This window comes from Meleagris gallopavo, chromosome 1 (assembly GCF_905368555.1).
Source record: "Meleagris gallopavo chromosome 1, MGAL_WU_HG_1.1, whole genome shotgun sequence".
In the NCBI taxonomy this organism is placed as follows: domain Eukaryota; kingdom Metazoa; phylum Chordata; class Aves; order Galliformes; family Phasianidae; genus Meleagris; species Meleagris gallopavo.
The window spans coordinates 75,163,226-75,285,121 of NC_139404.1; the positions used below are offsets into that span (position 1 = coordinate 75,163,226).

The 121,896-nt window shown below is 39.9% G+C and overlaps 4 protein-coding genes and 1 long non-coding RNA gene across 5 annotated transcripts in view; 1 reads left to right on the forward strand and 4 right to left on the reverse strand.

Annotated features, from left to right (window-relative positions):
• LOC104912832 (alpha-2-macroglobulin-like) overlaps positions 1 to 4,371 on the reverse strand; it is a 21,644-nt gene extending 17,273 nt beyond the window's left edge. The window contains exons 1-5 of the mRNA XM_085218435.1: positions 4,329 to 4,371; positions 4,084 to 4,193; positions 2,626 to 2,787; positions 2,111 to 2,338; positions 480 to 543 (exon numbers count right to left, since the gene is read on the reverse strand). Coding sequence (XP_085074561.1) covers positions 480 to 543; positions 2,111 to 2,338; positions 2,626 to 2,787; positions 4,084 to 4,193; positions 4,329 to 4,371 — 607 coding nt within the window. The remainder of the gene's footprint in view (positions 1 to 479; positions 544 to 2,110; positions 2,339 to 2,625; positions 2,788 to 4,083; positions 4,194 to 4,328) is intronic.
• A 1,532-nt stretch (positions 4,372 to 5,903) lies between these two features.
• Positions 5,904 to 18,153, reverse strand: LOC116216824 (alpha-2-macroglobulin-like). The gene is made up of 7 exons (XM_085218499.1): positions 18,068 to 18,153; positions 13,933 to 14,116; positions 11,621 to 11,777; positions 10,984 to 11,036; positions 10,301 to 10,321; positions 7,669 to 7,837; positions 5,904 to 5,992 (listed from the first exon to the last, which is right to left on the reverse strand). Exons 1-7 carry the CDS (start codon positions 18,151 to 18,153, stop codon positions 5,904 to 5,906), a joined length of 759 nt encoding a protein of 252 aa, XP_085074625.1.
• A 13,767-nt stretch (positions 18,154 to 31,920) lies between these two features.
• Positions 31,921 to 63,441, reverse strand: LOC100545094 (ovostatin). Its single transcript, XM_031555626.2, has 35 exons — positions 63,320 to 63,441; positions 62,638 to 62,821; positions 62,114 to 62,270; positions 61,214 to 61,266; positions 60,855 to 60,875; positions 59,732 to 59,900; positions 59,110 to 59,194; positions 57,459 to 57,570; positions 56,379 to 56,493; positions 56,057 to 56,166; positions 54,154 to 54,312; positions 53,502 to 53,729; positions 52,939 to 52,996; positions 52,291 to 52,436; positions 50,505 to 50,654; positions 49,743 to 49,913; positions 49,262 to 49,394; positions 48,537 to 48,633; positions 47,849 to 48,077; positions 46,351 to 46,474; positions 45,893 to 46,011; positions 45,391 to 45,442; positions 44,588 to 44,671; positions 43,789 to 43,965; positions 43,202 to 43,283; positions 42,587 to 42,743; positions 41,984 to 42,058; positions 40,815 to 40,980; positions 40,330 to 40,547; positions 39,507 to 39,722; positions 39,059 to 39,183; positions 38,610 to 38,700; positions 35,708 to 35,776; positions 34,777 to 34,882; positions 31,921 to 31,982 (listed from the first exon to the last, which is right to left on the reverse strand). Exons 1-35 carry the CDS (start codon positions 63,439 to 63,441, stop codon positions 31,921 to 31,923), a joined length of 4,422 nt encoding a protein of 1,473 aa, XP_031411486.1.
• Positions 63,442 to 83,364: 19,923 nt separating this feature from the next.
• LOC100545863 (ovostatin-like) lies at positions 83,365 to 120,242 on the reverse strand. The gene is made up of 35 exons (XM_010718195.3): positions 120,066 to 120,242; positions 118,341 to 118,524; positions 117,564 to 117,720; positions 116,655 to 116,707; positions 116,164 to 116,184; positions 113,848 to 114,016; positions 113,575 to 113,659; positions 112,757 to 112,874; positions 111,893 to 112,013; positions 111,542 to 111,651; positions 110,675 to 110,833; positions 108,852 to 109,079; positions 108,589 to 108,646; positions 107,235 to 107,380; positions 106,451 to 106,600; positions 105,297 to 105,467; positions 104,602 to 104,734; positions 102,280 to 102,367; positions 101,686 to 101,914; positions 100,973 to 101,099; positions 99,036 to 99,157; positions 98,332 to 98,383; positions 97,953 to 98,036; positions 96,960 to 97,136; positions 93,263 to 93,344; positions 92,231 to 92,387; positions 91,693 to 91,767; positions 90,257 to 90,422; positions 89,248 to 89,468; positions 88,538 to 88,753; positions 88,282 to 88,406; positions 87,911 to 88,001; positions 85,395 to 85,466; positions 84,990 to 85,092; positions 83,365 to 84,060 (listed from the first exon to the last, which is right to left on the reverse strand). Exons 1-35 carry the CDS (start codon positions 120,128 to 120,130, stop codon positions 84,008 to 84,010), a joined length of 4,368 nt encoding a protein of 1,455 aa, XP_010716497.3. The 5' UTR covers positions 120,131 to 120,242; the 3' UTR covers positions 83,365 to 84,007.
• LOC146545426 (uncharacterized) lies at positions 116,272 to 119,128 on the forward strand. The gene is made up of 2 exons (XR_014886065.1): positions 116,272 to 116,752; positions 118,227 to 119,128. It is a non-coding gene; the product is annotated as an uncharacterized LOC146545426 (long non-coding RNA).
• Positions 120,243 to 121,896: the final 1,654 nt, after the last annotated feature.

Genomic DNA, 121,896 nt, shown 5'->3' on the forward strand with positions numbered 1-121,896 from the left:
GATGCAACATAGACAGTCTCAGTCATTCAAATCTGTAATCCACGGACATTTATGCATACAGAATACATGCATTAGTTGGAACATATATATATACATGTTTTCACATTTAAAAGAAAGAAATAACGTCCTCAAAGATAAATAAAAAAGAGAGACAGAAGGAAAAAGAGATATCTTCCAACTCATCCGTGAATCTTACAACATTGATAAGTACTCACAATCAGAATTGATTACATTGCTCAGCAGGAAAGCATTTGTTTGAGAAAAAAAAAAATCTGTGTATTTTCTGTGTATCTTCTAAAATATTTTGGTCAAAAGCATAGCAACAGAAAGAATTCAGACAAAACACAACCAACTCAAACTATTTAATCGAAGAAGAATTAAATTTCTTCAGTTTTTTAAAATGTTTGAACTGAAATAATTTCTCTATATCCTCCTATCCCCATCTCATAGTAGATGCTAAAATCCTTATTTCTGCTCACCATTTCCAGGATCCACAGTCAGATCATAGGTGTCTGCTAACATAATACTTCCCTTGGCCATCACCTGTGTGACAGAGAAAGATTTCCATAATTACTGCTGGTGGTGATGAAGGGAAGAAAAATGAATGTTCACTGGGTAAGCTGTAGGATATGTGAGCATGAATAGTAGTAACAACTGTGAGCAAGGATGATACTAAGCAAGAGTCAGACTCAAATTTACTAAGTTTTTTAAGCAAGAAATGTTCCCTCCTTGAAAAGACCAGTGTTTCCTCATTAGTCAGACCCAGTTTTACTTTTGTACACATTACATGTGTATTTCAGGTTCAAATGCACTTTGTTTCTGAACTCACAAAGGTTTGTGGATTGATATGCACTTTTCTAACATTTTTGAACAGACTGATGACCAAAGATTGTCCTCACTTAACTCTTACTTGCTTTGTGAAACACAGTGGAGAAAAAACGAATCAGAATTATTTCCATAATTCACACAGAGTTTGAATAGAAGAACACAGGCTATAAACAACAAGTACTTGAATAAAGTACCTGAAGCCAGATTTAAAACAACATCCTGAATGCTGCCTGTAATTTCCTCATTTCAAGGAATAGTTTTCTTTTTACAACCCAAAATGATCTTTATACAATTACTGCGCACTCCCGTACTCTATGGGGGATATCTATGTCATAGCACTGTATTTTAATTTCAAGGTGTGGCTTATACACCTATGAAATGTAAGTTCCCTGACTGCTTACCTGCTTTATAATTAAGATAATCTTTCCCAAGCTACTAGGATAAACAGGAATCCTATGTTTCAATTTACGGTTAACAGTCTTGAAAATAATCACATGGATATGTCTACCACAGTTCTCTATTCCCTTTCTTGTAATCTTACTGAGATAAGTCCTTGTAACTCCCCCAGATGTTTTTTATGTCTGTTCCCCCGATTTCTTCTAGATCTGCATAGCTAGAAGAAATCTCATCTCTTTTGCTAGTATTACTAAATGAAATAGCCAGGAAAAAAAGATTCGGGGGAAAGAAATACTATCTGAGTGTTCACTTGTTTCTTTCTCTTTTCCCAAGCAGAAGTCATGGACCATTGCTCAGTCACAGCTGAATTAGTTTATCTTCTCTGCCCTCAATACAAGTGTATTACAATTTCTTCCAGTTGCCTTGGTATCCTGAACTTTCCATTACTGATTGATTTATGAAAAAAAAAAAAAAAAAAAAAAAAGCTCTAAATTTATTAATCTTTTCCAATTCTGTAGCTAGAGGTCTTACTTTAGTTTCAGTGGTCAGGTATCTACCAAAAGACTGAGAAGGAAACTGGTTTTGTAACCATTTAGGAACCAGAATGTGGAATGGGATAGAAGAGTATTAAGAAATGAGAGTCTTGACAATATTCTGTACACCAACATTTTGTCTCTCTTCTGTCTTAAGCAAACACAGGCAACCTACCCAAGACAGAAAACAGAAGACAACATGGGAAACATTATGGGAATGTGTTTAAGTCCAACTGCTACCGATCATACTTCCAGTTCCAAGCTCCCTCCACTGCAACTGGCTAAGGACTAATCACCTAGCAATGATATGGTTGCTATGGACATGGATCAAAGTAACAACAAACAATTCTTACCAAATAGTAAATGATAATTTTCCTCTGCTGTTCAATAACCTTTGGTGTGAAGATATAGTGCACCTGGATCTCTGCGGAGGAGCCACAACTTAACATCTCCAACTTGGGCTCAATTTTGAGGAAGCTCTTACTGGGGGAGTAAAACCGACTTATTCTACGCATGGCATGCTCATGTGAAGGCGTGATCCAGTCACTGACATAACAGTTCAGTTCAGGTTTATATTCAGCCTGATAAAGAAGAATAAAAAATTCACAGCTGACTAAAACCAGGCAACAAGTCATATGGATGTCCATGGGCAAACTCTGGCTGTGTTCTGTATCTCTCATTCTCAGATGAAGGTAAAGAAAAAGATACATTAGAAAAACATGCACAGGAGACAGAGTAGAGAGGTGACCTGCCAAAAAAACTTGCTTAATTTCCTTTTTGGAAGAAAGGCTGATGACTTATATAAATATATTTCCTCTGCTGAACAAAAAAGATAGAGATAGGCCCCTGCCCTGTCTCTGCCACTCACTCGGATTTCCAGGGAGGCTTCTGTGAACGTGGTAGTATCAATGGAAAACCAGGATAGTCCCTGCTCATCTGTAGTGTAATTTCCTTTGTATATGTCTCCATTCACAGAAATCCTGATGGTTTCATTGGCAATGGGAACATCATTACCATCTACCAGCTTCACCTAGAAAAGCAAAAGCAAACTTCAGATTTTAAGCTACAAACAGAAATAATTCCTAAGTTCTAAAACCCCCTCTCCCTCTTCTTCTTTGCTAGGCTAGATGTTTCTTATGGAGAAGAACAAAATAGAAGAATGTGGAAATGCGCATGGTGAGTCCTAAGTTGTTCGAGGCAGCAGATCTTCATCAGCAAAGCAATCTAATCATCCCATGGAACTCATCTATTAGCACCTTGATTTTCTTAGCCAGTTTTAATTGTTCTATTCAGACTCTTTGATGACATTCATCACATATTACCTGCCTCTTACTCCAGCAATTCTGAGTTCAATTAGGCTTGTGCCTTGTCAGAGCATTAGACTAACCTGCATCATGGTTAGATCTACACTCAGCTCTTCCTCCTGCTGTTCCCATCATGTTGATAGGACTTCCTTGTTTGAGCTCAGCTCTGACTTACTGCCTTATGCTGCCTGGTGACCACTAGACTATTGGTGGAACTTGAAATTGTTAACATCCCTGCTCTGCTTTGCTCCTGGCTAAATTTTCCTTGAGGAATGGCCCATGCTTGCTGCTCCCTGATGTTACTCTTGTATGACAGAACAACAGACTGTCTATTCTTTACTGTGATGACAGCTGGGAGGTTCAGGGACATGCGTTTCTTAGGTACCCTGGCAGACAGTAATTTGTCTGCCTTTGCAAAGGTTATGTCATCTGCACACACTGCTATTCCAATTGATGAAATTGCACACCAGTGTCATGGTTTTATGATTTTTGTTATCAGTAACATAATGTAGAGAACTGGGAGTTAAAGTGTCCAGTTCCATGGACTGCCAATTTTCTGAATACCTGGTTTTCAGAAGAGAAGAACTACACACCCCAGAAGACTTTTTCATTTCCATTTTCTGTTCTGAGGGAAAGAAAACTGTTCACAAGCCACAGGACATTACTTTTTCCCTTTCTGCTTGTCTCTGCGTGTGTGCTCCCTAGCTGTCTCACCTTCAGCATTAGAGTAAGACCTTTGGCTTTTGGACACTCTCATTTTATTTGATTTATTAGCTTCAATTCCAACTGTATTATTGTTATCTTGCATTCCAATATAATATTTAGTAAATTAACTTTCCTCCTCAGATTGTTTTGTTTTTAGGCCCATCTCCCTACCCTTTCCCTATCCCCCTTTCCCAGACAGATCTGTGTGTCCCTCCACCCCATTAATCACGGAACTGGGCTGAACCGGCTTGTAAACCATTGACAACCAATGAGTTTGCTGTGACATTACACTTTCCAAGATCTCAGAAGTTACCCACCCTGCCAAAGAGTGGGATCCCTGGTCTGTAATGAGAATCCAACAGGTCAAAGCTGACTTTGCTCATTATGGATGTGATTTCACAGGAGCCTGTTCCAGTCACAACTATTCCTGAGAGAGAGCACAATAAAGAGCGATTATTAATGAACTTTAAGATTTTTAGACACGCCATTCTACCTTCCCCATCTTTGCCAAGCTCACCTCTTGCAGCCTACAATTAATTTCCCACCTCCATGTGACACATACCTGTACCATCTTCTGTGATCTTGCCTTGCACCTCAATGCTCATCTTATATCCCCTGCGCCGGAGATGAAATATCTTAGTCCTTACTACATCAGAAACACACCCATGAGCATCTGCCTAAGTAAGGGTTTGGAGAGAAAATAGAAACAACTTGGGTGCCTTGTAGAACAGAAACGCTCAGTACAACATGCTTAATTTCTGTTCATGTAACCTCAGATGTTCTTAATGTTTTATGTCTTTATGTTCTTAATACTTAGTTCTCCAGTCATGCAGAGCTTTCCTTATTAACTCCTTTCCTTATTAACTCCAAAACAAAACTCAGTTTTGTCTTCCTGCTTCTTTCATTGTCTTTACTCTCCTCATTTTTTTACTTTTTCCCTTCTGTGTTTGACCCATTTATATATTGCCTTCTTGTCTTCTCATTCTCTATGCTCTTTGCTCCCTGCCAATCTTTCCCACAGTTATGACATTCTGTCAAAGGTTCTTCCCTAGTTTGGTGATAAATACCAGAGACCTCACAACTGCTAGTTGTGCTAATTTCACTGGAGTCAGGATTTCAGCTGTGGGGTTTTCTTCATTTCTGTTTCCAGTTTAATGACTGATCTCTTAAAAACATCTTCCTCTGAGAACATCTGCTTTTTCCTGAACAGTTATCACTGATGTCCTACCATCTACCAACAGTCACAGATTTGCCCTCTTAATTTAAGCAACGCTGCCCATTACTCATAAGGACTCCTACATTTTAATCTTGTAGCTCACCTGCCTGGTGAATTCTTCACATACAGCTTCTCCTTCTTTTCTATAACAATGTGAAGCAGAATGGGAAAATTTCCGGCACACTTGGACACTCACCAAACCAGGGACTGGTTTTCCATAGGTGTAACTATAATCACAAAGTATTAAACAATATACTAGATGATGAGATAAGCAGTCAGAGTCACATTCAGACATACATCCCTAAGAATTTATGTGGATTACATAGTAGTATTTCTTCTTAAAGCCCAATCTGATACTCTAATCATTCTAGTGATTATGTTTCCATCATTATAGTGGTGAGATTCTTACATTAGAACCTGATCTAGGTGGGAGGTCTCTATAGCAATGCAGAAATATATTGCATAATATTTTGTCAGTTGGAAGTATCTCTGTATCACAAACAGTTAAGGGTTCAGGTGAACAGGGGCTCAAGCAGAACAATGTATAAGTTACAAACTACAACACTGTTTTTTACACAACCTGCTTAAGTGATGTCGGATCTGACATCCCCAAGTACTGGAAGGTTCAGGAGTGGTAGAGAAGCTCTAACTGATCAGATGTAAAGACAGAAAGAGAAAATGTAGAATAAACTAAGAAGAGAGAACTGGTGATTGGTTTGACATCATCCTCTAAGGAATTGTTAAGGTCAAGTAGCAGCCTCAGAATATACAGGGCAGAACAAGCCTGCCTGCACAAGATCTCTTTAAAAAATATGAAAAACATTCCTTTTTTTATTTTATTATTATTATTATTATTATTTAGTTCTTAGTGGAAAGGAGGACTGAAGGATGCTTGAGAGAGATTTACTCCAGCTCTGTGACTCACAGACCACAGACGGACACTGGAAGTTCCTTGTCCTCAATAGTGATCATCTTAGGCAGCTTCACCAGGACCTCATACTTGGGCAGCACTAGGTGGGAGACAGAAAATGTGATGTGAGAAGAGTGAAAAGCTGTATACTGCACAGAAACCCAAACAGAGAGTCAGAATCAGCTCAATGTGAACCACCAATAGTCTTCAGTATCACTCTACTACCCCTTTCTTATGTTTCTGTTGACTTCACTACCGTTTGTTTTTAAAGGGAATTAGGGAGGGTGAGGGTTGTAGCCTCTACCTTCCCTCATTTGCAGCACATAGTTGTGTGACCATATTGGCATCAGACAGCTATATGGATCGATTCAGATATGCCTATTCAGATGGACACACTGCTATCTGCATGTTGTGTTCCGTGTTTCACAACACATAATTTTTAGTTAAGCCAAAGCAGTGCATTCACCGCCTGTGTGATTTGCTACATCGAAACAGCTCAAATAATTGATTCTCTCTTGATGTTTCTTACTGTTCTTGAAAATCCAGCCTGCTATGAAATCTCATTTTTTTTTCAAGTGAATGAGGTGGCAATAAAATCTGATACGGAGGGTGGCAAGTAAAAAGCAAGTTTTGTTTCTGACTTGTTACATCTCTCTTCCTAGACCTCATCCTGCAACACTGTCCCTCAGCTACTCATACCCAGGACTGTGTGATGGCCTACTTCTGGGGTTTGCACCTGAAGTTTTTTTGTTTTCCCTGGTGCAAGGAAGTAAAAGGAGTGAGATTGCACACCTCCTCAGCTCAGTGTTTCAACACTCTTCAAAAGCTCAGCATGATATGTAAAAGAGTTAGCAAAATAGGAGATTCATGGGAATGAGGCTAAAGAACAAATAAAAGAAGTAGCTTACCACAAGGCTAGGAAAGGGACAAATATCTTTAGTTTGGGGAGGAGGCCTGTGACATCTTTGTGGGAGGAGGCACAGTCCATCCGTCACAGTGACAGGGTGGAGCCTAGAACCCAGTTTCTGTTTCAGTTATCCTTATGACATAATAGCTTTATCTGTGACCCAGATAAGACAGATCCCAAGCACTTCAGTTACAGTCTTCTTTGGATCTGCATCCTTTGTTTTCCAGAAACTGTGAGTTCTGAGCAATGAGCTGAGTGAACCAAGTTGTTTACAGCCAGGGGAGGCCCAGGGAAAACCAGCATGGGGTACAGGCCAAGAGGCTGCTCAGATGCACACAGGCTAGGCAGAGAGACATCTATGCACAGCAGACTGGGTTAGATTAGGTAACCCAAACAGCACATTGCTCCTTATTTAGTTTCCACCAACAGCCCACTTTCATTTTTCTTATAACATTTCTCAAATGTTATTCTTTAAGTTGGGATGCTGTGGTTTATCTCCAACCAACCAGTTTCTAAACTTCCCCAGAAACAAGAAGAAAAGGAAAAAGAGAGAGGGCTACAAGTGGAGAAACAGAACTGATGCAGATATTGTGAGCCAGTATCACCAAAATGCTATAACTGCTTGCTTTGTGTCTAGTGCTACTTTCAGCAAACTAAAATTGCCTAAAAATGCGAACTTGGGGTGGGATTTACAAAGAAGCCATAAACTAAGGAACATCCTTCTGTATCAGCTCCTCTGAATTCCATTGCCTTTGTATGCAGATTTCTTGTTTTTTCCATGTCATTCCTAAGAAATCCCAAATCCCGAGGAGGCCAGAGTAAAAGGTATTTCGTCAGCCTCACCTGCAGCCCATATCTCCTTTCCTTACCATATTCCTCTACAGAGAAGGAGTGCTCCACGTGGGTGATGAAGTTCTTCTGCACGACTATTTTGTAGGAGCCTTGGATGGGGTCAGAGGTGAGGGGGAAGGAGAGCTGTGTAAGGCCAGTCTCAAGTTCTACCCCTTTCCATTGATAAACACGGTTTTTCTGGGGATCCTGCAGATGAGAATAACTTCATGTTACAAGTAAGTTACGTACACAGTCAGGGCAGTTTGGTGAAGGCTGCTCCCAAGAACAAAGCACCGGAATGTCCAGGAAATACACATCCAAGCTGGGAAATGCCTAACCTTAAATACTCAATAATCTATGAAGAGCTGTGACTTCAGGATCTCTTACCTGCTAATTCTGCACAACTAGCATGCAATAAAGCACATTGTTTCTAACCATAAATGTCCTGTGCTGTCTCCTCCTCATAAACATGTGCATGCTTACAAAGGACGAGGCCAGGAAGTTGGAAAAGAAAGACTGACAAGGTAGCAAGGCATAAAGATGGACAGCAGGAATTAATTGAGCATGGGGAGAAAGAAAATTTTCGAACAGACTCCTTCACTTACTGCACAGCCTGTAACAAGAATTTTTTTGTGCTTGGGATAGAGCATGCTTGAGAAGTAGCACATAGTCTGCTGAGGAATTAGATACATGATTTACCTGAGAAACTAAACAAGTCTACATATATAAGAGTCCAAATGTTGTCATAGGATGAGGATGCAGGGGAAGGAGCACAGAGTACACCAGAAGAATACAGTAAGCACATCCAACATATGCGCATCCAGCTGAGACCTCTCCTTTTTTCTGGCTATTCCTTATGCTGGACCAGAATTCACTACATAGTTGAGTATTGCTCACTATGCACTGACAGTCATTAAGCTGTGCTCCAAAATCATCAGGTCAGCCCCAAATTTCTCCTAGAAGTCACCAAACTAATTCTGTCATGCCCTTTCCGGGCACCTCAGCAGCATGGTTGTTTACAGCCTTTCATTTTCTGCTTGCTATATGTGTTGTGTGTTGGTTGTCACCAAAAGCCTATTTATTCTATATAGCTCAAGATAAATAATTTCTGATGGAGTACATTTGCTATTCTGAGGTTATATTCCCATGCTTAGGGAAAAGGTGAAGTGAATGTCATCTTAGCCAGAGGCCACCACTCAGATACCAGAAGAGTTTGTTCCCATGCTGCACCCTCTGAGTTTGGGGAAGGCATGGTCAGTAAAGCGTCCTGTGGTTCTGATGAAATCTTATCTGTCATATCTCTTAAACCATGATGAAAAGATCACCACTTGTTTTAAAGAACACCACAGGGCCTCATTAAAGGAGAAATCTGAATTTTTTTTTTACAACTGTGCTTGTAATCTTGTTGCCATTTCTGTGATGCATTTATGAAGAATGCATTTATGGCAGCTTGTTTCTCTCGGGAAGATTTTTGTTTGTTTTTGTTTTAAATGAAGCAATGAGTCAAATTAACAGGTCAGAAATAGGTTCACACTAATACCTGCCTTTGTGGCTGACTATGATTGGTTAGCAGTGTTAAGGGTGGAAGGATGAACATTTGTTTCTTTGTCATTTAGCAGTGCTAAGTTAGCACCTTAAGTTGCCACCTTCCTTCATTCCTGTCACCCTTTCCTTTGGGCCAGTCCAAATTTCATGCAAGTATGAAGTAAACTGCACTGGTGGATCTGATTTAATACATCAAAAACAAACAAAAAATAACAACAACAACAAAACAGCAACAAAGCAAAACAACAACAGAAAACAAACAAAAAAAAAAACTAGAAAAAAAAAAACAATAAATGGATGAATTTGCTATTAGGTGAGTTTCCTATTCTATAAGATTGCCTAATTGGCGTATGTGAAAGCCGGAGAGCAGTACTACACTGAGAAACTGCAGCAAGGAAGGGAGAGGGGATAGTGTGAGTGAAGGATGGTGGGACTGGCCTTTGTTGAAAATGCCACTGACAAACACTGTGCCTCACAAGCTGGAGCTGAAAGCCCAGAGTGGCCTTCTTAGTGTTTTCAAACTTTAATAAAATGATACTTTTAATGATACTGATACAAAAAAAGCTACAAAATTATTGATGGCAATGGATAGGCTTTCCTTCTTGTTCATTTCATGAAATTCCTGTAGATAGTCAAGTATCATCAAATTGAAAGGGAAGGGACCTGTTCTTTCGGGGCTCGAAACGCAGGAGAGAGACTTAGCAGAAGGCGCTTCTGAGGTATTTTCCTCTACCTGATACCCCACACCACAATAGTCTCTTTCCCTTTCTTTTCTCTTGCTATTAACATACTGTCAGTTGCCCACCAGCTCTGCAACTCTGTTCTGGTAGTTTGCTGAGGGGAAGAGGGAGTGATAGCACTCTGGCAAGAGGATAGAAAAGAGGAAAATTGTGGCCCAGCCTCTGTCTCCCTTGGTCTGGCAACACTCCCAGCATCAGAGAGACAAATCAGAATGAAGATATCAACCCTAAGCTGCAATGAGTACTACTAGAACTGACTATGTAGAACCCATGATCACACAGACCAACCTGAGATTTGTGCATACTAATTTCATCATTTTTTTTTGTTGCTAATGCCAAGAATTCACATTCTGCTGAAATAATATACATGCAATTATGCACTTACCTGAACATAGACGAATGGAAACTATGGGGAAGGAACAGTGGAAAATCAGAGTTAGAAATGAGAGTCACATGGGGATTAAAGCAATTTTCAGTTTTAAACTGAAAGACAGAAAACCAACTTGCTAAGAAGTCCTCTGAGCCATTTTCTGTATTTGCACTGTATGCTCAGTTCTTCATAAATAGTACTTTAGAGCTCCATCTTGTTGTCTTACCACGGTTTGAAAACGAAGAATTTTCAAATAACTTGTCTCCATGAGGACTGATTAACAAATAAGCTAAAAGGTGGACCTATACCAGTGATCAGTTTCTTCAAACTAAGTCCTTTTCATCCTTCTCTCTCGATCTCTAAGCATGTGGTGGCACTTAATGCCAAAAGCATCTGTCACTTTCAATGCGAACTTGTCTCATGCATTTTTTCTCTAATGAAATCTCTGTCTACAGGCTTATTCCTTTGAAAGTAGTATGTTCCTTTGAAAAATCAGGTTCTAAATATCTATATTCTTTTGAAAAAAATGGAGCAGTCAGTGGAAACAGATGGACTGTATTCCAGACAGAATATGACCTATGGGATAGGTCAATGGTGTTGTGAGAAAGGAAGGATCATTTGCTGTAAAGGTTGTGGATAGTAAAGGTGTTAAATGGGAATTAAGCCTCTTGGTTAAAAACAAGGAATTATGTGCATACCTTCTCATTCAGTGGGTGGAAGTCTTTATTCAGAGAGACAATCCGAAACAGAACTGAGAAGTGTAATGAAAAAGAAGGAAATTTTGTTGTTAAGATTTATAACCATTACCAGCAAACATCAATGTTTCAATAATTTTTAACTCAGATTAATTTCACTGATCAACAGACTCTGAAATGAGATCCTTAAGTTATGGTAGTGATTAATTTACACTCACTTTCTTACTGATGGTGAAAGGCAGACAAATTTAGAAAAAAAAATTTTAGATCTTAGCTGAAATGATTTATCTGTGGGAAGTGCTTGTTCTCCCCTGTTGGTTCAGATGCAGCCAAGGGAGACAATGTTTTGAAGTCAACCCATACTTGTGCTTATAATTGAGATGGAGGAATGTGAATCTGTGCCTCCATGTGACTGAGATATTGTGCCCAGAGGACAGAGAATACAAACAACGATGGTACCACATGCCTTAGATCTCAGCTGACAGAAGGAAGATTTTCTTTTGACTCTAAATCACCCCCCACCCCAAAAAGACCTATGAAAACTTCTTTAATAAAAATATTAATTTTCTGGGGAATTAAGTCCAGAAGATTTTCTGCTTAACACCAACACCAGAGTTAACACAAACCCAATTCTCTGTACCTGTCTGTCCAGGCTTGTAGATAGGTTTGTCTGTCTGGACAAAGACCAAACTCTCAGAATTCTTGACCAGCACTGACTTGCGGCTTCTGAACTGCAGGCTCTCTCCCTTCACTGTCACAGTGAGAAGTGCCACTGATGTGCTGTTAGATTTTGAAAGCTGAGAGAAAAATGAAGATCATAACTGCTTTACTGATTCACGTCACTGCACTGAGACTTTGCAGGATAGAGTATTAGCTAGGTCCAAAAATTCTCTGAAGAGACATGAAAGACACGAAGTAAGAAACAAGGGTAAAGCATGATTTTGTGAGGTGAGCTTGGAGGGCTCATTGAGAGAGGTGATTCTCCCCCTCTACTTCTTTGTAGAGAGACCCATCTCTGGTAATGATTTCAGCCCTGGGACCCTCAGCTTAAGAAAATATGGCTCTATTGGAGGATAATCAGAAGGCTGGAGATCCTCTCCTATGAAGACAGGCCTCAGGCAGTTGAAGTTGTTCAGTCTAAAGAAAGAAATGCTCTGGGGATACTTTACAGCAGCCTTCCAGTACCTAAAACAGGCCTACAGGAAAGCTGAGGACAATCTTCATCAGGGAGTGTAGAGAAGGGGGAATGATTTTAAACTAAAAGAGGGTAAATTTAGATAAGATATTAGGAGCAAATTCATTACTATAAGGGTGATGAAGCATTGGAACATATTGATCAAGGAAGCTTGGATGGATGCCCTATCCCTGGAAATGTTCAAGACCAGGGCAACCTGATCTGTTGGAAGATCGTAGAATGACTCAGGTTGGAAAAGACCTTAAAGATCATCAAGTCCAACCACAAACTAACCATACTGCCCTAACTCTAACAACCCTCTGCTAAATCATGTCCCTGAGCACAACACCCAAACAGTTTTTAAACACGTTCAGGGATGGTGACTCAACTACTTCCTCAGGAAGCCTATTCCAGTGCTTAACAGCCTTTTCTGTAAAGAAGTGTTTCCTAATATCCAACCTAAACTTACCTTCGTACAACTTCAGGCCATCTCGCCTCGTTCTGTCACCTGTCACCAATGAGAAGAGACCAACCCAGACTAAACAGCCCCAGTTCCTCCCGTCTCTCCTCGTAGAACGTATTCTCCAAGCCCTTCACAAGCCTTGTTGCCCTTCTATGGACCTGCTCTAGTACCTCATTACTTCACTATATACCTGTAATCATCATAAGTTGCTTGCCTACTCTTCCAAAGACCGTAAACTTTCCTTTTGTTCTTGAGTTCCAGCTGAAAGTCTCTGTTCATTTAGCCCAGCCTCATTGCCTGTTGGCTTGTCTTCCGTGACATGGGGATGGCCAGCTCCTGCACCTTTAAAATAACTTCCTCAAAGCATTCACAGCCTTCCTGGACTCCCACGCCCTCCAAAACTGCCTCCCAAGGGACCCTCTCAACCATGGTCCTAAAGAGGAAAAGGTCTGCCCTCTGGAAGTCCAAAGTGGCAGTTCTGCTGACCCCTCTCCATGGTTCAACAAGGATAAAAAAAATCTATCATTTCTTGATCACTCTAACTCAGATGGCCTCCAACCTTTACATCCCTCACAAGACCTCCTCTGTTAAAAAAACAGCAGGTCCAGGATGCCTCTGCCCATGGCATTGTGGTTGGAACTTAGATGATCTCTTGCACGGCCTTTTCCAATACAACCCAGCACAACCCAACCTAGCCCAATCCAACCCAACTCATTCTATGATTCCTTCAGAAATTAATAAGATGACTGATCTCCATTTCCTTGCGTTTTCTCCATGGTTCTTCTGCTTTTCCTTCCAAAGCTGTTAGCCTCTCAGCACCTTCTCTTACAAACTTTCATCTTTGAAGTATTGAAACTGATCTTGCACTATCCATCCTATGATTCATTAAAATGGAAATAATCTAAAATTCATTATTTGGGAGTGGTACCACTTGCTTACATTACTTACCAACTAGACTTCTGCAAGAAACATGAATAAGCCCCAGAAAGAGATAAGGTAACACCATGGACTTCAGTTTAATTTTCCACTTCCCCGTCTTCTATGGTTCTCATTCCAGTTTGTTCTTTTTCCTCTGTGTCTTGAGCAGATCAAACTGAGATGGGCTATGTTCTACTTTAAAGTCAAAGTTCGAAGATGAAACAGTGCCTAAGTCCTGCATGCGCAGTCAATTTTCTACATCAAATTCTTTTGTTGTTGTTGTTTGGCTCAGCTTAAAAGCCTCTGATTGCAACACCTTGTTTCTCATCTTTGTTTAGTTCTACTGCATTTTAGCAATAAACACAAAAGATATGCTCACAGAGATTAAATTACTCACAGAGTAAGGGATGCAGGTAAACAAATCCTTCTCTATCACCATGTCATCAATCAAGCTCCTGTTTTCCCCTTGGTACTCAAGTGTAGCACTCAGTGTCACAGACTCATTCAGGTGAGTCAGCTGCACACAGACTTTCTCAGGAGAATCTGTATGTATCAGAAAGGGTAGAAGCACCATGTACTGCCTGGAAAAAGGAACAAAGCAAGAATCAGAACTGTGAAACAGTATTAAGAAAACAGTGGAAGTTTTCTAAAATGAAAGGAAATTAGCAAACCAGCAAGTCTAATCCACTACTATTCCTGTGAATTCAGCGCATAAACATGAGTATACATCTTACTTTGGTTTTATATATGTTAAGCCACCTAACTAATTCGTCTAAAAACAGGAAAATACTTCACAGTAGGGAACAATTTCTATGCCAATAATAGATACTCCTTTATAAAGACTGTTTTGTTCAGCTTCACAATAGGGAATAAAGATGGCATGAAAAGTTTCAGGCTGTTACTTTTTTTTCTTTTTTTTCTTTTCTTTTGTATTCCACAGTCTCATGAGACTCAAAAGCATTAGCTAAAAAAAGTTGGACTTTCAGCAGTTCTAGGGTTGAAAAAGCTCCAGCTTCTTTGGCTATTCCTTTTTTTGCCTGTCCAGGTTTCCAAATCCTCCTCATGCTGAGCAAAAAATGTGAGTGCTGCAGTTCATGACCTTATTAAGATGAGCACACAAAGCATTTCAGAGGACAGTGCTTTATTACAACAGAAGAATACTTGTATCTTCAGAGAACTTTTGGCAAAAGTTCTCAGAGAAAACATCAGTTAGAATTCAGTAAAAGGGATAATTTCACTAATTTTCATTAATAAAGCCAATTATTAATTCTGATGCAGATTTATTGGTTAAAAAGTAGGACATAAAGGGTAAGAAATAATAATGTGTTTATACAGCAGAAGGTGGTCACCAGTAAAAATCTCAAGGATCTGTGTAGAGATCTCTGTTGCTCAGTCTATTGCTGAATAATCGGTGAGGTACTGGCCAGTGTACCTTTGAAAAACTTTGTATTGTGGGTTTGTGTAGAAAATAATAGCTAATGAACCATTCATAAAGGGAAAATAATGAATTAAGGAATAAAATATCACCCCCAACAGTGTACACATAGCTAAATTTGCTATTACCACTCAGAGATTGGCACTGTCAAGAACTCTTGTAAAATCTTCATTCAGAGATAAGTGACAAAGGATGATAAGGAACTATTCTTAACTCTCTTTTCTTAAATAAAGGAATAAAGAACAGATCAGAACACATTGGCTATTGTATAACTAAAGGTATGTTGTCATATTCCCATTTCAAAAAAAAAAAAAGGATTTAGAAAAAAATGTTCACTGAAAGATGTCAGATAATCTGAAATCTGGAAGATTAACATTCTTTAGCACGGAAAAAGGAATGAAAGAAAGATGACATTGTTCATCACTAAAATATCAAATTAAATCAAGAAACCTAGTGGCATCAGGTACTATAAAGCCCAAAAGATTAATCTTGGTATGATTAGCTTGTGGTTCTTGAACCTTCTTGTACTCTCAAGCAATCCAAGAACAGCAAATAAATATACTCAGGCTGCATCATGTGATAAACAGCAGCTGAATATCCTTCCCTGGGTAAAGAACAGAAGGAGCTAACAGATACAACTGAGTTTGACAACTGGAGCCCTGCTTGCATGTCCAGTGAGGTGCAGCCCATAAAAAATTGCCTAGATGCTTACTCTTTCTTTCACAGCCTTCTCACCACAGCTTCACCCCGTGCTTCTCTAATCTCATTTCCCCTGTTTCCTGTCAGTGGCGCTGGCAATCTGCATGCAATGTCCAGTCTACTGAGGGGACAGCTTGACCTACTTCATAGGGAATTTTAGCCTCATTCCTGTTCACTGTTTCACTGAAATTTTGGCTAATGTGCTGAATGCTCCCCTAAACACACCGCCTTCACTGTCACTGAAACAAATTTATGAAATTCACTGCTTATAAACCTCCCTTCAGCTGTTTTGGATGTGCTGGTGGAAATGTCTAGATGAATTAAAATACTATGAAATCCTTAAATGGCTCAGGTGTCAAAGTCTGCGTGTAGATATTCCAGAACAGAATGCTTCTAAGATACCAGCAGAAACATCATCAATCTCAGCAGCAGAAGCAGCAGCTCAGAATTCTGAAAACAGATGCAGTGACTCCATCAGAAGCAGGCAACAAGAAGGGATAGGAGATCTCAAAGTGAGGGAATGACTCAAAAATGCTGAGTTTATCTATGTAGAGAAGGCAATATAAGTAATAAAAGCTTAAAATGCATAAACTCTCAGCTATTTCCCAGATCAAACTTTCAACAAAAGAAATAAATGAATTTAATTAGCTCTATAAGTCCCAATTCACATCTATCAATTCCAATACCATAATGAGCTAGCATTTTTTACTACATCCGCTATATTATCAAGCATAAGAAGTTAATTGTAAAATAGTTTACATGCACAACCACATATTAGAACAGGTGAACAACGCCTCTGCTTGAATTCTTCCGGAAGGAAGCCAGAGAAGGAAAAAAATCCTACTGTCCGTGTATAACAGCATTGTAAATTTTTCAGTTGAAAAAACTTCTGGATGTCTTAAGATCAACTTCTCTCTTGGAAAATGAATGTTACCTAGACCTTCATAGAAGGAGTTTCCACTGTATCTCTGGGAGAGCCATTTCAATGCTGCATTAACGTGATAAGTTATTTTTCCAGTATCCAATCTGAAACTTAATTGCCTCTCTTTTGCAGCTGGCCACACCTGAAGCAGAAAGAACAGCAATTTGATAACTGGAGCCTTGTTATCTTTGCTGTTCAAAGAAGATGTCTCCTCAAGCAAAATGTATCTTGGTTGGAAGTTTCATTTTGTTTTGACTTGGAAGACTTCACACCTCTCCTTATCCCATCTCTCTCAACCTTTCCTCATTCTCTCCTCTCAAAATGGTGCTCAGATAAGGGGAAAAGAGCAACATGTTGTTCATGGGAGGACTGAACAGTATGGATTCATGCCTTTTCTACCTGATCCCAGGCAGCAATAACAGGAGATTACTGTGGGGAGATCAGAGAGCTCTACATGACCCCAGAAAGACTTGGCTGGCTGATCTTCTCTAGAACCAGTGAAATAGGGAAGGTGAATGAGATGCTGATGGCACTGTATGAGTCAAAAGTCAAAAGTAATTTTAGCCTGTTACCACTTCACCTCTGACCACACAGTAAGCAACAGCAGTAAACACTGCACATTATGCTAGATCTATCACTGCTTGTGAGCATGAAATCTCTAGCAGGCATCATGAGACCAGATTCAGAACCACACCTCCCCATTCTCTTCTCAAACTGGTTTATTCCCTTGCTCCTATTTCTCATAGCACAAAATGGTGCTTCTGCGAGCACAGTAATAAGCACAATGATAGCAGCAAAGTCTGAAGAATGAGATGGCTCTGCCTGGACCTGGGACTGTGGAACAAGCCTCTCAGTAGGTGAGATCATGGTGGGCAAGCTCAGGTATACCTTCTGCTTGGGGTCCTAAGCAGGGTGGGCACTGCAGCCATTCTGCTTGTCTGCAAAGCACTGGGGTGGACACACCAGGGAGAGTGCCAGCGCCTGGCTCAATGGTGGTGAAAGAGAATCTAGGTCACAGATTCTCTTTGAGAACAAGCATGTCTGATGCTGCCAAAGGGAAACAAACTATCTTGAAAGAAACACAAGAAAGGGAATAAATCAGCTAGGGGGAAAAAAAAAAAAAAAAAAAGAGGGGAACAGGGAACAATGACTCAGTGATCAAAACAAATATACTACAAGAAAGCTAAGTACATGCATGTTCACAAAAGCTGAGCCACTTGAAGATTTCTAATCAAGAATGTATTTAGGCAGAGGTGTTGTGATGATACAGTGCTGGACTAGCTGAAGGCTGTAGCAGAGAAAATGGAATACTGGCAGAGTTTTTCAGGAGAGTCGGAGATGGGCTAGTAATGGGATGCAGGGCAGAAGTGGAAGAAATTGTCACAACTGTTTGAAGAATTAGAGAAAGAAAGAAAAGTAACTGGAAAAAGAAGAACTATGACCTCCCTCCCTCCCTCTTCCATGTGTGTAGCTTACGGTTCTGCAGAGTGAGAGATATTTCCAGGGAAGAGGAAGAAAAGGAGAAAGATAACCAGCTTGTTGAAGAGCCAGTCCTTCCTCATCATGCTCAGCAGGACGCAGTGACTCAAGCAAACAACCAGACTTGTCTGGCACTATTTTTTTCCTGCACCCTGTATTTCCTCTCCACTCTCTGCTGAGTCAGCCTCTTCATAACTGTTCTCTGTAAACAGCCCATGGGCTGGAGGAGAGAAGGGCTGGGGGCCAGGACACATGCAGAAATGTGAGAGCTGCAAGGAGGAGCTGAAACAGAGGTACAGTATTTGGCTAGAGACATTCAAAGTGAGGGAAGGGCATTTATTGGAGAGTACTTGAATTGGAAATTTTTGAACCACTCATACTCAGATTTCTTTAATCCATTAGGAATCCAGTCTTGGGGAAATTAACTGCTTTCAATACTATGTTACTCCCTGAGGGCAGCATTCAATTCCAGAATTCTGATGTGGGGTAATGTCATATGTTGCAAAAACCAGATTTATAGGTATGTTAAGAATAAAAGGAAACCTTCAGACAAAGAAAATGCATGTATTATGTTAACATTATAGTAGTAGTTTGCTGAAAAATCCCCTAATAGGACTGCTATAGATTACACAATTAACCTGTTTAATGAAATGAGAGGGTGTTTGGGTATGGAAGCAAGTTCTGTGAACGTACATAAAGATCAGTCAGTTCTACTGGAGATACATCCTTGCCTCCCCAGCATGGTTATCATCTTCCAGCATTCTGTGTTACCAGCTTTGGGGCCATCTGGTCAAGGGTGGAAATGTTCCAGGTGTTCCATGTGTTCTCCTCTTACCCTTAGACAGATTCAGAGATGTGCTGCAGGGAGTTGCATCCATAACAAAAGTCTCCCAGAAATAGCACTGCTCCCTTAACTCAGTCATATGTGGATCTCTGATTGCAGTAGTGTTACCATAAAATGGTCAATCAAAAACCTCTCTAAGTGGAGTGTTAGAAGATAGACATTCTTTAGTATCAGTGCTGGGTGTATGGGGGATACAATCCTTCTATGATGCATACCTTGCACAAAAAGGCTTTTAGTTTATATACATTCAGTGGCCCAAACATATTCCATACAAAGAGTCATGAAACCTTCTTTATCTGTACGAAGCCTCTGGAACCTATTTAAATACAAAGACACAGATGCTTCCAATTATCTAAACAAAATGCAAGGTTGTCCACTAAGATACAAATTGCAACTTCTATCAGCAGCTTATGAAGAAGTTTTATTTAGTAAGAAAAGTGTTTGCTAGGTTCCAGCTTGTCGCTAAAATGAAATATTCAGCCCAATCTTGCAGAACTCCCTGAGTAGACTGAGTACATTGGATATTTGCAGCTTTCCACAGAAGACTACACAATTGTAGCTGTGGGGCTTCAGTTTCTCACACAGTGTCTGTACAGTGAAAGGATTGAGTAGTGCTCTTTTTAGAGATTTATAACCCCTGAGTTGTGTTGTGTACGAGTGATCCAGGAGAGAAAATACTTTAGCACAAATCACATCGAATGTGATTACATGGAGCTACATTAGTGGCAGAGGGTCTGTGCAAAGGGGCTTATAAGTTCATAACAGCAGAGGCAGCCCTTTGTAAAAGAGTGATTGTTAAGACTGAATATTAACTACATAGTGTCTTGATTCTGATGTAGGAATCAGAAAACTACAGAGAAGAGCAGTACAAAGAACCAGCAGAAATGTCTGAGGATGAAAGGAAGTTTGAGAATGGTGAAGCCAAGAAAAATTGCAAAGTAACTTGATGCACCACAGGGTTACATCAAGCAGGCATTCCCCTTATTACAGCTCTGGGTGCACGGGGAAATCACTCCACTGAACATGCACACCAAAAAAGTGAAAACATATTTAAAAGGCATAAATATACGTTTTCATTATGTTTCAAGAAAACAGGCTGAAATTCTGAGAAATAATTAACGTACTGTTCCACCCTCCTGAGCATGTGTTCTAAATACTTGGTGAAAGGCTGACAGTCATGGGATTGGTCAACTAGTAATCTTCTTCACTGTGAATTTCCAACCTTCTAGGGGGGGTAGCCCAAACCAGTTCCCACTGGTGTTACACTGAGATGAGGCATCTATTTTGTCCTCTTATCTTCAAGAATAGAACACCTATTCGAATGTATCTTGACTTCACAACACTTTCCATGGCCTCAGCGTTTTGTTCTGGAGCTTACATTTATGCAAGCCTCCTCTCCTTCAGCTTATATACACTCAAGTTATGTGGAAGGCTGTTCTCACAGTATAGAAAAGCTGTTCTCGTGATTCAATGGTGTTCAAAAAGCAGTCAGTCTCCCTTGCTTATTCTACCTTTCAACACCTTTGGTAAACCACAAAAGTTAGGAAAGCAAGCTAGAAGCAGTCAGTATTTGGTAAAAGTATTATAAAAATGTCACACAGAGAAGGGATGAACACACATACTCACAGAAACCAAAACATCTATCAGATTATCAGTTATAGAGGGAAATACTGATAAATTGGTGGAGTAACTGTCTTTTCCAGTAAATAACTTGTGTAAAGCTGCAGTTTTCAAAGCAGTAGTGTCCTGGGCATCTGTTGAAGACACAACTCACCCCAAGTTTTCTCTCTTTTCATTCAAGATATTGAAAACTGAATCAACAATAACCAGAATGGGCACATGTAAACTAGGCTTTGAGGATGAACACATAAAACTAATATTTGTCCAGAACCATCAAAAACAGGGATTCAGTAGAGGACCTGTCCACTGTGATCCTTCTTCCACTAATCTATTTACCATCCTCATGTTATTGAAACAAAAAAAGAAAAAAACAATTTCAAGAAATTAAACAGTGGAAGTTTTATTACCGTTAAGTAGGTATTCTTATTTGCAGTGCTAGAGTAGCATTGGGATAAATCTCCAAGGAATTTCCACCAGTTGATCATTCATGAAGAGATTATATTTTCACATGTATTACACATTAATTAAATTCCCCAAATCATCATCCTATCCACTCTCAATGATTGTCCAACAAATATAGCCTTATTTGGAATCCTCAATGCCACGGATTGTTCCTCTAGCATTATGACAGTCCATTGTTAGTCCTTTGGTCTTTATTTTTAACCCACTGGTCCACCTTCCTCTGTTCACCTCGATTAGAGATTATATGTGTAATGCTGTAAGGTGATGGAAAATACAGCAATGATAGCATAGTAGCAAAGTCTTAGGCTGCAGCAAGAAAAGATAAGCTCAAGTGGAGGAGTTACGGACATAAACAAAGGAAAGAAACTGCTTACCCTCAGGAGTCTTCAGGTATGCAAGGATCTCCAACAAGATACCCTTGCTTCCACTGTCAACCTTAAATGAGAGCTGGGAAGGGGTGGATCCAGGCTCCACTCCTTCATTTCTACTACACTCCACCCCTTCATGGCATGAACAAATGACTGAGCAGATTAAAGGTAAGCCCTTTCCATTACGGTTATCCAGTACGCTGCAACACTTGTACAATCTGCCTGTCACAACATAGATTGACAAAACATATGACAATAGATGATTGGTTCATGGTTGAAATTTGTGTTCCTTTGTAGGCCAGTACTGGATAGTTCTTCTGGACTCACATAGTTGCTTAGGCCAGGGAAGGTTCAGTTCATGTTCCATCAGTCCCATATTGTCCACCACCAGATGTCACACTGATCATACAGTGACACTGGAGCATCTTGATGCCACGTTTCTCCTCCCAGCGATCCTGCGAACTGAGAGAGTCTCATAGGGAGTGTATAGACTTTTCAGAGATACTAGGAGAGGTACACCCCATGGCAAGATACAGGTCTTGTTACTGTCCTGGGTCAACACTTCAGCTTGCACTGAGACATGTCCTGGCTCAATATCCTTTGGCCCAATGCCTGATACTGCATAACTATATCCGATACCAAAGCGGGGAGTCCTTATTTGCCATCGAGACATGATTAAGGTCCCCTTAGTGATGAAAACTGGAATGTTGACCACAATGTCTGCAGACCATGTACATATTACCAGGGGGGACTACAAAACCCTCAACTTCCAATAATCTCCAAATAATAGTTGGCTGTGTACCAGGGGCTGTGTCACAGTGGGCCACCCAGGAATGGACTATTCATATCTGACCAATCCCAAGCAGAGATATGTGGTTGGACACATGAAATGTCGTTAAACACAGGATTATACATGTCTACCACCTTTCTGGCCACCGACCACTACAGTTACCAGGAAATGATGAAGACAAAACCCTGACTTGAGTCTGATGGATTGAGGATTCACCATTCAAGATCATCTCTTTCCGGTTACATCAGAAGCTGTGGCATGCCAGACAAAAGACAATGTGGGCAGCTGCTAAAGCATGAAGAACAGGCTGCCCAGAGAGGTTGCAGATGCTCCATCCCTGGAGGTGCTCAAGACCAGGTTGGATGGGACTCTGGGCAACCTGATCTAGTACCAGATCTGGTGGCTGGTTGCCTTGCCTGTGTTAGGGGGATTGAAACTTGATGATTCCTGGTGTCCCTTCCAACCGAAGCCATTCTATGACTATACGATTCTATGATTCTTATATCATTAAGCTCATAAAAATTTATCTGAAATTTGCTTGAAAGATTTTGGTTCTTTTTCAGACTTGAAAGACTATCTACTTCTTTCAACAAGGCTAACTGATCTGGTAAGAGATCTCTCTTTTATCAGAACATGTTCTGTCTATATCTTTTGATCACAACAGTTGTGGTGTCTGTATTGCCATAATTTAACCACTGCTTCAAAAGCTGCATGTTCAAAACCAAGTCCGAATGCTAATCATGTAAAGGTATTTCCTCTAACAACAACATTCCTTCCAAAGAGAGCTCACAAAATGTCTGAGGACACTGCACACCTGACAAGATCAAAGAAAATTTAAAGTAGCTAACACTTTTCGTAATTAGATACTATACTAAGCCAGAACAAAATCCTAGTGGGTGATTGAACCTTACATGTTGACCACAAAGAATTTAAATTATGCCATATCACATTAAATAGTTGCTATAATCAAAATAACCTAAAGCTAATTTCTTATAATTCAAGCAAAGTGGATTTCTGTACTTAATGGTAGGAGAGGATTTGATTTCATTGTGCTTGAAGACGAATGGCTACAATATGTTTCCTTTACAGGTAGCAAATCTTTTGGCTATTCCACATCTGGTCTTTCAAATTTCTTATTTATTTCCCCTGCTAAATTAAAGCTACAATATTATTCTATTTTTTTTTTTTCTTCCAAGAAACGTTTGGAAAAAAATAGCTTAATATTAGATAAGGTTTATAATATGGAAATAGGGTAAGAAACTAGGTCAGTAACAAACAGATGTTACAGGAGCACTTTACCTTGCCTGAAGGCATCATTGTTACTATCTCTCTTTTTTTTTAGGCGTGTTTCGTTCTCCATCACATTTTTGAAGGCTACATTCCACCAGTTTAAAATATATTATTTTGAAGCATAATAACTAACATAAAAAATGCAATTTGTAAGTTAAAGACCACCAGAAATGTTGATAAATTCCAATCACAGCATGCTTTATTCTGCAAAGATTCCTATAAGCCTTACAATATTCACCGTGTTGCCTAGTGTAGTGGAAATGCTAAGTCACAGCTTGAAACAGTGATTGAGCAGCTGATAGGAAGGCAGGGCCAATCCAGGGGGGCTCAGGCGCAAGCAATATGTGACTGGAAGGGGTGAAGACAGGATCTATCCGTTTCTAGACCTCATTTAAGGGATGGCTGGGGAGGTAAGGGTATCTCTCTGGAGATCTCTGTGTACCTGGGTGTTTTTTTATTATTTTTTTATTTTTGAAAGTATGAAGTGTCTTTCTCCTACTTTTTTTGTGTATGCTGCTGTTGTGTTTCACATGTCCTTACTTGCTGCACCCTATGATTTTGCTGCTTTGCTGTTGTTGTACTTTGCTTTGTGTTACAGGTGACAAAGAAATTTGAAAGTGTGAATGTATACGTTTGTCTGACTAAAATAAGGATATTGAATCGTGCAGTTCTAATAACCTTAACCCAGTTCTGGTATTCTTCACTCTAATTTCATTTTAATTTCTCTTATTTAGTATTCAGCTTTCTTGATAATAGCTGTCTCTTAACAGCTCAACTGTCCACTGTTTCTGCGGGAAGAAAATGCATCTCTGATTGGATTTAGATATTCTTAGTACTGTCTGCTATAGCAGTCTTAAGCAATTTTGGAACCACTGTCGCCAAAGGTAAATAAACCCAAGAAAGACATTTGCTTCTTTACTATCTTGTTCTATTTTTTCTAGTAATGCTAAACCTTCAAAGAAAAAACAAGGCAATGAACTTAACTTCATTCACTGGCTCTCAAGAGGCCCGTGCTAAAAGCAAAAGCTGAGAAAACAGTTCTTGGTAATGCTCATATCATGCTGATATGGCAGTTCAATGCACTTTTTCATTAGAACTTATAACGAAAACCTTGGGGCATTTGTTATTTAGAGTTAGTAGCTCTAGTAAGAGAATCTTTCTCCTCAATGCCTACATCAACTCTGTGTGGGAAAAGGTGAGAGAACAGTCACACTGTAAAATATGAGACCTATTAACAGTTACAATGAGCAAAAATGTTAGCCATTCAGCTGAGTGCTGAAAGTAATCCCTTATGAGAAAAAAAATCAATCTTATTATTTTGAAGAAAATCCAGTAGTGATAACTAGTTTCCCTATCCTATGTATCTAAAGCAAACAACCACAAAGAAAGCATACTTCAAATGAAAAACGATCTTTACAAGAAAAAGTACTTGTACAAATTTATAGACTAACAATACTCAGAGACTAAAAAATTTGTCTCCTATTGTGTAAGAAAAACAAAAGATTTCACAGGCTGTAGTGAAGAGGAGCACCTCTAAAATTTATCAGGGAAACTCAGGAAGTATGAGCATCTTATAAGTTGCAACATGTAGATAAAGCAAGATATTCAATGAAGTAAAGCACCATAACAAGACTTCATCAACTAAACCTTAAATTTCAGAAAACATCAGAGCAAACAAAGATTTTTCCACGTTAGTGGTCTTTTGAAAATCTTGATCTGATGAAAGGCCTTGATGGCAGATTAAGTGCCTTTCCTGAAAGATGGACACTTAGGCTAAAGTAACTCATACATATTTCTATGGTGTCATATGAACAAATCAATTCAAGTATAGCAAAGGCATAAGTGAATTATCCTCATTTTAATCCACTTTGTAAGTTAAAATGTAAACCAAATCTGTAGTTGGGTTTTACAAATAGATCTGTGACTGACTTAGTATGGTGCAATGCAAGCCCATTTGTAGGGTAAACCCTATATGATCTATAAACTCTATATGAGGTAGGACTGATCCACCTTCTTCAGCTATCTTGTAACAAATGTTATCTCTGTGTATAAACTTTGTTTTGCCTTAAAATAAACTTATACTGTATGTTGCCAAAAAGGCTGCAAAGAAAATTGTGAACCTTACATTATGAGAAATCAGCAGTGCGTCTGTCTGATGTTTATAGCACACAGTACATACAGAATAGGATCACTTGTTGAAATCTCACCAGCCTCAACTCTCCGAGGTACAATACAAGTGAACAATACTAATAATTTAAAAATACATAACCAAGAAACTAGCTGTTGCATGTTGACAGATGTTTCTGCTATTACAGAGAAATTAAGAAGGTCTGTATAAATAATGAAAAGGTATTACAGAATCACAGAATTCTTCCCTCCTATTTTGGGATACCATGCATTGGACACAAGTGATTGGTAGGGAGCAGGATAAGTCTTGAGAGCATGAGGATCTTGCTTAAGCAGCCAAGGAGAGCTGTGCATCCCAGACTACTGTGTAGGGCTTTCCAGAGGAGCTTTCTCATGGCATAGACATCAGATGACCGAGTGTGGACACTTATACCTTAACAAGAGAATGAGCATGGAAGAACAGGTTTCAAGGTTGCCTCGAGCTCCTCGCTTCCAGAAAAGTCAAGTAGGGCAAAGATGTGGCATGGCTATACAATTGCTTCTGGTAACCCAGCCTTCACTTCCTAGTGGGTACTAAGACAAAGAGTGGGAGGCTGAGAAAAATGTGTAAAGTTTGGACCTTGAAGCATGCATACATAGCCCATACTTGGGCTATGGCATGGTGATTTTTATTCCTTCCATCTCTGCCTGCCTTATTCATACCTACCCTACCTGTATTCATTCTCAAATAAGAATTTTTCACTCTCTTATCTGTCAGGTTATATCACAGTGTGAGAACGGGGCTGAGATCACATTCTTCAGATTGTTTCTTCTTTGTCCAGCAGGGGAGCAGGAGAAAAGAGGAGTGAAGACTCCAGAGCAAAAGCATCAGGTTATCTTGCAGGAATATAAGAAAGGAGAAGAGTGAGAAGTTTCCTAGAAGGAAGTTTTGGGGTCCTGTATCCAATGCGATGCTTAGCTTTAAGATTTCCTTGATGTTGAAAAGGTCAATCTTTAGGAGATTGAACTGAAAGAAGTTGTATTTTGCTACTGAGTTGCAGGACTAACTGGTAAACTTCTGCTTCTCCATAAATTTAAAAAAAAAAAAAGAAAGAAAGAAAAAAAAAAAAGAGGAGATCCAAAACATTTCTTTGTAACTCTGAATAAACAATTTAAAACTGTACATGTGTGAGAAAGATTAAAAATAAATAATTGTATATTTATGAACTTATTCCTCAGGAAATCCTTTTCTGATACTATCCTTCTCACAGCTATTGATGCCACAGTTAAGATGCCATGCCATTTGTCTGATGAATCAGGCATGTATGGGGTGTGCATACACACCACTGCCTTCCTAATTGCCAACCAAGTGAGTGGCAAATGAACTCAATAGAGAAAAAATCAGAGAGCAAGGCTGAGTAGTTTCCTCAGAGCATTTTGACAAGTTATCATTTCTTGACAGATTCTCTGGAATATCTCTGGTCTTCTCTGATCAATTAATTAATTGTTCATCATCCACACTTCATAGTTGACAGAAAACCTAAGCAAGTAGAAAACAGGATCTGGAAAACAAGACAAATCATACAGAGTCGGTGTGCCATTGTTTAAGAGCTTAGCACTATTAACTTCTGACACTACAAGAATCACAAAGATTTTGAGCCAAAAGATGAGCAACAGAATGCCCTGAACTAAGGACTTGTTTTACTAATGACAGTAGTGGATAATAAATTGAGAGACCTCAGCAAGAGAATACTGCTATACTGAAGATCACATTTTTAGGGGAGATTCATCTGTTCTTCTCTAGATTTCGTATCCTGATATCCGCTTTGTGGGTGAGACCCACTGTTTAAATTAAGCTTGTTTACATGTTGCTTGTTCAAGTTCCAGAACAAATGTGGTCATTATAAGTGGTCACATCAGCCTTTAGCTGATACTTCAGTACCAACTCTGCATCAGCAGCAAAGTCCCATGACAAAAATAAACTCTACAAAGAAGGCTTAAGTACAGATAAAACAAGCATGACAGAGCACTGTAGTCAGACATTCTCATGTGATTATACTTTTGTTAGCCATTTTTTTCTCATAAATATCCGATTTTCAGAACAGCTTTTAATGCACCTTTAGCAGTCATGCACATATTCACAGGAGATCTGTAAAATGCAGAGCAGGCATGAGGGCACTGACAGATCACTGTAGTGAATTTTGTACTTCCCATTTCTTGCAGTCATTTCTGACTCAGTCCATGGACCTGCACAACAGTTTCAGTGGTCACTTGTATCTGTTTCTGCTCTTTGATAGCTTTTTAAACTATCACAACACCAAGCATGTTAAACCAAGAGCACCTGTGGGGCCAATGGGCTTTATTTACTCATTCTTTGGGAAACTGACTTTGCCTAGCTTATATATCTTGCCAAAACTAAAATAGTTCTGGTCTTCTGAGATTTATAATACTCTCTGACATTTTATGACACTTCAGTATTATTGGACTATGAAAGAAGAAATGATAGTCTAATACGTGCTTTTGTTTTGCCTAGTAAAAAAAAAATTCTTCAGTGTAAGGTATGTGCCATGAAGCATGTAGCTAAAACAAGTTATCCAGGTTCTAGAAATCTGGGAGGTCTTGGAATACATTTTAAGTAATATTGCAATTCTCTGTTTGAGCAGGAGCCAAGGAGAATTTGGTCTTCATGTAAAAATCTGAAGGAAGAATCTGAGCATATGATGTTTATTAGATCTGATTGCAAACAGCAATTAGCTGTTGGAACCACCAGCTAAAATCAGGATATAAATATTGCATCTTCAGTACGTAAAGGAAAAAGTCTGCAGTGGGAAATACGCTCTTGATGTTTTAATACTTCAGGTTTGATCTAAGAGGACAAGAATGATAAAACCGCATTTTTCTTTTTTTTTTTTTTGGTCAGGATCTTGTTTATCCCCAGAAAACAATGTTTGAGCACAATAACATCTGGCCAGACCTGATTAGTATTTTTTTAAGTTCCATGTGGGATATTGAAGTCTTGGACTAATTGGCCTCAAATCCCCAAGAAAGATGCACATTCTATAAACACATCTACTCAACCCACTCTCTTTTTCAACCCCATTGCTGTAAGTATTGATTTTTCTTGTTTCAGTATGGTCTAATGCTAGTGTAAACCAAGTCAGATTATAGCTCACTTTCTACAGGTTGGGGTATATCAGGAAAGCAAAACTCACAGCCTCACTTGCCTACTTCTTTCTTCTTTTATTTTTCTAAGTTTAGAAATCTGCACTCTTCTCAAAGCAACTTCATCCCTCGTAAAATAAAAAGTCCCCATAACATAAAAACTCTGTGAAACTTGATGAAATGGCTTTTTACAAGCTTGGTATCATGCAGATCTTGGGTGGTCATCCTCTTGCATTTCTGAAAATCAATCTTGATTGATAGATTCTGTGAGTAGTTGGATACCCTGCTGCCTGTAGAGAATCAGACATCTGATATCTTCAGGACTTAACACAGAAGCACAAATCCCACGATTCTCAAGTTATTTAGACCCTTTTGGGAAAAATAAAACCAAACTACCAACAACAAAATCAACAATGGACAGAAAACAAGAAAAAAAACCACTTAAAAAAAAAAAACAAACACAAACATTCGAACTCCTGGTTTGGGAAGGGAATTGCGAATTGGGAATTCTATGTTGACATGGAGAGTCACTTTCATTCAAAAAAACACAAGGCTATATTCCAACACGCATCATTAGCAAATTGCCCAATTAAATGAACCCCTTTTCCAGTTCCTTTCAATATACATACAAGCCCTTAACATTTCTCATCTGCACTTATTATTTACACTCTCACATGACAGGCCCTTTTTCCTCTCCCCCTTCTCTTTTGTTCATTTTAATCTTCTTTAATGTACACCATAAATCACAAACCACTCTATAATCTTCTGAAATCAATTTATTAAGTGTGAAAATATTGGCCAAAATTCAAATGATATGCAGCATACTGGGGATACCATGTGGTGTGTTATAATCACACTTGTTTGAGAAACATTAACGTCCTCAATGTACAGATGTTTTCTGACCCATTTCCTGGATAGTTTTAAACCTGACATTATTTCAGACTGGGACATACTTAAGCTTTCTAGGACAAAGTCTAGAAAGGACTTTAATCAGTAATGGAATATTTACTGAAATCCCTCTGGTGCAGGACTATGCCTATTTAGGAGCTGGTCATACCTACTGAGACTGCATCAGGCAGTCTTAACCTGAGACAACAAATATATGCTGCAGGGGCCAGCATTGAGCTTGGGTGTAGTGGATGGTCAGCCTGTGGTAAGGACAGTCTGTCAACTGCTACCTTACAAAATAATATAAATAACCAGGTGTTGGACTGGATCTTATCAGCTTGTCGCCTGTTTCATAATAACCACCCATGAGTGCTGAGGTGATTTTATTTCAGACACCAATGTTCCTCTCTGACCTGAGAAACCCGCTACTCCCTGCAAGATGCAGGGATGCACCAGAAGCAGCAGAGTGACACTGCCTCAGTGGAGCACTGAGCTCAGTGGCCTCTGCACACCTTTCAGTCTGATCTCAGGGAGTTTGGGTTGCTCTGGAGCTGCTGTTTCTGGATAAGACCAGCCATATTCATACATCCTGAACCATCCTTATCTCTTACCCTGCCAGGGCTCTCTGTCCTTCTTTTCACTATGCCACGACACTAGTAGTTCACATTCCTATCCATCCTGTGACTCTGGTCTGGTTCAGCCCAAGAGCATTTTCCTCTTGCAGAAGCTACCCTGGTGCCACGTGTAACAAAAACAGGAAGAAGTAAGCCGATATAGGAAGGCAGGGAGGATCATATCAGTTCATATACCAGGGCAGGATGATTGAGGCTTACCACCTCTCTTGGATGTAGCCTCAGTCAGTCTTGGCTGTAGCAGCTCTGGCATGTGGAGGAACTCTGGCATGCATCTGTGTCCCAAGATGTGGGACTTGGCAGTCACAGAGCCTTCACTGAAATCTGCACCTTTCATTACTTGCTCCTCTACTTAAGCACGATGCAGAGATGCTAACCCTAACACTGTACTTTTATGTCAAAGGTGCAGAGGCAACACTTCGGCAGGGCCGGGGAAAAGTGACAGGCTGCTCATCAGCCAGGGGAAATGGGAACTATACTACAGAGATGAGAGGCTGAGAGTGACAGCACATGCTGCATATTGTGGTAGTTGCCAGTGGTTATCAGTTACAGCTGGCAGGAGGCCAAATTCAGGACAGAAATGGTTCTCTCTTCTTTCTCCCCCAGCCAGCCATCATAAAGCGAACTGTCATTAAAATGCAGGTTCTGTGACACTGGAAGAAAGTCAATGCCCAGTATAAAAGGGAGTTTTATTGAAAAAGTATATATGGTTTATGGTATAGATCTAGAGAGATTTGCTATGAAAGGAAACAGAAAGTAAGATACTAGTACAAAAAATATCACAGTTTCCCACCATGCTTAGAAAGGTGAAATAATCCTTCCTGGGACTTAATGACAGAAGAATATAGGGCACTTGATCACTTATTCAACTTTCTCCTACAAGGGAAAATTCAAAAGAAAATAAATGAGGAAGAAAAAAAAAAAAAAAGAAAAAAGAAAAAAAGTATGTATAGAATATAAAATATGTTTTCAGGATGCTGAATAGATAGTCCATTCCATGCAAAACGGACAAAAAATGGATGAAGAACTATCAGCAAGCTATGTCTACATACCCAGATAATTGCTCAGCAGATAATGGCCAGCTTAACTGCTAAACTGAGCAGCATACAGACGTGGACCTCCCCCTACAGCATGACTACATTGTACACACACCTCTGTGATTCATGTCACATCAAATGTTCTCCTTATAATACAATTTGACTGGCTAGGATTCCATTCCTTAAGTCCGTGTGAAATGTGCCCACTAAATACACAGGCTTTGAGGGATGCTGTAGGTAGAGTAATGTCTAATAAGCATTGATGTTTTTGAGGAATCTCTACAGGAATTTTCCAGTGTTTCTATTTTTCTGCACTTTGGCTTTCACCCTATAGAGGGGCTGATTTCCTCCTATGAACAGCAAAGTGGTCCACAAATGTAGTCCACAGAGCACGTGACGTAGGACAGGATCTGTCCACTGTCTCTGACTGCTTCTTGGAAAACCTGGTGAAGGCTCCTTTCCTTCAAGAATAGCTCTCACTCTACTCAACCTTCCAATTCCTCTGTTGATGCTACTTTGTATTTCACCTTCTTACCTTTCTTTTTACTAACTTTTCTCTCTACTTTCCTTCCCCAGTGCTTCACCTTCATTGCTGCTTGTTTTTTTTTTCTCCTTTTTTCTGAGTTTTACTTACTTTACTTTCACTTGTCATTAGCCCATGTCTGCAACAACATCTCTGCAAAGTGACGTGTATTGAGCAACAGCATATTCTTCTGGAAAAAGCAAAGACTTCGTGTGAGTCAGCTGCATAGCAGAAATTCGCACCAAAGGAGCCTTTACAGAAAGGTCAACCGCGGAAAACGCCGTTGCGGAGGGACGTGCCTGACGTTCGGCAGCACTGACCGGTGCGGCGGAGCCGGGAGTGACAGCGGCCAAACCTCCAGCGTGTACAAAACCTGCCGCGAGGGGGCGCAGCGGGCGGCTCGAGCAGGAAGGGAGAGCAGCCGGCGTGCAAGAGACAGAAGTTCGTTAGGCGGTTATCACCCGCAAAGTACAGGGACGTCACGCTCCAAGCGCTCGATTATCACCCTCCGCGGACACATGCTTAGCCATGGTATCCACGCGAAGGAGAGCAAGGATGTCCGCCCCTGTCAGGAAGGATACTGAAACCCTGACTAAGTTCGGAGGCAGCCGTGCAGCTGTCCAAACCTCTGGCTGTGAAGAGTGAATAAGCCTTTCCCTGGCAGAACAACTGCGTGAAGTGTGAGCAGGTAGAAGATCTGCTCTGACTTGTGACGAGGCTACAGGATGAAATACACAGATTAAAAACTGCCATGGGGTACAAACAGGGAAACCACATTTCACCCATGCACTGACAAGTTATCTCAAAGGAAAGAACACAAAACACAAGGCTGTCTGTATCACATCAGGTCAAGGCTGGAGGCAAGAACACAAAGGAAAAAAGCAAATGGAGGTAAGTTTGTGCTTGAAGCCAAATATAAAAACCCTCCTTGCCTTCTTCACCTTCCTCCCTCACTGCCCCCCCACCTCTCCCAGATGCCTCTGTACAGCAGGTATGAGGCCCTGGATGTGGAAGGCCCATCTGTGGGTGATAGCAATCCACTCAGTCTGGACAAACTAATGAAACCAAACCACAAAAAGCCTTCCCTCAACATCAAGGCTACATCATTGAAAAATAAGAGATGGATATTAGCTGCAGGTGATTCTTCCGACAATGAAGTGAATGTCCAGTATGCTGAGCAGATCCCCTTCTTAGAGAAGTCTGCTGTCTTCCTGGGGATCAGGTGAGAAATATCACCAGAAAATTAGCATGGTACAGCCGTCAGACCACAGCCCCTTAATGCTTTTCCATACTGGGAGATACGAAGCAGCTACATGTGCATCAAGGGCTATCAAAAGTGACTTCAAGGCCTTGGGATGACAGCTAAAGGAATTGAATTCACAGATCATCTTTTCTTCTCTGTCTCCTGTATTGAGTAAGGACATGTAAATACATCAAAGGATCTTATCTTTAAACACCTGGCTCCACCAGTGGTGCCAGAGCCAGAACTTTGGCTTTTTGACAGTCAAATGGCCTATATGGCACCAGGTTTGTGGGCACCAGGTAGGGTTTGCCTTGCTCAAAGAGGGAGAAAGGTCCCTGGGGAAAGCCTTAGTGTGGGTCATTGGGAGGGCTTTAAACTAGGTCTGAAGAGGAATGGGGGGAACAGTAAGCCTTTCCATGATAAAGTGTAGGAGAGCATAGCTCTCATAGATTAGAGGGACAGGGTGCTAGCAGGGGCCTTGAAGAACCCTGTGCCTTGAGAGGTCGTGGAAACACTGCAGCACATACAAAATCCTTCGATGATAAGGCAGTAGCTGTTGCAGCAATAGGAAAAGGCAATGGGAAAAATCAAGGCAAGTATTTAAAAGAGATTAAGGAGTTATGCTTTAAGGAAGTGACAAGACCAGCTGTCCAGCAGAAGTGCCTCTACACCAATACATGCAGCTTGGGAAATAAACAGGAGGAGCTGGAAGCTATTGTACTACTAGAAGATTATGATACAGTTATCATCACTGTTCAGTCTGGAGAAGTCTGAAAAAGTCTGAAAGACCACCTGATAGTGGTCTTTCAGTATCTCAAGGAGAGTTACAGGAAAGAAAAGGACAGACTCTTTAGCAGGGTCTGTGGTGATAGAACAAGGGGAAATGGCTTCAAGCTAAAAGACGGTAGATATAGGTTGGATATAAGGAAAAAGTCCTTCAGAGTGAGTGTGGTGAGGCACTGGAACACGTTGCCTAGAGATGTGGTTGATTCCCTGTTCCTGGAGACCTTAAAGGTGAGGCTGGATCAAGCCATGGGCAATCTGGTTTAGTTGTGCATTGTTCATTGCAGGAGAGCTGGACTAGATGACCTTTAACAGTCCCTTCCAACTCTAAGGATTCTATGATTCTATGATTCTATTACCCTGGAGATCACTTCTTGTTCATTTCCTTGGAGGTGGATACACATCTCTGTGGGAACACAAGAAAAACAAACTGCTCAGAGCAGCAGCTGCGGAGCAAGATGTATGAGTATGAGAATCAAGGATGACCGAGGCTGAGCACGGGGAAACAGCCATTCCAGAAAAAAAAAAAACAAAACATGGAAGGAGAAGAAGAGGATTGTTTAGCCAGCCTTTTTTGAGGAGAAGTGTGCCTTTCTAAACAATCCTCTACTTCTCCTTCCATTTTTCTTGCTCCACAGCTGCTGCTCTGAAGAGGTTTTTTTTCTTGCATTCCCACACATTTCCCTACACATATTTAAGCTGAAGATTCTTGAAATCTCCTTAGTATTGACAAACACATTTTCATAGCTTTCCAGTCATGCCCACTTGTCATCTTATACATATAACGAAGCTTGCTGAAATGAGATGGGTCTCTTCCCTGGCACAAATTCCAATTTCTAACATAGTTCAGAGGAATGTTAGTTCCATGAGAATTGGCTCTTTGTCTCTCTGAAGGCATCTACTGTTTCTGCTCTCCCTGTCCCTTCCACACTTCGTTCTGGTTAAAACAAAGACCTACCTGTAACGTAGTAATCATAGATCTGCACAGGAGCTGGCTTGGGATGGGTCACTACAAAGTCCTGTTCAACTGAGAAAGTGACTTCCTTTTTCTTCTTTTGCAAGATCTGGGAATGGGAGGATGAGGATCACATAAGATATTTTCTTCATATAACACAATCTGGAGTTGATTAATTATATATCCTGTATATATATATATAATATATAATTAATATAATATATAAGATAATATATATCCAATCCCAGCTTGTACCCGCTGATACAGATGTGGGAAATCCATTATCTGCCTGTCAAGTTGAGATCAAAAGTATTTTTGAAGAATCCAAAGTGAGATAGAAGAGAAGAGCTGTAGGTTTCCAATCCTGCTTGGATTATCTTACTTTGTAAGATAAATCCTATTGGCTTGAGGCGAGAGAAAGAAAAGAAGTCTGAAAAGACTGGTCTTAATTCCCCAAGCAATTACATTTCTATATGTACATTCTGGTCCAGGAATTAGATTAAAAATTAGAGTTGGGAATGAATTGAAGTAAGAGAAGGAATGATTTTTTTTTCTAGATATCTTAGCAGTGTTCCATGTCCTGTTAGAAGAACTGGGATTTAACAGGACCCTACCCAGGGAACATAGACATGAAAGATCCTCCTTCTTGGTGTTTATTCACCATTTACTGAAAGGAGAAAGATTTTTTATTAGTTTATTAATATTTTTTAAATTAATTTCATATAGTTGCTAATAGGTATCAGTTTGAAGCTTTGTCGGATGTGTGGGATGTTACACAGTTTGGGGAATAAGCAGCTTAGTGAGTAGAGGGCAAAGCTGATGGGGAGGGGAATATATTTGGGCACTTCAGAGTATGTAACCTCTCTGTAGATGAATCTATAACATGCTGATTTTATTATTTGTTTAAATCAAATATACAGTGTTCGGTACTTACATTTTCCAGGTAAAGGAGAACATGGTTTTTCTTGTATTCTACTTGCATCACTGTATGGGCATCAATGAGCTTTAAAACAAGGAAACAGAGATAAATCCATGGAGTCGTAGAATTATAGAATAGTTTGGAAGTAACCTTTAAGATCATCTAGTTCCACTCCCCCTGCTATAGCCAGAGACACCTCCCTCTAGACCATGTTGCTCAAAGCCGCCTGGCTTTGAACTCCTCCAGGGAGTGGGAATCCACAGCCTCTCTGGGAAACCTGTTCCAGAGTCTCACCACCTGCACAGTAAAGAGTTTCTTCCTAATATCTAGTCTAAATCTACTCTCTTCCAGTTTAAATCCATTTCCCCTTGTCCTGTTGCTACTTTCCCTTATAAAAAGTCCCTCTACAACTTTCCTGTATGCCCCCTTCAGGTACTGGAAGGCTGCTATAAGGTCCCCCTGAAGACTTCTTTTCTCCAGACTGAAGAGGCCAAACTATTTCAGCCTGTCGTTACAGGGGAGGTGCTCAAGACCTCTGACCATTGTCATGGCCCTCCTCTGAACCCACTCTAACAGCCTGATGTCCTTCTTGTGTTGTGGATTCCAGAACTGGTTGCAGTACTACAGGTGGGGTCTCAGGAGAGCAGAGGGACAGAATCTCCTCCCTTGACCTGCTGGTTCCACTTCTCTTGCTGCAACCCAGGATACAATTGGCCTTCTGGGCTGCAAGCACACATTGCCAGCTCATGTTGAGTCTTTCATCAACTGACACTCCCAAATTCTTCTCCTCAGGGCTGCTCTCAAGTCACTCTTTGCCCAGCCTGTATTTGTGCTTGGGATTGACCCAACCCAAGTGTAGGATCTTGCACTTGGCTTTGTTGAACTTCACGAGATTGGCGTGGGCCACCTCTCAAGCCTATACATGTCCCTCTGAACGGCATCCTTTCCCTCTAGTATGTCAGCTGCACCTCTGAGGTTGGTATTATCTGCAAACTTGCTGATATAAACCATTAACTAAAACTAAATATTACCTCAGAACCTAACACCTTGTGATTTCGGATTCTGTTCCTAGCCAAATATCAAGGGCTGGTACCTGTTTTTTTAGAGTCTCAATTTTGCTGGATAGATGGAGGATGCTGAACAAAAACTGCCACTTGACTTAGTGGGGCTTATGTGCTGGGAAACACAGCGGTTTACTAGAGGGATACTACCTGCCTCTATTGTCATATAGGTTTCAAAATTAGTCTGCTAGATCTGTGACCCTTTCCCTTCTTGAACAGTGCTGGTTCTGAGTTCTCAGCTGGTAAGGCTTCAGCTGAAACCCTTCCTAATTTTTATTATGGGAAAGTCAGTGTTGCGTGCTCTCAGCTCCCTTCACCCAGTACTGGGGATGATGCAGCCATACAAACACCTCACAGGGTTTTGTAGAATCATAGAAATCATTTATGGTGAAAAAGATCACCCAGTCCAGCCATCATGTAACACTATCACTATCAGTATACCACTGAACCATGCATGTCACTAAGTGCTACGCAGAATCATAGAATCATGGTTTGAAGGGACTTCCAGGATCATCAAGCTCCAACCCCCCTGACACAGGCAGGGCCACCAACCTACAAATCTAATACTACACCAGGCAGCCCCATCCAACCTGACCTTGAACACCTCCAGGGATGGTAACTCCAACACCTCCCTAGGCAGCCTGTTCCAATGCCTAACCACCCGCTCCATGAAGAAATTCTTTCTGTTGCCTCATGTCCTAATCACTTGTCACCTGAGAAGAGACCAGCTGCCTCCTTGCCACATCCTCCTTGTCACAGCCTCTTTTCAGGTAGTTGTAAAGAGCAAGATCTCCCCCCAGCCTCCTTTTCTCCCGACTAAACAGCCCCAGCTCTCTCAGACAATCCTCATAACTCTGGTTTTCTAGTCCCTTCACTAGATTCATTGCTCGTCCTTGCACAAGCTTGAGCAACTCTAAATGGTGGGTGGGATGAATACCATGATTGGAAAACTCCGATTGAAGGCTGCGGGCTCTTCAGAAGGGATAGACAGGGTAGGAAGGGAGGGGAAGTTGCCCTCTGTTTGGAAGTGGATAGATTGCAAAGAGCTGTGTGAAGAAAAGAGCAAAGAGCTTCTATGAAGAAAAGCTTCTTCATAGGGAACTGGGCTTGTTTAGCTTGGAGAAGAGAAGGCTCTGGGAAGACCTCCTTGTGGCCTTCCAGTACTTGAAGAGAGCATATAAACAGGAGAGAGATGCATTCAAGGCCAGGCTGGATGTGGCTCTGGGCAGCCTGGTCTAGTGGTTGGCGACCCTGCCTGTGGCAGGGGGGTTGAAACTAGATGATCTTAGAAGTCCTTTTCAACCCAGGCCATTCTATGATTCTATGAATATTCATCTCGTGGTGAGGAGCCTAAACTGAGCACAGTACTTAAGGTAAGTTCTCACCAGTGCTGAGTACAGAGGGACAATCACTTCCCTGGTCCTATTGGCCACACTATTTCTGGTAAGGCTAGAATGTTACTGGCCTTCTTGTCTGCCTGGGACACTGCTGGCTCATGTTCAGCTAGCTGTTGACCAGTACCCCCAGGCCTTTTTCTGCTGGGCAGCTTTTCAGTCATCCTTCAGCAGCTCTATGCCACTGCAAGGGGTTGTTATGACAAATGTGGGAGCTACCATTTAGCTTTTTTGAATGTCATGTGACATCATTGTAGCCTATACAAATCCCCCTGCAGAGCCTTACTGCTCTCAGACAGATCAATACTCCCACCTAACGTGGTGTCATCTGCAAACTTTGCACCCACTTTTTGGATGAATACTTTTTGTACCATGCCTCTGTTTTCATCCAATTCCTATAGTCACAACCTGGTGTCTCCTATGTACCTGGGTGATTTGTTTAATTATGTTTCTATTGTTTACCTTATCCAGGGAAGATTTCACAGGAACAAAGCCGGAGAGCATCTTCACATCAATAACGACCATGTTGGAGCTAGAGCGCTTCCCTGTGTAACTGAAACAACAGACGTTCCAGTCAGCCTGGTTTGTGTCAGGGAAAGGAAATTCTCTTGGCTGTTAGTCTCATACAACACAGAAAGAATGGGGTGAATCACATGCACTTGCTGGCTGGCTCAAATGGGAGACACTGTGGGAAGGACCCTGGTATGAGGGGGCTAAGCATGTGCTAGCAATTTATGTACTTATAGTGTAAGTATCACAAGGTCTTTTAGGAAATATGTCATATTGGTTGATACCATCAACACTGTCCAGCATAGATCAGCTCATGGTTCATGACTTTAAGCGAAATTAAATACACACAGTGCTCTACTTGGCATGTCAACTGTGCAGCTGGTTTGTTGATGGCACATTACCTGCTGATGAGTACAATATCAAATTTTCCTGGTTGATCTTGGGGGCAGGAAGCATTTGATGTCTGTACTGAGAGAGAAAATCCAAATGCCCCCTCTGGAAGGTAAATGTTGTATCTCAGTACTGGCTGAAAGAGAAAAAAAAAGAACCTTTTTAAACATGCCAAGGATTTTTCTTTGCATTCTAAAATAAAACATCAGACTGAGTGAAGTTTCCAGGGCATGTGAATGATTCTTGATTATGTTGAAGATCAACACATCAGTCTTCTGCATTTTGTCCATAAACATGCTTGTACATGGGCACCACACATTAGAAATCACTTAGTTTAAAGAGTTTAGGAAAATCAAATAATTAGGAAAAAGAAAGAGAAATCAGATGGAAAGTCATCAGAAATACAGCTGCATTGCATGCAGAATGTAGGATACAGTAAAGAGGAGGGCAGACACTTACTTGTATAAGTACACATCCAGTGCCAGTCACTGTTAAGTTGTATTTCCCAGGGACTTCAGGGAGGGGAGTCTGTTGCAGTAGGAGTCTGTTCTCATTATTAACAGTAAATACTTTCTCAAAAGTGTTCTTCGAAGTGATCTTGATGGCATTTTGTGTAACAGAATTATAGGTGGCCTCACCATAAGCAGCAAGGGCTTGAAGAGCAACAACCGTGTCCTGAAAAAAACATAATAAAAGACAATTAGCTACACAGTGTGATTATGTGGAGGAAATCAATATTCTGATTCTAATACAAAACAAAACCACTATGACCTGGTTAAAGAAACCCTGAACTTGTATATGATTCCAAGTTTCCCACATAGAAGGAGGCATTTCCTTCTGACGTGCATATTTTAGTGTGAAGGAAATATCTCTACTAATTATAAAGGTTTCAGAGTACAAAATATGAGCACTAGAGCATACCTCAATAAGATATTTCAAGTGAAAATGCATGTATTTCCTAGGGGACTGCAGAGAACCTCTTGGTCATATAGCAATTAAGACCTGTTAATAAGAGGTTTTTTTAGGTTTGAATGAATATTTGGATTTCTTACTAGTCCAATTACTCCTTTACGTATTTTACTTATGTATAGTTAAGAAGGGAAAATAAAAAAATAATAATAATAAAAAAAGGTTTTAGAACTCGCTAAGAAAAAGACTTGGTCTTTATATACATGACAGCAAGATACAAGAGAGAAACAAAACTAGTCATAGCCTCACAGACAAGAGTGCTGCAGTAGTGCCCCAGTTCCTAGGACCAACTGGGGAATGGGAGTTTATGCACCTGTGTGGAAGAGAAACCTCCATAGGGATTCTGTTGCCTGACAATCCACTGCACAATTGCTGAGGCCTTTGTGAGATCCTCTTGATTGTGATTTGGTTTGTAGAGCAATGCCAACAGCACATAGCTGGTTATCTCAACCTCATTTGATGGAACATGGTCTAAGAGGTGGGATTTTTCAGGTGGGGATCTCTGTTTCTGCTCCCAGTACTTTGAACCATCTGAATAAACAAAGAGGGTGAAAAGCAATGAGAATGAATATTGATATCACTGTTCTATGCTGTCCCGGAGACATACTGTGACCTGGCCTTTCTCACAACTACTTGATGTAGAGCAACAGATGTGCTGTAAGCTTTCTCTGTAATTACTTGGAAATGTCTGGTTTCTGATTCACATGCCTATACTCTCAATATTGTCAAGGTGCATGCCATCAATAAAATGTATTCCATCCTCCCACCTCCCCAAATCCTGAAATGGCTGAAACTCACCAACTTCCTTTGCTGATTTCTGTAGTTCTCTAAGGAATGATTCACATATCTCTGCCTTGCCAGCTAAGCAGAAGGCATAGGTCACAAGTGCCTGAGTATAAATGTCACTGATGTTTTTCTCAGATACAGTCTCCAGACAATAAAAGGCATTTCGGATTACTGTGTACTTCAAAAACAAACAAACAAATAAATAAAAACAACAACCAAAACAACGTGTCTGAATTCTGAACAGTTGTTCTCACTGGATCTAAAGTTTCTCTAAACCTCTTGTTCATCCTGTCATCATCATGGCAATAAGACTTAAGTTTGTACAGTAACCTTGGGAGAGAGAATACATGACTTTTTAAGGAAGGATTTCAGACTGAAATTCCATACAATTAAAGCAGATTTTCAGTGTGTTCATGAAGATGTAGAAGACTTCTCTGCTTCTTCCACATCTAATTCCTTCTGCTTACCTCTATGGTAACAATTCACACACACTCTTCCATGTCAGATCTCATTTCATCAGACTGCCCATCTGCTTCCATATGTTGCACAGCAATAAAATTTGATGTAATATTGGCAGGAAGGTTCAAATTCTATCACTATACCACCAGCATCCACCTCTGGCTTCATGAACCAGCATAATAAAATAGGAGGCATTACTTCTGGAACAGTTCTCATAGGTTTACATTAAGTGAAAGAAGTTTACTGTTGGACTCCATGTCCTCATTTATGTTCTTCTTAATCAGGAAGTTTCTCAAAAAGTACATGACAAACCAGAGGCAGAGAAACTGATATACTGAAATCTAACATCTCAGCTGTACTCTCTTTTGTACTAGTAGTCACTTTCAAAGAAGGATAAATCTGCTTCTCACTCTGGTGGATCTTCCTTTTCCCAGTATGGCTTTTAGTTCCATTTAGATTTTGCAAATTTATCTGTAATGCTTTATCTTCTTGACTAAGTCATATTTGAGACTAAGCCATGGTGTGTGTGCTACTACCTAGAAAGACTTTTTTAACTGAAGGTGAACAGTGTCATTGAAAGCAGGGTAATGTTAACTGGGAGCTTTCTCTCTCCATCTCTTTGTCTTTCTCTACTACCTGGACTATTTGTAGCAGGTACAGAATACAAAGTAACAACTGGGAACTAGTTCCAAATGAATAACAGTAGTAAAAGGCCACCTTACCGACAAAGAGTGCCCAGCTTCTAGCAAGGCAATGGTGATATAGGCAGAAAGTGACAGCTCATTATCTACTCCTCCCTGAAAAGGATATGGAGAGAGGAATTATCAGTGAATAGCATGAATGAAAAGCTTTCAAATATGAATTGCCGTATCCCAGCTGAAGAGTGTGGCTGTTTCTGCATGCAACCCAAAAATAAAGGAGAATACACACATAGCAGAGATAGCTTATAAGTTAAGAAAAGCCCATTAGTATTTAAATCTATATATATATTAAAACAACAACAACAACAAAAAAACAAACAACAAAATCCTCATGGACAACAGCCAACAAACTACCATCAGCAGCAATACAAAATCCTCAAAAGACACAAATTTCCTTAAGGAATCCTCTCCTGTAATCCTGTCCTGTAATCCCCTCGCAGGTGTGCAAGATATGTAAAAGAGAGTGAGGAAGCTATCTGGTCTGGAAATAGTTATGTAAGGTGTGGAGAAGTATCCCTAGACAGAGAAGAGTATAGGATTTACAGGAAAGTATAGGTTTTGGTAGTAATGAGAGAGGATCTTAATTATAAGAGTATAAATTTAAGAAAAGTAATTCTTTACCACCTTCAAGGCACTGTTGACAAGTATCCCAGCAGTTTGAAAGCAGCCATCTGTCTTCTGTTTTCTTGCCAGCCACATCAGGGTTTGAGCCTGGACATTGTCATCAATAAATATGAAGCGACTAGCTTCTGCAAATGATTTGTACACAAAGGCAGTGAGCCTGCAAGGGAACCATGAAGCAGTGAGCTGATCTAGGAATAGAAAAAGTCAGCCTTTTCACTCATGCTAGACACAAGCCTATATGAATAATTACAGCCAACAAGTTAGTGACTTGCTTTCTTCTTGTGTACTTCTCCAAGGAAGGGTACCAAAAAGAATTGTATCTAGCTAGAATCCATGGAGGAACACTAGCACACTGTGAGGCTGATCGTGGCTGCAAAGCGCTGCAGTGCATTGGGTTCCGTAGGAGAAATGAGGAGCAGGAATCAAGTTTTTAGTCTACCTACCTTTAATATGCACTCCCTGATAGGAGCTGGAAAGCCATTTCACTTAGTACTTAGAGTTTCACTCCTAGTGAGCCCTGTACATCTGATTCAGCTATCAAAGGTGTCTTTTATCTACACCATGTGATTTCAATGCAAATTCATTTTTAAGCCATTTCTGCTCCCAGTCACTCACCAGGTGTTCCCTTCTTTATCTCTAACGCCAAATGTGCTGTAGGACCCATCAGGATGTTTGTATGATAGCTGCTTCTGGTAGCCTGAAAGAATGTGAAAGAGAAAATGTTATCTAATTAAAAAACAAAACAAAAACAAACAAAAAAAACCACTAATTCTATTTTCTATCGGATTTACATGGAATTACAATGGGAAAGCACAAAAAGGTGAAATTTATCTGCCATATAGTGGGGAAGCTCTGAAGAAGCTTAAGTGTAGACGTACAATATCCTGTCCTGTAGGAACATTGAGTCACAGAATAGGTAGCGCGTGTCAGCTCTGTGTTTCACCTAAGCTGACAGGATTAGGGCAGATACTGTGCTTGTGTGGAAGAGGAGGAAGGGACTTAAAGGTGGAACCTCAAAGGAAACATGATGACCAAGTTTTAGTAGAGCAGGAGAAGGAAAGACAAAAAAGCAAGGCAGTGGATCTCTGAGCTGTGCTACAGCATCAGTGCCATACTGCTTGAATAGCCATGCTACTGCTTCTGCTCACTAGGCCTCAACAGTAATTCAGCACACATTGTAAAAAGACACACAAAACTCTCACCGCTCACTAAGTATCCGATGGTCTTGGATTTGACATCTTCACTCAGCTGCCTTGTCTTGTTCAGATAATCCAGTACATAGATATTTGGTGCAAAAAGGACCATGTTCTGTTCCCCATTGCCAAATGGCATGAGAAGGAGCTGGTGCATGTTCTGCATGGCAGTGCCCATGATGTCACCTGGTAAAGAAAACATGCCAGGGGAATTAGCACAACTCATGGCCACAGAAACATACAGCAATTTTCACTCAATAGGGAGAGTCATGGAATACCTGGCTGGGTTAGAAAGCCTCTGTTAGAAAGCCTGAAGTTCTCAGTACTTTCTGAGTGATTTGTTCTGTTCTGCTTGACAAGTCAACAAATAAATTCCTGCCCTGTCTTTTCTTACTTAGATTAAATTGCCCATTCCAGAAATACTACCTATTTTAGTGCCACTTTAAGTAGACAATTGATCTCTATTAAAATAATAAAACCAAGGCCACTGCAAGACCAAAAATTTTCCATTAGCATCTCTAGTTTGTACGTGGGTGAGTGGAAGAAAATCTTATGGGCATGAGTCTGGTAGCATACTCAGAACTGTGCTACTTGTGGGTAAAACATTCAAATGCAGTAAGTTTAAACAGAAATGTGAATAAGGATGTAACTGATTTTTAGATGCAGCAAAGAACATTGTTGGACAAGACAAGAATCAATCTATATGCTCAAGATTTCCCACAGAAAGAAAGGTCACATCTTGAAGCCCAACGAAGATTTCATTTCATAGTTTAAAGTTTTCTTAATGTTTCATTAATTTTATGTTTACCAACAACAGAAAAGGAAACTCTGGGTGATCCTTCTACTACATTTGTAGGTAGATCTATTACAACATCCTGAGTAATGACATCATCTGTGGAGAAAAATATTAAGTATATTGTGGATATTTGTATGAAACATTCATTACAGCAAAAACATCAGGGGAGAAGGGAATGCAGCTAAAACTATCGAGTGAAAAATAGCTCAAATTATGCAGTAACTGTCATTGCTTAATAGAAATCGTTTGAACAAGGTAAGACTGTTGCTCACAGCCTGTAATGTCTGTGAACTCTTTGAATTTCTTCAGTGGGGTACTGGGGAGGGCTGACTGGAGAACGTTAGGGCTGCCTTTACGCCTCTTTTAGCGGCTTTCTAGGCAACCCTGGAAACTACAATAAGCGTCAAGATGGGATGGAGGGTAATGTTAGTATTCCCTCTTCCATTCCCATAAGAAGGAAGCTGAAAGTTATCCTTGGAATAGACAACAACAAACATGACTGTGTGCAGTCCAGAGAGGATTCCCTTCCCTTCCCTTCCCTTCCCTTCCCTTCCCTTCCCTTCCCTTCCCTTCCCTTCCCTTCCCTTCCCTTCCCTTCCCTTCCCTTCCCTTCCCTTCCCTTCCTTCCCTTCCTTCCCTTCCCTTCCCTTCCCTTCCCTTCCCTTCCCTTCCCTTCCCTTCCCTTCCCTTCCCTTCCCTTCCCTTCCCTTCCCTTCCCTTCCCTTCCCTTCCCTTCCCTTCCCTTCCCTTCCCTTCCCTTCCCTTCCCTTCCCTTCCCTTCCCTTCCCTCCCTCAGAAGTACACTGAGCATTTACCTTTCATGCAGATCAAGGAGTTCTGGGTCTCCTCCCTTCTTATGCCTTCAGGCTGGAATGGTGATGGGAAGAAGAGTCATATGCAGCAGGTGAGAACAAAGCATAGAGAAATAAAGCAGTGACAAGAGTATTCATAGTCAGCCTCATCCTCTTCCATCATAAGATGGCTGTATAGAAACAATAGTTTACAGGTTCATACTTGTTATGGCTAGTGCAAAAGGTGAGTTCCCATCAGATAAAGTCCCTCATTTCCAGCTTCTCTGTATGAGGAAGATGTGCACTTACCAACACCCAGCGATCCTCATGGAAGAGGACATCAGATGGGTGTGGACTTGAAATTAGATTGAACAGCCCAACCCTGTCCCAGTCAAATGAATGTGAAGCCAAACAAGAAGTTTGTTAAGGAAACAGAATAACTTTTTTTCTTTTTTGTGCTTTTGCTGCAATTTCCTTTTCTCATGGTAGGAAGTACAGGGCAAACAGGAAGTGCTGTCAACAGTACCTCAACCAACAATGCCCTGATCTGGGTGTCCCTGTAGTCAATACTGATGTTCCTAAGTGCTTCTTCTTCACAAGCTTCATCATTATTGGTCTCAGCCGTAATGCTGAAAAATACTTCACCTTAAATAGTAGCAGAAAAGAGGGAAAATTGACCTCTGTCAAGAAGACTTATGGTTAAAGTGAGAAATTGCATCTGATAACGATTATCTATAGAATAGTAGAGTAAGTAGTGTAGTACAATGAATGATCAGTCACTCTAGGTGAGACATATGGGAAGATAACTGATCTCTAAAAATTGAAATGATAAATATATTGCATTTCTGGAGGGGCTTTTTGGCCTGGACAGCTGGAATAGAGGTAGACAAAATTATCCAGGTTGGAAAAGAATTAGGCTTACAGATGAAGTATAAGCTGACTAGTAACAGTCCTAGGAAACCAGATAGATTCCAAGCCAGTTACCAATTCCTTTGGGGGAAATATTCCAGACATAGGACTTTCTTTTTTTGGTACATACACATCCATCATCCTCTGGGGAGATGAGTTTTGTCTGATAATCAGGGGATTCTGACAGCAAAACATTAATCTGAGAACAGAGAGAGGAATGTGGTGTGATAAAGATTTTATACCACAGAAAAATGGTGCTTTATTGTTTGAGAGTGGCTGGATCACCTGTACTTATGTCAAATATTAACAGTGTAAAGCAGACTGAAAGCCAAGGATAATGGTGTACAGGTGAATCATCTATCAGATGCAACTTTGGTAGTGTCCTCTTCTGCTCGTCTTGACATTCTCCACTGAGATATTAAATACACTATACATATATCTGTTTCTGGATCAGGATATGGAACTATGTTCAGTTGACCTGGTGCTGACTAACTTGCAAAGGAAGATATCTTTTAATGTTTGCTTACGTTTTTGTTGCTGTTGAGGAACAAGGTGAAGAGATGAAAGCCTCAATAATTGATAAACTTTTTTAATAGGCTGTTTAAAGCCCTAGGCTTTTTTTTTTTTTTTTGCTTTGTTTTGTTTTTTTTCCCTAATCAAACTGTTAACAGAGTTTGAAAAAAAAAATTACTAAGATCATCCTACGTAATTTCATCCTTTTGTGATGGTCTCCTTTTGAGACCAGAGAGCTGATTTTCAGCAAATAAATTAAGCAAAAGAAGTCTAGACTTTGTGCTTGCCTTTCATTTTAGGATTCAGCATAAGAAACAAGAAATCAAACAAAAGAGCTCTGTCTTTCTTTCTTCAAGTGTGTGTAAGCTCCTTCAGTGTAGAGATACAAAGCACCTGTGGTCTGGAGACATTTTATCTGGAAAGTACAGAGCACTGAGAGCACAGACAACCACTGTCTGTGACCAATATTCTCCAGCTGCACATACATTCTTTTGGGTGAAGTACTGAGACTTTGATACTCCCTACTTTTGAGAACCTTTGTCCCAGGGAACAAAGATTTTTCTGTTCTTCACCTGATGCTCTTCCCATATGCTTCTGTTTGGGAGGTACAAGCACTTCGTTTCTTCACAACATCACATATCCTTAAAAAAGGACCCCAACATAACGTGATGGCTTACACTACATTGAAAAGTGAATGATACTCCACAAAGTACTTGTTCCCTTCCTTCTTAGGTCTCAGAAGACAGGTGTTTGTACAAACATCCTAGACACAGTTTACATAGACCTCCTCCTGTTTTTAAGTTGTTCAGGAAGACAAATTCACATACAGTTCACATAGATCTCGTCCTGTTTTGTAGTGGTGTAGGACAAATTCAGTCTATCATTAGATAGAGCAGTGCCTCAATCAAGCAGAGGCAGATCCAGTCATTTGCATCCATCATTTTGATACTCTTTTTTGTTTGATTGTTTGTCTGTCTATTTGCTTGGTTTTCCAGATTACAAAGCCTGCAGATTGCTTGGAGGCAGGATAGGGATTAGAAGGGTGAGCAGAAGTACATACCTTAATACAGTGATTGAGGTAGTTAAAGACATTGGCTCTAAGCAGGAAATCTTCTCCATGAATGATGGAGTATGGCAAGGTCAAGTCCACAAAGAAAGGCTGGAAGGCTGTTAGGGTAGCAGGCACAGATATACCAAATCCAGCCGATTCTTCCACACAGAAGGCACTGGCCTTCCATTCAGTGACAGTGTCAGGGATGGTGTATGAAACACTAGCTTTTCCAGTAGAGCTGGTGGGAATGTACAAAGAATGAGTTTGGAGAGATGAAGTTTCATATAACTTAGTTTTTTGTAGAAACTCTAAGTTTTCAGGATGAATGCTATCACTATTCTGTTTGTAGAAATCCCACATCCAAGTCCCCACAGTGTGGAAGTTCTTCTGCCCATCATTTCCCTGACTTTGGAAAGAAAACTCAGATTCCTTGTTTTGCAGACCAGTGTTTTAAACAGAGGTTTTCTCTTCATAGGGAGTATGACTCATAGTATACACATTGTGAAAACAGATGTTTCGGAGCAGGTTAATATTGTCATGAAAGTAGGGAGGGCAGATGGTCGGAAGACTGAAAAAGATGGTTCTTCCAGGTCAAATAGTAAGAAGAGGTGGCAAGAAATTACAATAATGCAGGAGAATATATGGACATTTTGTAACTTTTAAAGTGCAGCAAAGAGAGAGAAGAAGCAGTACTCACTTTATTAGGACAATATTCCAAATCCAAGTTTCAGGGAAGAATTCCCTAATAGTCTCAAGAATGTGTCTCTTCACACGTTCTTCTCTAGCTACTTCAGCTGTTAAGAGAGAGCGGGAATTTAGTCAGTCCTCATTCATGTAGTAAAGATTCCCAGAAAGGACAGGCTTTGATTTGCATGAACAAGTATGAAGGATAATTAGTGTTAACCCATTTCTTTCTACCTGAAACTATCAGTATTGCCACACAAGTATTAATTAATGTCACTAATGTGTTCATGAGTTTGGTATAACCTTATATTACTAAGAAAAAAAACCCAAACATTTATTGAACCGCTCTTGGTCTCCAAACATGAGCATAAGACCTAGGACTCAGGACACTTGGCTCTCAAATCTGTGTGATGGCCACACTGATGCACTGTCTCTTCAGTAACCTCTGGAAAGAAAGGAATCACTGTCAACAGTGTCACTTTTGTTTGACTCTCTCCCAGTTGCCAACATTTCCCAGCATTAAACTGGGAAAATATGAATCAGAAGTATAGGCCTGAAAGGGTTTTTTGGGTACTTGTTATAGTAAGCCATCTCATTCTGAGCCATAGTATTCAAAAGAACAGTTCTGAACGCTAAACACTGACAAAGGAGATTTGTGAGTACTGTCCACGTCTGTTAAAAAAAAAATCTTATTTTTTTAAGACAAAAATAAAATCTCTTGCCTATCCCCTATACTACCTGATAATTTGACATGGTGTGTAGAAGCTGTGAATCCTGAATTCAAGAAATATGATGGAGGTCTTACTGTTCCACTAGTACACACGACTGGTTGACGAATCCTTGAGTTGGTAAAAAATTTCATGCCCATATCCTGTGAAAAATACATTTTGGTGTCAGCCATAACCATATTGCAGCTGAGGTTTATTTTATTCCTCCTTCTTCCCATTACTACCTTTCTACCACATAAATACCCAGAGACTTATATGCAGACTTTTGGGAGTTCTGTGCATAATGGAAAATCACAGAGTCAGAATCAGAATCAATTGAGAATGGATGTCAGTTCAGAGAATTTCCCACGTATGAGTTCTGCTAAGAGCATTGCAAAAATTGTAAAGCTACTATAGAATTGCCCAGGTTGGAAAAGACCCTAAAGATGATCAAATCCACCCAAAAGTAGAAACTCACTTCAACAGATTTAAGTTATGTATAGGATATTTACCCTGAGGAACTGATATACATCTGGGCCTAATCCAGAAGTTAGAGGTCTGTAATATAAGCCTTTGTGAAAGATGTTATCAGGTGAGATGCAGGGGTCTTGTGGATCATCTTCTAGTTCGAACCCATTGAATATATAGCCTTGTAGGTCTTGAATGGGGTGTAAGTTGTATATCTATGAGGGAAGGAAACACAAAGATCAATTTTGATTATGTAGTCATGTGCTGGCAATTACCAGCGCTGAGACGCTTGCCTGTTTAAAACCATGCTCTGTTACTTGAACTGAAAACTCAACAGCCAGGCCTAGAAGGTGGTGATCACTGGTGAGAAAAAAGGACAGTAACTAATGTGTACCCCAGAGGTCAATACTGGATCCAGCGCTGTTTAATATCTTCATTAATAATCTGATGATGGGAGTGTACCCTCAGCTAGTTTGATGCCATCCAGAGGGATATCTGCAGGCCAGAGAAACAGGGTTACAGGAGACTAATGAACTGAAAAAAGGAGAAGTGCAAAATCCTGTCCCTGAGGAAGAATAATTCCATGCATCAATATATGCACTGGTTAAATCAAATCCTAGGTCCTTTACAGGACGTCTGACTGCTAAGAAATGAAGTCTGCATATTATGTACATATTATTATGACCAGCACATGTAAATATTGGGGGATGTCCAACACATGCTAACAATCTCTAGTGAAGAAACAGTAATAGAGAATAAAGCAATACTGCAAGGAAGGAGAAAATGTACTTGTTTGGGTAACTTACTGTTTCTGCAGACAACTCTGTCTCAGTCTTCAGAAGCAGCACGCTTTTATCCACTGCTCTCACAGCACAGAAAGAATTAGCAGCAGCTTCAATCACTAAACTGACATTGGAAGTGGTGAGCATCTCCTTTTGAGAGAATTGCAACTGGACCTGAAATTTAGCAAACACATGTTGGTATGGCTAATCCTTTCTGCTTAAGGATTCTCTGGATGTTGAGAAGAATAATGCAAGATTCTTCTGTTAAAGCTCTGTGGGTCTTACTAGAGGGTGTTGGTCTCCACTGCCTCTGTTAACCAGGCCTCAACTATAATGGAGGCTTAGGCAATAAGCACACTTAGATTCCTATGTTGTGGTAACTTAAATGGGGCCTACCTGAAGTTATTTCAAATAAAATGTGATTCTGCTGCTGCTTATGTCAAACAAAATCTTATTATGACACTTGACAGCATGTAATAAGAACTACAATGAGCAAATCGTATTTTTACTACATGTTTGTACTGCCTTAAAAATTACAGTGCAAATAATTCTGTTTTGAATCTTTTCAAAGCAAAAAAAGAACTTGATATTTGTGTTAGATAAGAGAGAAAAAGTAGTTGTTGGAGATCACAAGAGATAAATGAAAACTTTTGCTTTGTTTTATCTTCTTGATCATTTGTTTCATGTTTGAATACTTTTTAGCTTTCAAGAACAAAAGATAAGAAAAACCTTAAAATTGAAATCTCAATTCAAAATGTCTAATCAGTGTCCAGGTCTTGCTAAAAGGAGGAAAAAAAAAAAAAAAAGGAAATAAAAGAAGTTAAATCCTAAGTTTTGTTTTTTGTTTTTTTTTTGTTTTTTTTTTTAACTTTTTCTCCTGCATGTATGAGGGCTGCCTTGAAAGTAATGCCTCTTATTTTATTATATTGACTCACAATCTCAGAAGCAGATGTAGGTAGTATGGCAGTAGAGGCTGAATGTTCCTACCAGTATTTTGTTACATTTTGTTGCCCTGTGACAGATGGCAGTGGAGGGGCAGTCCAACAAAGTGGCATTCAATGTGGAAGTGCATATGAAGCAATTGTGAATCACTGAATTCCTCTAGGTGAAATTAATTGCACCCACTGACATTCATCAATACTTACTTGAATGTTTATGGAGACTGAAGAGTGGTTGTTAGCACGATGAAGCAGTGGGTGGTGCATTTCAGCAGTAGCAACAGTGACATGAAAGACAAACCATGTTCCAGATGACTGTACATATTTTAATGAATGTGGCATGCAGGATTTTGTTCTTTGCTGGTGAAAATGCATAACTAGTGGTGGTGACTATATTTTGTAGCTGAGAATGTTATTGTTATGTCAAACCATGTTATTGTGCTCTTTGTATCTGTTGTAGTTTCCATGGAAATAAATAGGAGACATTACTTTCGGAGCATCCTGTGTATTTAATTGTGGTAAGCATAAACTGCAGTTTTATTCATCAGAAAAAGTGTAAAAAATTAGATTACACTGTAAAGTGGGGTAAGACTAAAACATATTTTTATGGTTAAAAAACAGGCACTCCAAACTATATAGGACACTAGTATAGTTTTAGAGAAGCAGGTAGAATTTGAGAGTAGTGTGTTTTCAGAAAAGTAGATTTTAATTTTAAAGGATTTACCCTTTGGCAATAAGGATAGGTGGAGGTAAAGAAAAGATACAAGGCCAAAGAGAAAAAAAGGAGAATTAAGAAGAAATAAAACTGTTGTGAATGTGTTCACGTTGTATTTATTTGGCAACAGGTAAGACTCATTCATAGCGCTTCTCACCTTGTTTTTGAAGCACTTCTCAATTGGAAATCGGACACTGTCTGCTACCAGCTCCTTGGCAGGGTGTAACATATATACAAGCAACCGAAGGGCTGGAGCCATTTTCTCACTGACCACAAGTGGAATCATGAAGGTGCCGTTTTGATCTGTTATTTGAGAAGAAGAGACTAATACAGAGACAAACACAAAGGTCTGCTGTTGTAGCTACCATATAGACAGACATGCATCTTTAGCAGTCCATGGAGCAATCTCCAGTTGGACTATAAACTGAAAAATCCTGGAATAACAGACAGTGGCCAGGAGGTGACATGTCAGAATTTAGATCCAGATGCCTTCAGATTTACTTGAGTTTGAACACGTGGTCAGACAGCCCCCCAGACCAGACACTGCATTCCCTCCATAATCCTTTGGGAAGATCTTTACATGACACTGCCTCGTGACTCACCTGACACTGGTTTCTGAACTACACCTGATTTTATTTTGCTCTTAATGGTAGTGATAGGATCATGCATACGTGCATTGGTGAAAAGAGATACAGCCATCCCATAGCTGCTGTGTACGTCCAAGAAATGTTGTCTTGGTCCCAGTTCTCCAGTTTACCCATTTATTTCTTAAATGCAGAAACCTGATGATGACAACTTAACTTACCAGCCTGGATATTAACTTTAATTTCCCCTGTGAGGACAATCTTGCCTTTTGCCATGCCCTGTAAAAAAAAACAGCAATACATTTATGGATTATTAGAGGTTGGAAGAAGAAAGTGACAATCAAATTCAAGATGCATCAGCATGACAATTGATACACGCACATTTGCATGGCTTCAAATGTTTAAATATCAGCCATAAGGCATGCTAGATGCTGCCACTGCTGCTGCCACTGGCCAGGAAGCAGCAGAAAAAATGATGGAAGGGACGAGGGCAAGGGAAAAGAGTTTATTGGACAGAAGGGAAATGAACCATGGCCTAAGACAGTATAAAAATGGTTAAAGGTGGTTACTTGCTATAAAATAAAGTAACCTGGTCAGATACATCAGATTATTTTGCCCGATTAAGTGTCTTTTCTAAGTCAGTTTGGTACTGCTTCTGATCTTAGGTTACTAGTCATTGAAGTGGTTTCCAGAAAACAAAAGAGCTCACTACCATAACTGCTGTAGGTGGACTGCCAGATAGGTTCCTGATAAAGCCCTTTCAGTGAAACTGCAATAAACTCACCACATAGTAGAAGTTCACGATACTGATATTCTCATATCCATCTGTGTTCAAGATATAGTACACAGTGATCATCCTCTTCTGCCCACAGCTCATGTCTTTCCACAATGGATCAATCCTCACAAAACTGCTAGTCCAGGAGTACAAGCGTTGGACGGAGAGAGATGCATCTGGGTAGGAAGGCTCTATCCAGCCTTCAGAATGGCACTGGTCACTGGTTTTGTATATTGCCTGATTAGGAGAGGTAGAAGGGAAGAAAAGAAAAACAAACATAGCTCACTAGGGAAATTGTTGTCACATACATCAGAAAGATTAGTTCACAGAATCCATAAATCTAAGAATCACATCTAAACCCAAACAGGTAAGGAAAAAGTAGCACAATGATCTTGCAGCCTTGCAGCGAGACATTGCATTACAACAAGTCCGGTACTTACTTTCCTCACTTCTTTTATGGCTTTTTTTTTTTTTTTTTTTTTTTTTAACTCTACAACATGAAGTAAGACAAAATATATTTTATTACCAGAATTCAAACCTCATCCCATCTTTTGGGGTTCAGTTTAAGATCAGTTTTCTCTGTCTCCATTTCCATCTCCCTCTCCCTCTCCGCCATCCTATCCCTCTCCTTCCCTCCTCTCCCATCTTGTTCTGTACTCACTTTCAGACTAAGCTCAGGATCAAACATTTTGGATGTGTCAATGCTAAACGGAGCAATACCATTAACATCAGTGGTGAAGTTGTGTATATTCTTGTTATTAACAAATAGCTGGATAACTTTAGTGGAAATAGGAGAGTTGTCTTTGTCTACCAGCTTGATCTGTAAGAGAAGAAAATGACAGATATGTTTATATTGTTATATTTCTGTGAATAGATATGCATAACTTACAGCCATTCTTTCTCCACAGACAGCATTGCTTTTTCTCTTCCCTTCCAATTAATACTTTAGAAAAATGTGTATTTCACTGTCTGGCTGCTATCTAATGCATGCAAAAGGATCTTCCTCAGCAGCTGTTGCATCACTGAATGAGGAGCAAGAACTTCTTAAGTCTCATCTCTTTAAACATCACTCCTTCCTGACTATACATTTCCAGTTTAAATATACAATTACTTTTCTCTGTTTTTTCCTTTCTTAGTCTCTGATGCTGTTACTTTTCAAGTCTGAAGACCTTTTCTTCATATCTTTGTTCTGAACATTTTTCTCATTCTGTCCCCACTATCTGTTCTATTTATGTATTAAACAAAGAAATAAGAAATGTCAGAAACAATTCAATAAATTTTAGGTTGCTTGAAATGAGCATTCATTTTTATTAAAAGCAAACAAACAACAACAACAAAAAAGAGCAGAAGGAGTAATGATATATTAAATACACCAACTATCTTCACTGTCCAGATATGGAATGAAGAGAAATTACCTCTGAAGTAAAAATGCAAATAGTGAACTAAAAGTCATTCAGATAAACATTGACTTCAGTGGACTGAATGCAACAAAAGTGAAGGCATATAATATAGACACAAAAAAGATGTTTCATAGTGCTGGGGGAGAATTGCAAATGGCATGAAATGGAACAAGTACAGAATCAGGAAGGGATGCATTTCAAGAAAGTTTTTTATGACAGCTGCATTGATATTAAGTTCTAGGTTTTTGGTTTTTTTTTCTTTCTTTTTTTTTTTTTTTTGTTTTTTTTTTTTTTCTTCCACAGAAGCAAAGAAAATGCCAAATGATTATAACTGAAAAGAATTTTGTCTCTGAGATGGAGATATCCCAGCCTCCTACCATATGTCTTTCTACATTCAACATTTAGCATGTGGGGAAATGTGTGTATTTCATGAATTGTGGCATGTCGCACCAGGGAGCGTGTTGACACACTCTCCTCTGGTAATGGTAAGGTAGATGCACAGCACTCTGAAGAATGGGGTGAGAAAGGAGAACAAATGAGAAAGCCATATGAACGTCTTCCAGAGGGGAAAAATTCCTTAAAGAACAATCACTTCCTTCCTTTCAGTGCCACTGATAAAATGACCCCTAAGCCTTTCCGCATTGAAAATAAAAAATCTGAACTGGATGTAAGAGGAAGAAGGATAGATTTATATCTACCCTTTCAATCACTGAGAGTGATGTGGGATTTGTCATTAAACATAAAATCATGAGAAGGCTTTTAGAAGCAGAAACTGTTGTTAATTCTTTTTTTTTTTTTTAAGTAAAATTTCTTTCACTCTGTTTTCCATCATATCCCAGTATTTTTATTTTCACTTTTTTTTTTTGCCATTTTTATTTGTCACTTTTGAAGAGAGAAGTAGTGATTTACATCAAGTTGAAAATACAAGTTAGAAATATGCTAATTAATGGATTGTTTTGATCCAAAGTATTTTTTGCAGAAACAAACCCAGACAATCTTATACTCATCTGTATTCAGAATTACTGATAGGGCATTTTATATGTAAAGAAAGAAGCCTAGGGAGAAAACAGTTCCCCAAAAAAATCTCCCAGTCTTTCACATCACTATTATCTTGTTATTTCCTCTCAGTCATCTTCAGTACAATCTCTTCATGCTCTCATTTACCTGTCCAAAATAAGGAATTCCTCTTCTGTAAAGATGATCCACATTCTCAAACTGTAAACTGCTCATCACTTGAGTTATGGAAATAGACTGAGTAGCTGTAAGTTGCAGACCTGTAAGACATGCCCAGAGTCAAAGGAAAATACACTTTGTCTTGCATCTTGTATCTTCATCAGACTTAACACATGCATGGAAATATGCTTATAAAAATGGACATTCTTCTTCAAAAAACATCTTTGTGCTCAGAAAACAAGAGTTGAATACTCCTTTCTTTCTTTTTTGATCATACCACTATTGTTGTTTCAGAGTGTGTAGAAGGGATTACCTGTTCCTTTCTCCGTGACAGTGGCTTTCATATCAAGATTCCTCTTGTAACCAATGCGATTTAGTTCAAAGACCTTGGAGCTGAGAACTTGGGAGAGGCAGCCATCTGTATCCAACTGGAAAGTGAAGAAAACTAATCCTGTTACAAGGATCACAGCTTACAAAAGATACTGGTAATATACAAGACCTTTATTTACTGATGTCTTTAACCACTACTGAAGTCCTGTGCAGATGCTTCTTGTGGCATAGCCTTACACCTATGATCCAGGACAGTATGCTGCATTCATAAGTCCATCAAACTCTCATTTTTTCTGTCTTATGAAGTGTCCAGCATTGCTTGGAAACAATGGGAGATGAATGAAAATCCCATCAGTTTTGGCATGGAAGGAGACCAAAAAACTCTTGCAAATAGTTGTTCTATCTTACTCTCCCTGTCAGGCAGATCTTGACTCTGGGGAGTCTGGGAGAATACTGATGCATACAAAATCAATCGTGAGCACATTGCTTGCTCTCTTTTTTTCCATTATTTTTTAATTTCTTAGTACACTGTCTTAGAAACACAGTGTTGTATAGTATTGAATGAACACAGATCATCTCTGCTTACAATGATATTTAACTAGTGAGACAAATGAAAGTAAAGTTCTTGGGCCTGTATATTTCCCACGTCTGCAGATCACTTATTCCACCTGATAAATGACAGGCCTTCCACAGCAGAGTGAAAATGGGCAAAAATTGTTTACTGAATTTTATCAGTTGAGATCTCTGCTGTCAAGAGGAGAATTTTCCAAAGCTTTCAAAAGGGAGTATTCTCTCACTACTTTCAAAATTTTTATACAGGACAGGATCATTATGCACATTTCAGGTGGGAAACTGAGAAAGAACATGTCAGTACTTCATCAGGCCTAAAATCAAGAAGAGAATTAAATGCTCTGAGTTCCTGGAAGTGATCTAAGCAAATAGATGAATAGAGTAAACTGAAGCAACAATGAAAGAAAAAAAAAAGTGCAGCAAGCAAAGGAAGAGATGCAGGAGCACTGAGAAGAGAGCAAGCATAAAGAGGAACAATAATTATGCATCATACATCTTTGGTAAATGATTGACAAACTGGGCTTTTCTTGCACCTCCCATATGAATCAAAATCCCTGCACACACTGAGCTGGACTTTCCCCTCAACAGGCTGGCCATAGGTGTACCTGGGAGAAGAAGAAATACGTCTATGAGATGATGCTTGAAAAACTGACTTAAATTAACCTGTTCAGGAATAGACCCAGGACGAGCAGTGACCTGGCAAGCCAGGAACTGGAGTAATTTCACAGGTATTTTCCTAATTCTCCTTCTGTTCCAAAAAGATAATACAAATGTGAAGTTGAAAAACTGATAAGTTTTACTTCACTCACAAAACAAAGCTATGCTGTAAATGTCAAAATAAATACATCTATAAGATTGGTGGTCAAAAATGGCTACTAAATTATGACTGTTTTCTCTACTGTTTATCTTAGAGTGAAGTCCTAGACTTACTGAGACCAAAATGAAACTTCTTGTAACTGCAAGTGGTTCAAGATTTCAGCCTTGTATAATAAATTATGAGATCTCGTACCTGAGTCATGGCAATCCCCACTATCAGTACAAGCCGGGGGATATAAGAATGGAGAACAACACTGTTGAAAAGGACTTGGGAGTACGGGTGAATGGCAAGCTGGACATGAGCCAGCAGTGCACCCTCACAGCCTAGGAAGCCAACCGTAACCTGGGCTGGATCAAAAGAATCATTGTCAGCAGGTTAAGGGAGGTGATCCTGTCCCTCTGCTCTGCTGGCGAGACCTCACCTGGAGTACTGCATCCAGATGTGGAGCACGTTCAGAGAAGAACTACAAAAATGATCCAAGGGATGGAACACCTTCCATGTGAGGACAGGTTAAAAGAGCTGGGATTGTTCAGTCTGGAGAAGAGATGGCTCGGGGGAGATAGTGGCCTTTCAATATCTAAAGACAGAAGAGTCCCCAGGTTTCTCAGCCTTTCCTCATAGAAGAGACACTCTAGATTCCCAATCATCTCTGTGGCTCTTCTCTGAATTCTCTAGGAGATCTCTGCCTTTTCTGAACTGAGGAGCTAAGAAGTGGACACAGTATTTCAGATGTAGCTTCACCAGGAGAGCAGAGGGAAAGGATCATCTTCCTCTGCCTGCTGGCCACACCCTTTTTAATACACCGCAGGATATCATTGGCCTTCCTGTCCATAAGTGCACACTTCTGGCTTGTGGTCAACATGCTATCCACAAGAATCCCCAGGTCCTTCTTCTCAGAGTTCATTTCTAGCAGATCATCCCCAAACTCATACTGGTGCATATTCCTCTCTAAGTGCAAAACCCTAGATTTGCTCTTACTGAAGTTCAGTTAGGTTTTAAAGATAGCCAGAACTTTAAGACAACTGCTAGAATTTGACAGTTGTCTGCCATATGAAGGCCTTCCTCTGAAGTGAGTTGCTGAGAGACACATCCTATTTTAAAAAGGGTGGGTCAACCCACCAAATACCAGTGTGAAGAGAATACTCACACAGTAAAATGAGAAGAGAGAACAAGTAAACAAAAGCTTAGCCACCAAGTGAGCCCTGACCAATCTCTTCAGAGAATCTATTAGTTTCAGTATTTTCTCTAAGGCTCTACTCTTTTCACAGTATCTGATAAATTCTTGCTCTCTGGCATATTTTCTAATTGCTCTGCACTTGGTACTTACACTGCACAGATTTTCACTGTCAATTCTGAATCCATGACTGTAAGACTTCCTGGTGCAGTGAATGTAACATCAAATTTTGGCAACACTACAACAACAACAACAAACCAACATTGGCATTATTGTCAACTTGCAGGTTGAGATAAAATAGAGAATGAGGTTATATCATTAGTCAGAGATGGAATGCAAGCTCAAAACTGGGGTGTCAATGTGCCTCAGAAGCGATATAATGCATGAAGACTAATATACCTGTTTTTTTGAAAGCTTTGAAGAAAAGTCAAAACTTATAAATGATTAATTCTGTGATGTCTAGAAATATCGCCCAGCTTTGGCCAGGAAAGTTGATGGACCAGGCTGAAAGAAGGTTACATTGTCACAGTGGATTTTTCCATCAGTCTATTGATCTGTTATGCAGATTCTTTTCCCAGATGAATCTGTGCAAAATGGTTAATTTCTTTTCTTTGTCTTTCTTCTTCTTTTTCTCTCCAGTTTTTAATGACAGCTATATGGTGTTATATTTGCTAGAGAGCTGTTTGAAGTGTTACCAATCAAAAGGATTGCTCAATGAAGATTTATCTCTATTTGTGTTTTCTACTCTGACTTAAAACCAGCAGGTAGCATTTACCGTATTCCTCCACAAGGAATGAATGATTTGTTCTCTCTCCTGATTTCTTTGTTACAATAATTTTGTAGTTTCCTAGTATAGGCTCTTCAGCTAGTGGAAATTCAATCTGGACAATGTTAATCTCTGATGTCACATTTTGCCACTGAAATATCCTGTTACTCTGTGGATCCTGAGGGGAAAAAAAATAGATTCACAGTTTGTTTGCATTTGAAATCTTCTGCAATTAGCTAACAGAACCAGAAACACTGAAGCAAATAGACCAAGTTGCTTTTATTCACTGAGGAAGTTATTTAATGCAAATACCTTGTACTTATTATTAATGTTGCTAGATTCTCACCTATTGATTTCAGATTAAACTATCCTTTGTTGTGTCTATTTATTAGCCTTAATGATCAGAAAAAGTTACACTATACTTTTCTTCTCTTCTCTTAAGCATATATTTTCTGGCTTCATGTTGAAGAAGAGAAAATCCATCCTTTATGCTTCCCCTCCAGCCTAGCTTTTTTTTCAGTTGCCAGTGAAGTGTCATTTTCTTCCAAGTGTATTTTATGCTAGTCAGGTTAAAGAATACTCATTCACAGCATTTCCTTGAACTCTTTAAACTAGGGACTGAAACAAACAAGCAAACAAACAAACAAAACCTGTGAAGCTCCAAATATGTATGATTCAATGTAAATGAAAGGATAAGTTATAACAAAATCTTTCAGGAATATTGTCTAGATGTGGGTTATGCTTGCTATTTAGAAACCACTGCAAAAAGCCACGACAGCACCAATATAGCTATTAATTTTATCCACTGCCTATATTTGTTCATAGTTCTCAGGAGGTTTGAGTTATTTACTTCCAAACAAGTTGAACAAACTGAAGGGAATGGAGTAGGGTCAAAGCCAGGCACAAGAACACTTTGACTTTTAAGACTGCTGAGTTGAAAGTACACATGTTTTCCATGTTAGTAAAGTTTGCTTGAAAGTATCCTGGAAATTTACAGTTTCAGTTTATTTCTGCCAGTGTACTTAAGAGTAAGATTTGGCTGTGTACAGACGCGTGCAAACCAATGTAGGCATATGTGCTCCAGATTTTATCTTTATAAGCATGATATATAACAAAGAGAAAAATCTCTTACCTGAATTTCAATCAAAGGGTACTGAAAGGAGAAAAGTAGGAGAAGAGATTAGATGTCTGAACAAACACAAATTATTTTTCCCCCAAGATTGTGAGAAATACCTAACTAATAATAATAACAGTGATAGTTATCTCTTATTACAATCAGCTTACGCAGTAGTTCAACTTCAGTAAGATTACATAAAGAGAACTGATGAAATGAGGATGCTGGGGCAGATTCCAGTCATACTGGATTTAGTGCTATCCAGGAGCATTGAGTATGTAGAACTAGTAGTGCCTCTGATAAGATAAACAATTATAGTAAGTATTTTCCCTTTTATTTCCCCATTTAAATATAGAGGGATATTTCAGATCACTCACCATCTCTTGAACAGGTTTAAAATTGAAATCCAGAGCAACGACACGAAACATCACTGGAAAGACAAAGAACAAGGCATTAGAATTAACCAGTTTTTTTAGCTGAGCATGAGTTTCTGCATTCGTTAGCACTCCAGTTTCATCAGTTTCCTAACAATCCGACTTGCACAGGATGTAGATAATAAAATGCATCTGGAGGCAAAATAATTCTACTTTGCAGAGACTTTGCAGAATGCACTTCTGCCAGTATTGTATTCTCATACTTTCACATGAATGTTTGCTTAACCTTTAAAAAGAAGAAAAGAAAAGAGATGGCTGCACTGCTCTGCAGGTCACACACTCTCAAGTGAGAACCATAATTAATTTAGTCTGTCTGCATTAAGTAGACAAATTTATTCCTCTTTAGTATACCACCTCAAAGTGAAGTTTGTTGCTTTGCATATATGACAGCCTCAAATATGCTGGTGATTTGATAAACTGACATTTTTTTGCTAATGCAGTCTAATTCTTGTTAGTGCACATTGTTCTCATCTTCTATAGGATTTTAGATTTTTTTACTTTACTGGAGAAAACTAAAAGGAAAATGATGAATTACTTCATAATGAAAAAAAAAAAAAATGCCTCAAAAATATCCTTAAAAAGCATTATGTATTCAACTTTTAATTTCATCTACTTTCCCACCTCACAACCAAATAATCTGACAAATAATCAGGCTGTGTTTGAGGGACACCTTTGTGGCACCAATTTTTTTCCTTCATGCTATTTATTAAGGTAGTACTCATCCATAATTAAAATATAGCTGATCCAGTCTAACTACTACGCTATTTGGTTAACTTCTGGAAAGAAATAGTCTGTCAGTGTTTTCTAGAATTTTCTCGTGCTATAAACTAAATAAATATTCACCACTCTGTCCTGGTTTGTAGATGGGTTTGTCTGTCTGCACAAAGACAAAGCTCTCCATGTTCCAAATCATCACTGACCGCCGCTCTTTCAAGTCAAAAGTTGTACCCTTGGCTGTGAAGGAAATGAAAGCCAATGGGACAGAAATGACAGGAGGAATCTGAGGAAACAGAAAAAAAGGGGAGGATGTTAGTCTTGAAGTCAATTTCACCAGACTTTGTGGAACACTTCTATCTATGGACTGAATAGCTAAAAAGAGAAATATATCTCACTCCCATCACTTGATACATCTTTCTTGAATCTTTCTCTTTTCTTCTGTTAATTAAAAACCTCTCCTTTTTTGTCATCACATCTCTCTTCTATTTCCTTTTTAATTCAACATGTTTTTTTCCTTCCAGTTCTTGTTTCTCTTTGCTAATCCTTGTTCTATCTTTCTTGCCCTTCCTTGTATTTCCTATAGACTTCTTACATTAGCTATTACAACAATTTTGACTTTTCCATTGGGACTTAAATTCAAATTAATTTACCGTGAAGTTCAAGCACTGTAGACCATTGTTTGCTGTTGTGTTTTTCTCAAAAATAGTGGTGTTAATGGTATCATACTCCAGGACGACTCTGACAGATACTGTTTGATTGAGATTGAAGAACTGCAGGCAAACCTGACTTGGAGAGTCACTTTGGAGAACAGCAGGCACCATTAGGACGTATTGCCTGCAAGATCCAAACAGCATAGTAATCAGTCTTGGCGTAGAGAATGAAGCCTCAACAGGAAGAAACAAAATATTTGTATTGTTCAACACTCATAAATTGGTTTGGAATAAATATTGAACATTCTTTCTGATGCCTGTCACTCCTCCTGTGCAGCACCCAACAATCCCAGTCCTGGGTTCTCCACACAACTCTGCCAGCACCCATCACTCTTACCCTTCAGCTTATGACTAAATTATATTGCTACTACTACTGCTACTGTCCTTCCTGAACACGAACATCCATTTCTATGAAAGGTCTGCAATAGACAAAAGGTCTACTTGGTATTAAATGAGAGCTATTCACTTGCCATACACATTCTAGTTTAACTTAATTCTCCAAATATGAAAGATGAAGTTTCACAGTTTTTAATATTTAGAGTAGAAATAATGGCATCAACTAGCCTTGCCTTCAAACCTTACTAATACTTAGTACTACTAATAATAATACTGCAGTTCTTACAGCTCAGGTTCCTGTCCAGCTGTTGCATGCAGGAGAAGAATAGCCAGAAGAAACTTCAAGCACATTTTTCTTACTGTTAGACAGAAGAAAGAGATCATTTCTCTTCCCAAGAAACTATTCATTGCCTACTAGTTTAACAGCTTTGCAGCATTCCTCACTGAGAGCTCCAGAGGAAAGGAGCTGGCCCTTCAAATCCTCCTTGGCTCCTTCTTTAAATGCTAGTGCATTTACAATTGCAGCAAAGGGTGGAGATCCTAGTCCGTCCTTCTTTGAAGAACCTCCCCTAACTCCACTGCAAACTAAACCAGTTCACTGTCTTCAGATGGCAAGACTTTACAGTGGTTCTTTGAATGTCCTTAGCAGTCATATTTTCCTGGTGAGGGGCTTCTCTTCTTATGATGATATTTGGAACAGAAAAGCATGAAGGGACCTAAAACAGAAGTGATCTGTCAAACTGCATTAATATTTTGAGAGTTCACCTCATTGTTCCTGTAATCTACCTCCTGGATTCCCAGTCTGAGTGAAATAAACTAACTTCCTATACTTTGATACCTGATTCTGATTAAATAATATAGTGGTTTCTCTTTTCACTTCCTTTGTGCATATTTAGAATATTGAAGAGATTTAGAATATTTAGAATATTGAAGATACCATTAAGCACTTTGCAGTGTTGTTTATTTCAGCTTGAAAATAGCCAGTTGATGAATCCACCCATGAATATTTTAGTTCCACAGGGTTCTAGTTTATACCTGCACAGAAGTTACATTTTGCTGTTGTCGTTTTAGAGGGGAAAACCATCTGCTTTCATCCAAAGAGCTATTTATTTATTTATTTATTTAGTAATATAAAGAAGAATTATCTCCTTTCATTCTGTGTTGTGCTAAAGAGAAACTAAAGCATTCTATATTCTGCACCCCACAAGAAAAGCAATGCTGGAAAGTGGTTGATAGTTGTGATTCCCTTTTTTTCCATTCATAGTGGAATTTGTACTGGATCCAACTAGGCTGAATTTATGAAGTGAGATTTCTTCATAGTATCTTGCGTGGCATTATGTTTTGCATACATGGCTAAACATATGTAAAGAAACATTAGTGCTTTACCTTGTGGTGAATAGCGCTTGCACAGTGTCAAGACTTTCTCTCTCTGCTCCTCCATCCAAAAGTCAGTAAGTTGAGCACATTAGTGCTTTACCTTGTGGTGAACAGCGCTTGCACAGTGTCAAGACTTTCTCTCTCTGCTCCTCCATCCAAAAGTCAGTAAGTTGAGCAAAAGGAACTAATGAATAAATTCCTCTTTTTTTTCTTCACTTTTGTGTGGGTATTTTTGCTTTTCTTAATAATCTGTCTTTATCTCAACCAAGTCTTTTCACCTTCCTTCTGTTCATTTCTTCCAGTGTCCAGGCATGGACACTGCATGCATGGAAGCATGTGAGCAAAAGGCAGAGTGGATGCCAGAAGTACCAAACTTTGTTGCATGTTAGCAGCATGGTTGATTTTATAGACCTGAAGCCAGGAATATATAGTTTCAAAGGCAGAGCATCTTCATAGAAGCATAATTTTCTCCTGAAAAAAAAGGTATAACTAACTCTTCTTGTTTACTGCTAGAGTATGATGCAGGGAATGGTAACATGTGCCACCCATGACAACTATGAAAATGTCTTCCTTTATGCCTGTAAATTTTTAAAGAAGCATCAAATCATATGAAAATGAAACAGGGCAGACTAACCAGTTGTCAGCCAGATTTCTTTATCATATCTGTGGTTGCTTAGACCACAGACAACACAGTGACATTCTGCTGTGAAAGTCCAGCTCCCTGTCATTTTTATTGAAGAGGACCTCAACCACTCTTAACAGTTCATAGAATCATAGAGCTACAGAGTGGCTTGGGCTGGAGAGGACCTTAAAAATCTTCCAGTTCCATCCCCTCTGCCCCTCTCCCCACTTCCCACTGTATCAGATTGCCCAGAGCCCCATCCAACCTAGCCTTGAACATCTCCAGGAATGGGGCATCAACAGCTTCTCTGGGCAACTAGTGTCTCACTACCCTCTGAGTGGAAAATTTCCTCCTAACATCTAACCTAAATCTCCCCTCTCTTAGTTTAAAACCATTCCTCCTTGTCCTGTCACTACCAGATGCAAACAGTTCAGGAGCTTCACTTCGAATCAAGCTCCTGAACAGTTTTCTCCACCATAAGATACCCACACCATAATCTGTCAAGAATAGAATTCACTGACAAAGGCTTCATGTTGACATTTTAAAATAAGTAGCTAACATATATTGCGTATTCTTACTCTCCCTGACTTTCTCAGATAATGATGTATTGCAACATAATGAAATACTCATCCCAAACAGACCTATTTTCTTACTGTTTGTTACTCATTCTAGTCCAGGTATTTATGCAGAGAGAAGGTTCCAGAGACTAATTTTAAGTCAAACAAAATGTCAAGTGAGTTAGGTGATGTTCAAATATTGTATAGATGGGCAGGGTAGCTGTGAAAGTTGTAACTTTCTGTTACAGTGAACTTTTTTTTGCCCACATATAGGTTGGATTCACTATGGTATTTTAAATGCTCTGCTAACCATAACAGAGAAGGGAAATCTAGCTATGAAATTATCCAGAAAAGATAAGAAAAGAGTATTGTTGGACTTACATGCTCATGGTCAAATACCTTGAATAAGAAAATGCTAGCTATTACACTTTATCACAATAAAGAAAGCAAAAGGTCAAATCATCATCATGGTTATAAGCATTAACATAAATCAAACAACATTCCACTTGATACAACAAAAGGATCATTTAGAGGAAAAATATTTACAAAATCATTGTTGTTACACTTTTTCCTTTTTTTCTTTTTTTACTATCTCTCTTTGTTCTTTAAACCCTAACCATTCTGTTTGACTCAACTGTACGTAAGCACGCTGCATTATTTGAGGTGCTGGATATTTTTTTTCACTAAAAAGTTACCTTTGTTAATAAAAACTCTCTTAATATGGTATACTATAGTGATACTACTCAACTCTGGTAATAATACTCAACTATTCATAGCACTGGTACATGATTCCCAGAGCAGTTGTGTGGAGAACATTAAAAGTCACCCCAAAGTACACCGTTGGCTTCCAAAAAGAACACATTCTCCCCAAGAAATACCACCCTTCTCCAATACAATGACATTACCTCCCAGTAATGCTACCTTGGGCCCAAACATTGGACAGCTTCTCCCACAAGTACTACTTTTCCATCCAAAAGAGGACATCTTCTCCCCAGAGAATGCTATTTTCTCCCGGAAACAAAGCAGCTTTCTCACAAATGGGTGGCATTTTCCAACCAACTATGCTACTCTCTCCCAGAAAGAGCACTTTTCTGACAAGTACCTTCCCTTTTCTCTCAAAAATACTGCTAGACACTCCTCAACAGGACATTTGCTCCCATCTACACCCCGTTTTCTCCCCAAAGGACCCCTTTTCACACCAAAAATACCACACTTGCCCTCCAAGAGAAGTCAGTCTTTCCCACTATTGCCCACTTTTCTCCCACGTACTTGTCATTTTCTCCCAGAAATACCACATTTCACTTGGAAATTGGGCCTGTGCTTCCAAAAAGATGGTATTTTCTCCCAGGCATACCTGTTTTCTTCAAACTACCGCACGTTTTCTCCCAAAAAGACTAGATGACAAGACCAAATTGGACACTTGCAACCAAGAATAGGACATCTTCTCCCACAAATACCACTTGTCTCCCAAGGATAGGACATTTTCCCTAAATGCTATGGCAGTTCTGCTAAGAAATACTCCTTTCCTTCCCTAAATGGGACATATGCACCCACAAAGACCACGACTCCGAGAAATGCCTCCCAGTTCCTCCCAATTACACTCCATTACATTCCTCATCATGACACTTACTCCCAGACTTTTGGCATTTTACTGCGGAAAGACCATTTCGATCCAGAATATATGCCATTGGCCCTCACAAACACCGATTGCCTCACAAAGATGTGGCACATCCCACCAGAAAGACCATTTCTAGCCCCCAAAAGATGGCATTTACTCCCAGAAACACCAGCTTTCTCACACATTCCTCACCTTTTCCCCCCCACATAAGACCTTTTCACCCAGAAATGACAGTTCTCTTAGGAATACCTCCCAATTCCCCCTAATCTGCTACACCACACTCCGCACTATGACACTTTCTCCCCAAACTAGGACACTTTCTCCCAGAAAGGACGCTTTTCCCCCAAAGTACACCGTTGGCTTCCAAAAAGAACACATTCTCCCCAAGAAATACCTCCCTTCTCCAATACAATGACATTACCTCCCAGTAATGCTACCTTGGGCCCAAACATTGGACAGCTTCTCCCACTAATACTACTTTTCCATCCACAAGAGGACATCTTCTCCCCAAAGAATGCTATTTTCTCCCGGAAACAAAGCAGCTTTCTCACACATGGGTGGCATTTTCCAACCAACTATGCTACTCTCTCCCAGAAAGAGCACTTTTCTGACAAGTACCTTCCCTTTTCTCTCAAAAATACTGCTAGACACTCCTCAACAGGACATTTTCTCCCATCTACACCCCGTTTTCTCCCCAAAGGACCCCTTTTCACACCAAAAATACCACACTTGCCCTCCAAGAGAAGTCAGTCTTTCCCACAATTGTCCACTTTTCTCCCACGTACTTGTCATTTTCTCCCAGAAATACCACATTTCACTTGGAAATTGGGCCTGTGCTTCCAAAAAGATGGTATTTTCTCCCAGGCATACCTGTTTTCTTCAAACTACCGCACGTTTTCTCCCAAAAAGACTAGATGACAAGACCAAGTAGGACACTTGCAACCAAGAATAGGACATCTTCTCCCACTAATACCACTTGTCTCCCAAGGATAGGACATTTTCCCTACATGCTATGGCAGTTCTGCTAAGAAATACTCCTTTCCTTCCCTAAATGGGACATATGCACCCACAAAGACCACGACTCCGAGAAATGCCTCCCAGTTCCTCCCAATTACACTCCATTACATTCCTCATCATGACACTTACTCCCAGACTTTTGGCATTTTACTGCGGAAAGACCATTTCGATCCAGAATATATGCCATTGGCCCTCACAAACACCGATTGCCTCACAAAGATGTGGCACATCCCACCAGAAAGACCATTTCTAGCCCCCAAAAGATGGCATTTACTCCCAGAAACACCAGCTTTCTCACACATTCCTCACCTTTTCCCCCCCACATAAGACCTTTTCACCCAGAAATGACAGTTCTCTTAGGAATACCTCCCAATTCCCCCTAATCTGCTACACCACACTCCGCACTATGACACTTTCTCCCCAAACTAGGACACTTTCTCCCAGAAAGGACGCTTTTTCCCCCCAAAGTACACCGTTGGCTTCCAAAAAGAACACATTCTCCCCAAGAAATACCTCCCTTCTCCAATACAATGACATTACCTCCCAGTAATGCTACCTTGGGCCCAAACATTGGACAGCTTCTCCCACTAATACTACTTTTCCATCCACAAGAGGACATCTTCTCCCCAAAGAATGCTATTTTCTCCCGGAAACAAAGCAGCTTTCTCACACATGGGTGGCATTTTCCAACCAACTATGCTACTCTCTCCCAGAAAGAGCACTTTTCTGACAAGTACCTTCCCTTTTCTCTCAAAAATACTGCTAGACACTCCTCAACAGGACATTTTCTCCCATCTACACCCCGTTTTCTCCCCAAAGGACCCCTTTTCACACCAAAAATACCACACTTGCCCTCCAAGAGAAGTCAGTCTTTCCCACAATTGTCCACTTTTCTCCCACGTACTTGTCATTTTCTCCCAGAAATACCACATTTCACTTGGAAATTGGGCCTGTGCTTCCAAAAAGATGGTATTTTCTCCCAGGCATACCTGTTTTCTTCAAACTACCGCACGTTTTCTCCCAAAAAGACTAGATGACAAGACCAAGTAGGACACTTGCAACCAAGAATAGGACATCTTCTCCCACTAATACCACTTGTCTCCCAAGGATAGGACATTTTCCCTACATGCTATGGCAGTTCTGCTAAGAAATACTCCTTTCCTTCCCTAAATGGGACATATGCACCCACAAAGACCACGACTCCGAGAAATGCCTCCCAGTTCCTCCCAATTACACTCCATTACATTCCTCATCATGACACTTACTCCCAGACTTTTGGCATTTTACTGCGGAAAGACCATTTCGATCCAGAATATATGCCATTGGCCCTCACAAACACCGATTGCCTCACAAAGATGTGGCACATCCCACCAGAAAGACCATTTCTAGCCCCCAAAAGATGGCATTTACTCCCAGAAACACCAGCTTTCTCACACATTCCTCACCTTTTCCCCCCCACATAAGACCTTTTCACCCAGAAATGACAGTTCTCTTAGGAATACCTCCCAATTCCCCCTAATCTGCTACACCACACTCCGCACTATGACACTTTCTCCCCAAACTAGGACGCTTTCTCCCAAAAAGGCCGCTTTTTCCCCACAAGTACACCGTTGGCTTCCAAAAAGAACACATTCTCTCCCAGAAATACCTCCCTTCTCCAATACAATGACATTACCTCCCAGTAATGCTACCTTGGGCCCAAACATTGGACAGCTTCTCCCACAAGTACTACTTTTCCATCCAAAAGAGGACATCTTCTCCCCAGAGAATGCTATTTTCTCCCGGAAACAAAGCAGCTTTCTCACACATGGGTGGCATTTTCCAACCAACTATGCTACTCTCTCCCAGAAAGAGCACTTTTCTGACAAGTACCTTCCCTTTTCTCTCAAAAATACTGCTAGACACTCCTCAACAGGACATTTTCTCCCATCTACACCCCGTTTTCTCCCCAAAGGACCCCTTTTCACACCAAAAATACCACACTTGCCCTCCAAGAGAAGTCAGTCTTTCCCACAATTGTCCACTTTTCTCCCACGTACTTGTCATTTTCTCCCAGAAATACCACATTTCACTTGGAAATTGGGCCTGTGCTTCCAAAAAGATGGTATTTTCTCCCAGGCATACCTGTTTTCTTCAAACTACCGCACGTTTTCTCCCAAAAAGACTAGATGACAAGACCAAGTAGGACACTTGCAACCAAGAATAGGACATCTTCTCCCACTAATACCACTTGTCTCCCAAGGATAGGACATTTTCCCTAAATGCTATGGCAGTTCTGCTAAGAAATACTCCTTTCCTTCCCTAAATGGGACATATGCACCCACAAAGACCACGACTCCGAGAAATGCCTCCCAGTTCCCCCCAATTACACTCCCTTACATTCCTCCCCACTACCTTTTCTCCCAGACTTTTGGATTTTTACTGCGGAAAGACCATTTCGATCCAGAATATATGCCATTGGCCCCCACCAAAACCCATTGCCTCACAAAGATTTGGGACATCCCACCAGAAAGACCATTTCTAGCCCCCCAAAATGGCATTTATTTCCAGAAACACCAGCTTTCTCACACATTCCTCACCCTTTTCCCCCCACATAAGACCTTTTTACCCAGAAATGACAGTTCTCTTAGGAAAAACTCCCAATTCCCCTAATCTGCTACACCAAAAACCGCACTATGACACTTTCTCCCCAAACTAGGGCACTTTCTTCCAGAAAGGCCGCTTTTTTTTTCCCAAGTACACCGTTGGCTTCCAAAAAGAACACTTTTTCCCAAAAAATACCTCCCTTCCCCAAAACAATGACATTACCTCCCAGCAAAACTACCTTGGGCCCAAACATTGGACAGCTTCTCCCACAAGTAAAACTTTTACATCCAAAAGAGGGCATCTTCTCCAAGCATGCTTTTTCCTCCCGGAAACAAAGCTGCTTTCTCACAAATGGGTGGCATTTTCCAACCAACTATTCTACTCTCTCCCAGTAATAGCACTTTTCTGACAACTACCTTCCCTTTCTTCATAACTTTCTCATACCACTTCCTCCATTTCCTCCATTCCCCCTTTTCGCCAGCCCTTTCTCCAAAAATCCATCTTCCACCTAGGCATTTTCTTCCCAAAATTGCTCATTTTCTCCACTCTTTCTTTTCCATAAATTCTCATTTCCCTCAAAACCTTTTTCCAAAATTTTTCTCCCTGACATTCCTTTTTCTCAAACTATGCTCTTTTTTCCCAAATCTGCTACATTCCAAAACTTTCTCCAGATACTCTTCCCCAAATACCGCTTGTACCACATTCCATTAAATTCTCGCAAATATGAATACCCAAAGCTCTTTCTCCCATGAACCATTTCACCCAACAGACGACCTTTAGAAAATCATTCCTTCCATACATCCAATCCCCTACATGCACTTACCCCAATTGGCTTCTTCCCGCAAAACACATTTCTTCCGAAATTGCATTTCCTCCAAAAATTGCTCCCAAAAATTCACATTCCAGGACTTTCTTCCAAAATGCATTTCCCGAAAAGGCTCTTTCAAATACCTTTCCCCACAAAAGATTTCAGAAATACAGCTTTAACATACCATTTTCACACCTGCTAAACCACATTTCCCAGAAATTTCCCAAATTGCATTTCTCCCAGAAAGCTTTTTCCCCAAGTACCCTTTGCTTCAGAAAATCTCTCCAAAAATCTTCCCCAACAACTTTCTCCTAAGCTTTTCCAAATCAGTTTCCCCCAAAAACTTTCAAAATGGCACTTTCCAAGAATGTTCTTCTCCCAAAAACACTTTCCAAATGGATGGCTTTTCCCCAAATGTACTTCCCAAAAGACTTTTCCAACTCCTTTCTCCATCCAACACTCCAAACCATTTGCTCCACTACACCCTTTTCCCACACCCCTTTTCTCCAAAACATTGCCAAGAAGCATCTCACAATGTCATTTCTCCACATGCATTCCCCAAAACACATTTCCTGAATTCCGTTCCCAAAAAATATTCCCACATACCTTCTCCAAACTACGCTTTTCCCAAAAGCTTCACAAATCCAAATTGCACTACAACCCTAGAATTTCCCATCCCATCCCAGTAGCATTCCCAATCTAGTCGCTAAAACCCTTTCCTTCCCTATGCATGCACACAAAGACCTATCCAAATTCACCCGTCCCAATTCCCATTACTTCACAGACTTCCGACTATGCATTTCCGAAACTTTCTCGAAAAGCAGCTTCCACAGAATCATCATTACATCCCAAAAGCATTTTGCCAAAGTCTTTCTCCAAACACTTCCCCTTCCCTTCTCCCCAACCCTTTTCCCCAACCCTTCATCCTAAATACCCTTCCCCAACACATCCTCCCATCCCTTTTTCCATGTCTTTCTCCAACCTTTCCCCCTTGTCTGGCCTGTGCTTCCTGTGTTTAATACCTGCTTTCACTTTTCCCATCTACTGTTACTGACAATTACTTGTTCAAAGATATTTCCCCAATCTTCCTTCCTTTTTATTTCAAGTATTTCTTTTCCTGTAGATATCTTTCTTCAAATCGATTCTGACTCTGCTGTCCGGTTTTCTTTCCTCCCTCCCCTACTTCACCTCCCTCCCACTTTCCTCTTCTCTCACCTTCTCCTTTTCCTTCCTTCCCCTTCCCTTCCCCTTTTTCCTCCTCTCCATTTCTTCCCTTAAATGGCATTACCCAACACTCTCCCTTCTCTCTCCCTTCCTTCCCTTTTCCTTCCTATCTCTTCCTTCCTTCCTTTTTTCTCTATCCTTTCCTTCTTCCACTCATTTTCCAGCTTTTTCCCCAACCTTCTTCCAATCCTTTCCCAATCCTTCCCTTCCTTCATCTTCCTTCCTCTCCTTGTCTTCCTTCTCCCTATCTTTTCTCATACTCTCATCTCTTTTCCACTCACTTTCTCCATGTCTTTTCCTTTTTCCTCCAATCTTTTCTAAACTTCCTCTCTTTCCTTCTCCTCCGCATTCTCATTTCCGTTGAACCGATATACTTGCCAAGAAGCATTTATCCTCACATGCTTTCAAAACATTTCACTTTTGCTGCTGAAAAGTAATTCCCAGAACTTTTAAACCTTCCCTCCATAGCAGATTCCTAAACCAATAGAACTCATGTCCTTCTACAGATAGGATCCTAATATCGTTGAAATTTCTCCAAAGAAACCCCAAAGATCACAATTACCTCAGCATAATATTGATGCAAACAAGTCTGTCACAGCTATAACTCACATGAGTGCTTGTGAATTCTACATTTTCGAATCCCTTTGTGTAATGAAGCCTAGGTCTGAGCAGAAATAGCTGTGTATGAGCTGAAGTAGTAAGACGACAGTCTTACTTGCTTGTCCTTGCTATGTCTTTGCAGTCCTACTGGTAAACATGTCTGTCAAAGTTGGGTAGAGTTGGAGGCTGATTACTGACACTACATCTGCATAAGCATGGGGGTGAATACAGGTTTAAAAAAGAAATTATGTTTCCTACATACACACAGTTTACCTGGAAGAACTTGGGCTAAGCTATGCACGCAGTAGTACAGTCAGGCTACCATGTATCAATCCCATTGATTAGGGATGACTTTGCTGTTTCACTGCTCTCCTTATACATACAGGACCACGAGTTATTTAACACCTTCTGCTTGAACTTGACAGGCAACATCAGCAATAGCTGGGTTCAGATGTAAAGATATTACTAATAAAACAACTGAATACATCTCTCAAAAAATACTTGGTACACAGTAAGTTCATCCCTAATGTAAATGTGAACAAAGATTTTATCAGAGAGAAGGAAAGAAAATACTTAATGACATATATGAAGATGGGAATTTTTGACATGTAATTCCAAAACCACAGCTATTTAATCCCTATTCTCTAGTGAGACAATGAATTGACTGTACACCTCTTCTCTAAAACTCCCATGCTAGCATTCAGCTCATGGCTGGTACTGAGAGACCTTGTTTACAAAAAAGCTGACACAAGTTGCACATGGTTTTTCCATATATTTCACTCTCCTGGCTAGCAAAATACATGAAGATAAAATAGCCCTCTTCAGCATGATAAACACTGCCAAACACATTCTCTGATATTTCTCCTTGTTAGGAAAATCCTAAGTCACTCTTCGTCATATTCAGAAAGTCACGGCTGTTAGGTGAAGTTGCTGGTGACTGGAAAAAGGGAAGTATCACTCTCATTTTTTAGAAAAAGAGAAAGGAAGATCTGGGAAACAACAGGCCAATGAGTGTCACATCTAGGCTAGGAAGGTCATGGAACAAATCCTCCTGGAAGCTATATTAAGGCAAGATGAGGAGGTGATCTGTGACAGCCAGCCTAGCTTCACCAAGAGTAAATTTTGTCTGACCAGTCTGGTGGTCATCGTTCTATGAATCTATGAATTCATACTTCATCACCACACACAACTCCCCTGTCTTCTGAGCCCTAACTTCTGCACTCTGTAAGTAGATTGAGTTCTTTTGAGTTGAGTTGGTAACTCCTGACTGTCCCATGTAGAAAGAACTAGCTGCTTGAGGCCCTCAAATTGCCATGACTTTTCTCTACTTTTTGGAAAACCTGACACTTCATTTTCTTCTGCAAAATGCCTCACAAACACATAGTAACAATAGTTTTAATATGTAAATGTTCAGAATTCTTGGTTAGTTCCTGTTGTTACTTTCTCCTTCCCTCCACTGTTTTACAGTGGAGTACCCTTTTGTGGCTAGGCTTCCTTCTTTTCTGATTGTTCTAGCAGAGGGGTGTGGATATTAGTGTAGTCTCTTCAAGGTCATCAAATGGTGTTTTCAAAACCAAGACTTCATAGAAGACAAATACAAGAAATTAGACTTCTATCTTTAGGAGCAGATGCTGAAATTTCTTTCATCTGTTTTATATATAGTCATGATATTGCTGTGGTTCCAATGTGAAAAATGAGAGGAATTTAAGGGTCTCTCTTAGCTGCTTGATAACATAATGTTTTGGAGACTACAGTCCCTTTATGATCACAAAATCACAGAATTGTGGGGGTTGGAAGAGAACTTTAGAGACCATCAATTTCAACCCCTATGCCAAAGCAATCACCGAAGCATCTTGTACAGGTAGGCATCCAGATGGGTCTTGAATATCTCCGGAGAAGGAGACTCCATAATATCTCTGGGCAGCCTGTTCCAGTGCTCCATCACCCTCACCCATGGGATACCTCCAAGTAGGTCCTGGAAAAGGTCAAAGTTGACTCTCTGAAAGTCCAGAGTAGCAATCCTACTTTTTGCCTTACTTCTTCCACTCAACGTCTTGAACTCCACCATCTCATGATTGCTGCATCCCAAGCTGCCCCTAACCTTCACCTCCCTAACAGACCCATCCCTGTTAGTAAGAACAAGGTCCAGAAGCACTCCGTGCCTTGTCAGCTCCTCCAAAACCTGCATCAGAAAATTATCTTCAACACATTACAGGAACTGTCTGGATTGCATATGCCTGGCTGTGTTACTTGCCCAATATGTGTCTGGAATAGTTAAAGTCCCCCATGAGAACCAGTGCTTGGGATTGTGAGCCCACTTCCAGCTGCTTGTAGAAGGCCTCATCAACTTCCTCCTCCTGATCTGGTGACCTTTAATAACGGCCTCACAATGGCGTCACCCATACCAGTCTGCCCCTTAATTCTCACCCACAAGCTCTCCACACTTTTCACCCTCTCCTAGATGGAGCTTGATACATTCCAGTTGCTCTCTCGCATACGGGGCAATTCCTCTACCCCACTTCCCCAGCCTGTCTTTCCTAAAAAGGAGCCCTCCATGACAGCCTTGCAGTCATGCAAGCTGGCCCTGCAACTGTACACAGATTTACAGATCATCCTGTTTATTTCCCATGCTATGCATATTGGTATACAGGCACTTTAGGGAGGCAGCAGGTGTTGTTACAAGGGATACAAGAAGATTTTGGAAAGGATATTGGCAGCATGACCTTCTCTGAGTAGCCCTCGCACAATCCTATGGGAAAACTCAGATGTTATTTCCTGCAATCTCCAACAGTAACAATAGTGACAGCATCCTCCAGCCTTTTTCTGTCACATCTAATTCCTCTTCCTTTCCCCTTTGACCGTAGTTTAAAATCCTGATAATCAATTCAGGGAGTTTGCTCCCCAGAACACTTGTGCCCCACTTGCTCAGGCAGAGTCCATCAAAAGCTCACATACCCAATTTCTCAAAGGCCTCCCCAACATAGAAATACCCAAAGCCTTGATCAAGACACCACTCCCTCAGCTTGTCATTTATCTGACTTGTTCTCCTTCTTTCTGGGTCCCAGCTCCCTATCAGGAGGACAGAGGAAAGCACTGCCTGCACCTCTGATCCCTTCAACATCTTTCCAAGTGATGTAAAGTCCTTTTAAACACTTTTTTAGTTTCCTCATTGCAGCATCCGGGGACCCAGTCTGAATGACAATAAAAGGATAGTGGTATTCCAGTTTAATGAGCTGCAGTACAGCCTTCTATCTCTATATATCTTCTACATATAATCTCTAACACACACTCCTGGAAATAGAAGCCTCAGTGCCTCCCAGCAAGGATTCCTCAATTATTAAGACTCTCCACACTTTTTTTGGTGGCGCTGGTATTGATGCAGTGCTCTGATCAGCCTTGTTGCATATGCTTGTTATTCCCTGCATTCACAGTGTGCTTCTCAAGGCATGGGTTCCAATTGCTTTCCAGACCCTCATCCCTTATGATATACAGGAACCACTTTGAGCTTTTGCCATTGACCAATATCTAGCTTCCAAATCTGTTTTATTTCAAAGAGTTTTCCTTTCCACCATGACATCTCAGAAATTGAACTTGTTCCAGATGCATCATGAGAGGTATGCAAAGGCTATTCAGACCCTGCTGCTTTCTCTTTCTTATCTCTTACTATTATCTATTTGGCAGTGCAACAATACACTTATGTTACCTGATATAATTGTGCTGCTTTAAGAATACCTCCCAGAGGGAGCCTGTATTTGTGCCTTCCACACCTAAATTTATGCCTGAGAAGTTTTTCGTATTAGTTCCCCAAATATAAAGGCATTTCTCCTTCCTCTCCAATGGAATATATGTTGTAACTATACACTGATTGCTGAGCACTGTATGGAACAAGTTGTAATAAATTGCCACGAAGAAGAGCTGTTACTCTTCATTAGCTTCTGTTATCTTTCTAAGCATTTAAGTCATCTTAGTTAGCTAAAGGATAACAAGTCAGCTTTAGACAGTGAGTCAGAGGAAGTCCCTGTTGCATTGTTTCCCTTTTAAAGAGCTAGGTATTTTTTAAAGCTGCACTAATAAACTACCAGTACTTGGCAAAACCATCTACTGGAGAGCACTGAGTGGAGATAAGTGAGTAACTGAAGAATTACATCCAGTAAGAAAACAAGACAGCTAACTTCTGAAGATTGCCAAATTGTCAGGTCCTCTGACAAATTGTTAAGCCTTTGGCTTTGCATGCTAAACACACCTAGCTACTCACTGACACAGCAAGAGAATGACGCTCTAGTTAGTTAAAGAATCTCCTTCGTCCCACCCTTTCCATGTTCAGTGACTGTTCAAATGTTCCTCTCTGTAGGGAGAACTAAGGACAAAAAAACCTCCTCAAGTCACAAAATATAAAATAAAGAGGATTATTTTTCTCATAATCCTTAATCTACAGCATGGGTCCTTTCCCTTACAACTGCCCTCTGCACTCATTTTAGCTATGCTTATGCTTTTTGTATTAAAAACTATAAAGTACTAAAAATTATTTTCTTAGTTGGTGACTCTTACAGCTTAGCATCCCAAACTCCTCTGACAGATAGTTTCTGAAAGATCTGATACAATGGTGCTATCTTGTAGCTCTTTATAAAAAAAAAGGGATTATGCGCATGAGTGCAATGAGTATAGCAGCACCCTCCTGAATTTTATCATTAGCAGATACTGTAAATTCAGTGCATATTTTCTTTGACCTTTCAGGAGTTAAAACCTTTTGGCTGAGCTATCTATCATGACTTTTTTCATTGTTGTCCTATGAGGTGGTTTTTTTTTTTTTTTGTTTTTTTTTTTTTAGTTCTTACTGACACTTGTTTTGCTTGAATATGAATGTTTGGAGAAGTTTCAGTGAATTAGCATTGTTCAAATTACACTCCTACTTTTTTTACCTCAACCAAACAATGAGGACTTGGACTAGCATGATCTGAGCACCTTTTATATTTATGTAGTCCAGGAAGACTAAGTGATACTTGAAAAACAGACACTGAACACTAAATCTAAAGAAAATAATCTGGGGTAATTCTTGTTTCTCTAGTTGTACGTGATCCTACCTTTGATAATATGAAGAGGACAGCCCTTACATGAACTTCTATGAAAGATATTCAGAAAAGATTCCAGTATTCCATCCATACTGCTCACTCTATCAGACGTTGACATGCAAATTGTGAAGTGTTCCATAATTTTTCCTGTCCAGACTTGCAGACAGGGATTTATGAAAGCCAAGGTACGGATGAACCGAACTTGGCAAGGGATGTTAAAAATAACAGTAAGGGATTCTATAGGTATATTGGCCAGAAGAAGCAGACCAAAGAGAGCTTATCTCATTTAGTAAATGAGAAAGGAGAACTGGCTGTGACAGATATGGAGAAGGCTGAGGTACTAAATGAGTTTTTTGCTTCAGTCTTCACTGAAATCCTGGATTCTTGTATTTCTCATGTCTCTGAAGCTCACATCCCTGGGCCTCTAGGTTGGAAATGAGGGAGTAAATCCCCCCACTGTAGCAGCAGAACAAGTCTGGGACCGTCTCATGAGACTGAATATATACAAGTCTACAGGGCCATATGGCATGCATCCAGGGTCCTAAAGGAGCTGGCTGATGTGGTTGCTGAGATGCTCTCCATCATATTTGAAAAGTCATGACTGTCAGGCAAAGTCCATAAGAACTGGAAAAAAGGAAACATCACTTCCACATACAAGAAAAGGAGGATGAAGGACCCAGGGGAACTACAGACCAGTGAGCCTTACCTCTGTGCCTGGAATAGATCCTCCTAGAAGACATGCTAAGGCACATGAGGGATGAGTGGGTGATCCAAGGCAGGTAGCATGGCTTTACTAAGGGAAGGCCGTACCTGACCAATCTGGTGGCCTCCATCAGAAGAGGGGTGGCCAGCAGGGACAGGGAGGTAATTGTCCTTCTCTACTCTGCCCTCGTGAGGTCCCATCTGGAGTACTCGTCCAGGTATGGGACTCCCAATACTGTTGGGAGAGAGTCCAGAAGAGGGCCACGAAGATGATCAGAGATTCAGAGCACCTCCCTGTATGAAGACAGGCTGAGGGATCTGGGCTTATTCATACTGGAGAAGAGAAGGTTGTGATGAGATCTTATTGCAGGCTTCTAATATTTAAAAGATGATTATAAACAACAGGGGAATCAACTTTTTATTCGAGCGGATAGTGATAGGACAAGGAGGAATGGTTTAAAGCTCAAAGAGAATCACAGAATGGCCTGGATTGAAAAGGACGTCAAAGATCATCCAGTTTCAACCTCCTGCCACAGGCAGGGTTGCCAACCACTAGGCCAGGCTGCCCAGAGCCACAACCAGCCTGGCCTTGAATGCCTTCAGCGATGGGGCATCCACAACCTCCTTGGCAACCTGTTCCAGTGCTTCACCATCCTTTGAGTGAAAAACTTCCTCCTAATATCTAACCTAAACTCCCCTGTTTTAGTTTAAAAGCATTTCCCCTTGTCCTATCACTATCCACCCATGTAAACTGTCGTTCTCCCTCCTGTTTATAAGCTCAAGTATTGGAAGGCCACAATGAGGTCTCCCCGGAGCCTTCTCTTCTCCAAGCTAAACAAGCCTAGATCCCCTCAACCTTTCTTCATAGGAGAGGTGCTCCAGCCCTCTGATCATCTCAGTGGTCCTACTCTGGACTCGTTCCAAGAGCTCTGCGTCTTTCTTGTGCTTGGGGCTCCAGGTCTGGACACAGTACTGCAGATGGGGCCTCACAAAAGCTGAGTAGAGGGGGACAATCACCTCCCTGTCCCTGGTGGCCACCCCTCTTTTAATGCAGCCCAGGATACAGAATCACAGAATTGTAGGGGTTGGAAGGGACCTCTAGAGATCATCGAGACCACCTTGTTGCAAGCACACACTGCTGGCTCAAATTCAGCTTCTCATCCATGAGGACCCTCAAGTCCTTCTCCACAGGGCTGCTCTCAAGGGATTCTTCACCCAGTCTGTAAAAACACCTGGGATTGCCCCAGCCCACTGGGAAACTGCCCTCAAGTCCAAGGAAGCTGAGCAGAAAACCAACCATATCCTGGGCTATATAAAAATATATGTGGCCAGCAGGTCAAGGGAGGTGATCCTGCCACTCTGCTCAGAGCTGGTAAGACCTCACCTGGAGTACTGCATCCAGTTGTGGAGTCCTTTGTATTGGAGAGACATGAACCTCTTGAAGTACATCCCAAAGAAGGATGCAAAAATGATCAAAGGATGGAACACCTTCCCTATGAGGACAAGCTGAGAGAGCTAAAGTTCTTCAGCCTGGAGAAGAGAGGGCCCCAGGGAGATGGCCTTTCAGTATCTATTGCGGGGCTATAAGAAAGTAAATTGCAGTTACTGAATTGGATAGTACATCTTTTCCTGCTTTCTCCCTAGTGTTGTCCAATGCAAGAAAAGTTACTGCCCCCCCCCCAAAAAAAAAACAAAAAAAAAAAAAAAAAAACACCTAAATCACAGAGGCAAGGCTTATAATGAAGCGCATTACGTTTGGCTAAACCAGGCACATACAACCCGCACCATTCCGGATGCTTGTGGCCCAGCTCAGCTCGCACTGCGGACCGCGCCCCCTGCTGCCCCATCATCATGGCAGCAGCTCTGCCGTGGCAAGCGGCCCAGCCCGACTTTGAGACGTGGGGAGTGAAGTGCAGTGCTGAAAAGTAATATGGTACTGTGCTTCATTTGCAAGGAAATCGCGTCAGTTTTCATAGAATACAATTCGAGAAAATATTACATTTAGAAACATGAACCGGAAAAACATCTTGGCTCAACAAAGTCTTTTTTAAAAAATCACACCTCAAAAAGACTCTGTTATAAAAACTAGTTAGGTGACAGCAAATCTGATTGCAAAAACAGAAACAAACAAACAAACAAACAAACACATAACTATTTCCTTATGGTGAGTTTGTTAAACAATGTATGGAAAGTACAACAGGTGTAATGTGTCCTGATAAAAACAAAACAAAAACAAACAGATTTTTTCTAGAATCAGTTTGTCTAACCAGAGTACAGCCAGGTACACTGAGGGGGGGAAAAAAAAGAAAAAAAAAAAAAAAGGAAAATCTATTGAAAGAAAGAATTGGAGACTAAAGCTTTTCCAAATTTTATGCTTCGGCATATCTTGTATAGCTACTTGATGGTGCTGTGGTAATGATTGGTGAAAAAGAGAGATTTATAAAATTAATAGAAGATGATGCAGTTAGCACTGGGAGCTCATGCTTGATGAAATATCACTGCATCTGACATCAGGAAAATTTATGTCCAAAAGCTTTAACAATGGATAATGTCATGCAAATAGTCATCAAAGCTGTGAATTTCACAAAGTCAAAGGAATGGAATCATCACCAACTCTAAGTGTTCCTTAAAAGTATGGATTCTGATTTTGGTTAAGGTGGTTAAGTCAGTATACAATGCTAGAAAAAACTATGCAAAGTGACATCAAGTCCTTTATGAAACCAAAAGGAAAATTGGTGCCAGAATGTGAAGATTAAAAATAGCTTACAGATTTAGCATTTCTGGTAGATTTGACTGCATTTAAATGAGTTAAACAAGAGTCTTCAAGGTGAAAATCACCTTATCTGTGCTATATTTCAGACAGTAACAGCATTTGAAATTAAGTAATGGCAAGCTCAAGTTATGGCAAACAATTTCATGCATTGGCTAAACACACTCCTGCAAACAGTGAAAAATACATAGCCGTGCTTTCCACTTTGATAAAGAAATTTGAGAATAGATTTTAAGATTTCAAAAATAGTTGGTTTTTTTTTTTTTTTGTATACTTGGAACTCCATTTTCAGTCAACATAAATACAATACTTGTAAATTTACACATGGAATGTACAGAGTTGCAATCAGACATCCAACTCAACAAAAATTTGGTCATATTTCTTTACCAGACTTTCATAAGCCCTGTCTTACCAGAAAAAAAATATCCCTTGCTTCACAGTCATACCTTATTCATGTCATCATATTTGGCAGTATGTACATTTGTGAAGAATTATTGTCAAGGATGAAGAACAGGAAGAGCAATAGTTCCTCAAAAATCTCTGACAAACACCTTTAGAACTCACTAGATACGGCAACCACTGCCGTCAAACCAGCCTGATGCATTAGTTTCACAAAAACAAGGTCAAACATCCCACTAGTTTCGTGTTTTTTTCCTCTCTGTTTTTATATTATAATAAAAACTACATTAAAAAATAAGTTTTGTTATTTATATACATTAAGTTTATTATATATTTTATATGTGGCCCAGGCAAATCAAAAGGTTGGACAACCATGGACTAAATCGAAGAAAGTTGTAATAACCCAGCCCATGCTGGAGGACACGAACCCTATCGCAGGTCTGAACTTGCAGAAAACTGCATTCAACAAGTCAGTGTTTGGCACCCTGTGATATAATTCAATTGGCAGATTTATACTCACATTGTTATGGATATGCTGATAATTTCAATGTCCTTTCACCAGTGTGGGCTGGACAGGACAAAGGTCATTTCTGGTTACTGTAGACTGCGAGGGGCAGTAGCCACAGTGTGTGGCTGTCCGCTGTACTTGTTCATTAAATGAAGAAAACATGACAGGAAATCTCTTGTAGTTCACCCCTGCCTCATCTTAAGTTCCCTGTTGCTCTCATTTTTCTCTCTCCAAACACAAATTCCTCCCTAAAACATTCTCAAAAGATTTCCTGTGTTTTGCAGCTCTGTTTTCTTCTTCACTATCATGCATTGGCAATAGAGCTTCCATCACAGAAGCCAAAGCCCTGATACTTTGTGTCACAAGACATCACTGGTGTCAAGATGTCAATGATTGGCCTATGAATGGTATGAGTTTTTAGTTAATGAAAAACCTTATAGCACCCATACAACAAAGAGTGAGGACTGAGAAAAATAGTATTACCAATCAGAACATTTTATTTCAAGGAACAGTAAAATATGAGATATTAATCTGGATATAATCTTTCTAAATGGAAGCAAAAACTGCATAAAAGTTGTCTTCTTGTGACTAGAAATTTAACATCTGCGAGCAATACTACCCAAGTTCAATCACAGAAAAATGTGGAAATCAATGTCATTTCTTGAGTCTTTCCACAAGATGAATAGAAAAAAGCAAAAAACAGCAGCAGCAGATTTTTCTCCAAATGTTAGGTTTCTTAAGAGGAATCTGTGGCCAAGAATGCATGTTTCAGGAGTTTTCTTCTACACGAAGCTGCCACTGAAATTATGGCATGTATTTCCAAAAGGGTGGATGGCTGCACAGATCCTCTCCTATTAGGAAACCCACATAATTTAGAGTTTCTGATCCACACTGACTCAAAGGCTGTTTTTTTTGTTTGTTTTTTTTGTTCTGGTTTTTTTGAAGCCTTGGCCAGTATAAGTCATTTTACAAGATTGAAAGTTGGGATTTGCTTATTCCTTATTCCTCTATGTGCTTTCCATTGCCCTCATCAGAAACAACAATGTCTCTTATCTTCTTTCTCTACAAATGTTTGTCTGATATCTTCTATCCTATTACTTCTGGCACATATGTGACTTCAGTTGGAAGGTGGGGAGCAAGGCGTATTATATTCTACAAAGGCATATTCATCTGGAAAGAAGAAAAGAAATCTGACAGTTGTATTAAAGTAAGAAATCATTCTGACCCCAGTCCATGTGTACCATGCTGAATTAGAAAACATTTGATAGATTTTGTGGTGTTCTTCCAGTTTCAAGGTGCTCACTTGCAGGCTTACATGGCCAGTGCATAATGCACTCCTATGGCAATGTTTGTTAAGATGCATCATTGTTGTGACCACATGATATATAGATAAGGTGGCTGAATAGGCACTCAGGAAGAATTATCTGGATATTACTGCTATTCTGTTGAGAAGTTATACCAGTCTTGAGAAAAGCTTATGGAATTCAAAACACAGTTTTGATAACAAACCTGCCACAATTGGTAATGTCTGATACATTTCCTTGAGGCTGGACGTAGAAAGGTGGTCAGGCACTTCATATTCTAGTTAGGTGCTTAAACTCCTGCTGAGTTCAGTAGAATTGTCGTTCCTACTTAAGCTATAAAGTCCAGAATAGTTCTTTGACCACAGCCTATTGTGGCAATATTAAAAATATGAGACAAGGTATTTTTTGGAAGTTGGGAACACTGCTGTCTTTGTGTAATTATTATGTCCAAGCTGAGGAAAGAAAGTGGAACCATACTTCTTTCCATATAGTTCGCTAGAAAGCAAATCATGACACATCACTTTCTTATCTGCTTTATGCCTAAATGAAGCAAGAAATGAAAAGATGGGAGACAGCTTTTTTCTATGTTTCTGCAAACTCCTTGCAGTCCAGTAACATAAAGCAGAAAAATTGCTAGTTTGCTTTCTAACAAAGAGAAATAAAAGCTGCAAATGCAAAAACAAAAACAGATGCTTGCACAGAAGCAGCGAAGGAAAATCCACTGTCCTCATCTAGGAAATGCTAAAATAAATATCTTGATTTCATAGGTTTTGTGGGTCTACAGAGGTCACCTACCTGTTTCGTAGTAATCATAAATATGTACTGGTGCTGGCTTGATATTTGACACAGGCAGACTTTGTTCTACACTGAAGGAGAAGCTGATTTCTTTCTGGGAGAGCTGGAAATGGCAAGACAAAAAGATGCAGACTTTTTCTTTTCATGTCTGTTCCCATGCGTAAGGTTCAGTTGCATTTTTGGGTCAGAGTGGGTGACAAAGTACCATTCTACAGTCCTCTCAAGATTGTAAACTTCACGTCAAATCAAATAACTGTTTAAATACTTTTACTAAATATGTTTTGTTGCAAAACTTCTGTGCTCTTTTCTTTTTCCTAATCTGCTTCCAATGACATTTTTTGTTATTTGGGAGCCTATTTTAAACTTCCAGTTTAACAAAACCAAAGAAAATACCTCCAAACCTACCTTCTGAAGGTAGAAGAAGATGTGGTCATTCTTGATGTCTACATGATCCACAACAGAAGGCTGGTATTGAAGCTATAAATAAAATAAATTATATCAATTTCAGCATAAGCAACTTGCCAAGGAGGAGTAAACATATTAATTGATTAATAATGAATAATAAATCAAAAATAATTACAAAAATTGTGAGGGAAATATGTCTGAAGTGGCTGCCATTCTCCAGTTGTGCCACTATGACACCTTGTGACCAAAATAAAAAAAAAATACAAAAAGTTGATTTTTCACAAGATGGTAAGTACAAACAAATTGCCAATGAAAAAAAAAAAAATCCTGGTTTACTAGTCAGATTTGGTACGTATTTCTCTTGTTATCAGCTTGAGAGTTGTCTCATTTCAGTAAAAATTTGGGATTGCATGATCATTTCTACAGGTCAAAATGACTCATTTTCTAGTGCATTATGTAATTTTAAAAAACAAAAATTTAAAAAAGTTTTAGAAAACAATATGATAAAAATTATTTTACTATGAAAATACATGAAAATAAAATGTTCCAAATATTAAAGCCATTCATTTTTCCCCATGCGGATGTAAAGGGTAGGATGTGAAACAGTATAACATCTCAGTGCAAAAAGAACTTACAAAGAATTTCTTACAGTTGCAGAAGGAGGGGAGGAATTCAAACCTGAATAATCATTGGTTTTAAATGCACCAATGCATCACAACTATGAGAAGATTGTACAATGAATTGCATTCTTATTTTTATCAACTTTGTGGGTAAGTTTCATGACTTGAAGATGATATATCTCTTATAAAGCCTAAATCACTCCAGAAAGTGAAATTAAGTTATCAACAATACTCTCCAAACTTATGGATGAACGAGGAGAAATATCTGCTTCTTTATATTATACCCATTCTACCCATTAAACTGTGCTGTGTAGGAACAAATAAACAAATCAAAGAGCTAAACTTGTAAAGTGCTCATTTACTCAACTACAGCAGAAGTTCTTCGTATCTAGATTCTATTAGGCTCTGTGATTAAATAATCATATCCACAAACACAAAGGAGTGCAAAGGAATGGAGAAAAGTTGACCTGATTCCTTCTAGGGCTGCCACAGGTGAGTGACCAACCCCACCATGCAGGAGTGAGGCATACTAGAGGAATTAACAGCAGAAAATTGCTGGATCATCTTACAGACTGAGAAGGGAATGCTGCAGGGGCATGGGACTGAGTACGGGATGCTGGAGATTGAGAAAGGATTATTATGGAATGTTCAGGGAAAGAAGTAACAAAGGAATGGATAAAGTTAGACTGGGAGGAAAAAGTATGGGGAAATAGAACGAAAATAGGACAAAAGAGGCCAGTTACATTTAAACAGGTTTCTGTTCAGTACACTGGTCTGACAGCATCCTCTCTAAGATCACTGCAATCTGTCCTGCCTTCTTATTAAATTCAAACTCTTTTCCTTGGTGAGGGACTGTCTGTTCTCTGTGTGCGCACAGACTATTAGATGCTGAAGAAGGGAACATGGATCAAAGAGGAACATATGCAAGGGGTTCCAGTAGTCCAGAGTGCACGTGCAGAATGTGCAGGTGTGTAAATGAGTGTGAAGATTGCTGGTGGATATAAAAATGGGCTAATGTGCGAGTACATTTTGTGGCTTGGCAGCCCAGTATGGAAGCAGGCATAAGTATGAGCCAAATGCTGAAGAAAACAGGATTTGAGTCACCTATGAGGATGTCTGAACCTGTCACCGGAGAAACCAGTAGTTTCTTGAGACTCACATTTTGGTCAGACCAGTCATCTGAACTAGCTAGCAGAGAGACCAATCTTTGTGTGTTTGCAAGTGTGTGTGTCTTAGTAAAACAACTGGGAAAATGGGATCCAAACCCCTCTGAATCAGTGTGTCTAAGGCCAGTTGATGGAGTCACCCACTATAGGTATGTGTAGGTGCAAGGGGCCTCAGGGGTGCATATATATGCAGGTGTCAACATAAGGCAGTACATATCAGACCAAGAATTCAAGGGCAGCTATTGGTCAGACTGACCTGGAACCAGCTACTAAAGAGAACCACGCTGCGTTTATGCACGTGTAGAATATATTTTCCACGGATGATCATTCATCTTGATCAGACAGAAAGGGGAAGATGATAAGTTCACCTGTGCTAAATATGTTTGTATAAATGCTCTTTTCTGTCTCAGCTGATCTGTATGACCAGCTGTATATATGAATACAGATGTATATGTCTGTTGTGTGCATGTGTACCTACTGGAAATATATCTTTAGCCTTACTATTGGCTGGACATGGCAACAACATTTTCATCTCTTTTGAGCTACTGGACTTGGCAGCTCCTAACAGATTTGTTTTCATCAGATGAACAGCTGCAAGTCTGACACAGAGTTTGACAGAAGACAAAGGCTTTGTGGAAGTCCCATGGGACCTCAACTTACTGATCAGACATATTTTTATCAATTTCCTATATTTCTAGGGTTTACTATTCATTTTCCTCTCATTCTTTACCTTTTTCAGGGAAGATCTATCGGGATTAAATCCTGAGAGCATCTTCACATCAACAATAGCCATGTTGGAGACATTACGATTTCCTGTGTAACTGAAATGAGAAAAGTTCTGCAGTTGGAGAGAAGACCACTGAAAGACATCTTCAGCTCAAGCTCATAGACAACTCAGATAATCTCCTTATTGGATGGTCCTGGTGTCCCAGTGATGTATAGCATATAGGAAAAAATTAGCAATGAAGGACAAAAGTGTTTCAGGATATGGTCCTGTTTGTCTTCCTGCACAGTAGCAGTTAACTGTCTATACTTAAATCCTTCCTGAGATGCTTCACCAAACTGAGAATGCAAAAGGGTAGATCAGTAAAAGGAAGTTACCTGGCAGAGAAGACAAGGTCAAACTTTGGTGGGAAGTTGCTTGTACAGGACACATTGGCTGACTCTACAGAGAGAAAAAATCCTGCAGCCTTCTTTGGTAAATGGATGTTGTATCTCAGGGTTGTCTAAAAGAGATTAAAAGTGTGAGATGGTCACAGATTCTAGTGGCTTTGCCATGAGGTACATAAGGGAATGAGGCAGAGACGACTTCTGCTTAGTCCTCAGTAGCGTGGTGGTGAGTTTCCAGGTTATTTACCTGCATATAGACACAGCCAGTGCCATACACTTCTACACTGTAATTCCCCGGAACAATGGGTAGGGAAGTTTGCTGCAGTAAGAAGCGGTTCTTGTCGTTCACCTGGAAAGCCTTCTTGGGAATTTCCATGAAGCTGACCTTAATTGTATTACGACTTTCCTTAGAGAAGGTGAGGTATCCATATTGGGCTAAAGCTTGGAGGGCAACAACAGTGTCCTGAAAAGAAAAAAATATTATCCCTAATTAGGTAGATATCCTGCTGTGAAATAGCACATGAGATTAGCAAAGCTGCTATTTTCCTTTGTCAGTGCACATAAATGCTGGAGGACTTTGTAAAGCGACAAGGAGAGAAGCTACAAGTTCTGGGGCAACAGGCATGAATTATCCCAGGATTAATGCTCTATCAACAGTTACTGTTGTCTTCTGCTAACTTGAAAATCAGATGATTTCCTACTATATAATATATATATATAATATAAAATATATTAAAAATGTATATTTTATATATGTATATTTATACACACACACACACACATCCACCTATATATATGAAGCTGCCAAGAAAGAGCTCAATGTGCTCTAACAAGACTTATGTAGGCACCACTTATCAAATACTGTTCAACTGAATGTACAATGAGGAAGAAATGTCATCCACCTTGCAGGCTGCACTATTCCCAAAAGGTATTCTCTTTACCACACCCAGTTGTCACCTGGCTGGAGGAGAAACCACCATATGGGTTCTGCTGTTTCACAAGCCAGTACACAATGCGAGAAATGTATGATAAGTCATCTGGTGTAAGTTTGGCTTTGTTGAGCAAAGCCAAAAGCACATAGCTCGTCATTTCGATCTCAGCAGAAGGAGCACGGGAATAGAAAGCAGGGAAATGTTCTGCTGGTGGCTTATTTTCTCTCTGCCAGTAAACTGAACCATCTGAAAACAAAAAAAACAGAACCATGTGAGTACAGAACCACAATAACAAAAACAAACAAAAAAATCAACAATGCAAAAAGCACTAAAAAATACTTGCTAGTTAATTCGCTACAGTATCACATGGGAGACAGGCATACAATTCCTGCCCTTCCTTTATCTAAAAGGGCTTTTTAGCTCTTAATGTTCTAAGCTGTATGAACGTCAGTTTCAAGGAGGAAAAGAAAACAGAAAGGAAATTAATAAAAGTGAGCAGTACAAGTCAAAATGGGGGATGCCCCATCCTAGAGGTGTTGAAGACCAGGCAGGATGGAGCCCTGGGCAGCCTGGTCTATTACCAGATCTGGAGGTTGGTGGTCCTGCCTGTGGCAGGGGTAATGGAACCTGATGATCCTTGGGTCCCTTTCAACCTAAGCCATTCTATGATGTGAAGGCAGTGCAGCAGAAAGATGGCAAAATGGTAATAAGCTGGAGTACATGACACAGTAATATGAACTAGTCGAGCTTGTAGAAGAGAAGGCTAATGGGAAAACTAGATGTAGTCTTCCATAACGTTGGACTGGAGTTTTCCTGAGGTCTTTTCCCATCTAGATTATTTTACAATTTTAAGAACATCAGTCCACAGCTCAATCCATAGTGAGATCAAAAGACAGAGAGAGAAGTTCATAGAAATAAATTCAGACATGAAATGGGAAGGGAACAGCATGAGAGAGAAAAACGTATATTAGAATAACTTACATCATACCATAGGCCAAGCTTTATTGCTTGCATCATGGCCATATTGCACTCACCACTTCTGGTAGCTCTTTTGTCCAACTTTTCAAGAAAATATTGATATCTTTCCTGTTTGTCAGCTAAGCCATAAACATAGGCAAAGAGGGCATGGTTATACAGGTTGTGGACCCCATTGCTAAATGCAGTCTCCAAACAGTTCATGCCACTCCAAACCACAGGATGCTAGGACAAAATACAGTAGAGTCATCAGGTACTCTGGTTTGTGTCTCAGCTTCCCTTTAAAGACCTTCATCACTTCTCAAGCTACCATATGATTCTTCACTCCAAAATATACAAAATCTGTTCTGCATTAGAGGGCCTACAATGTGTCTCTTTTAAAATATGATATTGCAGCAGTGCTACTTTGTTTCTGCTTCCATTTGGAGAACTAGCAGAGCACTGTTCCTTCTCCTGACTTGTGAGATGATCTTTTGCAAGAGAATCCTTTGACCTTTGGTTGCTTCATCTAGAAAGTGGGATCAGTTTTACAGAGTTCTGTGAAGTGTACTGAAAAGTCATAACGAAGCAAGCTCTCTCATATGGGTGTTATTACTCATTTGGAAGCTATAGCTATCAAGATACCTCTTCAACATTTTATCCCTATAGATTATCTTCGTGAGCCCTGGTTCAGCTTAGGTATCACCAACACACTAATAACCATAGTAGCAGTTTGTCTATGTAGTCTCACTTACAGAGGTTGGCACCAGGCTTTGGAGCTTCTTATAAAAGATATTGGGAACTAAGCCCTCAAAGGTGCAGAACTATTCAGTGCTGCACAATGCTTTTGTCTTGTCTACCTTAAGTACATAAATTATGCCCTATCCCACAGTATCTGAGGGTGTTGTAAAACTCAGCATACTTAGAACACATTTGTAAGAATGGAAACAATTATAATCGTCCCTGTTTTACAGAAGAACAAAGAATCAAGTCAGGGTCTCAAGGATATTCGAGAAGTATATTACAAAGAATAAAACTCAGTTCCCATTCTCCCACATCTAATAAGTATTCCAACCAGTAGCTAATCATTTCCTTTCATTTTTACCAATGACACACAACATAGATCTAAATGTGCAGAGACGATCTGTAGAATTGGAGATTTGGATATCCTGGATTTGGGACTGGCAAATCCAGAGTGAATTTCAGACTGGACTCTGAATGGAGTAGGTAAACCCAATATGGATTATGCACGCATATGGACTACTATTGTTTATCACAATTGGATTCCTTAGGGATTCTATGCAATCAGATGAATCCATAAAAATTGGACAAATAAACAACAACCACGCTTATGGCAACTGCAGGGTTCTGGAAACAGATTCCTGTGCTGACCATACTGCACAAGAATTTAAGACATTAAAAATAAATTTATGTGAGTACAAAGACTTATTCATTGTTTGACATGTGGCCGACCAGACTAAAAAAAAAAAAAAGGATAACTGCAGCAACTACCTACCCGAACAGAGTGTCCAGCCTCCAGCAACGCTGCCACAATGTAGGCTGTAAGTGAGTATTCACCTTCTTCACCAGCCTGAAGAAAAAAGCCACAAGCAAAAAAAAGTCAGTACAGGTGTCCTAGAAAACAAAAAATAGGATTTTACTAACAGTTTACATAATAGTTAGAACAGACATCAGAATCAATTTCTGTCTCTCTGTGTGCACAAGAAAAAGAAAGTTCAGTCATGATTAGCCAAAATTATTTTGTGCTTTTTCTTGGTTTTACACATGTAATAAAACATATAATAGCTTGTGTAGCCAATGGCTAAATGCACTGGTGGAAAAAAAACAACAACCTGAGGTGTCTAACTTAGAAAATTCTATTTGTTTCTACTTCATCATCAATGGGAAACAATACTCATGCCCTCCTTTTATAAGAGGCGTTAGAGAAGAACAGGAGAGTGTGGGTCTGGTGATTAGCCTGTGTCTAGCTGAAGTTATCCAAATTGATACCAGTGGCAGGACTGGAAGTTTGAAAGTGTACTGAACTCAGTTACCTTCAAAGCATTGTTGAAGTGTGACTCAGCATTTTCAAAGCAGCCATCTGACTTCTGCTTTCTTGCCAGCCAGATCAGAGTTTGAGACTGGACGTTTTCATCAATATAGATGTACCGTCTTGCTTGTGCAAATGACTTGTAGACAAAGGCAGTGAGCCTACAAGTGAACCAGAACCAGAAAGCATATAAAGTGTGAACAAGATTAAGAGAAGGTATACCAGTAACTGGATATGAATAGAAATGGACATAGAATGATATCCATAATGTCTGTGGTAAAACAAACAAGTGTTTTGTACATTTTAAATAAATAGTTAAAGTTCTGGTATTACAAACTGACCTGAGATTTCTCCATTACTGTGCTGAAACCTTTCTTTCAAAGCTGGAGTAAAGCATAGATGCAGCTTGATGACTGATGGTAGTAATTTCTTACTTTAACCAACACAATTATGAAATAAACTGGTGGGAAGGGACTTCTAGAAGTATCCAGTCCCATCACCTGCCTAGGATCACTAGGATCAACATCAAAGCTCAGTCAGATTGCTCAGTGTCTTGTCCTGCCATGTGGCAAAATCTGCAGAAATTGAGGTTTCCACGCCCTCTCTGGGCAACTGCTTAAATTCTACACCCTTCTTCTAGGCAAGATTTGTTTTCATTCTATCCAGCTTTCCCTGTTGCAACTTGCATACAGAAAAATTGTTTTCCTTACTCTGTGCACCTCTGACAAGAGTTTGACTGTCTTTTCTACAGTCCTGACCTAGGTGGTAGAAGGCTATATCTAGGTATCCATTAGCCTCCTATTCTATGGGCTGAACAAGTTTAGTTCTTTCAGTCTCTCCTTGAACATTATGTGCTCCAGACTCTGACCACCTTATTATTCTGTTGCAACCTCTCCAGTTTTACTCACATCTCTCTTAGTGGGAGATGCAAATTAATTGAACTATGTCCATTTAGTCCATTAAAAATAAGAATCACCTAAAACATTTCAAAGCCTAAAGATTCTGAGCTAGGGAAATAGAAAGTGTCATCATTTACCATACATTTCCTTCCTTGTCTCGTGTCCCAAAAGAGCTGTAGGACCCATCCTGGTGTTTGTATGACAGCTGTTTCTGGTACCCTGAAAATACAATAAAGATGTTTTCTTATCACAGATAAGAACTAGTTATGGCCTTTATTCAACTGAAGCACACTGTGTTTTAACACTAAGATTCTAGCTACTTATGCTCCTGATAGTACCAAATGCTTCTTTGGCATGCTGGCATCACTGTGCAATACATGGAATTACAGAATTGAGGTGAAAGGGACACTTAAATAACATCTAATCCAATACCCCTGCAGGAAACAGGACAGGTTGCTCAGAGTCACATCCAGCCTAACCTTGAATGCCTCCAAAGATGAGGCATCCACCATCTTTCTGGGCAATCTGTTCCAGTGGCTCACTACCCTTACTGTAAAAAAAAAAACAAAAGAAAAAAAAAAAAAAAAAACATACCTTTTCTTTATATCCAATCTAAACCTCTCCTCTTCTAGTTTGAAACCATTGAAGCCCTTGAAGGCTCCCAAGAATCTGCCCTTTTCTTTCTTATAGACTCCTTTAGATAATGAAAGGCTTCTATCTAGTCTCCCTGAAGCCTTCTCTTTGGCTGATGTCCAGTTTGCAATCCATCAGAAGCCCAAAGTCCTCTTCAGCAGTGCTGTGCTCAATCCTTTTGTCCCCTAGCTTGTATTAATAGTGAAGGTTGTAGTAATCCATGTTCAACACTTTGCACTCGAATCTGTTGAATCTCATTAGGTTCTCCTGAGCCCACTTCTCGAGCATGTCTAGGTCTCTCCGGATGGCATCCCATCCCCCAGGCACATCAATTGTACCACACAGCTTTGCTTTCACTGGCAAACTTGTTGATGGCGTTCTCAATCCCATTATCAATATAGTTGACGAAGATACTAAAGTGCATTGATCCCAGTACTGATGCCTGAGGGAACCACTTGTCACTGATCTCTATTTAGACATTGATTCATTGACCATATCCTCTGGGTATGATCTTGCAGCTGGTTCCTCACCCATTGAATTGTCCATTCATCCCATCCATCTCTCTCCTATTTGAAGAGAAGGACTTTATGGGGAGACTGTGACAAAGGCCATATTGAAGTCCCAATAGATAACATAAGCTGCTTTTCCTTTTTCCACTGATGTACTCCATCATAGAAGACTACTAAGCTGGTCAATGAGGACTTGTTCTTGGTGAAGTCATGCTGGTTTTCTTGCATCATCTCCCTTCTCATCTTCCACCTCCCTTAGCAGGTGGAAGAGGAAGAAGGATCTTGTACCAGGGAAGATCCAAGAGGATCCTCCCTGGTACAGAATTCAGTAGTTTCCTGGGTCAACCTTTCTACTCTTCTTAAAAATTGGTGTAACCTTTTTTTTTTTTTTTTTTTTTTTGAGCTACTCAGGACTTCACCTGACCATCATGACTCTTCAAATATCATGAAGAGAGGCCTGGCAACTATGTCAGCCAATTCCCTCTGGACTCTGGGACACATCTCACTGCAATACATAAACATATGGGTGTTCAGGTTTCTTAGGTGTTATGAACCTGATTTTCACTTACAGCAGGAGGGGCATTGTTCTCCAAGTCCCCACCTTTTGACTCATCTACTCAAGGGTTGTGAAAAGACCTATAGTTAGTGAAGACTGAGGAAAATTGTCGATTTCCTCAACTTTCTCCCTGTTCATTGTTACTAAGCTGTCCTGTATTGCTTGGACTTTCCTTTTCTATTTGATGTAGCTGTAAAAAACCATTCTTGCATCAGGCATATCAGCTGGGCAGCCAGTCTTGTCACCTTCTTTGAGGTGAACTCCTTAATTCATTTTAATTGCCTACCTTAAGTGTTCTTCTTGCCTTCATTACCACAAGGTCTCAAGCATGCAGCAGGTTGATGGCCCCCACTAGCACCCAGTTCCTCTAACTATGCTGTCCCACAGCTTATCATGGGCAGGCTCACTATAGTCCCCCCTTCCCCTGACAATGAGCTCTGACAGCTTTTTCCCCGAGAACCATCTTCCCCTTTGAGAAAGGATAACCCCATCTGGCTCCTGCAAGCCTGGTGCCATATAGGCCACTCCACTTTCAAAAAACCCAAAGTTCTAGCAGAGGCAGTCACAAAGCCAGCTGTTTATCGATAGGATCTTTCAATTTCTTTTTTCCTTACCCAGAGCAGAAGATTATCTGTGCCCTCAGTTCCTTCAACTGATGTTCCAAAGCCCTAAAGTCCCTTTTGAATGGCCTTTGAACTGCATGTAGCTGTTTCATCACTTTCCAAGTGGAAAAGCAGTAATGTTGGCTATACCGGGTAATTATTGCATGATATCCTTCACCTGAGCCCCATAGAGACTTCTCTAAGACGATTTCTCTAAGAAGGAGATCTGCCCAGCGTATTGGACATTCCCTGCAGGGAAGAGCTGACTATAACTAATAACCCTCTCTTCTTCTTTGAAGATGTAGCCTTGATAATGGTGGAAGACTTTTCTTGTTTTGATTTTAGTGATTCCTCCAGTGTAAATGGGCTGTTATCACCCAAAGAAAGGCATTCTGTATCCAGAGCCTTGTACTGTTACACAGAAGCACTTGGGGGGCTAGAGTGGGTGAGGAGTTCTGCAGCTCTGAGAACAGACTTTCCTCCAGCTTTCCATTCCTTTGAGTTCTTACCTTCAGCCTTGCAGTGATAGGATACAGTCTTCCTTGGATCTTCTGCTTTCTTCTGTGGTAGACCTGTTTCTGCAAGGGCAGTGTAGCTCCTCTGCTCAGTCCTCTTAGTCCCTATGACACTTTTTAACCTATATATTTCATCTCATAACCTCTCCACTAAATTGAACAAATTATCCACCTGTTCACACCTCACACAGCTGTTCTCACGGCTGCCAAAGGATATCCGTGCAGCTGGAGGCCTGGATGACCGTAAGCTTGCCTTAGAGATCAAGCTGAGTTTTGGCATCTTTCCTGATGGGTGCTAATGCCCTAGCTTTCAACTGAGTGGATACTTTGACTAGGGTCTCTATTCTCCAGGGACATTAATCCCGTTACTCCAATCACAGGATAGCCCTGTACCTAGAGGGCAATAATCTCCTATTGAATGTACCCCTCTGGCCCACAGTGTGCTGGCTCTGTCTACTCACTCTTCCTGAGTGAGCTGCCTTGCACAGTGCCACAACGTTCCCTACTGCCACACCATACCCTATTTGCCTGCTCCTAGTCACTAGTGTTCCTAGGGGCTACCTTTGTATGTGTGGGCGGATTCCACCGTCTCTCCTGGCTCCACCCATGCTGTATTATAGCTGCCTCTCCCCAGAGGCTCTAAGGTTCTTGAGTTAGCAGTTTTCACTGTGGTTTTGCCTCGCTGGGATAGGGCCTCCAGCACAAGCCTGCACTCTGAAACATCTCTACATGAAGTCTTTGTTGAAATGGAGGTTGCCTTGACTTTTATAGTGTTGCCGTTCCTCCTGGTTCTGTCCATGTTGTCTCAGAGCTGCCTCTTGTTACAGCCACCATGCTTCTGATTTTGCAGTTTTAAACATGGTTTTGCCGGGAGAGGAGCCTTTTGCAACTCTCTGCACTGGAACTGATCTCCTCAAAGTCTAGCACATGTGGTGCTAGAATTCAGAGATCTGTGTTCACCAATCAGAGCTCTAAAGTTTTATCACAATACTAGACGAAAGAATGTGAAAGGCTGTCACCTGTGGTTAAATATCCAGTACTCTTGACTCTAATCTCTTCAGTCAGCTGTCCAGTCTTATTCAGATAATCCAGGGCATAGATGTTGGGTGTGAACAAGGCCATGTTCTGTTCTCCACAGCCGTAAGGCATATGGAGGAGGTTTTCCATATTCCTTAAGGCTGTACCCAAAATGTCTCCTGAGAATTAAAGATACAAGGGGTTAGGTCAAACATATTTTTTATTACACAGCTTTATACATGCTTTATGTTACATTACTCCATTGTCTTTGAGTCCATAATAATCACAGTAGTCAAAGAATATTATGATTTTTTATTTTGATGCTGGGCACTTGAGAAACTGTAAATTTCAGAAGGAACCGAGCACTGACACTGACTGGAATGATTTCTGAAAATCAGCTATAACTCTTCCTTTTTGGTGTGCATATTTAAAATGACAGTTGATCATATGTTGCTGATGGACTACGTATGCTGTATTCCACAATACCAGTAAGTTCCACACTGTCTCTAGCATGGAAAACAACTGTTTTTAGAAAGCAGTCTGTGTTCAGAATCTCATAAACTTTTCATTAATGAGAACTTATATTCTTAAAGAGTTTAAGATTAGTAGGTCAGATTTGAATTATGCAGTCAGCATATTTTTGAAGTCTTCTATCCAAGAAATCAAAACAATGTGATTTTTTTTTTTTTTCAAGAAGCGTGCTTTTGCTTACTTTTCAGTTTTACTATACAGAACAGGATAACTAACACAATATCATCTGAAATGAAATATAAATGGAAATAATTTGATTGTTTTGTTCTATCCTTTTTTGAACAACAGGAGACAATTTTGGCAAAGAAAGATGGTTGTTCATTTCAGAAAGTAGAAAACATTTGTTTAAAATCAAGATCCTCAAATTTGTTTTAGTTTTGCATAGGTATACATGATAGCACTGGAAGCCACACAGGAGGAAAAAAGTACTTCACTTTTAATTTTAGTCTAGGTATTACACTTACCAATGACAGAGAAATAAACTCTGGCTGATCCCTGCACTACATTTCTTGGCAGGTTGAGAAGCACTGGTTCAGAAACTGTTGTACCTAACAAGAAAACATAACAGTAATTGTTGAAAATATCATTTTTCTGGAAGTTTTTTACTTTCTAAGCATGACTACAGTTGGAATTACTATTTGCTGTTTTGGTAAAGAAACTGCTGAAGAGTCCATGCCCAATGAGTCTGAGGTATCTCTGAAAATCCTGAGCTGTAGCCCTTCTCCTTAACCCTGAAACCATTTTTCCTCCTCTGGAAGGGTCTCCGATTTCATAGGACAAAAACAACAAAGCAGTGAATTATTTGCACTAATTTCCTGGACTCAATGAATAAACTTGCCTTACCTTTTGTACAGATGAGGGAGCTCTGAGTCAATTCTTTTTTAACACCTTCAGGCTGTTTGATTGCAGACAGGTGGTCAGGGGGAATTTAAAAAAAAAAAAAAAATCATCACCATGAAACCAGAAAGCATTAAATAGTGTAAGGTATTACATAGATGTGGCTATCCAGAGGGTGCATCCCCCTGTACCCAGTTCTGCCTCATCTCCATTAGAATATCTCTTTGTCCATGTCCTACTCTCATTATTATACCATAGCCTGTGCAGAGCACTATCTTTCTTAGAAAGCATTTATAAAATAGGCAGTTCCAGCCTCTGAGGAGGACTTGGGGAGAATTGTGTCTCTTCTACTCTAGGATGCTCAAGACAAATCTCATTCCTTTCATATCTGCCCTCCTCTCCCCAGAATTACAGTCACAGGCAAAAGGCACATGTAGATAAGGAATGGAATCTCTTCCCCTCTAAATACAGCTCTGCTGACATCCAGGGCATTTTTGGTTCAGGGCATTTATGCTCATTGTTCTAGAAAGAACAGTGGATGCCAAATTGTTCTGAGTTCCACTCTCAGTTTCATATGGAGAAGCCTACTGTACACAGCTCCATCTGTGTCAGCTTTCTTGTCTCTTAACATCAGCTAATATCTTCCAGATCATAGGTAACAGAACTGAAATTCCAAAAAACAAAAAGTACATGAAAATCTTGTATTGTACCTCAACTAGTAGCATTTGAGTCAGGGTGTCTGTGCGAATTGTCTCCTCTTCTGCTGGTGTGCTATTTTTGGCAGCTTTAGTATTCAGTTTGGCTTCAGCAGTAATTGTGAATTTCACCTCGCCTGGAGAGCCAACCACCAGTCCAAGAAAAGAAAGTTATTTTTTGTGTCTATAGTTACCTCTGGCTCCTTCTAGTCTTGTGGTCTGTTGACAAATGTGTCTCTCTAAAGGCAGCTCAGTAGAAACAAATTTAGTTAAAGCTCCACATCTCTCCAAGGATGGCAAGGAACAGTTGCCTAGAGGCTCAGCACCACATAGTCATTTGCTCACTCCTCCCCTTCCCAGTGGGATGGGGCAGAGAATCAAAAGAACAAAGTAGAACTCATGGGTTGAGATAAAACTATTTACTAAGATAGAGAAAAGGAAAATAGTTATTGTATATATAGTGTATATATATATATATACATATATATATATATAGTGTGTATACACATATACACACACACACACGTGGACTATACTATATATACTATATATATATATATATAGTATATATATATACTATATATACTATATATACTATATAATGTATGTAACAAGTGGTGTACAAGCAGTTTCTCACCAACACCTGGTGGATGCCCAGCTAGTCCCCTGAGCAATGGGGGAAAGAGATGAATTCCCATCACCTTCAGTACTCCTTCTGCATGATGTCATATGGCATGGAATATCCCTTTGGCCAATTTAAGTCAGCTATTTCCTCCCAGCTCCTTGAGCCTTTCACTATGAGTGGCCTTGGTTCTATACAACACTGCTTAGCAGGCAACTATAAACACTGGTGTATTATCAACATTGTTTTTCTCCTAGAACCAAAACATAGCATCATACCAGACACTATGAAGAAAACAATTCCATCCCAGCTGAAACTATGACAGGATCTAGTACAAGGAATGAAACAGTGATGAATGCCAAACAACTGACAGTACTCACTAACAGTTCCTACCTCTTCTTGACCTTTTGTTATCTCTCTCTGGCCTAGGGTCAGTGTTGCAATGCTTGCAATGCTCTGCTGCCTCTTTCCTTCAGACAGATTTTATTAACTGAAGGCAATGCTTAAGAGCAGCCTCAGTGCTGCTGCAACACTCTAGAACAACTCTAAAGTGAACAACTCTAAACTGAGCGGCTTGACAGGCATTGCTCATTTTACCCTGAAGTCATTGCAAATAGGTGATCCAAAGGAATTTTCCTCTTGGGACAAAATAGCTAGGAGAGACAGCAGCTTTATTTTTTTCAGCTTTGTAGCACTATTTCACTTCTTATCCACTTCTTGTCTTACTATAAATTTTCCACTGAGTTTGAAGGAAATCAGTCACACTGATTTAGAAACATTTTAAAGAAAGGGCTTATCTGTTCATTTTCAGAAGAATTTTTGCTAAATAAAGTTTTTTTATACTTCAACTTTTGATGCACTAGCACATGCAAGCAGTTGTAAATGCTTCTTTTGAAGACAATGCTGACTCAAATGTGTTAATTTACACAACTGTTAAACTGGGGAGGAGCAATGTCCTCTTCACTCATTGATTCTTACTGAATAGAAGTGATTTGATATAAGACTGTCAACTGAATTATTATAGTGTCATGAACTCCTGACAGTATTCCATGCATGACAAGGCAAGTGAACAATTCTTCCTAAAATAGACAAGAAATAAACTATTGAAATTAGAAGAGATAAAACACCAGAACAGATAGCTACTTATTCAGTGCATATATACATGCATAGGGGAGCTTTAGCGAAAGTCCAGTATTTGATTTACATAGTAACTAGTGGAATTGTCCAGAACCGCCTGTCTGTGGATTATTGATCCTTCATTAAAGAGTGAAATGACAAAAGCTGAAAGATAGAATTGAGATGAATTAGGGTGACCAAAAGACAAAATTACCAAGACTGAGGAGGCTAGCAGCCCAAATATAAGTTTTTCTTTCATTGGCACACACCCTTGCTGTGTTTACTTCTGGTGAAAGGACTTCCACCTTGTAGTCGCTTGACTCTGCCAGTATGGCACTGATCTGAGATGCAGAGAGAAAGAGAAAAATTACAAATGAAATAGGCTGCCCCTGAATTTATGCTTCAGGGCACAGGAAAATGTCACTTGCTTGTGAAACCATGTCATCTGATTCTATGAGATGATACCTGGAAATAAGAAAGGGACATTTGTTTGAGGAAATAGCAAACCTATCTAACTTGTACCTGCTGCTACTGGCTGCATTTGACAGAAGTATGCCAAGACGTCTGTGCTCATTTTATTAGTCATATCTTCTTATGATTTTCTGCTATATGCTACATACTCGGTACATATTATTTGGGAGAGCACAATATCCATATACTCTGTTCAAATTTCTCTCTCAGGAGCAAAAATAACTGAACTACGTAGGGATAAGAAGCAGGTTCTTATCTTCTTTGTACCAGTCATAGTGATCACTGGACACACTATCCTAATGATGTAGGAATGGATCCTGTCAGAGAGGGTGAGAGAGTAATGCATCAGAGCACTTGTTTCTGCATTTTTAATGCAATATGCAGGGCAGAAAAACAATGCTGGGAACTCTGGGGAAGAGGTAAACCATATAGAAATTGAAAGGAAATTTGATGTACCTGGATGCACTTGTCAAGGTAGTTGAAGATGTTGGCTATTAAATTAATTCTTTCCCCTCGAATGACAGAGTATGGCAAGGCAAGATCCACAAAGAATGGTTGAAATGCTGTCAGTGAAACAGGTGAGGAGATGCCAAACCCAGCATCATCCTGCAAACAGAAAGCACCGGCTTTCCATTCTGTGATGGTATCAGGGATGGTGTAAAAGACATTAGCCTCTCCAGTAGAACTGAGGAAAACAAGAAAATCTGAATGAGAAATGATATTTTCAGAGCAAATTATAGAATAGGCCCGTGACGGAGTTAATACTTCAGAGTTTTCACCTCAGTTTCTTTAGGATTCTCCTCCATATTTAAAAAGAAATTATGAAATTGGAGGTAAAGATGAAGGTATTGGTGAACTACGCGTTAAAAAGCACTTGGAAGAGTACTTGGCTTTTTAAATTCAGAAATAACATTTGTTTAAATGCCACAATATCCAAACATGCAGATTAGAACCAATATATTTGGATTAATGTTCTATCCTCCAGCATTCATCTCAGCAAGAACTCAAATATCCACATAAGAGATAAGAAGAGAAGGTGAAAATACTCACTCTGTGCGAACCAGATCCCAAATCCAGGTCTCAGGGAAGTATTTCCGAACAGTGTTAATAGGACCAGCAGCAGCAATCTTTGAAGATTCTAGGGAAGATTATGAGAATAAAGAAAAAAATGTACTATCTGTTCCCTTTTCCCATAGGAAAATACTTGAGAATTTAGGCATTTCGCAATACAATTAACCTTTTTTTTTTTTTTTTTCCCCTCCACAGTGAAAGGCACATCATGTAATTAGCAAGGGATTTTATGTTTCTCCTCTATCACTACATCTCTTCAATTCGCAAATGGGCAACAGAGACCAGAATTGTTACCAGAGTATATATTGCTTTAAAAACTCCCCCTTATAACTCAATAATTTTACCCTGTCCAGACAAATAAACTGGAGCTGAATTTTCATCCCATTAGAAAGTTAAACAACAGGACTGTATGGAAACTGCTGAATCACGGCCTGAACCTCTGATTGATCACCTGAGACAAGCAATGAATCAGCCCTGGGAGCACAGGTGAAGGCAATCACCTGCAGGAAGGGGTGGAGCCTGGTTTCACCTCTCCTAGACCCCATTTAAGAGCTGACTACCAGTAGGGAAGGATCTCTTTCTAAAGATCCCTCCTTTGGGAGTTTTTCAGTGAGACCAGGATAAGGGTAAGCCCTTTACATATTCTTTTTGGTATAATAACCTGCTTATCCATAGCCAAGCTCTTTTGTATATTCCTTAATTATAATACTTGTATATTCATTGGTTATACACAGACCAAGACTAGAAATCTAGGGTTTAGTTCCATGATTTCATGGCCTCAGTTGTGATGTCAAATGGTAAATTTAGCATGGAGATGCCACAGATTTCCTCTTGTTTGCTATGTCATGGAAATGACTATACAAGTATCTGTTAATTTTAGTTATTTTGTTGATAAAAGCTAACTTGAAGGAATATTATCTTAAATCTTGCTAATTTTTAAAGTGCTTTCAAGACCTATGTGCTAAGTGTGTTAGGTGCTGTGTGAGATCTCAACATCATTAATTTGCATCATATTTCCACGTCAATATTTCATTTAAAATGTATGATTGAATTACTAGTTGCACAAAGGTTCTTATGTAGAAAACACTAAAAAACTGATATCAGTTTATGAAAGTAATTCTATCTCTTTTCCATATGTATTCTATACCTAAGAGGGAGAGAACTGATTCCAATTCTGTGAGGACTGTCAGCAAAAGATTACTAGAGGCAAAATGTGAGATAGAGATCTGTTCCCTAAAACCCTTAACATGCTGTCTGTTATTTTCTACATGCACAAGTTTTGAAGACCAGACATACTGGAAATGGAGACAGAGCATGAATCTTCTGTCTTGGGACCAGTGCTCTTCAATATCTTCATCAGTGACATTGATGATGAGGTTGAGTGCACCCTCGGCAAGTTTGCTGATGACACCAAGCTGAGTGGTGCAATTGGCACATTAGAAGGGAGGGATGGCATCCAGAGGGACCTCAACAAACTCAAAAGTTGGGCCCACATGAGCCTAGTTAAGTTCAACATAGCAAAGTGCAAGATTTTGCACTTTGACCGAAGTAATCCTAGATACATATACAAGCTAGGAGAACTCCTTGAAAGTAGCTCTGCAGGTAAGGACCTGGGGGTCCTGGTGAATGAATAACTGAACACTGAGCCAGCAACATGCTCTTGCAGCTTGGAAGACCAATAGTCTCCTGGACTCCATCAGAAGAGGGCCAACAGGGACAGGGAGGTGATTGCCTACTCTGCCCTCATGATGTCCCATCTGGAGTACTGTATCCAGGTCTGGGACCCCCAGTGTAGGAAAGATGTGAAGCTATTGAAGAAGGTCCAGAGGAGGGCCATGAAGATGATCAGAGGGCTGGAGCACCTCCCCTATGAAAACAAGCTGAGGGATCTGGGCTTATTCAGACTGGAGAAGAGAATGCTGTGAGGAGACCTCATTGCAGCCTTCCAGTATTGAAAAGGGGATTATAAAAAGGAAGGGAATCAACTTCTTGTAAGAGTGGAAAGGGATAGGATGATAGGGAATGGTTTTAAGCTCAGAAAGGGAAAGTTTAGATTAGATGTCAGGGGGAAGTTCTTCACAGAGAGAGTGATGAGGTGCTGGAACAGGCTGCCCAGAGAGGCTGTAGGTGCTCCATCCCTGGAGGTGTTCAAGACCAAGTTGGATGGGGTCCTGGGCAATCTGATCTAGTACCAGATCTGGAGGTTGGTGGCCCTGCCTATCTGTGGGGAAACCTGATGATCCTTGAGGTCCCTTCCAACCCAAGGCATTCTATGATTCCATGATTTTCTGATTCTTTTACCTTTGCCAAAGGCACTGCCACCACTGGCACTATCTTCCAGATAGATACGATTATCTTCCCAATCCAACCTGTCTTCATTGCATAGAACTGGCTTCCGTAGTATGGAGTTGGTGAAAACCTTCAGGCCCATCTCCTGCATGTAAAAGAATCGATCATGTCACTTGGTGCATGCAGTAGCTACCAATATATGCCACGTCTCCCATATGAGTTAACATCACTTATTTCTCTCCTCACTTCTCACATTCCAGCTTTTCAACTCTGAATGTCACAAGTTATTCTTCTGCTACATGCAGGTAGTGACAACTGTTGTTCTGTCACTGGTGGTGCTCATGTTAGGTCTTTTGCAACTGGATGTTACAAAGACATAGGATGAGTGAGAGTGGAGAAAGGTTTATCAGGGAAGCAGTAGTGTGCATAATATACTCAGATCTTTAATAGGAATGCCTGAGGCCATGAACAAAGTTAATGGTCCTGCTTAAGAATCATCTACTGAAGTATGGACTGGATTCCAATGAACATATCAAGTAGTGATTCTCAGTCTTCCTGAGTAAGAGGTGGATATCAGATGGTAGAAATTGGAGGCTCAAGAGTGAAGGCAATCAAGGGATCAAAACCACCACCTTAGAAAGCTTAATGTTAGTGTGCATGAATTCTTCTGGAATATTTGAAAAAAAAAAAAACAAAAAACCACATACCCTGAAAATCCTGTAGACATCACCATCGTGGCTGACATTGACAGGTTCATAGTACAAGCCATCAAAAAAAGTGGTTTTGACTGGGGTGCATTCCTCTGGCTGGTCGTCTTGCAGGTTGAGTCCATTGTAATAATAGCCATACAAATCACTCAAATGAAGCTGGTAGTACACCTGGGAGGTGAGAACAACTGATGTAAAAACAAGGAAAGGTCCCAGGCAGGTGCAAAATTCTGTCACACCATGAAAATCTTTCATGGCTGTAGAGTGAAAAAGAAGGAAGTTCACTGAAAACCAGTGTGTGACTGGGTTTGCAGTGCAGCTTCTTCTGTCATCCTCATTGTGCAGCACATATCCACTCTCCAGCTTCAAGACAAAACTGCCTTTCTTAATGCATGAAATGAGCAGGATATCAGTTTTTTTTTTCAGAAGACTACATGTATATATATATATGTATATAGTGTATGTATATATATAATATATATATAGTATATATATATAGTATATATATACTATAATGTGTGTGTGTGTGTGTATATATATATGTGTGTATGTGTGTGTGTGTGTGTATATACATATATAGTATATGTATATATAGTTTTAATCACAAGGATTTGTTTCTTCCCATGCTCCTTCTTCATCTGTATTCAGTAGTTATGGTGGCATGTGAACAGTCCCATGTAGTATGATGAGTTTACCTAGCGATGCTTACACAGATGAATAAGCAATTTGACTGATGTTATGCAAGAAGGCCTAGATTCTTTCCCTCTTTTTCTGAGTTGTGATGGCTTTGTAGGGTGAACTTGAACAAAAAGCATGAAGAGATACTGCTGAGTTATGCAGAGAGAAGATTTGAGTCTGACAAGTTACTAGCTGATATTTGCGGCTTTTTCCTATGTCTAAGGCCTATTTGAGCCACTCTCAGATACTGTCAAAGTTTTGCATTAGTCATACTCTGTTTAACACTGCTAAAAGCAAATATTTCACTATCAGCTTTGAAGTGTACAGCTGCTATTTCTTTTTTTCAATCACTAAAGTGTCTGTTTACATGAGAAAAAGAAAAACATAGCCAGCAGAAGAGATATTAGTTGGGCATAGGAAATGTCATTCTGGATGTCTCTAGATTGAAAGAACACTGCATGTGGCATGTGGCTTACACTCTCAGCAGATAACTCTCGCTCAGGCTGAAGAAGGAAGACACTCTGATCTACAGCTTGCAAGGCACAATAGGAGTTGGCAGCAGCTTCAAGGCGGATGTTGATTTTAGAGCCTGGGAGAGCCTGCTTCTCAGAGAACTCAAACTGAAGCTGGAAATGAGTAAATTGAAAACAATAAAATAGAAATTAGGAGAATTAGCTTGGCAGAGATATCTAAATCTCACCTTTCACTGACATTAATGCTATTCACTATTGGGCAAAGCTCCTGTTGCTTAAGAGTCCTTCTGAATCCCTGTTCTGCAAAAATTCATAGTCATGTAATTCCCTAATCATTTTCTTCCCACTCCACTGACAGCTTAGCATGAGTTTGAGTATGTGAGTGAATGTCAGGGACCTTGTTGCTCTCTTCCAATGTCTGAAAGGTGCTTATAGCGAGAGTGGGGTTGGTCTCATCTCTTCTCACTGGTGACAGGGCAAGGGGAAACGGCCTGAAGTTGCACCAGGATAAGTTTAGGTCGGATATCAGGAAAAATTTCCTTTACAGAAAGGGTTGGTAAGCACTGGAATAGGCTCCCCAGGGAGGTGATTGAGTTACCATCCCTAAATGTGTTTAAAAACCATTTGGATGTGGTGCTCAGGGACATGATTTAGCAGAGGGTCATTAGAGTTAGGGTAGTATGGTTAGGTTGTGGTTGGACTCAATGATCTTTAAGGTCTTCTCCAATGTGAGTGATTCTATGATTCTAGTAGATATAGCCCTTGATAAGAAAACAAAGGTTTTCACCTTGTTCTTGAAGCATATATCACTCTGTATCCAAGAACTGTCAGCCACTATCTCTCCATTGGGATGGACCGTATAGAGTAACAATCTGGCGCTGGGGGCGAGCTCCTCAGTGACAATAAGTGTAATGGCAAAAGTACCCCAGGGAGCTGTGGAAGGTACATGGAACAAGGGAGGAAAAGCCAACAAAAGAGACTAGATAAACCTCAGCTTTGGTGGAAGGACAACATATTTGTTCATAACCTATCTGCATCATTAAAAAAGGGACGCTGGCTACTAGGAGATTAATTTCTCAATGGCTGAGGAAAAACTCCCATCAGCAAGGTACCAGATGCAAACTGGACAATGCTAAGAGCAGGGTGCTTTGCAGAGAGGGAGCTAAGCTGAGCAGAAGTTGGACAGGAAAATCTGTATATGATTGCTACGAGAAGAGCAATACTTTGCCTTTGGAGCTCAAACCTAGTACCTTCTACACCAGATTAAATAAACCAATTACCTAAGCTAAGACAGTGTTCTCTTAACACTGGGAATTATGAAGTTCTTGTCAATACATATGACAACTACTAGAGCAGAGACAGGAAACTAAGCTTTCTTATCTTTTTTTGTCAAGTCACACTCTAACTCACATCTTGCTATTGGTTGGATAGGCCACAGATAAATGGAGAAACCACATAGCCTCAAGATATTTTAATGAAGGGAAAATTGTATGACAAGGCTACCTTTTGATGAATAGATGCCCCCTCTAGACCATAGGCAAGCACGTGCTGTGCAGCCACAATGCACAAATACCTGGAAAAAGACCGAAGATGGCCAATACTAAATAAGTCCTATATGCAGAGTGAGACTTAAGTCACTTATTGAACACCTGGTTCTGGAAGAAAATACATTTCTTTTTTTTTTTTTTTAATGAAAAAATGGAATTCAGTTTGCTGAATCATTCATGGTATTTGGAATCTTCTGAAGCTCCAATGAATTCCAAGCATCTAATTGCTCTGTCAAATGAGGCACCCATTATTTAAAAATTTTTGGTCTTCTGATTGGTGAAGACTTGGATGTCTCAGAACATCTGAAACCTTAAATACTTTTTGAAATAAATAAGAAATAATACAAAAAATGATTACATTCCTCCTATTCAGTCGCAATGAGATTTTTACATCCCAACTCAAAAGATTAATTTGATTATGTTTAGGAGCTGCATCAAAAGCAAATAATAATGTGAGTAGTGAAAGATGTTTAAGAATTAATACCCTATTTAGCAACAGCTCTCTGTTTTCATCTCACCTTATATAAGCTACTAATGTTCTGGTGATAGGAATGATGCTCTGAAGTAACTGTATTGATACAGTCTAGAACTTACCATGAGTGATTCTTACTTGCTTTTGGCCACTGAGAACAATTTTTCCTTTTGTCATCACCTAGAAATAGAAAAAAAATCACAAAATGGAATCAAAAGTACCTCCTCCCTTCTCCCACAAAATCACTGATATTGAGTGGTATTCTGAGGGTCTTGAATCAAGCTGTGATTTATAGCTATTGGCTGATCTGAACATTTCTGCCTTATTTAATGTTCAAGAAAAGGTGGAAGAAAATATATGTTTTGGGAACTGAGGTAGTACGTACCACATAGTAGAAGTTTGTGTGGGTGGCATTTCTGTAACCCTTTCTACTCAGGACATAGTGAATATTAATCATTCTCTGCTGGCCACAGCTTAGTTTCTCCTTCACTGGCTCAATTCTCACAAAGCTGTTGGTCCGTGAGTAGAAACGATGGACAAAGAATAAGGCTTGGGACTCATGATCATTTCTCCACATAAAGAAGTCTGCACAGCCATCTGGTGCTTGTGTAGCCTATGATACAGGAGAGGCATATATGAGGAATCAACAAAGTGGAAATTAAATGATCAGCAGGTAAGTGAGAGGCGAAAACATCTTCCCTCTAAAATACTTTGTTGGAAAACAGATTTTTTTGAGGCTAGTGTGAAAAACTTGTATTTCAGTTGTCCAAAATGTGGGGATTGCAGGACACAATATATTCACGTTCAGATGACGGCAAGCTGGGTGGAAGTGTCCATCTGCCTGGGAGCAGCAAGGTCCTACAGAGGGATCCGGACAAGCTGGACCACTGGGCTGAGGCAAATGAGATGAACTTCAACAAGATGGAGTGCCAGCTTTGGCACTTTGGCCATAAGAACTCCAAGCAACACTACAAGCTTGGGGTAGAGTGGCTGGAAGACTGCAGAGGAAACAGACCTGGGGATGTTGGTGAACATTCAACTGAATATGAGTCATTAGCGTGCCCAGGTGGCCAAAAGAGCCAATGACATCCTGGCTGGTATCAGAAATGGTGTTGCCAGGAGGAGTATGGAAGTGATCATCCCTCTACACTCAGCACTGGAGAGGACACAACTTGAGTACTGTGTTCAGTTTTCAGCCCCTCACTATAAGAAAGACACTGATGGTCTGCAACATGTCCAGGAAAGGGCAGTGGGGTCAGAAGCACGAGTCTTCTGGGGAGTGGCTGAGGGAACTGAGATTGTTTAGTCTGGAGAACTCTCTACAACTATCTGAAAGGAGGTTGTGGTGAGGTGGGGGTCAGCCTCTTCCCTCAGGTAACTAACAGTAGAACTAGAGGGAATGGCCTCAAGTTGCAGTGGGGAGATTCAGGTTGGGCATTAGGGAAAACTTCTCCAAAAGAGTGGTCAGGTACTGGGACAGGCTGCCAGAGAGGTAGTGGAGAGGTCCTGTCTCTAAAGAGGTTCAAGGAATGCTTAGATGTTGTATTAAGAGACATGGTTTAATGAGGAAATAGTGGTGGTAGTGGATGGTTGGACTGGATGATCTTGGATGTCTTTTCCCGCCTTGGTGATTTGATGATTCTATGATCTACGTCACATTGTATTAGGGAGGTTATTTTAGATTCTTATTAGTTTGAGACAGGTTGTTTAAAAATTAATGTGATTTGGAACTGCTTTGTTCTCAAACAGCCTGCTTTTTCTCATCTCTTCCCATAGCACCAGAGAAAACACCTGATAACTTGGGAAGACCACTGGTAGTCATGGTAATAAGCACGAGTGTCAGCAGAAATGTAAGGAAGCAGGCTGGCATGCACCCAGACTGGGTCAGGAAAGCAGGGCAGGTTTTGAGAAAGGTACTCTAGTTCACATAATGAAAAGAAGGAAGATGACTGCAGAAAGGGCTACAGAACTGAGAAAAAAAAATAAAGTGGTGCTGAAGATCACACTTGAGGTACAGGGTACAGTCTTCTGCTTCTCTGGCATTAGTTTTCTCATACTAGTTTCACAGAGGTTGCATGTGTTGCTGGGCTAATTGCCTGTTGTTTTTTTTTTTCATCCAAAATAAACCTGCCAGCATCCACTGCTTGCTTCTGATTCTTCTTTCTGTTGAAGAAATTTTTCAGGAATTAGACTAGAGCTTATACTTACACTCAGTTTAACACTGGGACTAAAGAAGTTGGATGTGTCAATGGAAAAGGCTGCTGTGCCATTCTCATCAGTGGTATAGTTGGCCTCGTATTCTCCATTGACCTCCAGCACAACAACCCTACTGGCAACAGGCTTGCCATCTGCATTTGTCACAGTGATCTAAACACAAAGAATACACAGGAGTTTCAGGTTCAAAAAACAAACAAAAAAAGAAACAAAATGTAAAGGATGATAAAGGTTCTGCTCACCAGAGAACAGTAACTTAACCACTATGGACATCTGCAGAGAGTAGAACTCAAGAGTGAAATGCATGCATATTTAAGAGGTAAATGTGTAACATAGGGCTTGGTAACACCTCCTGTCTTTTGAGATCCACACACTACCTTCCTTCTGCACTCTGAATTAGGAGAATGCTGTACATTTTATCCTTCTTTCTGTACCAGGGTTTATATTGAGTGTACAGGCTGGGAAAAATTTGGATGTGTTCCAGCAGTTACACTGTTTTAAGTACACATCCACAGGATGGTGTGATACCATGGAGGGTAAATTCTACCTTCAGCTTAGGCATTGCTGTTGTGAGCATAGTTTTTTGCATACCTGTCTTCACCACCTGTGGCCTTTCACTTAATTTCTCAGTCATTCTCTAATCACTGCTGAAAGGACTCCCTTACACACTGGGCATTAGGGTATAATTTTCTGATTTTCTCTAGAAGTTTCTAACACAATGACAGACATATGAAGCAGTCATTTTTATGGGACATTATTGATGGAAGTTGTTAGTACAGTAAGGGATGGCCACAAACAGGGCAATTTGGAGATCCTGTTGGACCTCAAGTTCTGCTGTACTGTATCTTCTCTGCTACTCACCTCACCAAAATAAGGAATTCCCCTCCTGTAGTACTGATCCATGTTCCTAAACATCACTCTGTCATTTTCTTGGCTGACTGCAACATAGTCATAGTTTTTCATCTGGATACCTGTGAGACACACCCAGAAGAATGGGGAGGAAACAGAAATCAAAAATGTGCAGAAAACAGACTCTTTTGAAAAGTTGTATGGAGATGTGATTTTCTGGACAGAGAGCTACACGGATAAAATGGTAGTTGTTCATTATTTGATGAAACGATCAGAATCCAGGAGATTCCTTCAAAGAAGTACCATCTGTGAGATTTAGGGTACTTCCAGTTTAGCTACTTCCCAATTTTCACTCAGTATTACCTGTCCCATTTTCAGTGATGATGGTTTCTATGTTTAAGCTGGCATACATCCTGGTATAGCTGCGGTACAACTGAAAAGTTTTGGTGGAGACAACACTGCTGAGACAACCATTGTTTTCCAGCTGAAAAAGGAGCAAGAAGAGGAATACATATTTTTCTCAAGATTTGGAAAAATGCTCAAGCTTGTATTAGTGGGTCTTTGAAGAGCCTCATGCCTCTGCTTGCATTTCCTTTAGCTTTTATCACCTACTTGCTCTCCTCTTATCTTAAACATCTTACTCTCTGGCTCCTCTCCCAGTTCATTGTTGCAAGCTCATACACCCACACACCTGAAATCCTTTCTCCTCCCCTCCCCCTGTACTCACACACCCTTCTTAAGCACATTTTGCATAATGAATGAGCTCTCTGATAGGAGCTTAGTTCTTTAAAGTACTTTGAATCTGATCTAGATGAGAAATCAAATATCAATTTAACACTGTCCTCAAAGACTCCCAGTAGAGGTCTGCTGATTATCCTTGGTAAGTACACACATCCAGTGTTTCAGGAATGATCACGTATTCATAGTTTTATAAGCTCTCCTCTCTCCTACTGATTCTTCTGAGATAGAACTCAAATTTCTAATGAAAAATAATTTCTCTTCTCCTGCTTTCTTGAGGAGGAGGGGCAAAAAAACAGTCTCCTAATGAGGTCACTGGTAAAAACTACATTCATGTTCTTTCAGAATTGTCTGTGAAACAGTGAGAAAAATATGCCTCTGGGATTATCTGTCTGATGTTCTCCAGGAAACAAATGTGGTCTTCAAACCTTGCACTATGTGTTGAGTAGTAAAGTTCACTGGGAAGAAGGGCATAGCCCTGTATCATACCAATCCAGTGACAGCTTCACAGGTTGGTTTCTGGCTTTGCTGACATCGTGGATTATAAAAGTGTTGCTGACACACATTGATTCGGGCAATCCCCTGCACTGGTTGGCCATAAGTGTACCTAGAAGAGGATGAGACACAAGAATCCAATAATGACCAACTGTAAAGGTAGAATTAGCATAAAACCAGGAAAGACTGCAAAGTGGTGCAGATTCTAAACCCCCTAGGAGTGCCGAGAGTACAAACAGAAAAGTAGCTGGGAATTAGAAAATGTTAGTCCTACCTGAATTCTCCTCAATTATTTTTAGGTAGACTTTGACTCTAAAAAACCTGCTTTACCGTTGTCTTGGTTGAGTCATTCTTTAAGGTTCGAAGCTGGAAAGGGATGCTGGGCTTGTGTTTGGAATATCATTTCCTTCTGTTTGTTTTTTTTCTTATTATTATTGCCTTACATAAAGCAAGATGTATGGCAGTCTCTGTTTCTCAGGCTTATGCTACCCTGCCCCTTGGCAGTGTCACATACAGAAATCTTAATGATAGTCCTCTACTATTTCTCTCCTCCTCTGTAATAATAAAATCAACAGCTAGCAAGTTTGTACTACTTAATACCTTCAGACTGTTAAGACACAGAAACTCACAAAATTCTAATTCTGCTATGTAGCAGAGTTATCATTATTTTTCATGTCATGGAAGTCGTAGCTAAATAAATTGCTCTAGTCTATACATGAATCAGTAGTGGGCTCCCTATTTCACAGCATTTCACACTATCCTCTTTCCTGTGTTTCTTGTTTACACATGTTATTCTCAACTCTTATACTTACAAGGCACAAACATTCACCCTGATTTCTTCATCAAAGAAAGAGATCCTCCTGGGCATGCTGGTTGTCACTTCAAACTTTGGCAGAACTGAGAATACAAGGTGAATATGAGTGATCAGCAGTAGCATACCATAGACAGGTGCATAAGAGGAAGACAGTAAAAAAAAAAAAAATTAAAAAGAATAGAAGATTTCAAAGCACTTAAGCTCTGCACTCACAGCTCCTATCAGACTTAGACAGAGCCAGCATCTGAGGAAGTTCACAGTGCTTGCTTACCATATTCGTCCACTGTGAAGTATTCATGCTCCTTATCCCCTGACTTCTTTTCCACAATGATATGATAGGACCCCAGAACTGGCTCCTCAATTAATGGGAATGAAAGCTGGATAATGCCATGCATAGATGATACATCCAACCACTGGAAGATCTGATTTTGCTCTGGGTCCTGGGGAGTGGGAGAAAGAGAAGTGTCAAAACTTTTCTCACCCTTTTTCTTGGCTTATTTTAAATTTTCTGTCCTGGTATAGTGGTTTAATATTTTACCTTATGAATGTGAGTCTGAGCTGATGGCATGTGTGATATGACTTACCATTAGGTTTCCAGATCTCTTTGTGCCTTAAACAGGCCCAAGTCTATGTTTATCTGAAAATTACCTACACTTGCCAGATGATCTCAGATCATCCATGAATAGTATCTGATTATGACTCAGGTTGCTTATCTGTAGCTCTTCTAGTACAAGTATTTTTTTTTCAGTTCTTCCTTATGTCAAATGGGAACATTATGCTGACCCTCCTTGAAATGAAATGCAGAACACTGATTTAATGTTTGCCTTGCTTCTAGCCGAAGATGACATTTCAGAAAGACACTCTTTTTTGCCTGTCTGGAGGTGACTCTATTTAATATTCCAATTTGCTGCAGTCCTACCACCATAAGAAAGTACTAAACACCCATGTTTGAATCCTAACAAAAGAAACAACAACTTTTTGTCACCTCCAAATAACACCTCTGGTTCTGCTGACTCCTTCTGTTCTTTGTCTTTAGATTATGTGCTCTGGATGAGTCTTTGTCAAATATTGACACTCAGAGGAGCTATGTCTGAACATGCTAGCACCTGCATGCATGCTTTGCTGTGAGACAATGGGGAAAGTGTTGTGAAAACAAATGGAAGAGATTACATAAAGACAGAGTTGTAAAGAGAGAAAGGTCTGGATTTGAAGCTGCAAATTAAGTATGTAAGTAAATAATAAACAAACCATAAACCAAAAATTCTGTTTGATTCTGTGATTCATCTAATTGTTAAAATTATGTGAGAAGTAACCTTTGCAGCAGGGCATATTTATTTTCTATCCAGATTAACACAGTGAATGGGACGATGTATTTACTATCACTATGCTTTACAACTACATTTTCCATCATCTAAAGATCATAGAATCATGGCCTCACAAGAGCAGAGTAGAGGGGGACAGTCACCTCCCTCTCCCTGCTGGCCACTCCTTTTAATGCAGCCCAGGATATAGTTGGCCTTCCCAGCTGCAGTTGCACACTGCTGGCTCATGTCCAGCTTTTTGTCCAGCAGGACCCCCAAGTCCTTCTCCACAGGGCAGCTCTCAAGAGCTTAAGTCATGCGTTAAATTCCAGAAACTCTGGAATAAAATGTTCAGTGTCAAAATTGTAAAAAGTCAGTTGTAACAGTAACAGTAATGCCTGACTCAGACATTAGACTGCACTGTTACTCTTGAAACTGCTACATTACTATTAAGAATAAATGATTTGTATTTTCTTCACAATTCTGTTAAACACCCTTGCAAAGGATTAGTTATGAATGAATTTCACGTAGTGACAGGCATCTGAAAGCACAGTTCTTGTGTACTAGAGATGGTATCATCTAGGAACATTTTTCTGTGAGTCTTCTCCTACATCCAGTGTCTGATACATTTCCTAAATGAAGTTGGGAATCACAGTGTCACAGAATTCTAAGAGTTGGAAGGGACTTTTGGAGATCATCTTGTCCAACCCCCCTGCTAACACAGATTCCCTACAGTAGGTTACAGAGAAAAGCATTCAGATGGGTTTTGAATATTTGCAGAGAAAGAAAATCCACAGCTACCCTGGGCAGCTTGTTCCAGTGCTCTGTCATTCTCAAAGTAAAAACGTTATTTCTCACATTTATATGGAATTTCCTATGTTTCAGTTGGTGGCTGCTGCCCCTTTCCTTTTACTTTTGGATATCACCAAAAAGAGGCCAGACCCATCCTCTCAACACTTGCCCTTTAGATATGAGTGTTGATAACATCCCCTCTCAGTTTCCTCCAGGCTGAACAATCTCAGGTCTCTCAGCCTTTCCTCATAAGGAAGAGACTCCAGGCCCTTAATAATCTTTGTAGTTCTCCTGAACTCTCTCCAGTAGTTTTCTGTCTTTCTTGAACTGAAGAGCCCAGAACTGGACACATCAATTTCACTTGTTCTGGATATTGACAGTAGAATTAGTGAGGAGCATGCACTTCAAAAGGCAAATGAGAAAGTCATGTTTTGGAAATGACAGCATTGGCATTTCCAAAGAAGCTGTCACTTTAATGACAGTGCATCTCTTACCTTAATGATGATTCGGGGATACTGGAGGAGAGAAAAAAAAAAAAAAAAAGAGAGAGAGAGAGAGAAAAGAAAAAGTTATCAAAACATAAAGAAATCAACTGTGGAGCTTGAAAAATACCAGTTGAACCCCTCTGAATACTGAAAACTGGGTTAAGAAAACAATTTGAAATTCATATCTGTAATTCAAGAGAGAATTTTACCTGTTTATGAATCTATCTTTTATATAAAGACATCCAATCTCTTTCTACATATCAGGGGCATTTGAAGAGAAGTGACTACAAAATTTGAGCACTGAGAGATTTCCAGGAGTGCTTTCAGAAACCTTGCCTTCCATAGGGGCAGGAAAGGGATAGAGTATGAAGTTACAGCAATTCTCTAAGAACACTTGGAACAATTCCAGCTCCCTTTTACTTAATATACAAGTGAGGGAGTCTCTATGAACAGTATTCCAAGGTCATGCTCAAAAAATCTTGACTATCACTCTTACTTACTGTCTCCTGAACAGGTCTGAACTGGCTATCCAAAGTGACCACACGAAACATCACTGGAAAAGATGTAGGACAAAAGAGAATCATTTATTTTTGTAGTGGTAAGTTCAGTATAACCGAAACCAAAACCGAAAATTTGTGTAGGCTTTTAGGAAGAACTAATGAGTCCTCAGAGAACTGGAGTGTTAGAAAGGACTTGATTATTTTAGATAGTGAAAAAGGAAAAAAAAAGAAAAAAGAAAAAAAAAAAAAGAAAACAAGCTTATTATCTGAAGTGTCTTTAATATTGACCAACATTTTTAAGGACTCAGTACTTTGAAGCATTTCCTCAGAAGCTATCTTTACAAACCAATTCAATGAAAAATGAAAGACAGGGAAGAAAGTGTGTTTATCTAGCGGTAAAACTTGTGAAGCACTGAAACATGAATATACTAAAGATATAACTAACCAAACCACAGATAGTAGTTATTTAAATTTGGTAATGAAATCAGCTTTATGAATTAGATTAGCAGATAAGCGTAGAGAGCTGTTGACAGGAAACTATATGCTTTATTTATTTCTATTAATTCTGAGCTTAACCTATTATTTTCTATATTTTTAAGGATATTCTTTACATGACTGATCTCAGTAAACCCAACAGAACTCAAGATTCTGTAAACGAAATTAACTTAGAACAGACAAATGAACTCTACTCATTTCTTGCAGTTTGATGAATTGATTCTATTTTTCATAGACTTTTGATAAGGTCATTGTCAGATAACATACACTATCTAATGACAATCATGCATGATATGCTAAACACTGCTATTGCAGTCTGCAGACTTTTCCTCCACAAGAGAACTGTTTGTTATTCTAGACCCACTCTTGCACTCAGTTTCCTAGTTCACTAGCTGACTCCAGCTCCCCAGCAACCTTTTTGCCCTGGTTTGTAGATGGGCTTGTCTGTCTGGATGAAGAGAGTGTTATACACATTCTCAATCGCCACTGATCTTCTCTCAGTTAAGTTGACTGTGTTGCCTTTGGCAGAGAAGGATATGAATGCCAGGGGATCAGAAGTAGCAGGAGGAACCTGGAGAAAAACAAAATCCCAGAATAAAAGTGGTAAATTAGGCATGCTGAAGTGCCCTGATGCTCTAGGTTCTTTAGTTGACTGTCAAATGAATCATTAACAGCTTCTGCAAAGTCATGGGAAAACTCACATTTGCCAGTAACAGAGAGTTTGGGAATCTATGCTCTGGAAATCCTTTAATCTGTCATCAGGCAACAAGATTTTAAACTATGTTCTGTCCTAAGCATTTCCTCATCTCCTGTAGCTACCTGCCTACAGGGAAGATTCCCAGCCATATAGCCCTGTTCTAGAAGATCTAATCTTGGCTATTTTCTGTCATACCTGTTCTGATTTTCAGAGTCACAGAAAAGGCATGCACCTGGGACAGCAATCAAAAGAATTTTTCTATTTATGAATGAAGATGGAAAGCCGTTTTCCAGTGCCCCCATACAGACCACATAGCTTTCTTTTTCCTCTCTTTATTGGCAGCTTTTTCATTAAGTTATCTTTTTTATGTCATATTCCAGGACTGCACTCTTTATATTCTTTCCATCATTGACAAAGACAGTGGCACTCAGAAATATTTCCAGCCTCTACATCCTCTGCAGTGTTCTCAAAAAAAAAAAGAAAAAAGAAAATACCTTGAAGTCACAGCACGTGAAATAATCATTTTTTGTCACAAACTCCTCGAAGAGAGTTGTCTGTATATTGCTGTATTCCAAAACAACACTTAGAGACAGAGGCTCACTGAGACTCTGAAACTGCACACAAGCAGTCTGTGGAGAGTTGCTTCGCACCACGGTTGGCACTAGCAGCACATATTGACTGCAAGAAGATGAGAACAAATCAGTCATGGAGGAAGGTGAGGGCAAACAAGAGAGGAAAATACCATTGAAATATTATACATGTGAAAGAAGATGTGGGACTTGGCCAAGACTCGCTCAAACCACTGGGAGGATTTCCATTTATTTCAATTAATTTTGGATAATATTCCAAGTACAAATGACAATTTTCTGTTCCTCATTGCTCTTTGTGAGCTGAAGGACTGGCATCATTTTATGCAGTCTCTTTTCCAGCATGATATTGCATCATTCCAGGTATTTAGACAGTTCCAGTTAATAATATGTCTAATCACTTAAAAGGCATAAATGTACTTATCCTCTGACAACCAATGTGTATACCTAACCCTCTGGAACCTCCCATAAAAAAGAGTGACAATTTTTTTTAAATCATTGGCAAAAATACTAGTTAATTGTTGCAGTAATTTTTTAAGTTCTTTTTCTCTGGATAACTCTCCCTCCAGATAAGAACGAAAATATCATAAGACAGTCAGCATAATGCAAAACACAGAATATTCCAGGAAATGTTCCATATTCAATCTAACCTGCATGCTCTACTCCTTTTCTGTTTTTCTCTTTGCTTCTTTCTTCCATTAGATATTTGTAGATATGATGGCCTCTATAATTAGTGCAGCCTTTGTTCTCCAAACTTTTCCTCTGAAAAAAACATTTCTAGAGATTTGCTATATTTGACTAAGTTTCTGTTGTTGGCTTAACTGTTCTCTGATGTCCAAACTGGTCTTTCCAAATAATGTATGACAGAATTTATGAGTTTGGTGTGCATGAATCACACAAAATTTTCTGGGTCATATGATCCCTTCCCTTTTTCCCTTCCTAGATTTGCTTATTAATATTATACTTACAGTTATTTTCACTTGCCTAGGTTAGACCGTATTATATGCAAACACCAAAAGTAAGTTTATTGAAACCAAGAGTGTATCTGAGAAAGCAGAACTATCCGACTTTCACAATGTTTCCCTTCAGCACTTTTGAGAAGGGGACTTAAACTTTCATGTTGGTGTATTTTTGAAAACTGTGATTGAAATTTTCTGTTTTCATAAAGCCATCCACACTGACAGTGCTTTATAAGCATCCACAGCACAGCAGGTGTAACAATAACATTAAGAATAACAGTAACAGATTCACAGTTCAGCATAGCTCCCTGCTACCAGCCATTATTTGTCTTGAGGACCTCCTCATATGCCACACTCTCTATGTATTTCCAGTGCATTCCAAACCTGATTATCACTTGCTAACCTAGCCTTGAATCTCCTCCCAGTCTTACCCATGCACTTCAGATTTAATCTACTCCAGTTCTAGATTTCTGTCACTCAGATTTGCAGAAGCCTTGTAATGGAGATCATCATTTCAAATCACGCTTCAGTACTAGATATTTTCATTTCAAACACATTTCAGAATCTAGTTCTTAAAAGCCCAGTTATTACAGAGCAATGTCCCAGAATAAATTAACTGAAGTGAAACAAATTTAACTATTATGTCATAAAAGCACAAGGTATATTCTCTTACAGTTCAGAAGACACTGCGACAATCCAGCTCAAGGTGACAACACTCGGAAGAATCCTTGACCACATCTCTGTCCTTGAAGAAGAGAGTCTTATATCAAATGGACAGACTGTCCTCTGGCTTTTAAACTGTCCTGAAGTGATGCTCCTCCTCCACAGCTTCCGTCACATTCTAACAAAAGATAATACATAAAATTTGCATAGGTTCGTCTTCCTCTCTCCTGCCTGTTCTCACACTCTCAAACAACAGCTTAGGTGAATTCTCATATTTCAGATAGATTTCTGAGCTAGCCAAACCGGTTCCTGTCCATTTGTTTTAATGATGCTTACCTCTCTGATTATCATGTCATTGTCTGAAGTTTGCTTAATGCTTCAACCTGTTAATTTTTAATGTTGCTGAAGTATTTCCTTGTATTGTGAAGATCTTCCCTAGAAATATCTCACCAAACAGGAATAACCATAACAGTGTGATTGTATGCCTGCACTGGGATCTGGGCAGTAATAATACAGAATTAGACTGCATCTGCATTCAGTATGGTCCAGAAGAAATCTGCTAAACCTAATCTGGTTTTGTTACTGAACACATTAACACTCAGCAAGAAATGGTGTTTGCTAGTTGTCTACCTTTTCTGTGGTAGGACAAGTATACCTGTAGGAAAAGGAATGTTATAAATTTATTTTATTTGTTCACTCATATGTTTGTCAGTCACCTTTTCCCTCCAGCTTTGCAGTTCCTATTAAATAATTTTTAATTCTTTTGGTGAACTCTAATTTTGGTTTAATTCTAAACTTCTTTTGGTGAAGTTTAAGTAAAGATGACTGACAAAGAATAATTAAGTTATGAAATCATGAATTAATTTAAATTGAAAAGAACCTGTTGACATTGTCTGATTCAATATTTCATTTAAAGTATGGCTGTCTCCAAAGCATGTCCAGTCAGGTTTTGAATATCTCAAGGATGAAGAGTCCACATAAGCTCTGGACATCTTCTTCCATGCTTCACCATCTGTTGTGTGAAAATTTTTTTCTTGCCTTAAATCAGAATTTATTTTATTATTTTATTATATCTTAAGTCCATTTCTTCTTGTCCTTTCAATTCTGAAGAAGAATCTGTCTTTTCTATAAACTAACTTTACATGGGAGAAGACTGCAACTATATTTCCTCTTAGCCTTTTTTAATACAGGCTGAGTTAAACCAGACTGTCTCAGATGCTGTCTTTGTTCCAGCCACTAGCTATTCCGTTGACCTTCCTCTACCTATCTGCCGTTGCATTTCTTGTACCAGGGAGTGAAACCTGGACATAGGACTCCATCTCTGATCACACAATTGCTGAGTAAATGAGAAGTGTCAATTTCCATCCTGTGATAACTACATTCTTGCTAATATAGCCTGAACATAGAAAACTAAATTATCTGTAGTAGTCGTAAACTGCATATATACTTTTCTTTAAAAAAGAAAGAAAACAAAACAAAAAAGCAAGGTTGCTGATCAACATGTGAGTAACTGCACCTATGGGGAGCAGGAGTTTCCCTTCCTCTTCCTCAACCAAACAGATGATGAAAAGGAAGGGAAAGCTGAGTATACTGTTGAAGTGATTAGGGACAAAGAAAAGATATAGGGATGCTGAAAAAAGACTTAGTCAATGTAGAGTGCGCCTACAATTATCTCAGTAGTAAGGGATATAAAGAAAGAAATGAAAATTGTTATAGTAATGTTGTAAAAATGGCTGTAGGACTGTTAAAGACAGACTACCATGTTTACTTCTCATTATACAATACATTTATGCTAATGATTTGGTCATATGTGTTATTATTTCTGTCAGCATAAGTAATAC

Coding starts and splice junctions, on each gene's coding strand:
- LOC100545094 (XM_031555626.2), bottom strand. CDS start 63,441: ATGAATAGTTTCTTGGGAAGAGAAATGATCTCTTTCTTCTGTCTAACA. Junction 52,997..53,501: donor TCGTGAACTTCTACTATGTG/GTGAGTTTATTG, acceptor TTTTTTTTACAG/GGCATGGCAAAAGGCAAGAT. Junction 43,284..43,788: donor CATCGGATACTTAGTGAGCG/GTGAGAGTTTTG, acceptor ACATTCTTTCAG/GCTACCAGAAGCAGCTATCA.
- LOC100545863 (XM_010718195.3), bottom strand. CDS start 120,130: ATGTGGTCAAGGATTCTTCCGAGTGTTGTCACCTTGAGCTGGATTGTC. Junction 109,080..110,674: donor GTCCCAGTGTTAAACTGAGT/GTAAGTATAAGC, acceptor CCTGTATCATAG/GCTACACAAGCACCAGATGG. Junction 85,093..85,394: donor TCTTCTTCTACCTTCAGAAG/GTAGGTTTGGAG, acceptor TGCCATTTCCAG/CTCTCCCAGAAAGAAATCAG.
- LOC116216824 (XM_085218499.1), bottom strand. CDS start 18,153: ATGAGGAAGGACTGGCTCTTCAACAAGCTGGTTATCTTTCTCCTTTTC. Junction 10,322..10,983: donor TCCACCCACTGAATGAGAAG/GTATGCACATAA, acceptor CCTTCCCCATAG/TTTCCATTCGTCTATGTTCA. Junction 7,838..10,300: donor TTCCATTCGTCTATGTTCAG/GTAAGTGCATAA, acceptor TCTCATCTGCAG/GATCCCCAGAAAAACCGTGT.